This window comes from Schistosoma haematobium, chromosome 3 (genome assembly GCF_000699445.3).
Source record: "Schistosoma haematobium chromosome 3, whole genome shotgun sequence".
Classification (NCBI taxonomy): domain Eukaryota; kingdom Metazoa; phylum Platyhelminthes; class Trematoda; order Strigeidida; family Schistosomatidae; genus Schistosoma; species Schistosoma haematobium.
The window spans coordinates 26,513,128-26,635,023 of NC_067198.1; the positions used below are offsets into that span (position 1 = coordinate 26,513,128).

At 36.7% G+C, this 121,896-nt stretch overlaps 5 protein-coding genes across 9 annotated transcripts in view; 2 read left to right on the forward strand and 3 right to left on the reverse strand.

Moving 5' to 3' along the window:
* The window catches only part of CDK12_1 (Cyclin-dependent kinase 12), a 5,114-nt gene extending 2,830 nt beyond the window's left edge, over positions 1-2,284 (reverse strand). The window contains exons 1-6 of one of the 2 annotated variants that reach the window (XM_051213445.1): positions 2,154-2,284; positions 2,075-2,110; positions 1,840-2,040; positions 1,311-1,799; positions 1,115-1,273; positions 1-72 (exon numbers count right to left, since the gene is read on the reverse strand). The exon at positions 1-72 is cut by the window's left edge and continues 62 nt beyond it. In XM_051213445.1, coding sequence (XP_051069429.1) covers positions 1-72; positions 1,115-1,273; positions 1,311-1,799; positions 1,840-2,040; positions 2,075-2,110; positions 2,154-2,155 — 959 coding nt within the window. In that variant the 5' untranslated portion in view covers positions 2,156-2,284. Of the gene's footprint in view, positions 73-1,114; positions 1,274-1,310; positions 1,800-1,839; positions 2,111-2,153 lie in introns of both variants that reach the window. The other variant, XM_051213446.1, reaches the window with a different exon arrangement.
* Positions 2,285-29,166: 26,882 nt separating this feature from the next.
* GOLPH3 (Golgi phosphoprotein 3) lies at positions 29,167-33,945 on the forward strand. The gene is made up of 5 exons (XM_051213447.1): positions 29,167-29,426; positions 29,474-29,561; positions 29,592-29,816; positions 29,852-30,095; positions 30,132-33,945. The coding sequence occupies exons 3-5, from the start codon at positions 29,643-29,645 to the stop codon at positions 30,554-30,556; spliced, it is 843 nt and encodes a 280-aa protein (XP_051069431.1). The 5' UTR covers positions 29,167-29,426; positions 29,474-29,561; positions 29,592-29,642; the 3' UTR covers positions 30,557-33,945.
* Positions 33,946-60,669: 26,724 nt separating this feature from the next.
* On the reverse strand, positions 60,670-75,696 carry UCHL3_1 (Ubiquitin carboxyl-terminal hydrolase isozyme L3). 2 transcript variants are annotated; one of them, XM_051213448.1, is made up of 8 exons: positions 71,294-73,495; positions 71,154-71,251; positions 68,295-68,352; positions 67,941-68,263; positions 64,613-64,692; positions 64,526-64,576; positions 64,405-64,480; positions 60,670-62,235 (listed from the first exon to the last, which is right to left on the reverse strand). In XM_051213448.1, the coding sequence occupies exons 4-8, from the start codon at positions 68,203-68,205 to the stop codon at positions 62,087-62,089; spliced, it is 621 nt and encodes a 206-aa protein (XP_051069432.1). In that variant the 5' UTR covers positions 68,206-68,263; positions 68,295-68,352; positions 71,154-71,251; positions 71,294-73,495; the 3' UTR covers positions 60,670-62,086. The 2 variants fall into 2 exon arrangements, with proteins under 2 accessions (XP_051069432.1, XP_051069433.1); XM_051213449.1 differs by lacking the exons at positions 71,154-71,251; positions 71,294-73,495 and adding an exon at positions 75,511-75,696 and having other exon boundaries at positions 61,945-62,235; positions 67,941-68,208.
* A 2,342-nt stretch (positions 75,697-78,038) lies between these two features.
* MS3_00005385 (uncharacterized protein) lies at positions 78,039-94,530 on the forward strand. 2 transcript variants are annotated; one of them, XM_051213451.1, is made up of 7 exons: positions 78,039-78,308; positions 78,349-80,889; positions 86,580-86,867; positions 87,919-88,002; positions 89,843-90,090; positions 91,043-91,122; positions 93,763-94,530. In XM_051213451.1, the coding sequence occupies exons 2-5, from the start codon at positions 80,696-80,698 to the stop codon at positions 90,063-90,065; spliced, it is 789 nt and encodes a 262-aa protein (XP_051069435.1). In that variant the 5' UTR covers positions 78,039-78,308; positions 78,349-80,695; the 3' UTR covers positions 90,066-90,090; positions 91,043-91,122; positions 93,763-94,530. The 2 variants fall into 2 exon arrangements, with proteins under 2 accessions (XP_051069435.1, XP_051069434.1); XM_051213450.1 differs by having other exon boundaries at positions 78,039-80,889; positions 87,919-94,530.
* A 15,366-nt stretch (positions 94,531-109,896) lies between these two features.
* Positions 109,897-121,596, reverse strand: NADKD1_1 (NAD kinase domain containing 1; the record flags this gene model as incomplete). 2 transcript variants are annotated; one of them, XM_051213452.1, is made up of 2 exons in its annotated part: positions 121,442-121,596; positions 109,897-118,639 (listed from the first exon to the last, which is right to left on the reverse strand). In XM_051213452.1, exon 2 carries the CDS (start codon positions 115,607-115,609, stop codon positions 113,828-113,830), a length of 1,782 nt encoding a protein of 593 aa, XP_051069436.1. In that variant the 5' UTR covers positions 115,610-118,639; positions 121,442-121,596. The 2 variants fall into 2 exon arrangements, with proteins under 2 accessions (XP_051069436.1, XP_012801877.1); XM_012946423.2 differs by lacking the exon at positions 121,442-121,596 and having other exon boundaries at positions 111,960-112,742; positions 113,984-118,535.
* Positions 121,597-121,896: the final 300 nt, after the last annotated feature.

Below are 121,896 nucleotides of genomic sequence, written 5' to 3' on the forward strand. Positions count from 1 at the left end.
GTGTCAAAAGCCGTCACAGAACGCTCTCCCCATGTCTTGTTATTACGACTTTTGCTTCTAAGTGCGCAAATCCTTTACAAAATGAAGTGAAATAGCTATTAGTCAAAATACAACAAATTCCAATGACCCAAAGATCAACAAATTGGTTTCGCATACATTATGTATATACATAAGCTAAAGTTGCGAACAATCAACCTTAGGAGACTGATGGTCAGAATTCAAATGCCCTATGGGCATACTGAAAAGTAGTCAACAAAAACTCACACTAAAATGATACACATACTGAAGGTCGAGTTGCAACAAGTGTAATAGTAACCTAGAACTTGAAGATCAATCTTAATATTACCTAAAGGCTATCTTCGCTATCTTTGAGTGATATTTTAAAGGCCAGATTTATTAAATTATTTGCTTTCAAAGATCATACCTTATAAGTAATAGCATACATTTGGAATGATATACATAACTGTACCCTTATCTGTAAGTTATTTGCTGATAATGAAAAGTATGGCTAATAATGATAAGTTAGGTATGACTAATTAAAGTGAGGTTTGAAAGCTTGGCGTTACTTTATTGGGTTAATCTCTATCGTACCAGTTGAAAAGCCTGAAATAATGGCATAATAGCTACTAAAGAACAAAAATAATAGCTTGAGGTCATAGGAAATAGAACTAAACATCTATCCAGTTGTAAGTTTTAAGACCAGAATAAGCTATTCTGATATCAGTGTAACGGTATACGTGACCAATTTTTCAATGTTTATTAGTGAAAAGTGAAACAGGTTTGATGTATTTCAGTAACATCTCAAAGGTGATTGACACAGAACAACCTAATATATCAAAACGCTGCCGCTTGACTGCTGTATTTTCTGGCTTATAAACGAGGACTGACTTTCAATAGCTGTTTGTTATTTACTTACCTTAAGGATATCCACTTTCATGCTATTGGTGTTGTATTATAAGGTGGTTTTATGGTTCATGCAGATGCGCTTAAATTTAATTAGTACCATACGACTTAGTAAGTGGGGTGCATGACCGAAAATACATTTTCATCTCCAAACGTTCCAACTTTCAATCAAAATAATCAAACGTGAAGGGTAAGATAACCAACAACATACTTGGGACGTTTAGTTATTCTTTGCCTGCCGGCAGGTTTCACTGTCGACCCAGGGACGGAATGCTTTGGTGACTTATTAGGAAAGATTGTGTCTAGGTTTGTGCTGTCAAAGCCAGGAGGCAACGGAAGTTCCGTAATAGACGGTTTTTTATCCTCAGACCTGAAATACATAAGAATAAGCCAAAATATACACTTACAGAGTTTCCGTAGGCAATGGTAATTGGTGTGTTTTTAGCAACTTATTCGTTTGCAACAAATCTATCCGATGAGGATCCTTTACGGTTGAATCTGGATTGGACTCTCGTATAGCAGTTTCCTTAGACAGTGGTGTGCTGACTGAGGAAACCGAGCTTGACAGCTTTTTACTTGGCTCTGGTGGTAAAGCTATTTCATCTAATGGGATTAGAGAGGACTCAGATTTAGGAGCTTCGAAACACTTCACATTTGATTGTTTCAAGTCACGTTCAGCGGATACTGGGCGAAAATCTTTGATCTCATAAGTCTCATGAACGTTTTGAGCCTTTAAAATTTTCTCCTTAAAGTTGTGATGTTTTGATAACTCGGACATAAGACTGGATCGGAACTTGAAGGAGCTGATATCCGTACATTCCGGAGAGTGATGCCTGGAAACACGGACCTTTCTGCCACTGCTATGACTGCGAGAACGCCTCTTGTGCTTTTTCTTTCTAAATAAATTTTCGTATAAAAGAATGAACGACGTCAAACTTTTTAGGAGCATCATTAGGGGAGATTTCAGGTGACCAGTCACCTGTCCTTTTGTGCTTGTTACTAGAATACTTGGATGTGTGGTTTCCATGTTCCTTCAAGCGATGAGAATGCTTTTTGTGTTTTCTTGAATATTCATCTCGAAGTTGATAACTTTCATCGTATAAGTTACTGCTACATTCATACGAACGGGAAGTTAATCTAAGAGCCTGAAAATAGTAAACGTGGCACTAACCGGTCGTCACACAAATCATAGCGGAGAGACTTTGGCCTTTAGTGTGAAAACGTTAGGTTTCGAAAGCCTCACAACTTACATCCTAGGACTTAACAGAAGAAACACAACTGACACCCATATATACAAAATCAGCGCGCTCACAATCCAAAATCAAATGACCAAATTTCCATCTGTGATGGATAGTATGTGTACTTACAGCCGATCCTTTTGAATATAGACTAATCAAACTTGAACTTTACAGTAAGCAGAGTATTTAGCAAAAGTAAATATATGACAAAGATTGGTAATAAATTAATCTAAGATAAACCGTCCTTATAAATATGTACTTTCGCCTCAGTCCCCAGTAATAATGATAGTAGGTTGGTGGACCTGTGTAAGTCCTGAAAGTTTGCTTTCCAGTATACGTTCAGATTCTCCCTGAAGATATTCGTCGATGGGGCTGATACCCCTTGTTCGGGTAGGGCGTTCCAGTCTTCGACCACTCGATGATAAAAACGGGACCCCACTTTAAGTTTATTAGATCGCGGATTGCGAACCTTTTTCTTAGAAGAATATGTTTATTACTGCTGCTATACTCCGGTCACGAAGGGGGAAATGCTCCACATATTCAAGGAGTTCCTCTAATGCTGTCCAAAGTAGCACGAAATGCACTTGGAGTATGGGAATCTCACGGGTCCAGAAACATCGAAGCATCATTCAACACAAAGAAGGAGGGGATCACAATGAATGTTATCCAATTTTATGCACCCATCAATAATAGCGATGACGACACTAAAGATCAGTTCTATGGTAGGTTGCAATCAGTCATAGCGAAGTGCCCAAGAAACGACCTCAGCATTCTGATAGATCTTAACGCCATAGTCGGAATGGACAACACCGGATATGAAGATATCATCGGACGACATGGAATGGGAGAGAGAAAAGAAAATAGAGAAAGATTTGCAAATCTGTATGCATTCAACAAATTGCTCATAGGAGGCACAATATTTCCACACAAGCGTACACACAAGGCTACATGGATCTCACCGGACCACACTACAGAGAACCAGATAGAACATATTTGCATCAATGGAAAGTTCCGAAGGATAATGGAAGATGTGAGAACCAGGAGAGGAGCCGACATAACTTCAGAGCACCACCTAGTTGTGGTGCTAAAGAAGAACTGGACAACTGGACAAACTGCACTGCAAAGATTCAACACAGCCTTCCTTCGAGATACTAACAAACTCAACGAATTCAAGGTAGCTCTCAACAACAGGTTCCAAGCCTTACAGGATCTATTGAAGGAAGAAGAAACTACTATGAAGGACAACTGGAAAGGTATCATAGAAGCATTAATTTCAACGTGTCAAGAGGTTCTGGGCCTAAAGAAACACCATCATAAGGAATGGATCTCTACAGAAACACTGGACAAGATCAAAGAAAGGAGGAACATGAAGACAGCAATTAACAACAGCCGAACACGAGCAGAGGAAGTCCAAGCACAAGCTGAGTACACAGAAGCAAACAAGCAAGTGAAGAAGAGCATTAGAGCCGACAAGCAGAAATACGTGGAAGAACTAGCAACGACGGCGGGAAAAGGTGCAAGAGAAGGAAATATGAAATAGCTTTACGATACAACGAAGAAACTAGCAGGGAAATATGGTAAACCAGAGAGACCGGTCAAAGACAAAGAAGGTAAGCCAACCACTGAAATTCGAGAACAGCGGAACAGATGGTTAGAATACTTCGAGGAACTCCTGAATAGGCCGGCTCCAATGAATCCACCGGAAATCGAAGCAGTACACACAGATCTTACTATAGATGTCAATCCACCAACGACGGAAGAAATCAGAATAGCCATCAGACAAATCAAGATCGGGAGAGCAGCAGGACCCGACAACATACCAGCAGAAGCACTGAAGTCAGACATCGACGTAACTACAAACATTCTTTGCCTTCTATTCAAAAAGATTTGGGAGGAGGAACAAGTGCCGATGGACTGGAAAGAAAGACGTCTCATCAAGATTTCAAAGAAAGGAAATCTGAGCAAATGTGAAAACTACGGAGGCGTCACACTACTGTCAGTATCCGTAAAAGTATTCAACCGAGTGTTGCCGAACCGGATGAAAGACTCGGTGGACGCCTAACTTCGAGGTCAACAGACTGGATTATGAAGACCTTGACACCTGAGGGAAAACATGGCATACAATGGAGAGCTCAACATCAATTAGACGATTTGTACTTTGCTGATGACCTGGCCCTCCTATCGCATACACACGAACGAATGCAGATAAATACACCCAGTTTAGCAGCAGTCTCAGCATCACAAGGGGAAAACCCAGGTCCTAAAATACAATATGGAGTACACCAATCCAATCACTCTTGATGGCGAAACTCCGGAAGATGTAGAATCCTTCACATACCCGGGAAGCATCATCGATGAACAAGGAGGTTCAGATGCAGACGTAAAGGCGAGGATTGGAAAAGCAAGGACAGCATTCCTACAATTTAAAAACATATGGAACTCAAAACAACTTTCAACCAATATCAAAGTAAGAATCTTCAATACGAACGTCAAGGCAGTTCTACTGTATGGAGCTGAAACTTGGAGAACTACAACAACCACAATCAGGAAAGTACAAGTGTTTATAAATAGCTGTCTACGCAAGATAGTCAACATCCATTGGCCGGATACCATCAGCAATAGCCTTCTGTGGGAGAGAACAAACCAACTTCCAGCTGAAGAAGAAATTAGGAAAAGACGATGGAGATGGATAGGACATACATTACGCGAATCGTCAAACTGCATCACGAAGAAAGCCCTAACTTGGAATCCTGAAGGGAAGCGAAAAAGAGGAAGGCCAAAGATCACATTACGTCAGATAATAGAAGCAGATATGAAAAGGATGAATAACAACTGGAAGGAGCTGGAAAGGATTGCCCAGGACAGGGTTGAACGGAGAATGCTGGTGAGCGGCCTATGCTCCTTCACGAGGAGTAACAGGTGTAAGCAAGTAATGATATGTTTCTGATCTTTCCAGTGGAAACAACTAATACAAAGTTCACTGCAAACGTAAATATATGCAACCAACTTCAAGCATTGTAGGTTGCTTGGATCAATTCTATCAAGCACTTTTCAAAATAGCTTACGCTTTCCAAGGGATATTCTTCGCTAGATTTAAGATTTTTTCAGTATTTGAAAATCCCTCATGCTTCCAGTGTGTGTGACAACTATCCTTTACTTCACTCCATACCAAACGTTACTTCCATTAGTCTTCCAATACAAGCGAATGTTTGTCTTTCGTTGGACTGAAGTTACTTTACGAATTCTGATTTCCGTTGGATCTACTTTGTTGTATGGTAATTGACTTTCTGTAATCACTTTTATTTTACTTGACCCTAAGTTTTTGTGGTGGCTTTATTAGTTCATCGTGGCGGGTTGTCCGCGCTTGAATGGTCGTATCATTCAGTCACTAACTCACAGAGTTGCGATCCTTGTTTATCAAAGCTATGTGTTTTTTTGACAGATAACCATTTTTTTGTTCTTTGTTAATGCATAGTGCACCTGTTCCAAAACACTTTCCGGAACAACCTGTTGCTCGTTCAGTCCAATGAGGTTGTTTGTTTAGTCGTCTCTTATGAGTTATATTTACACCATGGTAAATAGTATCGCCCGAACAGCTTTGTTACGTGTTGAAACGAACTTGCGCTTTGATGACATTACTCAGTTCTCGGTGGTCCGTATTTCATTTAATGATTCACCGCATTCCGTTGATGTCACAACTCACTGATTTCGTGGTCCCCTCCAAGTGTCTACTAGTGCTGATTGGATAAAAGTTAGTCTATCAGCGAGCTCCAACGTACCTCTGTACGGAACATGCTTCAATACAATCTATATCTCGCTAACAGTATGTATTCAACAATTATAATCTGTTTCTAAAGTGTTAACCAGCAAAATTAGGACAAAAATGAGAGGTAATTAAGTTAATTACGAAGATAACAATAAATATACATACCGGACATCTGAAAGAACGCATCAAAATGAATCATTAGCAAGGATCAGCCACGTTTTTACAGGTGATGCGATTTAATGGTTGATAGTTAAATAAAAGGGGTCAAAGTAATGGCTTTTCTGAGATTAAATAAGTCTTAATTGGTAAGTGTTTAGATGAAATACCATCTTCCGTTGTTTGTTTGAACCTCCTGATTGGTGTTTAAGACTACAATTGACCGGTCTCTTATTAGCTTATGCACGTCCTGTGCGGATCGCGTCAATATTGCCTTATGTCACAGGCGTTATAAGCTGAGATGACGGTGGTTAGCAGAGAAATCCAGGACGCTCGTTTCGACCTTCATGAGACTTTTCAGCTGGATACACCTGATCAATTGTAGTCTTTAACATCAATGGAGAGGTTCAGACATACAACACAAAGTGGCTATCGGGACTCAGTAACTAAGTGGATAATGTGATGTTGTTTGAAACGAACAGTGCTGGGCGCAAGTCTCGAAGTCAACATCTACTCTTGGATACAGGTACATCCAGCTGACGAGTTACAAATAGGACGAAACGCACGTCCTGGATTCCAATAATAGCCACCAACCATCTTGGTTGATAATAAAATATTATCGCTTGATTCACTCTTGCCGGTCGAGAATAACAAGAACCCTTAATCAGCCTAATTTTTAGTGTGAGGAAAGTTGCAGATATGTAATCGTGCTCCACATGATCGGGTTGTTCTCGCAGGAAAGCATCCATTGTAAGATCCATTTTGAATGTGTTGTGTGTTGGTGAAAATCCCTCCATGTATATACTTGTACTTTATTCCTATTGATCACATTAGTTGTACATTGTTGTATTTTGATCACATTTGAATTGTTAATATTTGTATTTTTGTTATAGTTTTTGATTTTTATTACGCATTCACTAAGTTTGTGTTTCTTCTTGAACTGCATCTGCGTTGTTTTACTTGACGCTTGTTCTTGGCGGTAGCCATATTGATTTGTTCCTCCTGTTGTGTGTGATCTATCCAGTCAGGATAGAGTAACGTTCATTGGTTGTGATTGGTAATTTTTCCTCATCTTCTACCAACTTCTTTATTTATTGTAATTTAGATTTAATTGATTGAACAATCATTGGTTGAATAGCCGGGTGACAATATTTGTTTAGGTAACGATTTACATTAAATTTATTATGAATTATAGAACCGCTAGTTACCCGATTACTTGTTCTGATTTCGACGGGAAAGGGCGCGTGTCTAAAGTCACGGGAGGCTATTCTTCAACATCCAAACCGTAGTTTGGATCCTACATCCATGTCATCTCTATTATCCCATTATCCATAAATTTCCCTTATCGCTTGTTCAACGAGTGACCATCTAGTCAGCATTTAACGTAGCGACGAGTGAATAAATACTTGTTTCATAATATCTGTTGGTCTTCGAGCTTTCCTTATCTCAGTGTCTAATTCGAAGACCAAGTTAGGAGGTAGGTTGATTCTCTACCCCATGCTATTTAATAATCGCTCAAACTTCGCACAACAATATAATACTTGTTACAACTGACTGCACAGAAACACAAGTGAGAAATTACGAAACGTACATCACATTATCACTAGCGATATAAATTAAAGTTATTATGGAATAGTTAGTTAATGATAACTGGTCATCAAATCAAACAACAAAATCTTCCCTTAAACGGTTGTACAGAGAATCTAGAATTTAAGGTAATTTTTCGGAGAATTCACTCCGGAATCGTTTTCTTATTCCACCATAGTGATAAAACTGGCATCACAGAAGAATAACCCTTTAAGCACAAACCCAAATTTAGCGTCTAAGCGCCAGATAATGGCAGTTACATCTGGAGAAACAAACGCTGATTATTTCGAAACGCCGACTTCGTTTATACTAGTCACCACATACAATTTGAAGGTTACGAAAATAGCTGTTTAGTTCGTGAAAATATCTATATCACAGAAAGTTTATGAGAGAAATGTAGTGCTAGTGAAATGTCACTTAGCCCTAGTCAAATTATTCAGCAGTAGGGCCACTGAATACCGAACATTTCACCCATACCCGTCAGGGTCAACGAAGGCCAGCGCGCATCAGTTGATCTCATGGTATGTACTTACTCATGCATTAGTAGCTACACTTTGTTCTTTGTGCCCAATCTTACCAATATATTTCTGAAATAAGGTCGTCTGTGTTGTACGGTCGTCGTAGTACCTGTATACAACGAAAGGCTAATCCACGTCAGATACTAATCGTGAAGTGTGACTCGACGCTAGCTGATTGGTCCCACTATTCCCATTTAACCCGGAGAGGTCTCTAATCATCGACACAGATCATCTATATTGATGGCCTACAAAATTTTCAAGGATTATTTGCTCAAAAATGTTGCGAACTTCGATTGAGATGTTTTCTAAACAGCGGTTCCGAACTGCTAACTAATTTAGTCAATAGACTGCATTATGTCATTCGACTTATTGAAATCCTAAATTCAAATTTTTATGATACTTATGTATCTTGTATATTACTGCAAGGTTACAACATATGGAGTCGCCATCCATAATTATATCACAACCCCCCAGTTTGTATGGCTATTCTGCTTTGTAGTGCAGGAAAAAACATTCGGGTTTCTTGAGAAACATGTTGACAAACCTAAAGAACGAAAACATGTCATTAAAACTGCTAGACATACAGCATGTGGCGTAATACGTCCATTTTTATTTCAGTCTACAAGTTCATTTTAACAGTTGTCTTAGTTGTAGAAGGAATTACATTGTGAATTTAACACACACATAGCTGTCCGTCTGAATTTTGATACATGATGCAAAAACAGTGCGAAAAATATGATGGAGATAGACAAAAGAGAACTGTAGTTCATTTTAAAACCTATCACTCTTATTTCTTTTCAACGTTCGTTAAGGCTCATCGCCCAATATAGTAATGCATTCTATAAATAAATCAAATAACATAAGCAAAAGAAACCTGAGTTGGTAGATCATATGGTTTAAAGCTTGTTTCATAAATGGTCGATGAACAAAGTAAAGCTTGAAAATTTCTCAAACTCCCTTTGAAAAGTTCAACATGCACTTGAAAACCAACCCACTTACTTTTTACAGTATAATACAAGTTATTTGTGGATACGTTTTTCAATCTGTACAGCATATGTAACAAGAAAGGAAACTACTAAAATCTTAGGTCGTGAAGTAAAATCTTTTTGTAAATAATCATTTTAAAGCTTCTTCTGAACTGTAAGCGAAAGTCATATTACTTCAACATCACAGCATATGTATTGAGAAATATTATTTATTACCACTTGACCATTGCTGAGTCGCTTCAGTATCTTATCATTTGATCTCCAATAAGTTCGTTGTTAACTGCTGATGACATACATATCGTAATGTGTGAAGTAAAACGCCAAAATGAGTTATTGTGGTTAATTTTATTTTTTTATGGACTCCGTTTTTCCGGTTTTTGGTGCCCAGCAATCGCAAAACATGCTATCGCTCAATCCTACTGTGCTTGTCTCCTGGGTGGTTCAAATCTCAGTGATTATGGTCTATTTTGACAGTGTTCATTCTCTTGACTGCCAGACAAGTGCAGTGTTCCTAAACTCTCTTATTTTCGTTTAATTACGAAAAATAATTAACAGGAGATTCGACAATGTAACTTAATGCCATGTCCATTTAGCGCAATTCATAAATACTGATTCCGACAACGACTTCAGAAAACGTTTTACAAAAACGTGTTCCTTGAAGGTTTCATTTTGAAAGGTATGGATTGTCTATCAATCATTTACAGGCCTTAATATTGCGTGATACTGGTGTCCGTTGAAACTGGCTAAGAGAAGGAACCTAAGAAACACACCATAACTTGTCAAGCCTTCTGAATATTTTTTTGGGGTTTACGTTGGAATTATGAACCCAAGATCAATTATTATATCACTTTAAATGCTTTGGTTATTCAAAATGAATAACAAGTGTTTACGCAGTTCGCCACAATTCTTACTGGTGACTAATAGACGAAGGACGGGATTTAAATTAGGTTGTTGGAAATGACTTTGACTCCAGTCTAACCCTATTATGTATATTTTTCCATTCTACTTATTTCTATTTCAGTAACACAGCTATATTTATTTGACAGTCTGCGATAAGTACTCAGGGGTTTTTAGTAGCCACGTCACAGTCGTCTAGACCAAATGATCACTAGGTTGTTTGGTCACACTGTTCCAGTCAACGCTACGATGAGTAAAGAATATTTACAGACAGCGTAAAGCAGATTGTCACGTCGGTTATCGTTTAGTTATGCAGTTTTCGATCGTGTGATAGTGTTACCTTGTGTAACCCAGTCTTTACGTGCTAATACTTCATATCGTTTTCACCAATAAAAGGAATGATTTTATTCAAAATTTATACCTAAAATTAAATAAGGTGTAAGTGTACATCTCCGGTGTTCTTCTTCCTTCAAGAAATGACATCGAGTTCACTACACCGCTCGGTATCTAATGGTGGAAAGTCACGATTTTAAATACATGTGAACACACCCATAACTGTATTTTTAAAATCCGGCTGCACGTACTTGTTTCTGAAATGATTGAAGGCTCGATATGTAAGATTAGTGAGGCTAGTGATTACGTGTCGGCCAAAAATCACTGTTAGATCAGAGGAAATGTGAATAGAATTCCTTATTCTATGAGTGTATTCTATTTTTTATTTTTCTGTGATGAATAAACGTCCATTTGTTTAAATGACGTCGTCCCACACTCCAGCTTCTTTTCACTTTGGTAATGTAAACCTTTAAACCAGACTTGGAAGCTTCTTCACAATTTCATTGTTTAGTTAAATAGGAATAGCACAGGTCTGATAAGGTGTAACTACAGCTTCCTTAAGAAAATAAAGTTGTATGATAAAACTAATCAGTAGGTGAATCTTTGGTAGTGTTTTCGAATAGTCAACATGTCGGGGTACTCAGAGTACTTCAAGTAAATCAATATACATTGCTCTTTAAGAAACTAAGTCGAAATACCTTAGAAATAATTTAAACACACTATCTGCCAACACTCATGCTTTTTAGTGAGCTCTTATTGACTCTTTGAAGTAGTCCTAACATTTTGTTGTTGATTCTTTCTATTTCGTTTGCCATTATAACATTCAAGCTATCCGATTTTGTTCACAGAAGGGAAATGAAATGGAAAAACTGCCCAAGCTAAGCTATACTCTTAACGTACCTCATATAACTCTTCATATAAGTTTTCTGTAATTTGGTATAATTTACCTGCTGAACTCCAAGAAACACAAAATGCAAACTCTTTAATCGCGCGATAAGATTTTCAAATAAATCCAAGCCCTTAATCCGGATGTCAAGCGTTTCTGAAGATATTCTTGATTCACTTGATATTTAGAATAACCTTACATACTGACCGGTGTATAAAAAAGACTGCTGACTATTTTTCGGACATCTGGTCGACCTCCCGTCCCATAACTTATATGACAGATCACAACGCCTAACTTAGATTACTGGTTTCAGAATATGATAGATTCGGGTTGTTCAAATAAAAATATATTTATTACAAAATGCGATGTCTAGGACATATACTGAGTTATGTAGAACTTGTCCATAGTTTTCTAACTAGTCCCTTTACCCGTTACTCCCGTTTACAGATGGATGCATGGTATGACAAAATGAAATGTGGTTAAGTCGAACTGTTGGTCTATCCAATCGGCGGTGACGGTATTTCTGCCTCCCACAAACGTGATAATACACGAGTATGTAAGCTAGACTTCTTTGCTTTGTTACTGGCCTTTCAAGTTTAGTTGAGGTCTAAAAAACTACTATATATTCAAATAAAAGATCGTATTTTGAATGAACTATGCAGTTGGGGTTAATTTCTCGATGTTAGGCTTGTTTTTCTTCCCAAAGCTGCCTACATGAAGGAACTACTCAACTAACCTGCGACCTGACTAGGTGCAGTAGGTTGCTGAGATGACGCGAATAAACAAAATGGTGGTTTTGGTTCTTGAAGTTTCAAGGTGCTATACATAAAGCACGCATACATACCGAAAGTTTTTGATAGTTCTGTAATTCTATATAATTGGTAATTTCGTTTCTGCTGTCACTTTGTAGACTTAAGACAACTTTCTGTTTCCCAAATCTATACTTTGCTTTGAACAGTAAACAAACTCTGAATTCTACGGTACACCGCAACCCCCTCAACTTCCTCCCTCCTCCCTCGTAAACATTTTTTGGTATTCATGCAGTCAGACATTTTTAGCTGAACTTCATACATTTCCGGATAAAGTAAACTAAGTGTCATCCAAGAATAAGTATAAATATTCATTCTGTGCTGATTTTCACAAGGTAATTTACGATTATTACCATCTGGATTATTTAGCCCAGGAGAGGTTTTATTAAAAAACCGAAGACAGACTAATTGTCTATATGACTGTCTTGCACCATTTCTCTTGGTTACTCAAGGCCTTAATTCTCCGCCCATGAAAGGTTTTATAGCTCATATAATTAGAAGGCCAAGATCAACCCTTTATGGCTAAAATCTCGTTGACTGCAACATTGTGGTAGCCTAAACAGCTATTGTGGAAAATATGTTGCCAATCAAAACTATAGAAAGAGCTTGGTGGCCATGTAAAGGCCTTATCGTACCAAGATGACCATCTGTGAGAGGATTTTCAGTATTTCGTTATTCGTGGTGATGAAAGTGGGTTCATGATAGAACAAGCATAAAGTGATAGCAAGAACGGTAGAACAGTCTTAGCCCATTCAACACGCTACGTTTTAATGTGAATCTTACAACTGAAGACTTAGGTATTATAAACCGCGTCAGGTCTGTAGTGCTATACTCAGACTAATTGATAATAGTTTAATACGAATAATACTATAATACGTTTCATCTAAATGTGATTCAGCCGAATTTCGAAATCCGGTTTATTACAGATAACATGAGTTCTTTTCAAAAATATGTTTAAAGTCATTGATCTTCTTTATAATAATAATAATAATAGCAATAATAATTTATTCCCAAATAACAGTTTGTTACATGAGGCATGCCAGTTTACAGGTGAAATCAACTTGTTACGAAAGATACAATTTTAACTGTAGTTACTTACTCATTTGGGTTGATATTTTATAAGATATGAATGTAGACGGTTTTATTAAGGCCCGTGTTGTCAATATCCCAGTTAGCGCGCCTTAAGAAGGTTGCATTGAGACGGGCAACTGATGGTCGAGAGTCCATCCATGTGAAGTTGGGAGCTTCTAGAAACCGCAACCTTATATCCCTCTGGAATATCTGAGGCTCTAATGATAGTGCAGCACGAAGTCGCCCGTTGCATATCTGTTTTCGGTGGCATATCTCGAGGGGGCTGTAAAGGGCGTAAGAAAAAGAAAGGACGAGAAGCAGAGCAGACAATTTTCATGGAGGAATAGTGAAGGTATGACTACTCGGTCTTATTCTCTTTTATTAAGGTACTTATTAAGCAATAGCACTCTAATATGTTAAAGAAAGTAAGTGTAAACAAGTTAGGAATGGATAAATAACTGTATACATGAAGGTGGTTCAGAATGAAGCTAAAAGTATGAGATTGTGTGTATTTATAAATTATAGTGCTGAAAGCAGTATTTTGATGCACAAATGGCTGTCTCCCATTTTTATCCAAGCTATTTGAGCCCATTATTGTTCTATAAACTTTAAGTCTTGAGCAGATTTCGTTTTTAAAGAATCGTCTAGTTTGCTTGTAACTGAATTACTCGGTAAGAAGCGACACTAATACAACATTACAAACATGATTTGAAGTGGTATTTTGCATAATAAATCAGCATCAATATAAGTGGTTCTTGACATCCCACTAGACCACAAGGAGCCGTAACTTGACATTTTCTGCTCTACAGACATGGGTGGATTGAAGTTATCTCCCCATCATCATGTTTGCTGGTCTGTAACGCCACCCTTCATCCTCTTGTGATGTAAGGTTGTCATACGTTTGTGGTAAGTAGGAATATCGCCTTAGGTAAAGCCCACAGTTGGAATACACTGTCTCTACTAGTTCCGTGTTACAAGCAAATCAGATGGCCAAAGAATTTGTATTATGGATTAGACATCCATTTGGTACATTACACTGCTATGAAGATAACTGGTATTATAAGTTATAAGAAATTGGTCAGATTACATGTGGTTAAGAGATGGTAAGGACTAAAAGCAAACCAAAGGATATGAAAGTGTATAAAATTCCAAAGTTTTCAGGGTAAAAAATATAGAACATTGAGCAACTCACAAGAATTTATGACATTTTGAGCTTCTTATGATCGGCCTTAAATGATCATCATCCATAAGATTAGTGAGTTATCTGTCTACTTAGGAAGAATAATGTATCTTTAACTATTAGAGAGATTCGGAATTTGAAAGTGAGGGTAAGGAGCATAAGGGCTAATAACCAATGAATAACGGGAGAGGATAAACCATGTGTTCTGTAATTTGGTGATATTTAAACTAATAACAATGGCGTTTGTTTTATTGTTGTTACGTCTAGATATTAAGCGGTCCATAATAAAGTGCCTCACTGGCGGCCGAGAGTTCATGGAATGGTTTAGTAACAGGGTTATTAGCCTTTTGAATTTGGTATAAGTGTCAAAGTTGCGGATAGGTATTGGCAATCTTTTCCAAAATAAACTATACTGCACTGTAAAAAGCTTACAACGCATATGCTTTTGGTGTTTTACAATAAGTAGTGTATATGCATTGTTTCTTGATCTATAGGTTGGGTCATGAATCATAGTTGGGTAGGAGGTCAGAAATAAGGGTCCATATATTGCTTTATAGAGGAATATTAGATTGTTCCTTAGCCTACGGTTCTATAAAGGTTCTGAAGACAGGTGCTTACATTTATCTGTGTAATCACGAGTGGATCAACTTCCTAGCAGTTGGCGTGTGGAGCGCTTTTGAACATCTACTCTTATCTTGTCTGTGGTACTCATATTGGAGAAGATAAAAGAGCAGCATTCGGAGGAAGATCGTACACAGATTTTGTAAAGAGTAAGCTTAATCTCTTTTGTGACGACATTTTTCGTTGTGAAACCAATTGGCCGTCTAGATTTAGATAGTGGGCTTTGAGATTATTGGGCCGTTACGGGAAATCGTGGTTGATCAGTTTACAACGTGGTATGAGGCTATTATTTAGGAAGTATGGATGCTCAAACTGTAGCTAAACGGGCAATTGAAATTCGGTTTTCTCGTTGGGTTGCTCCAGTTCAGTTACATTTGAATAGAGGTACCAACTTTGAAAGTATACTTATTAAAGAATCAAATGAAGTATTGGAGACTTGTGAAACGCAAACTACTGCTCTCCATTCAAAAGGCAACGGACCTGCTGAGCGAACTAATCGGACCCTCAAAACACTTCTGAAACCATTCGTTAGTCACGAGAAAGCTTGATCGTGGGACCCAGCTATGAACATGTGTTTACTGACATATCGCGGTTGCGTCCACACATCGACTGGACATACTCCTCATCTACTATAGACAGGAAGGGATGTGAGGCTTTCAACGGATCTACCGACATACACAATGTACCAGTATCCTTTATTAGTATCAGACATGGTCATGAAGCTTCGAGAGGATTGGTCGAGATGTTATAATATGACTTGAGCACACCTAGGTGTGGCACTAAAAAATCAAAAGGTGTATTGTGGTATGAAATCTCATGCAGTACCCGTACAACTAGGAGAAAAGAAGACAGAAAACCCACCGGCAGGGGCAGTCACTAAATTACACAGAAAATAGACTTATCCTCATTAGGTAACCAGAGTCTTAATGGAATCTGAGTGCGAGACAAAAGATGTTACCTATTATTCTTCACTATAATAGCCTGAAACCGGAGTATGACTGTACATGATTAACCTACTTTTGCACCTTTCCCTTTTAAAAAAAGTCGATTTCTGATCATGTTCTGTTTAATTTGTTGCAGGTCTCATAGTGAGGGTGAAAATTAACTTGTATCCTGTCGTTATTTTGTGTTACGTTTTGTGTTCCAAGACGTCTGTTCAGTTCGGTGTTCTTGTTACATTACTAACTCTGTGGTCCTGTTGAAACATGTCCATCCTCCTCTGAAAATATTTATTATGGTTACTCTAAAAAGAAACTTTTCACTGTAGACATTGTTGAGAGCGATTGAGAACAACGCTCCTTTTCCTTCTTTAAAGTCAACGCAGTAATCTTTTAAATTACACAGAACTTATATCTTTCTTTCAAATATGATGAATATTAGGACAACACTATTGAAAATTGTGTATTATTGCATTTCTGAAGAAATCCGAAACGGTTCCTTCACAAAACTTAAGTACCATAAGCTATTTGTGCATAATAATAACATGATCCGTAGTATAATGAGGTGACCCAAACTCTCTGTGATCCTCATCAGTGCAGGCAGTCGAGCGAATTTCTTGCAAACTGAAAGCCTCACTTTCGTATTTATAAAAAAAATGACTAAACGTTTATACCATTATCAAAGAAATTGTCTAAGAGTTATACTCTGCTTGGTTAAAACCTAGGCGCTCCCTGATATTCACATGACCAGCACTCGCTTTATTGATTAATGAGCATTTAATGTACTGAAAGTATAATACATTGCACCACCTTTAATGGTAATACCAAAGCTGTGATAATTTCAGATACTTAATTTCAAACGGATTGATTTATAGCCTCTGCGTGACCTAATGTTGACAACTAGCTTGTATGTTCAATTATTTCTAACCATCGATCTGTGAGTACTGATATAGATAAGTAGTTTACTATGCAATTAGAACATTCAGTTTACAGCATGTCACTCAAGGCTGCAGTTGTGTCGAAATGATCATTGTTATTTGTTCATACGAAATCCTGGAGGTTACCACAATTGTCAGGTGACTAGACCTAGTTTTATGAATATAAAGGTTTATTTATTTTTGCAGTATGACTGAAACCTACCGCACACTGTTGTTTTTCTATTTGACTATCACTAATATGAACAGAAATCACTTGTGTTGTTCATACTTTGGTCGGATAACCGCCGACTAACACTTTGTGTTCCATTGTGGATCGTCAGGACATTTTGTTGTACTCATTCATTCCTTTATTTTTTCTTAGATCTGAGTAGTTCACCGTCGGTGAACATCGTATGGGTGTGAGTTTCTTAGACAAAAGTGCTGTTCTATCACGCACTTGAACCAATGACCTCCCGGGTGCTAGGTTACACACATAGCTAATAAACCACGCCGACCGGTAATAGTCCTGACAACATTATATTTTCACGTTGGTCGGTTATTATCGATACTTCTGACTAAGGGAACATGCACCCTTGTAAGGTGCAAACCAACTTGGTTCCTAGGTGACTTTGGGTAATATAGTCTTACTATAACACGCACACTAACATCACACCAACTAAATTATTATCCTGTAAGACATCAATTATGTCACGTCTATATGATTCTACGACTCTCGGTACTTATATCGTTTTTCCTAATCTTTTTCTGAAATCTTATTGGTTAGCGGACACGTTCTGTATCTGCCGTTAGGAACCAGGTTATAAAAGGCGGTCGTCGCGGTCACAAGGTCACATATTTGATCGCGTTTGGTGATGAATTCAACTTCAGACAGGTTCACACATATAATTCATCTAAAAAGGTAACTTTCTGTTTCAATGCATTTTCGTTTCCAAGGTGTTCGCACTTTCTATTTCCTTCCAGATTACCAGTCCTTTCTGGAAACCAAATAACTATGTGAAACCGAACGTTTATCACTTATAACTCCAAACTTCCTTCTTGCACCTCATTATTTTATACAAGAAGTAGAGCAACTCCTCAAGTTTGACCGACATTAATTACTTTTTTCTTCGAAGTAGGTTCTTTATTTTTGACTAAAGGTGGACTCAAAAAGCAGGCGAGTAAACACCTGGTAACCGGGAAGGGCATAGGAAAATCGTACCCCACCGATATGGTATTGGGTAGCTTACTTGAAGAGCTTCCTCAGATTTCTTGTTTCATTTTCCTACCCTTCATTCTCTTGCAAGCTTTTATTTTCATATGGAGGACAGTCCAGTAAGTCATGAGAGATAATTCGTTGAAGGTGAATGCTACTCGATAAGATAACAAGCTAGTAAAGTATATGACATTCATAGAGTATCTCCAAATACTAACTAGGCGTTGGTTGCCATAATTCTACAGACCTATCTACTACTACTAATCTGGTTTCTTCTGCCGATAGAACGAGGGACAGCCACCCTCATGAAAGTGTCGCAGTTTATGTAACTTCTGATAAGTATAGTACCAGCTATGTGATTAAGAACTTGCTAGTCTCTGTGAATATATATGATATGCATCAAGACTGTTTACTAAGTTGCAGAGTCTGTTTAGCTTTGCCTACAGAAAGTGTACAAATGACGTTGAGCGTAAAACTCTAATGATTGAAGGACCAGACTCTTGTCTTGAATTAGGAAGCAGTCATGCATTGACATTTATGTACCTCGAAAATTTGAAATCGTGAGCACGTGCAGCGAAGGGGATGATACGACCAGCTCCCGAGTATCTAACCTTATGGATGAACAAGAATTATTCAAAAGCGTGAGATAAACAACTCTGGGCAGAAATACCCCGATATAGCGACCCTCAGAATCTATGTTTACCACCAAAAACTTCTGGTCATCAGTGACTCAATTGGAACTCCCTTACAGAGTAGCGACTTCGCCGTCAACATTTTCACTTTATATTGTAAAACGGGACCAAGACGTTTTCTTGACAACGGACAATGGGGTTTTGGTGACTGGGGTGTGATATATTTTTAAGGGACATTAAAAAATGTAAGGAGAGAAACCTGTCCTCAACATGTCATCTATTATCACTCCGAATTACCGCTGAAAATTACCTTGAGTGCTTACAATTATTCCATCAAACAAACGGTAGTAAAATACTTCAGGCAAACTAGCATCTTTCGGAATCCGAAAGCTTGCCTTGTCTTGCAGATGCTTTTCGACAGGCCAAAGCTGCTATGTTCTATTCAGTAAATCCTGAAGGTTTGATTAAAGAATTGAACCAATACATCACAGCTTTTGATCAACCTGTACTTAAAGACGTCAGTACACTATATTTGACACACAACAATGTGAATTTCAACCTAAAACCATATGTTAACTGTCATAAATAGGCTTTCACTGTTAATTTAACACTACTATCTTCTTAACATATTTTGGCTAGGTTAATGGCACGACTTTTCAAATAATTAATAGCAATTTAATTCGGCTACACTTGAATTACGAGAATTGCGTTTCAATTTTTAACTTCAATGGATACGAATTTAGGAGTGCATTTAACTCCTTATGAGTAACTAAATCACAGGACGCTATGCTAGATGAAGTGATACAAACAACATTTCTCACCCCGTACATAATGAAACCCGAAGTGTTCTAAGGCATTTAGAATGGCAAACCATATTCTTTTTTCGGTAATAAGGACAGTAGGTTAGTGGACCTGTGTTAATCCTTGCAGTACGTTTTCCATTGAATATCTAGTTTATCCTTAAAAATACTTATTGACAGAGTTCATACCACCTATTCGGGTAAGGCGTTTCATTCACTGACTACCCGATGATAAAAACGAAACATCACTCTTGGTTTATTGGATCGCAGGTTTTGGACATCCTTGCTATGACATTGAAGATTATTAGTTCTGGAGCGAGCAAAAATATTATACACATTTACACCAAAATCGTAGTTACAGATACGAAATGCTAATATAAGGTCACCTCAGGTTCTACGATATGACAAGGGGAAAATGTTCGGACATTTTAAGTGCTTGTCGTAAGAGAGCTTTGAAAGACCGTTCAATAATTTTGTTCCCACATACTTGAGTGTGTTATAATAATAATAATAATAATTTATTCTCAAATGACAGTTTGTTACATGAGGCATGCCTGTTTACAGGCAAGATCAAATTGTTACAAATGATACAATATCCACTGTAGTAAATTACTTAGCTGGGTTGATAATTTATAAGATATGAATGTAGATGGTTTTAATCAGTATCACAGTTGAAGCGCTTCATGAAAGTTGCGTTGCGAATGTGCAAGTGATGGTCAAGGATAGGTCCTTTGAAGGTGGGAGCTTCTAAAAGTCGCAACCTTATGTCCCTTTGGAATATCTAAGGCTTTGAGGATGGTGCAGGATGAAATCACACGTTCCATATCACAAGGGGACTGAAAGAGGGAGCAAGTAAAAGAAAGGAAGAGAGGCAGAGTAGCCAATATTCATGAAGGAATGTTTAAGGTATGATTACTCAGTTAAATTTTCTTTTATTAAGGTATTTGTTAAGAAAGAGCATTTTAATAGGTTAAAGAAAATAAGTGTGAACAAGGTATGAGTGGACATACAACTGACAAATGGAGGCGTTTCAGAAAGGAGCTGAGAGTATGGGATTATGTGTGGTTGTAAAATAAGACATAGTGTTATTATCTTTAAAAAGACATGGACTGGCTGCTTGAATACAGCACTTCAAGTGTGGTCTTACGTAGATGGTACATAAAATTCGAAACATCTCGTCAAAGTATTTTTATGCCCGTCAAAGTAATCATAACGCTGGGAAACTTTTGGTGGCTGTTGCATAATAATTATCAGTTGTTTCTACGTCGTGAATTACTGTTACTCTTAAGTGGTTGTGTTCCTGCACCCAGAAGAGCGATTTAATGTCGGTAGTATATTAGAAATTATTACCGTGTCCAATGTGCATGATATATGGTATATTGTCAGATCCTGCTGCTTTACCGCTCTTCATTTGTCTGATGGCCATCCTGATTTCTTTCATCGTTGGTGGAATGCCATCTACAGGGAGGTCTGTAGGTGCTGCTTAAATGTCTGGTGGGTTCAAAGAAGTTGGTCTATTCAAGAGTTGCCCAAAGTGTTCCATCCATGTGTTCTTCTGCCCTTAAATCCCAGTGTCTCTCTTGCCTTCCCTGCTCTTGACAGGTCTATCTGGTTTACTATATATTCCTGCTAGTTTCTTCGTTTTATCATTTAGTTGTCTCATTTTTTTTCTGTTGCAGCCTTTTCCGCTGTCGTTGTTAGATCTTCCACATACCTCTGCTTGTCAGCTCTAACGCTTCACTTACTTGTTTGCTCCTGTGTATTCAGCTTGTGCCTTCACTTCCTCTTCTCGTGTTTGGCTGCTGTTGATTGCTGTCTTCTTGTTCTTCCTTACTTGAATCTTGTCAGGGTTTTGATGGAAAGAAATTCCTTACGCTGATTCTTCTTGCGATCTAGTAATTTCTGCCACGTTGAAGTTAATTCATCATTGATCCCTCTCAAATTGTCTTCCATAATAATTTCCCCTTCTTTAAGTAGATTCGGTAAGGCTTGGAACATATCTAAAATCCACCGAGTTTATCAGTATCTCGAAGGAAGGTTGTATTAGACCTTTATAATGGTGTTTCTTCAGTTGTCCAGTTATTATTTAGTTTCACTGATTCCGAGCAATGTCAATTTGTATCTAATCATTTTCATAACAATTTGATTGATCGTCCTGGTCTCCGCATTGTCGGAAGACTCCATGTACCTATATAAGCTCTTGTTATAAGAAGGGGCATCGTCCACGTGACTTCCAGATAAGCTTGGCTATCATCATGAGGCTTCATAATTCCTCCTACAACTGCCAGGTCAGAGTTTAATTCGCTTATCTTGGTTAGCGTTTTTTAGCAAGGTTGTTTTGTACAGAATAGGGTGTGGGCAGTAATGATCTTAAGATGTGGCCAGACAAAAGTTTAAACCCAGCGAGTTTGTCATTGACAAACACTTTTCCGATAGTTTGCCATGCTTAGCAACGCCTCGTTATCTGTCTTTACCATAAGGATTTATGTGTTACAATATGGTCATGGAAAAAAGGTACGATGAAAAGTTCGATTCATCGTAAACTTTATCGTTTTTTCATCTTTTCCAACCGTTGTTGGAAAGAATGAGAAAAGGCTATGTAAGTGCGTGTGGAGTTAAATGTTTACGTGCTGGAAGATGCAAAACGGGCGAAAAAAAGAAAATAAACTGAAGCACATGCGTTTCGTAAACGTGCAATAGCGTGAAAACAGTTTTGGCGAAATGAGTTTTTGCTTCTTTGAAGAAATAAAAAAATACACATACAAGCATATTGACGACAAAAAGATTTTATTTTGTTTGTTTTTGAATAAAAACATCAAACATATATATGAACATACTCAAAATAGTTTGTTTTTTGACACAGTAATGCAAAAAAATCGATACGAAATAAAGTGTTATGTAGTGTTCTGCTTGCAGTCATCGCTCAGATGTTCTCGAAACCTGAACGCGTTGCTTCGAGTCTGTTGTCAGATACCACTGAAGTTTCATGGTGTTTGTTGATTATCGGGTGAGGTATTATAATTTTGAGACATATGTCGCTCGTTTGTACCGAAGAAATCGACATTCATAGGGCTTCATACTAAAAATGCGGCATCGTGTAAGAGTTTAGATCCACATTCATTGGTGCAGGTGAAGGATCCACGAATTCTCCTGGAAGTTGGAGTGCCATTTCACAACCTAGTTGAACTGACGTGCATCCAATGTCAGCTTTCACTGCATTGCGAATACCAAATAAGACGAATGGAAAAGCGTCGGTTCACCGTGAACCGTTTGCAGCTGAGAGTGAAGCTTTGAATGTCGTTGAAAGCGTTCTACAAACCCGTTTGCTTGTGGGTGGTAGATGGTCGATCGGAGTCGCGCGACTCCTAATAGTGTAATCAGAAATCGGAAAAGTCCAGATTCGAACTGGCGTATCCATTTGCATCTGGTAAAGGTCCTACCAAATCCACATGAACATGGTAGAAACGAGCATCGGCAGTTGTGACAGAGCCTAAGGGACATTTTTTCTGTCCAATCATCTTGGATTTCTATCAGCTCACACAGGTGTGCACATTCTCTCACATCTGTGTTCATACTAGGCCAGCAAAATCGTTCTGCTATGAGCTTGATGTTTGCACGAACACCTGGATGGGACTGTTTGTGCAACGTATTGATGACATTGCGTCGATAGTGTTTGGACACGATTGAACGATCCCTACCTGTGGATGTGCCACAGAACGACCGTCACTCTGTTCTACAAAGGGCTGATGCATTGAGCATCCGTAGTATGTCCGAGTACATCTAGGGAGTCAGCACCAATTTTACATTTCTGAATGTTTACAGTAATGCCGTGTTTTTGAAGTCGTTCGAAAACAAGGTCCAGATGCCGGAGATGAGATTCTCTGTACGGACTTGCGATCAAGCTGTCATCAACATAGGCATGTACGAATTCGAGACTCAAAATAACTTCATCGATGAATCTCTGGAAAGTTTGTGCAGTATTTCTTAAGCCTAAAAGCCTGCTCAAAAATCTACATAGGCTAAAATGTGTGATAACAGCGGTTTTAGGAATGTCGTCTGCAGCCATGAAAATTTGGTTATATGCTTCGACCGAGTCGATTTTCGAAAAAGCAGTTGTACCTTTTAAGATGGCTGCCAAACCATGGATGTGAGGCACTGGGTAATGATCAGGAATGGTTTTCGCATTCATTCGCTGATAGTCTCCAGTTGGACTCCCAAAACTGCTGTCCTTTTTAGGTACCATATGCAAGAGAGATGCTCATTGGCTGTTTGATGGCCAAATTACTCCTAAAACTAGCATATTTTTGATTTCGTTTTTAGTTAACCTCAGCTTTTCGGGAGCTAGTCGGAGGAATTGAGAGAAAAATGGTGGTCATATAGTTGTGAAATGATGTGTAACATTGCTGATTACACACGGCAATTTGAGTCGCGTTTGGTATATTTCGGGTTACTTATCGAGTACTTGTTGGTAGCATGGATTCATTGTGTGCCTTACTGTGACTGAGGATAATCTACAACCGGCAAAGGAAGCTGTGCAAATAGATAAATTAGTATATCAGTCCACTAACCTCCGTTTGCGTCTGTCGACTAGTCGATTATGTTGTAGCAGGTTTAGACCAATGAATGACATAGAGACATCTGCAACTGAGAAGACCCAGTGAATTAGTCTGCATAAACCTGAATTGTGATATACAATCAAGGTGTTGAACTTCTTCAGCCGAATATTTAACGGCTCTCGCTTTTAGTGTTTTGGTGGTGGTATGTGATCCGTAAGAACTATGAAGTCCCTGCCTTCTAACATGTGTCGAAAATACTTAATGGTTACGCAGATTGCAAGAAGTTCTCGTCCGAAGGTAGAATACATTGTCTCTGACGAAGCGAGCCTTTTTGGAATGAAAAATCGGTTTACAGGCTTTTTTGACCAGTTGGTTAAGGGTACCGCCAACTGCTTTTTCGGAAGTACCCATCATCAAAGTAAGTGGGGAAAGAGAATTCGGATACATAAACGAAGATGTTTGGGCCAGTTTATCCTTTAGCTGTTTAATAGCATCAACAGCCTCGGAAGATAAATCGAATTCTTTTGGCTTTCCTTTAAGGAAATCTGTTAAAAGTTGCATTAATTATGCACAACCGGGTATGAATCTGCGATAAAAGTTAATTAGGCCTAGAAAACTTCCAAGTTGTGTTGGAGAACTAGGTATAGTGTATTGTCTGATAGTGTCCATTTTTTCCTTGATCGGCGTAATCCCTTCTGGGTTTATTGAGTGCACTAGAAATTCTAGAGTTCACCCACAGAAAACACACCTACTTTGATATATGTTCATTACATTTTCATCTAGCCGTTTTAATACTGCTCGTACATGCCGTTCGTGTGGTTATAAATCGTACTTGGCAATTAACAAATCGTCTATGTACCCCTGTGCAAATGGCATATCTTGAAGTAGATTATCCATGAGTCTTTGAAATGTTTGTGCCGCATTCCTCAGGCCGAATGGCATGGGTACAAATGTGATGTGAATTTCTTTGCCCTGAGTGTAGACCAAAGTTTCTTGAAGTGCTAGACATCGTTTTTTAGTGTTAACTAGAAATCCATATCTTTCTAAAACGTTCATCCAAAGTATAGCCAGATCTAAATGAGATACAGTGAAAACCCAGTGAATTTGCCTCCTGAACCCGAAATCTAGCGTTAAAGCTCTCTACCTAAATGTCGCGATTTTAGTTTTCTTGGCGGCTTGAAAGGTAACTGGGGATGTTTCTCGACCCGGCTCAGATTTATTTTCAGGAATGATACTAATAGCCGCACCAGTATCTACCAAGAAGTTCAAGCCCGAGTTTCTGTCTTCAACGTAAACAAGCGACTGTTTAGGCGCCCCTCCTCAGTCATTGCGACCTGGGGAATGGTAATTCGTCTCTCATATTCTTGAGATTCTGTTTAGCCCAGGCGCTCGGTTGCATGCACTTGGTTTAGTTGACACCAAACTTCTAGTGGAACCAACAGAATTGCCCAGATTGTCTGAACACTTGTGACCTGTTTTGTGACTTGGATCTTGGTCGTTGTGGTGGCCTGCTCCTGTTTCTGTGACCAATTTGCATTCTGGCGACAGCCTCAGTGTGACATTTAACACTCACAATGAGTCTTTCTATGATTGGGTCGTTTAATAGTTCTTCTTTTTATGTATGATTTATCGTGCGTGATCCAGTTGGAGGACCTCTTTTCATTATTCTATCGGCTGTACGCGCTAAATGAGATAAAGGGGTTTCAGGGTCTTGTGCATCCAAACAGTGTTGGACATAGCACGGGAGAACTTGTATCCATCCTTGTTTAAGGACTGTTTCACCCACTGTGTTGTCGCCCACTAAGATTTGGTGACGTAAAAACTGTGACGGCGACCTATCACCTAATACTTCTTCTTAGAAAAGCCTTTGGATTCCTTGACCACTTGATAATAATAAATGGTTCATTGTCTCTCGTCTTAAGGTGGTGTATAGTTGTGGTGATGACGGACTTAAAACTCTGGTGACTGAAGAAGGGTGGATAAAACATAAATCTCTATAGCGAATTCCTTCAGATTTGATATTGTTTCTCGTAAAAATGCTCTAGCTGAACAAACCACTCTCAGGGTCACTGCGATCAAATTCTAGGATTTGGGCTTCCGTAGTCATAACAGTGTCTACTTCCACTGGCGACAAATCCTCCAGATATAAGACCAATGTAATAATATGATAAGAACGAAAAATGACTATTACAACATGAATATCATAGGATAAAAAACTATATATATATATATATGTATATATATATATATAACTTTGGTTAAAGATAGTCTAAAGGTCTAACTTTACGACCAATTAAAAAATATTATTAATTAGTCGAATTTGTGTTCAGCACAGCTCACCGGTTTCGTGCCATTAGGTAACCTTCGTTCTGTTGATAGAACAAACAGACAAGTAGTGAATAGGTCTTTATTTAGATCACGAGACAGTCACAGTGGAGCGTGGGATTACCTGTTTAAACACACAAAGATTTTCAACATTCAATTTAAGATAATAGGAAATGTAATATCAATACGATATAATGAAGTGAATGAGTACTTGAGGTCTTTTGTTTTAACATATACATGGTTGTTTGAGGTTAACTCTTAACTAATCAACCAAATCTGTTACAAGCACACGTTAAAGTACACATACAGCTTACCATATGTGGCGATCGGTTTTCCGTTGACTGCCTGTAAGTTTAAAACTGGTTCGTGCAGTTGTTCGTTGTAATACGCTGGAAAAACGATAACTTCTACGTCAGCGATGACGAGGTGGTAAACTTTCGTCACCATCTCAGTGACGTATAACAGTCGGATGTGTTCACCGTCTACGGTTGTGGTTAATGCGTGCTGGCTGGGAAGTTTCGAGTACTATTTTTCTTGTCGATCGGTTTGAGGCTTAGGAAACTGTAGGGTTCTCTACAAATTCGAAGAGATTTACTTTGATGATTATGACACCAGAAACACTCAGAGTTGTCTGTCTCTCGTGATCTAAAGACAGATCGTTTCCGTGAAGTACGCCTTCCAGGAGTTTGAGATCGTCTATAGTCATGACGAATACTAAGGCAACGTGTCAAAGTATAACAGAGTTCCGTAACGTCATTTCGTGTCGTTTGAGCTTTTTTAGACTGAATAGACTCCGGCGTTGTAAGTTCTCGTGATCTACAAAACTCGGTCGGCAGATTTAGTCAGCTCGTTTTAAGATGAGAAGAGCGCTGCTTGCACTTGTTGGGGAAGCTGAGACAAGAAGGTCCATTGACCAGTGACCTCTCTTATTCGTAGTAATATGTCTGTTGCTAAGTCATGTTGTAGATCGATGTTGTTGAGGAGTTGGTCTTTGTCGACCAATTAGATCTTCATGCTTAGGAGTAGCCTTCCTTAGAGTTTCGTAATGTTCCGAGACATCACTAGTAAACATACTAGGTGTGGTGAACTTGTTGAATTCGTGCGGCAGTTCCTTCACTACTGCAAGAAATTGTGCACGTATGTCTGTCATGCCGTGCTCACAGAAGTCAGCTTCTCTGTAGCAGAACCAGGTTTCGATGTTGTCCGGTTAGAACGGCATTAGTTGAAACGAGTGTGATGAGAGAGTTAGTCTTAAATAATTTAGGAGTCTGTTCGGTTGTGATGAACATGACGTCTAACAATGGATGTAATAAAACAAAAAAATATGAAGAAAAATAACACAATATGTAAAATTCAAGTAAAAATATGATATATAAGGTTCCGTAAAGGGACAGGTGTCGGGCCCACCACTAGAGGTGCTACAAGTATTCGGAGTTTGACGACGCTTTAACCAGTAACACCTTTTATAGTCGAAGCGTGCCAACCCAACCCAATCGAAAATTAGAAGCAAAGATGATCAAAGATATATTTGATAGAATATCGATATATAGATGAGCGACTGATCTAAACTGGTCGGCAGTTGTAGGAGACATGAAGCACTGCGCGATCTGATGCGGGTGCGTGACCAAGCGCCCTTATCTAGGTGAGTCCACTAAGACCACTGCGGTTAACATCAAATGTCGAAGACTTACAGAGCAATTGATTTTGGAGGGTTATTTACCCGGTACCTCGCCGGGCCAGATATTAATGGTCGATAAAAGAACAGCCTCCTCAGTTACATGTACAGGTCACATAGCTGGTAACTCAGTGGTGTGGTTATGACATCTATCTTTAACAATACCCGTAGAGTGGACTTCGTTTAAATAGTTTGATAAGGTCTCAGCTTTGGTCAGATGTGACTCAGCTAGAATATCTGAATTTTCGTGCAACAGCAATGGAGAGATGAACACGGTGGATCTGATGCAGATGTGAACGCGCGGATCATCAAAGCAAGGGCAGCGTATTTACAACTGAAAAACATCTGGAACTCAAAGCAACTATCAACCAACACCAAGGTCGGAATTTTTACCACAAATGTCAAGACAGTCCTGCAGTATGGGGTGGAAACCTGGTGAACTACGAAAGCCATCATCCAGAAAATACAGGTGTTTATTAACAGTTGTATACGCAAAATACTTCGGATCCATTGGCCAGACAATATCAATAACAACCTATTATGTGAGAGAATAAATCAGATCCCAGTGGAGGAAGAAATCAGGAAGAAGCGCTGGAAGTGTATAGGACACACATTGAGGAAAGCACCCAAATGCTTCGCAAGGCAAGCCCTCACATGGAATCCTCAAGGCCAAAGGAGGAGAAGAAGACCAAGGGACACATTACGTTGAGTAATGGAGACAGACATGAGAAAAGTGAAAAAAATTTTATAGAACTGAAGAGGAAGGCTCAGGACAGAGTTGGATCGAGAATGCTGGTCAGCGGCCTATGCTCCATTGGGGGAAAAGGCATAAGTAAGTAGTTAAAGAAAAGTAAAAAATAATGGAGAGATACCGTCTCTACGCTTTGTTCTCCTTTTAATATAAGAAAACAGTCGTGTCGAGCAAGTACAGCTACCGAATGCCAGCTGTATTTCGTAGATGGTGCGGCATCTAGCTATGGTCTGATCGCCGGAATGTTGACTTGCCGGATATTTGGACGGGGTGGGGCAGATACATACTATATATTGAGTCCGAGGCCTAAAGTACAGTACAACCTCGTCACTGTTTGCTAGCGTAGGAGGTACTGAATGTCGGTGTCATCATCACAGTGATGTGTAAAGGAAAGGTCCACCAATGACTGTTCACGTTACGCATTGTTTAGTTAAAACGTTTTTTCCTCTTGTTTTCATGAACATGAGTTCATTACTCGAAGAAATGGCGTTCTGTTGCTAATGAATGAGGACGTTTGTTGAACTAAAGCCCTCCTTACTTCTTTCACAATCATTTGATATCTTTGAGATTTTTCTTCTGTTTTAGTTGGTGCAGATGCGGCGCGCGATCGTTGGGATTTACAATCCTATGAGGCTTGGTGTTTACTTATTTACACAACAGTACTCTGCGTAAGTTGTTCGTGATTTATTTTGCTAGCTCTGGCTAAATATTTTAGTACTGAAGCTAGAGTTTTGTATTGAAGGCAGTTATATAACAGTGTGATCATAATAACACTCACTGACCAAAGTAGGACTCTTAATCAGGTAATTGTCTTAAATATCATATAAATACAGAATAATTATCACTTATATTTATTAGTTACTCAATCAACTAGATTTAAGCAGATGACCGAAACAGAAGAGGCGGTCATCTATCGGCGTAATGTTGTGAAAGAAAACAATAACCTACCAGGAACTATAGATAATATTGATAATGAACCAGAATCTGAAGCCGAATCCAAAGAAGTAAGACTAACGTTGATGGAAGAAATATTGCTGTTGGGGTTGAAAGATCGAGAAGTTGGTCTATTTTAGTCATTTATAGAACTCCGTAGGGATACTTATCATTTTGGAATGATAGTGTATGTTGTGGACTCCGAGGATGCATACTCGTTGAACTTGGTCTCAGAAATCGAATTGGACTAGAGCCGAGTGGGATGCGTCGTAGGAACCTGTCTTCTAGATGTATTGTTGTCAAAAAGAGCGTGCCGACTGGTGACGCATTGCTAGATGAGGCTCTCAAACATATCAGAGATAACAAGCCTGAAAATACGAAAACATGGATTGAATATCTCAGCGGTAGGTTTATATGTACATATTCATAAACGCTTTTAGGTGAAACATGGAATCCATTTAAATTACCATTACAGCTCCGCAACGTCAGGGAAAGGATAGCGAAAAACCTCGTAGAAAAACGCATATGCACAACAGAAAAACAAAATTTTATCCTTTTTGACATGATGACGCACCCCTTAGTAGACCTTGGAAGTAAAAAACGCGTAATTAGTCGTATTCAGGATGTTGTCCTTAATAAATGGAGCACAGATGTTCAGAAAGTCGATAAGCGCCTACTCTCTCTCGTGCTCTTGTCTCACTATTCCGATGTCTTAGAATGTGCTTTACAACATCTTCCAGACAATGTTTATGATCTTGCCAAAAAGCGAATTGACGATGCACTCCAACTCGACTTCTTTGCAGAGGCCAATAAAGAAGGTTCTTGTGAAATGCTGTGGGCAGTTATGGCTGCTCTTAATTCTTAAAAATCAAATTCCCAAATGTCTTGGCTGTGATTATTTGTGTGAAGCTCCACCTCACTATTTTCATGCGACCTTTAATCTAACTTTTATATTTTTACGAAACAGTTGAGTTAATATCTAATCAGATCTTTTCGCAATGTTGGTTTACACTGTGGTTTAATTTTTAATGGCTTTGCAAACTTTTCTCTCACTGATTTGGTTCGCCTTCCTAATTTAGGGGATTTTAAGACCTATACATCTCTAATGTTATTAGTCTTAGTACATATTTATACACTGCTAAGACTGAAAATCCTGTAAAGATGCGTCACTTCCTACACCATCTCCATAAGTATCTTAGAAAAACTCAAAGTGATGTCCATTTGTGTACATCTCTGTCGATCTATTCAATAAAAATTTAAAATTAAGTCTTCTCAATATCCGCTTTGATGTAAGGACTGTTCTCTTAGGTAACTTGATACTACGTTTTTTGAAAGTAATTCAGCTGCTAAATCTTGTGTTGAGCCATATAAGTTCTATTGTATATAATATAGAAGTAACATGTAGACATGGTTCCAACTTTATATACGATAAACCAACCAGCTTATTTGCAAACAGCGAATCTATGATAAGTATGTTAGACAATTGTTATAGTTGTGGTCACTTGTTTGAAAGTTTTTATTTTGTATTTTAATTATAGTTGAGTAACATTAACGAACTAAAATATACTAGTGAGGGTGACTAACATGCCCTGGTTTATTTATTTGGCATGGTAAATTAGTGTTATCACGACTAAAATGTACAGGTTTCTATTTACGAACCACGTAGTTTCAAGAGTAAAGCAAAAAGCCCGGCTGTGAACAGTCTTTGAGGTCAGCGCTCTCCGCATTAGGTTTTGAAAATTTATGGAGGGGATCGAGTGATTATCGGGCTTTAATAACACGTTACTTACAATTGTTTTTCGACTGTATACGGCATGTTTGTTATTGATGTCGTTTACTAATACGTAAATCGTAGAGCTAGTCGTTTTTCCATTGTCTTGTTCAAATATTCATAATGGTTTTCAGATTGGTTAACAGCTGAGAAATGAAAATAGAATGACAACAATTCAATAACTTAGTTTCCATGCTAATGTATGTATGTATCATCAATATCACTGATTCAAATAGTACAGCAAGTATTCAGAGTTTATGGCATTTGGGTAACTTGCGCTTAGAGTCTTCATTTGTAACTCAACTAAAAATCGATTGATTTCCTTGACGCACCCCACCGCTAACATAAAAGAGACTAGTGATACCCTAACTACATAAACCTAATATGCAACTCGTTGAACCAGAATTAAAAACTGTTCGGAAGAAATACTATACACCCAGGCCCAATAGTAGGTCATTGAGCTGCTCTTCTGTGACTAACTTCGTTTCCCTTTGTTTTGTTAACATCTTGAACTGAAAGATTTCGATAGTTTCTCTCTCAAACTACACTAAGTACTTTATGGGACTTATATATATTATTCAGGAGGACTACTCTTTTCAGACTGATAGTAACACTTCAAGTAACTAAGGCGTTCGACTGCCCTCCGGTTGCCAACAAAGCAGTTCACCAGTCATCTCTAGCAAACATCTTGACTGGAAACTTGGAGAAACTGTAGGTCTCGATGCTCGTAAACTTTAAAAGTAATTAGTTAGTCTTGGATTTCAGTATGATTTTCAATTGAGGTGGAGATTTGGGATACATTATAATCTCATCAGGATAATAAAAAATGAAATAAACCTATGCATTTACAGGGCATATTTCTAATAGTTCCGAGTTAACTATTCAGAATGTGCATTTCTGTATGTAGAGGGGTTAGATCGGGTTTTTTGTCGTTTGATTGAGTTCTTGATTTCATATGTAGTTTGACTTTTCATAGATCCCCATCTACTGTTCATTCTAGTATTATCCAAACTCACAAATAATGTCCACGAATCTTAGCATACGGCTAGTCGTTATGGAGTACATGGCTCATATTTCAAGTAATCGAACATGTGAATGAAGAATCCGAATTCACGTTTTTAATGTGAGGGTAGATCCGATGTTTGTCGGCTTATAAAGAAGGCGTATATTATTTGCATGATTTACTAGTCGGATGACGTCTTAGTGGTCTAGAGGTTGGGTATTCGTGCACGAGATCGAAGGTCCTGGGTTCGAATCCCCTCTTCCAACAAACCCCCAAATGCCCTGGTACGGTCAAGAGTGGGGAGAGTCAACTCTCCCGAAATGCTCTCACATGGCCACGTGCATACAACCGCTGCCAGGGAAGTCCTCCTAGCGGCATTACTGTTTACGAAATTGAGAAGTCGGAAACCGAATGTTCGGCGCTTTAAACGGGACGGTGGACACGGAGGGTCCGCCTAGGCGAGTTGGAAATCCCTGATTCTAAAGTCGGGTTTACAAACTTGTAAGTAATGTAATAATCCCAACTTTCGAATACTTAAATATATTCTCACGACATTTTTATCATACACGTGTACAATACAAACGACAGTTCTTATTGAGTGGTAAAAGATGCAATTCTTCCGTCCTTTCTGCATTTCCATTACAACTAAGTTCATACGATCACCTCTTGAAAGAAGTTAGACATCTAGCAGCCCGATCGAAGCTGCTACCTTGACGCGGTGGTCGGGCTTGCCTATCGTGATGACCCAACCGAGCTATATTGGCTGGAACATATGTTCCTGTAGGTTCTACCATGCCAGGCAGGTCGATTGGAGAACGGTTAGACTAAAAGCAGCAACTCAATGTCTGAGGGCGAAGTCGTACTGCTGACTGTAGAGAGGTGTGACAGCAGTAAGGTGTTTCCCTCAGACAACCAACATCTGTAGCGATGCTGCCTTCCCACAAGGAGGGGCGGGGTTAGAAAGGGTCGACCCTAAAAATGTCACACCTCACCTTACCTCACGGATTTCCGTCTCCGGCGGTAAGGCCCTTTGAAGAACGGAGCTAACACGTCAAAAACCTTCCACAGAAAGGCCGTGCGCGACCGGCCTCAAGCAGTTGTCCCTTGGGCTCCGCGGTCACGTTCCCAGGTCTTTAAGACCAACACTAATCCAATTTCCTTTTCAGGTTCCTCAAGAAATACCCTTCCACGATGTGGGCAGCCGGGAAGTGACATCAGCCCTCATACCCGTAACAGCACACGAGACCAAGTTGGTCACATTCAAATCCTTCCTACACCTAATACCTCTCTTATCTCCATGACTAACCCTCCCCATGTCCCTTTATCACCTCGCACCGCTAGGGCAAACGATTCGAGTACGCGGAACGCTATTCCTGGTCTCCTGAAACCACGCTCTAAACTACACGTAGGAGCTTTTAACGGCCGAACACAGTGCCAAATAGGAAAACAGGCTTCCTTAGCTAGGACTTTAGAATCTCGCGCCATCGATGTGTGCTGCGTCTCCGAAACGCGCATACAGGATCCGAGTAGTGTCATTCATTTGACCTCACCATGCCAAAATAAAGAACCGACTCGATTTACGCTTCGTGTATCTGGAAGCCCTGATTCTGCTTTCCGTGGCCTCGCCGGCGTAGGCATAGTATTGAGTCCTAGGGCAGAACTAGCTCTCTTAGAGTGGATCCCAGTAGACAGTCGTTTGTGCGCTGTCCGACTGAACGGAACAGTAAGAATCCGGAAAGATAGGGACACTTGTCGTTGCCTCTTCGTCGTCTCTGCCTATTCTCCCACTGACTGCAGCTCAGATGATGTAAAAGATGAGTTTTACAGAAAGCTTTCGGACCTTCTCCGAAAACCTAAGCGCTCGGATGTAGTAATAGTGGCCGGTGACTTTAATGCTCAAGTAGGTAAACTAAGCGATAGGGAAAGACATCTAGGTGGATCTTATGGTGTCGTGGCTCAAAGAACAGATAATGGCGACCGTCTGTTGCAGCTATGCTCAGATAACCGCCTGTTCCTTGCAAATACTAACTTTAAGCATAAGGAAAAACGTCTTTTAACATGGCGACCCCCTGATTCGTCCCAACGTTGGACCCAAATAGATCACATCGCTATCAGCCACCGAGGGAGGGGCTCGATAGAAGACTGTCGCTCATTCTGGAGCACATGCCTAGATTCAGATCATGCTCTAGTACGAGCGCGTATTTGCTTGCGTCTTACTGGACGTAGGAAAGACGCTGCAAGGAAACCTCTTAGGGGCCTACTTAATGATAGTCAAGCTAAGAGTATATTTCAGGAACAACTAGGAGAACAGTTAGGCAGCCATGTATGCGATGCCCACCCCGATGCAGCATGGAATGATATCCGAAAAGCTGTGGAAACAGCAGTGATATCTGCTAGTAAGGTAAACCGTAAGGTTAGGGAGCAACACTGGATCTCAGCAGCATCTATCGCACTGGTAGATGCTCGGAAACTCATTCCACCTGGCTCTGAACATAATGAAGAGCGGAGCCAGCTTAAGCGCAAGCTGACAAGAAGTCTACGCAATGATCGCGAACAGTGGTGGGTAGCGAAAGCAAGAGAGATGGAAAAGGCAGCGGCAATAGGTAATAGCAGACAATTGTTCAGACTTGTTAAGGAAACCGGAATTAGGAACCCGACCGTTAGCGAAACAATCTCAGAGAAAGATGGACATATTATACATTCTCAATCCAGGAGGTTGGATCGATGGGCAGAACACTTTAGGGATCAGTTCAAATGGCCTTCAGCCACACTTCGGTTTCCCACGATCTCCAGTCAACCTGAATGGCAAGTTAATGTAGGTCCTCCGTCGCTTTACGAAGTTGAAAAAGCCATAGGAAATCTGAAGCGAGGGAGAGCAGCAGGCCCTGATAGGTTTACTCCTGAGATTTTTAAGGATGGTGGTCCAGTATTAGCAATGAGATTAACCGAGGTCTTAGGTAGAATTTGGGAACTGGACGTAATCCCATCTGACTGGACTCAATCATTGATTGTTCCAGTCTATAAGAAGGGACAAAAGTCCTCTTGTGACAATCACAGAGGAATCAGTTTGACTAATATAGTGTCTAAAATATTAGCTTCAATAATACTTCGACGCCTAACCAAAGCTCGTGAAGAGCAGACTAGAGAAAATCAGGCTGGTTTTCGACCTGGACGTGGTTGTATAGATCAGATATTCACACTACATCAGGTTCTAGAACACAGACACACATTCAGACGCCCCACAATGGTAGTATTTCTTGACCTTAAGACGGCATTCGACTCTGTTGATCGTGAGGTTCTATGGCAATGTTTGTCACTGAAAGGAGTACCAAAGAAGTACATTAACCTTATAAAAGTTCTCTACTCGAACACAACTGGTCGAGTTATAACATGACGAACTGTCATCAGAATTGATTACCCAATGTGGTGTTCGTCAGGGCTGTCCACTCTCCCCATTCTTGTTCAACTTTGTCGTCGACTTACTTTTAGAGATAACACTCTCCTCATCTAAATTTCCAGGGGTTGAACTTCTACCGGGAGGTTCACTTGTTGACTTAGAATATGCTGATGACATAGTTTTATTTGGTGAAGACGCTGACAAAATGCAGAGTCTTCTGACCACTCTAAGCAACAATGCAAGCATGTTCGGGATGCGATTCTCTCCCTTGAAATGCAAAATGTTGCTTCAGGATTGGGTTGCATCGACACCCGAACTAATGGTAGGGAGTGAAGTAATTGAGCGTGTCGATCGCTCCACTTATCTTGGAAGTCTCATCAGCCCTTGTGGTCTGGTGTGTGACGAAATCTCAGCACGGATACAGAAGGCTCGACTAGTTTTTGCCAACTTGCGTCATTTATGGCGTAGGCGAGATATCCGTCTACCAACCAAAGGACGGGTTTACTGCACAGCAGTTCGTTCCGTCCTACTTTATGGCAGTGAAACATGGCCAGTAAGAGTAGAGGATATTCGTAGGTTACTAGTATTTGACTATAGGTGTCTTCGAAATATTGCTCGTATATCATGGGACCATCGAGTAAGTAATGCAGTTGTTAGGAAACTGGTACTAGGTAAGGATAGCAAATCAATTGATGACGTAGTGAAACTTCATCAGTTGAGATGGCTGGGACACGTGTTACGTATGCCCAACGACCGACCGTCTCGACGTGCGATGTTCAGTGGTATAGGAGTAGGTTGGAAGAAAGTTAGGGGCGGCCAAACCAAAACATGGCACAAGTCCATGAAGTCACTGACAATTGGTCTGAGTCATGTCGGTAGGTGTAGACTACCTGGTTGGGGACCGCGAGATGATAGCAACCGATGGTTAGAGACCCTGAATGGCATGGCTCAAAATCGTTTGCAATAGTGCAGGTGCATCCACTCTCTGTGTTCTCCCAAATTCTAATCTTCTGAATTCTTCATGTCCCTTTTTTCCTCTTTCCAAATTTATTTCACTGGATTATACTCTTTACGTAACATCTCCAAACCCTAATTTTCCCGATTACTGCTTATACTCTTATTACCTCTAACACTACGGGATTTGAATCGACCACTACATCTGTGTGCTAATGTGGTGTGGCAACTCGAACTGATGTACGTACGTACGAAGTTCTACGTTGTTACTGACTGAGCAGCTTCTGGTTACTTTCTAAAATTAAAGCGTCCAATAAGCGGTTAAATTTCATATTCTTAAAATATTAGATTTTCCGATTCTAACCGGGCGCGTACTCACGTACAATCCAATTATCGCTATCTACAAATATCAAATAAACTTTCTTTATAATAGTCTGTCTTTGAATAATCAATGTCCGACTGGATATAAATACTAAAACATTTTAGCACAAGCTCCTCGAGTCGATGTCTCATAACTCTATTAAGTCCAATTTTCAGAGAATTAGTTGGAAGAAGATGAACTGAAGTGTAGTATGGTCCATAATACTCTATTTAGCTGCAGTGGATTCATAAAGAAATTTATTTTCACTTAAATAAATACGTCTTATGGCTAAGATTAAGATAGGATAACTGCTAACAAGCCCTGAAAACTTTATGAGCTATGTAAAATAATTATGCTGGTTTAGGTTTCATTACTTTTCCAACGAAATCTTGTTGAATCGGACTATTTATTTCTAAGCTATAAAGTGACCAAAAATATAATGGTCATTTCTAACATTAATCAAAGTCAAAGGTCCACGCCGTATGAAACTTAGGATACTTAGATTTTATGGGCAATCAGAAACGTGAACGATTCAATTTGGGGTAACTGGTCTGAAGATTTGTCTTTAGGTTTAGATTTAAAGGTTATTGGGTTAGGTCTTGTTTGAAGTGTTGTATGACCAATGCTGGGGGTGTTTCCAAACGAAGAAAAACAGTTTCTCATTATCCATCTGTTTTCAAGTGTTCTTCAATGCACAACGAACTATTGTAAATTCAGTAATATACTACCATCTTTTGAAAGGCTATACAGAGATAAATGAACTAAACCCATGGATCAATATGAATGGTCACATATTTATACGCTTAAGTATAATGAGGGTAAATATAACCTTACTAAAGATTGTTGCGATATTTTGAGGTCATTCACAAAATCAGAGCAAGATATTCCGGTTAGCCAAAGAAATAAGGATGGTAAATCATAAATGTGAAATAAGCAATGACAAAATGATTTATAATAACTTTATAACAATACATTAAATAAACAAGTACTTATAATTAAAGCTGTTAGATTCTGAATACTTCGGTAATTAATCAAAATATATTATCATATCTTGGTTTTTGAACATCTGAGATATAACAGTAGTAATCAGTTAATGTATTGTTTACAACACTAATGAGATTCTCTAGTCACAGTTCATTACTGAAGTGTTTGCATGTCATCACAAATTAGTGAATAGTGATCGATACACCAGTGAATTACTGACATAGTTTGCCGCATACCTCTGCTTGTTTTCATTATCATAATAGCTTTTAGATTAGTTTTGATATTGCACAATCATCAGACAAATTGACTACTAAGCACTAGTCTTCATTGCCTAGTTGATTTATGTCACGTATTACTTATAAAGCACTAGGATTATATTGGGATAAAGTAGTAGTCCTCACCAGGTAATCATCGGTTTAATCTGTAATATTTTATGTTACGATGACCAATCTTTAACTTATTCATAATACTTAATGTTTCTTAAATTTGAATTTCCTCTTTTCAATTGTCCTTCTTGTTATGATATGCTTTCGTCTGATCCTGATAGGCACGATTTTTATATTCGAGGACAACCTGCTACATGAGTGGAAAGATTAAGAATGGCCATGAGCAAATGCAAGTGCACGCGGTTGATTAGTTTATAAATATGTATATGTACATCCTTCAAGTGTTTGCATCAAATCTTAAATTCCAGAAATGGCTTCAAGCCAGTATATGCTTTCCTTAACACCCCTCGATTACTATTTGATCTTTAACTAATATGTGGCCACATGTACACGATGTCTGGGCTCGTATAGCACATTACCCCCTCTTCTGTAAAGAGATCCACCACTTTTGATTCAGGTGCTTGAGTTGAGATGAGGAGTACATTATTATCTCTCCCTAGTTGTGTGTAGTCTATTTACTTTTTGAGTTGTTTATCCTTCAATATCCTTATTTGTTCACATTATTCTCAAATACGTTATCAAAGTATCTATACAGGATATCTGAAAGCCTTGTTCCAACTCTTGTTTTTTGAATCCATATCTCATTTAAGTCGACTGTTATATATCAAATAACTAGTGGGTCCACAATAGAAACGGGACCGGGAGTCGTAATTAGGTAAAATGACTATAGGTTCAAGTTGTTTGACTTTGTCTTGTACATTTTACTAGTTAAACTCATGTAGATGAAGTGGGGTTGAAGCATTCAATGAATTATTCAGAATCAGCTTATTTGGACATTTATTTGAAATTTTGGCATCATGGTAGAAAAATCATACAAACAGTTTGATTTCGTCTGTCGATAAGTGGTGGTTTCGGTTTTCAAGACAGTCTCAACATACCTTACATTTTATGCTTATAATTGGTTTGTATGTAGATGGAATCATCCGTAACAAGGATAAACCAACTTTCCAACAAACATAAAATTTCCCTGTGGCTAAAGCTCGATCAAATGACGTTAACTCCATAAGGGTGACAAGAACCTAAAGTAAAATTACTAGACTTAAAAGATTGCAATGAAATGATTTTGAACGGCCATACACCAATAAAATTTTTCTTGATACGTAATATATGAAGCGGGATCAGACTGATCACACGATTTGTCAAGGATAAATTGTAGGCAAAAGAGATGTGTAGTTGGGTTGTATGGGTTAAAAATTTATTCGTCTGGTCAAGGTCACCGTCTGTATGTCGTTATTTTGATAAGTTAAGCTGCAGCAGATAATGTAATCTTCACATTTAGCACATGTATGGGTTAATTGTCCAAGTTCTAGGAATGCATATACTAATTGAACTGAATTTCGAACCATGATTACATACATACTGAAAAGGAAGTAAATCGAACTCGGACTAGTTGGGGTCTACTGCACTGACTTTTCTTACTTCCCCCTAGTTATTATGCACATTAACCTGAAATAAATTAACGAACTAACATGTTTATTCGGTTAATTGACAAATATAAATCTATTTCTAACCAAAAAATTTTTCATTGACTGAGTAATTACTTTTTCACTTTCTGATAAGCTTCACCATTTATATCCGGTAACATTCTAAAACAATTTCGTAATAATAGATTAGTTCTTATGTCATTTGGTTTGTGAGTATTTAAAGAAAGTCCCTACCTACTTACCATTGAAAATCCAACATATTTGTACTATACTGAAAGTGAATATGATTATAGTGTTAAACAAAACTAGAGCAGAATTGGTTTCTGGCGAATCCATTGTTCAATGTATATAATTCGTGTATCAAACGCAAAAGTCAAAAGACAATACTGTATATATTTTAGGATATTGATATAAAATATATTTTAACCAAAACATATGCAAAGTAGTTTTCGGTGAATAGTCATGAGGAGTGGTCGGGGTATGTTTAGGGCATAATATAATTATATAATCATTACGATAAACAGAGAGATTGTAAATGTATTTAACCCAAAGACAGAACAAATGGAATGTATTATAGATTTCAGTCAGCAATCCCAAATAGAAAACTTTTCTATCATCATAAAATGGGAACACAGAATAGAAACATTTTTACTGATAATGCGTAAACGCAAAATATGATAGAACTACATGTCCAACTAGCTATTTCTATACACATAAACTTAGCCTGAACTTGTGAATAACTAAATCAATCTTAAGCAGCTTTGAGGGTACATATATAAACAAACACAACCAGTTCTTAGCCAATTAGAAAACAGTTTTTGTTAATCGCTAGTTTATGAAAAAGAGAACAATTATTGTAGTGTAAACGGATTTTATATATTTAGTGAATCCATGTGTTATTTGTATGAACTACTGATTCCTTTGTACTTGATGTTCGCCTGATTTCGGATTCTAAATACATTACCACACTCCGTTAAGATCTTCCACAGGTTAATCTACTAGTAAAGTATTTAAAAAAAGTGACATATAAATCCATCTGTGTGTTTACAGATTACACGTTTTCTCTAATCCTTTTAAATATGCAACTAGGTTTCTAAGTCTCCACATTATTCTTGTTTAGGATTTTCTCGAAGAAATTACATCAGCTATAATGTGAAATGCTTTTTAGCGGTATCGATGAGTGGATTTCGAGTAAAAGTTCAAATGACTCTGTCTTCAATCTGATTTTTCCGTTCAGAATACTTGGTACCATTGGGTTAAGGTCAGTTTCAGGATTAAGGATTAGAATCCACGGATATTGCTGATATGTCTGTCATATAGAAGCAACAATGAGAAAATTGAGCATTTCTCTACGAAGAATAAAGGTGATTTTTTATTTTAAACGTTTCGATCACTATACACAAGTATTTTCATTTCGTACTTTACATAACTTAAAAAATCGTTTTCTTGATTCTGATTGACTAGTCATTATATTATATTTTCGTCGGAGAGCTTCTGTAAAATTCCTTAGTTTTCATCTGAATTTCGCTGATGATTTTTAAGAAATAGATGACACTAAATGGCTTAATGAGTATGGTTAAATACGACCATTATGTTTTCAAATGTTCATAAACATGTAATACCCAGGGAAAACTTTAAAAACTTGAATGTGGTAAGAACAAAGAATCTAAGTATTAAATGATAATTAATAGATATTGTCACTGTTTTCTCACAATCTAAAAGTCACTATGTAGTAAGTCCTGGATAAATGTAGATCACATAAAGTGTTAGCTATTATCTATACAAACCACACATTGTATTCAAACCACGTATAATAATATTGTTGATTATCCTAGAGCTAAGCCCTTAATGAACGAAGCAAAGTAATTTATGTTGCAACGTAGTTTAATAAGTAAGCTAATCATACTAATGTAGAGATGATTGATAGCTTAAGTGGACGTGATGTGTTTAATCGATACACTCCAATTTTATACATGAATGATAAATAGGAAGGATCATCTCAAAAATTGACTGAATAGCACCCTCATCGCTGGTGTGTATACTAAGAATTCAATTTAACTGTGCACAAGATTTCAATAATAGTTCTATCATTAAGTTAGTAGTTATTTTGTGCACTTTAGTTAAAAATCCTGGAATAAGTAAGTGTTATAACGTGAAAATAATGCTGCTGATTAAGGGGTAGCGGATTATTAATCGGGCCAAAGACGCACAAACACGTAGAACGACCTAGGGTTCTGATTGGTCTCGCTTCCCTGTCTAGCCCAGCCAGTTGAGTCCAGAACACAAGTCACAGCCTCGGATATATGAATCATTATATTTCAAACATACTTTGTTTATATACCAGTCAAGCAGTCCACAACGTACCATAAAATAGAAGATAACATTGTACAATAATGGCCAACAGGAAAATAACACGTTAAATAAATATTGACCAATAAGATGATACCATTTCATGTCCAAGGATAGCATTAGGCTTACTTACTTACTTACTTACGCCTGTTACTCCCAATGGAGCATAGGCCGCTGACCAGCATTCTCCAACCCACTCTGTCCTGAACCTTCTTTTCTAGTTCCATCCAATTCTTGTTCATTTTTCTCATGTCTATCTCCATTTCTCGGCGTAATGTGTTCTTTGGTCTTCCTCTTTTCCTTTGACCTTCAGGATTCCATGTGAGGGCTTGTCTTGTGACGCAGTTGGGTGCTTTCCTCAATGTGTGTCCTATACACTTCCAGCGCTTCTTCCTGATTTCTTCCTCCACTGGGATCTGGTTTGTTCTTTTCCACAGTTGGTTGTTGCTAATAGTGTCCGGCCAACGGATCTGAGGTATTTTGCGTATACAACTGTTAATAAACACCTGTATCTTCTGGATGATGGCCTTCGTAGTTCTCCAGGTTTCTGCTCCATACAGTAGAACTGTCTTGACATTTGTATTGAAAATCCTGACCTTGGTGTTGGTTGACAGTTGTTTTGAGTTCCAGATGTTCTTCAGTTGTAAATATGCTGCTCTTGCTTTGCCGATCCGCGCGTTCACATCTGCATCAGATCCACCCTGTTCATCAATGATGCTGCCCAAATACGTAAAGGTTTTTACATCTTCCAAATCTTCTCCGTCAATTGTGATTGGATTGGTGCATTCTGTGTTGTATCGGAGAATCCTGCTTTTCCCTTTGTGTATATTGAGACCTATTGCTGCTGAGGCTGCTGCCACACTGTTTGTCTTCTCCTGCATCTGTTGTTGCGTTTGGGATAGAAGGGCCAGATCGTCTGCGAAGTCTAGATCATCCAACTGCATCTTAGATGTCCATTGTATCCCGCGCTTTCCTTCAGACGTTGACGTCTTCATGATCCAATCGATCACCAGGAGAAAGAGAAAGGGTGAGAGTAAGCAACCTTGCCTAACACCGGTCTTCACTTTGAACGACTTTGTCAACTGTCCTCCATGCACGATTTTGCAGTGTAATCCATCATATGAACTCTGTATGACATTGAATATCTTCTGAGGCACGCCGTAGTGTCGAAGAAGTTTCCATAGTGTTGTTCTGTCCACGCTATCAAATGCCTTTTCGTAGTCAATGAAGTTGATGTAGAGTGATGAATTCCATTCGATTGATTGTTCCACAATGATCCGTAGAGTTGCGATTTGGTCTGTACACGATCTATCCTTACGGAATCCTGCCTGTTGGTCACGAAGTTGGGCGTCTACGCAGTCCTTCATCCTGTTTAACAATACCCTGTTGAAGACTTTTCCCGGTATTGAGAGAAGAGTGATGCCCCTGTAGTTATCACACTTGCTGAGATCGCCTTTCTTCGGTATTTTGATCAGAAGTCCTTCTTTCCAGTCTGTTGGTACTTGTTCCTCATCCCAAATCTTATTGAAGAGAATGTGGAGTATCCTTGCAGCTGCCGCTACATCTGCCTTTAGTGCCTCTGCTGGGATGTTGTCCGGTCCTGCTGCTTTGCCACTCTTGATTTGTCTGATAGCCATGCTGATTTCTTCAATTGTTGGTGGGCCAACATTGATTGGGAGGTCCGTGGGTGCTGCTTCGATGTTGGGTGGGTTCAGTGGAGCTGGTCGATTCAAGAGTTCTTTGAAGTGTTCTACCCACCTGTTTTGTTGCTCTTCAATGTTGGTGATTACCTTGCCTTCCTTGCTTTTCACTGGTCGTTCTGGTTTGCGGCGATTTCCAGAGAGTTTCTTTGTAGTGTCATACAATTGTCTCATGTTTCCTTCTCTTCAGCCTTTTCCGCCGTCGTTGCTAAATCTTCCACATATTTACGTTTGTCGGTTCTGATGCTCCTCTTCACTTGTTTGTTTATTCCCGTGTATTCAGCTTGTGCCTTGGCTTTTTCTGCTCTTGTTAGGCTGGTATTGATTGCTGCCTTCTTGTTTCTTCTTTCTTGAATCTTATCCAGTGTATCAACAGTGATCCATTCCTTGTGGTGGTGCTTCTTGTGACCCAGGACCTCATGACATGTTGAAGTGATTGCCTCTTTGATCCCCTTCCAGTTGCTCTCCACAGTAGTTCCTTCTCCATTGAGTAGATCATGAAAGGCCTGGAACTTGTTGCTGAGGACTATCTTGAATTTGTTGAGTTTGTTAGTATCCTGGAGAAAGGCCGTATTGAACTTTTGTGATACTGTCTGCCCCGTTGTCCAGTGCTTCTTGAGTTTCAATTTCATCTTGGCGACCAGTAAGTGATGATCTGATGCTATATCAGCTCCTCTCTTGGTTCTCACGTCTTCCATCGTCCTCCTGAACTTTTTGTTGATGCAGATATGGTCGATTTGGTTTTGTGCAGAGTGATCCGGTGAAGTCCATGTGGTTTTGTGTATGCGTTTATGTGGGAATATGGTGCCGCCTATGACCAGCTTATTGAAGGCACGTAGGTTTGCAAATCTCTCACCATTTTCGTTCCTTTCTCCCAGTCCGTGTCGTCCCATAGTGTCTTCATATCCAGTGTTGTCCGTTCCAACCTTGGCGTTGAAATCTTCCATCAGAATGGTCAGGTCCTTTATTGGGCACTTCTCGATGCTTGACTGCAGCCTATCATAGAATTGATCTTTAGCTTCTTCATTGTAGTCGTTGGTAGGCGCATAGCATTGGATGATGTTCATTGAAATGCCCTCTTTCTTTGTTTTGAAGGAGGCTTTGATGATCCTTGGTCCATGAGATTCCCATCCCATAAGTGCATTTTGTGCTCGTTTGGACAGCATCAATGCAACTCCTTGTGTGTGGGGGGCATTTCCTTCATCATGGCCGGAGTATAGCAGAAGCTCTCCTGAAGCTGGTCGTTGTTGTCCAACTTGCGTCCAGTGTGTTTCACTGATCCCAAGCACCTCCAGGTTGTATCTCCTTATTTCTGCAGAAATTTGGAAGACTCTCCCGGTGTCCCACATTGTACGAGTATTCCATGTACCTAAATAAATGGTTGCTCTGGTTGTCAGAAGGGGCATCGGCCTCGTGACTTCCGAAGGAACTCGGCTTTCATCATGAGGCGTCAAAACTTTTTAAAATGAAGATCTTCTGACTCCCAGGGCAGAGTTTAAAAGGTTTGAATAATTTTTTCTGGTTAGCACTTTTTAGCGAGTTAGTTTTCTACGGGATGGGGTCGCTAAACCCATGCCCAACTCTCCTCCTTTATCCGGGCTTGGGACCGGCAGTGGCCTCCGGAGGGCCTCCAGGCAGAGCAACAATTAATTATTAAGCCTGAGAAACTAGTTGGGTTGTTATCCCTTGGACAAAACTAAAGTTTGTATGTGTTACTTCTGAACATAAAGCTTAAATTTAAATCAACATATTCTCTGAAGCCCCAATAATGCACAAATTTCTTATTTATGCCCTCTTTTACCTCTCTTTTTTAATTGAGAAAATTATATTGAAAGATGATTCTTGTGGAGTAATGTTACAAGAATTGACAGGATGATCCAAAATTAAGATTTTGATAATTTTGCATTCTCATTATGAAAGATACGTCAGTTAAAGCACTGGGATACCTTTAGAAAGCGTTTACTTTGCGAAGCTAATGTAACTTACCCTACAAAACCAAGTAAACCTACACAGCTGTGACTCAAAACAGAGATTTATCCTTAAAATATCTATAAATGATAGTCCAACTGAAGATAATATGAAATTTTCAGGAATGGAGAGCTTTTTCCCAAAACTGGGATTCCTGAATGATTTATATCGTAATCTTTTCCTATTTTTCAACAGACTATGGTATTTATTAGATCACAATAAATCTGACTGTAAAGCTTCAGTAAATAATATCGTTGAGAAAAATTTACTCTCTTAAAAAGGCAATTATTCTGCCTTCATCGGCACAATGGGTCTTTTTGTCGTAGCTTATTGAACCACGGATTATTTTTAGCTTAGTAATCATTGAAAAAAGGAATACTGAACAGCTGTCAAGTCGGAATATGGGAGTTCTCAGAAGTAGTTACACATGACTTCACCAGTCATAGAATGCAGTCTTTAGAGCACAGAGGTGGTATTCAGTAATTTATAAACCCAAAGTCCATCGATTTGGAATAGTGGATGATTACCATCGCTTACTATTTGTGATACCTACCTCATGTGCGATATGGATGTAAACCACTACTCATGGCTATAATTCCGGGAGATCTTTTCTTACTCATTAGTGAGTAAACTATAAAAATTTTTTTAAAAAAAATTTTTTTTATAGGTACATGGAACGTTCGAACAATGTGGGAAACCGGGAAGACCAGTCAAATAGCAATGGAAATGAGGAGATACAACTTAGCAGTACTGGGAATCAGCGAAACCCACTGGACCCAAGCTGGACAGAAAAGGCTAGCTACGGGAGAGATGCTGCTATACTCCGGTCACGAAGAGGACAATGCTCCACACACTCAGGGAGTCGCTCTTATGCTGTCCAAAGTAGCACGAAATGCACTTGTAGGATGGGAATCTCACGGATCCAGAATCATCAAAGCATCATTCAAAACAAAGAAGGAGGGGATCTTAATGAATATTATCCAATGTTATGCACCCACCAATGATAGCAACGACGACATTAAAGATCAATTCTACGAGCGGCTGCAGTCAGTGATAGAGAAATGCCAAAGAAAGGACCTCACCATTCTAATTGGAGATCTAAATGCCAAAGTCGGAATAGACAACACTGGATATGAAGATATTATGGGACGACATGGACTGGGAGAAAGAAACGAAAATGGAGAAAGATTTGCAAATCTATGTGCATTCAACAAATTGGTCATAGGAGGCACAATATTTCCACACAAGCGTATACACAAGGCTACATGGATCTCACCAGACCACGCTACAGAGAACCAAATAGATCATATTTGCATCAACAAAAAATTCCGAAGGACAATGGAAGATGTGAGAACCAGGAGAGGTGCTGACGTAGCTTCAGATCACCACCTAGTTGTAGCCAATTTGAAACTGAAGCTAAAAAAGAACTGGACAAGTGGACAAACAGCAATACAAAGGTTCAATACAGCCTTCCTTCGAGATACTGTCAAACTCAATGAATTCAAGATAGCTCTCAACAACAGGTTCCAAGCCTTACACAATCTACTGAAAGAAGAAGAAACTACTATGGAGGACAACTGAAAAGGCATCAAGGAAGCATTAACTTCAACGTGTCAAGAGGTTCTCGGTCTAAAGAAATACCATCATAAGGAATGGATCTCTACAGAAACACTGGACAAGATCAAAGAAAGGAAGAGCAAGAAGGCAGCAATAAACAACAGCCGAACACGAGCAGAGAAAGTCCAAGCACAAGCTGAATACATAGAAGCAAACAAACAAGTGAAGAGGAGCATTAGAGCCGACAAGAAGAAATACGTGGAAGAACTAGCAACGACGGCGGGGAAAGGTGCAGGAGAAGGAAATATGAAATAGCTTTACGATACAACGAAGAAACTAGCAGGGAAATATGGTAAACCAGAGAGACCGGTCAAAGACAAAGAAGGTAAGCCAATCACTGAAACTCAACAACAACGTAACAGATGGGTTGAATACTTCGAGGAACTCCTGAATAGGCCGGCTCCAATGAATCCACCGGACATCGAAGCAGCACACATAGATCTTCCTATAGATGGCAATCACCAACTACGGAAGAAATTAGAATGGCCATCAGACAAATCAAGATCGGGAGAGCAGCAAGACCCGACAACATACCAGCAGAAGCACTGAAATCAGACATCGAAACAACCACAAGCATGCTTTATCTTCTATTCAAAAAGATTTGGGAGGAGGAACAAGTGCCGATGGACTGGAAAGAAGGACACCTCGTCAAGATTCCAAAGAAAGGAGATCTGAGCAAATGTGAAAACTACGGAGGCATCACACTACTGTCAATACCAGGGAAGGTCTTCAACAGAGTGTTGCTGAACCGGATGAAAGATGCAGTAGACGCCCAACTTTGAGATCAACAAGCTGGATTCCGTAGGGATCGATAGTGCACAGACCAAATTGCAACACTACGGATCATCGTCGAACAATCAGTTGAGTGGAACTCGTCACTGTACATCAACTCCATTGATTATGAAAAGGCATTTGACAGTGTAGATGGGAGGACGTTATTGAGAACTCTTCGACACTACGGAGTTCCTGAGAAGGTTGTCAATATTATCCGGAACTCATACGACGGACTACAGTGCAAGGTCGTGCATGGAGGACAGCTGACAGATGCATTCCAAGTAAGGACCGGAGTCAGACAAGGCTGTTTACTCTCTCCCTTCATTTTTCTCCTGGTGGTCGACTGGATTATGAGGACCTCAACATCTGAAGGAAAACATGGAATACAATGGACAGCTCAGAATCAATTAGACGGTTTGGATTTCGCAGATGACCTAGCCCTCCTATCGCATACACACGAACAAATGCAGATAAAGACAGCCAGTGTAGCAGCAGTCTCTGCATCAGTAGGCTTCAACATACACAAGGGGAAAATCAAGGTCCTCAAATACAACACGGAGAACAGCAATCCAATCACTCTTGATGGCGAAACTCCGGAAGATGTAGAATCCTTCACGTACCTGGGAAGCATCATCGACGAACAAGGAGGATCCGATGCAGACGTAAAGGCGAGGATCGGCAAAGCAAGGACAGCATTCCTACAATTGAAGAACATATGGAACTCAAAACAACTTTCAACCAATATCAAAGTAAGAATCTTCAATACGAACGTCAACGCAGTTCTAATGTATGGAGCTGAAACTTGGAGAACTACAACAACCACAATCAGGAAAGTACAAGTGTTTATAAATAGCTGTCTACGCAAGATAGTCAACATCCATTGGCCGGATACCATCAGCAATAGCCTTCTGTGGGAGAGAACAAACCAGCTCCGAACTGAAGAGAAAATTAGGAAAAGATGATGGAAATGGATAGGACATACATTACGCAAATCGTCAAACTGCATCACGAGGCAAGCCCTAACTTGGAACCCTGAAGGGAAGCGAAAAAGAGGAAGGCCAAAGAACACATTGCGTCGGATAATAGAAGCAGATATGAAAAGGATGAATAACAACTGGAAGGAGCTGGAAAGGATTGCCCAGGACAGGGTTGGATGGAGAATGTTGGTGAGCAGCCTATGCTCCTTCACGAGGAGTAACAGGCGTAAGTAAGTAAGTAAGTGAGTAAACTATTATTATCAGCATAAAAAGTTCATGAAGATTTTTCAGTTTGTAGTTTGTTTAAATGAAATCCAAAATACCACCAGCGGTGGTATTACAAAATATATATCCAGTTTAGAATCAACTCTAACCATTGATTAAGACCTTTTGGAAAATACGTTCAGTGAAATTGATGGATTCTTATCGGTTTCCATTGAGTACAACCTGTTTCGCCAAAGAATATGTAAACGTTAGAATAAAATTTTCCGAAATCACAATTTCCTGGCACATGCTGAAGGGTTGAATCAAGTTTTTAAGAACAAATCGCTTATTCATATAAAAGTAATGGATTCATTTATCCGACAGTTAAATAATGAAATAATATAGCACTTTACTTTGCAAGGTGAAGTTCAGAAGTGTTGTTTCGCAAACCAGTTTATTTAATCCTCTAAAAACTATAACAACATAACCTTTTTCCACAATACTTTTTGTTGATTTGAGCAAATACTACAAACTGAGGTTCCAGAATAAAGGTAAATGAATATTCACATACTTTCAAATGCGTAATTGTAATAGTTCGAAGTATTTGAATTATTATACTAACTAAGAATCCCCCAAAATCACGCAAATAAGGCGAAAAAGAACTAAGTAAGCACAACGGAAGGTATTGCATTCGGAATTAAAAATCAAGTACAAAGGAATCATTAATACATACAAAAACCACAGTAATATGTTAGATTCAGTAGATGGGTGTATAAAAGGTCAAATTGATTATCATTAGGTGAAAAAACAAATGAAAAATTTATAACCTAACTATTGTTGTTTTGAACTATTTAGTTGGCCTAATGTATATTATAATCACGCATTTTTTGTTTGAATTAAAAAAATACATTAGAACTTAAAGGAACAAGCAGGTCTGAATATGAAAATTCGTAATATACGTAAAACAATCTCGATAATAAGTTATCGATCAGGAAATTATAAGAATAAAATAGCATATCTGTTTGTCAATATCCAACTGTTAAAAGATATATCAGCATCACTTGACAACCAAGCAAGATATTGTTTCGTGACCGATTTGAAAAACTCTAGTTTGAAACAATCAATATACGTGGTTATCAAAGAGCAGGTGAATTGGCACATGCACTGAATTGACTAGACACGAGTATGCTCTTCAGTTAGTGGAAGTATCACGAAGCTGAAGAGTACTAGTCTTAAGTACCAAGCGATGAACGATTTCCTTATAAATTATTATATTCTCTTTTTACTATAACACTAGCCATGTCATCAATGAAGTCCAGATTCACAGATGGTTTATTTGAAAAAGAGAAATTTATTATACGGCTTTGCTTTATTTTTTCTTCAGATACAAAACAGACATCCATTTTTGGGTAAGAATTTCATGAAAATCGGAAGATGTTCTTCCAAATATTCAACATTGTAAATTTGTCGAATTCAACCAGTAGTATATATAACTATTATTGTACTACGGTTGGTGAGCATACAAATTTTGAATTTTTCCAGTAAAATATTCAAGATAGGTTTACCGTACGTTGCGACTTGTCATTTCTACCTTTCATTTTTGCATCAAATGTAATCTTCGATTCATCTCTGGCTTAAAATCTGAATTTGTAGTGGCCCTTCATTTTGACATTAATTATATCAGACAATTTTAACGACGGACTCATTACTTTAGCGGTCCGATGTCTGACTCCAATTGGATTGTATGAATGATTGCTGTTGAAATATATATATCGTTAATCCTTGTGTATAATTATCGACTTAATCCGCGTTGGTGAATAACGGAATAAAATAAGCCAATTAAGATAATGGATTTTTGAATACCTATATTTTGTATACTCATTCATCTGGACAGGCAATCGGAAGGACAAAGCGATGAGAAGAGAGTGAAGCGAAACGACGCGCAGTGGAGAAGACATGTGAGCCAACTCCAATCAATCAAGCGTTAATCAATATTTATAATCACATAAAAATAAGCTACAGACATGTGATGATTATGATAAAATGTACACACTGATGCGCTCATATAAAAACAGTCAAGGTTGATAAGTGAATAATTAACAAGGTCAAAACTTGACTCAATAAGAATGGATAAGTTGGCCTGTTCAGAATCTAGAATAAGTTATATTGGCTGAACATAGTAACCGACACTACAAATTCAATCACATGATAAACAGCTGTTATCAGTTGTCTTGTATCACAGCAGACATTAACGACATTCATTACATCTCTAGTTCACTGTAAAATATGCTGATATGAACAAAACGTTATAAACAATGGAGCGTAAAGTTGTCGTTTTATGGATTAGAATACTTAATTGTAGAAATGAAGTCTTTTCTTAGTATCTAAGTGTATATAATGCGAAAATAAGTTTACTAACAAATTAATAAAATTATGATCAATATAACATAACATAAGAAGTTATTTATCTTTCTTAGTGCCAATCATTCCGCTATTCAAGTTTAAAAAAATATGCTAAACATACCGCTTCGTAGCTTCACATATATTTACTTAAATTCATATATTTAGCAGTTAAAATATCTTAAATAAGCAAGTTTCCAGCATTTATACAGTTGCATTTCGTCGGTAGCAGATTTGTGACAGACAATATTTAAGCGTTTCAGTTAAACAATACTGTTTTATCGGAATATATTTTGGCGTAAACAGTCCTTTTACACCGTAAATATTGCTACGATTATTTCTTGAAACTATTTTTAACTTTCGTACTGAAATTTAGGGTGCACACTAATCAGCTATGCGGTTGTAGCGTATATCTAGTTATTCATTTTTGAAAACAGTCATATAGTCCATCTATCTTTTCTATCTACTTGGGCTGAATCCTGCAATTGTTGGTTCCGAACACTGTTTTGTCAACTCTGCTTCAACTACTTAAGTTTAAGCAGTGAGGTAGTGTTATAACCCACTATATAAATGTATTATATAAAGTCGAGATACTTAAATTTATAGTTGGTTGGTGAGTTGTAATACACAAAATCATATTTCAAAAATCAACTGAACGAACAAATAAAAATAAGGTGTGTTAGGCAATTTTTGGGAAATTGTCGTAATGATATGTAGCTCATATGGAAGATTTGGACTCAAATGCATTCTCTAAGGTGGGCAATTTAATCACAAAGTTTTCATTTTCCTTCTGGTCAACATTACCAAAGCTTACTTCTAAATGAAGCAAGCACTGATGATGTTGTACAGAACAACAATAAAATCTTCGAAATTAAACCACCCAACTGAAGGACCACAATATAACCAAAAATAATTGCTTTTTTCTTGATTAGCGGCTTTTAGAAGCGTATTCATGTTATTCGATAATTAATCACAATATAACGCAAATACTTATAATCAAAGTAACAATAACCAGATGAGAACTTCATTTCCTGCAACCAACACCTAGTTATCCGTCATATAACACGTAAGTGAGTTGAATGAGATATTAATTAGTGCTATAAGATGAAAATGCCATATAAATACTGTACAGAAACAATTTTGTGATGTATTTTCAAACAAGGATCGCAAAAAATCAGCAGCCCAGGGACTCATTAGACAATGAATAACTAAGGAGAAACAGGATTGAATAAAGAAGACAAAATTCAAATTGTAGGAGTCCGAAATTTGTGATCATGATAAAACAAGGGGTATTTTATATATTTGTTTTTTTCAACGACAGTTTACTGAGCATCAGAGATATGCAACATGAAGAATATTACAATTAGTAATACGTTTATAAAGCCAAATTAGTAGCTAAGATTACTGTCTGACAATGAACTTTTTTGATTTTGGTGTCACAAATAATTTAAAACCTGCTATAACAGTGAAGTCATTTGTATATATATGCAAGGAATTACAATATCATTTTGCTGAAAACAAAGTTCTCAATTCAATGTAAAATTGATCATCTTCATTTATATTAATCAGTAAATTTTATGACACTATTTTAGTGAAAAGTCGACGGTAGTGAAGTTCAACCACATTTAATGAAAGACATAAAATGTGTTAGACGTTTTCAGCGCTCGATTGTAGAGCAACTAAAGTAGTATATGTGAATCAATGAATTCCGACTCAGTAGTAGATTAAAGATATTATGTTAAACAAAAGTTCTGAAAGTCCTAAATTCAGTCATTTGTGAACAAATCAAATGTTTAAAATGTCGAAAAAACTGTACATTAGGTTGTTCTTCTTAACAAGTTGCAAGTGTATAATGAAAAAACAAACGACTTTAAGTAATTTATAGAAAAGTACATTAGTTTTAGATAGAATAATCAATTTGTAATTATCGAGTATTTAAAACCAGGAATTAACTTGTTTGTTAGAATTGAATTGATAAAATAACTCATTTCATTCTTTTTTTTAAAAAAAGTCATAATCAGCTGTTTTTCCTGAATAAAATTTTCATTCCATATGACTTTGAATTAGTTGAACAAGTTACAGAAATCTTTATTCATTAGTACCCATTTTTAACTTCGACAAATTAGCATATACTTTTATGATAATAAAATAAAACGTTGTCCATTATAAATAAACAGATATATTTGTAATATCCCAATGAGTAGAAAAATTAGATTTTCTGACGTTTCATGACTCAGTGTATACAACTTCTTCAGAGAATGAATAGTTAAATCAAAATTATTCCGAGTTTAAATAGTACAACGGAACAACAAAAATATTATGTGATTATTGTGGACCGCGGGGTGGCTACTCTAATTTCTACCGACTGACCAACTTCAGATACCCCAGTACGACACCAATACTGTTCCCCAATCTCCGAACACGAACCGTAGATGAAATTGTTTATGGGGTCAGGAGAAGAATAATAAGAAGAATAGGAATAATACTTTACAGACAAATGCATATTTATACAGTTAGGACTACCGTGAATATTGACCAACAGGAAAATGACACGTTAAATAAGTATTGACCAGTAGGGAAACGACACGTGAAATAAATATTGACCAATAGGAAAATGATACCATTTCACGTTCAAGGATAGCATTAGACTTAACAGGATAATTTTTAGGATATTTTTCTGAATATCCCAACAGTGATCAACCAATGTTCAGACCTGTTTGTTGATTGATCATATAATATTTTTGTTGTTCTGTTGTACTATTTAAACTTGGATTAATTTTGATTTGGCTTCTTCTTTTCTGGAGAAGTTGCATACAATGAGTCACGAAACATCAGAAAATCTAATTTTTCTATTCATTGGGATATTATATTATAAATACATTATTTTTATTTATAAAAATCTATTCAATGCTCAATTTATTCGAAATTATCAAGTCAAACCTTGATAACGATACCTACAAACTCATAAGTTGTCCATTATGTAAGACTACACAGAAATTGAATGCTTTTGTTTGAATTTCACTGAAATAGTGCTATTTGAAGAGATTACGAGATCACCCAAATCGGTGAACGAAACGAAGACTCAGTGACACAATGACCAAATAAGCCAACTCTTCTGATGCGTTCAAGCCCCCCCTAACTAGAGAGAGAAGTCCAGGTTCAGAAGAGGGTAAATATATTCCACAAGCAGTTAGAAGCACGAATTATAATAACAAACACAACTCAAGCATATATATACAACATAACAACGTCCTACGGAAACGTCACAAAACAGAACATTAAAAAAGACAATGAACCGATGGCATTTAAGGTCCTGCCAAGTGGGCAATACAATATGAATGTGAACATGGGCGTTTTTAGTGCAAAAACAAGAAATTCAAATTTCCGAAATAAAATTACATAAATAAGATATTTACAAAGTGAGTTCTGGGGATCTAGCATCCTCAACGAACAGACGTATCATTTTAGAATTTCATTACCATATAATCAATGGTAGTTTCTGTGTTGAATATAACTATCATTACTGCTATGTTTCAAGAGATTACGAGTTCACCTAATCTGAGAACGGAACAAAGACCCGATGGCACAATGACAGATAAGCTAGCTATTCCGACGAGTCTCAGCTCAGCTAACTAGAGAGAGAAGTTCAAGTTCAGAAGAGGGAAATATATTCCACAAGCCGTCAGAAGCATGAACAATCAGGACAAGTCTAGTCGGAAATCCACTCATTTATATATTGATTCATACACCCGGATGAAATCACATGTATGAAAAATGCTTAGTTATAACAGATCATATGCTGAATATAGTTCATGTTAACTTAATACAGGAATATCGTATGCTATACAGAATAAAATGTCATATGGGAAAACAACAAAAATACTCCATTGAGTGATTATCACATTGAATAAAAACGAAATTAATGTTAAACAAAACCATAATAAGTAAATCAATTTAATTTTGACTTTTCTTCCCATCATATCAATTATATATTGAATGGATAATGAATTGTCATCTGTGCATTTTTCAATTTAGTCAGTGTTAAACCTTGTACAAATGTGTCTCCATTCGAATTCTTAAATCTAACTTCAGAACAATTGGAGAAAGGTAATTAGTAAGAAGGTAAGTAATGAAATGTCTATATCGGTGATACTGAAATACTAGATGTAAGGATTATAATTAGAAAAAAATCGATTGAAATACGTAAATAGAAAATGTGTGCTAATCTAGGCATCACATCAATTTTCGAGATCAGTTTAATTATAGGTTCTATTAGAGAAAGATAGATAGAAAACAGAGAGAGAGAATTCTAACCAGTGAAGCGTAGTTTTAGTATGATAAAAATAACTGAAAGAGGTTTATGAGAATAACTGAAGTAATTAAACTAAAAATCTATTCCAAGATCTTAATTGATTAGGTTTTACAAAGTCAAAACACTGATCAATTGAATAAAAATTTTGCCTATAGTTCATAAACCTGGTATTAATTCTAAATCACATGATATTTTGATTCTTGAACCTTAACTTATTGATAATATCAGATGGGTTTTGTGGATATTATAGTAATTTCAATGATTAAAATCATGAGTCAGTTGAAGGTAGACCACCATGCTTCCAGGTTTTCCATGGTGGTCTAGCTTCAACTGACTCATGATCTTAACCATTGAAATTATTTATAATAAATAGATTAGATATTTGAAAATATAGAAAGGGGTACTCTTTTTAAACGTGTAGTTAATTTCACAAATACTCACTGTCACATTACCCGAATAAACCGCTTCAACATTTTAATTAAATATTCGCATCATTTAAAATGAAAAGTATTGAAATTAATTAATTCAAAAAATGAAATAATAGTAAATTACATGGTTATATCATTATATACTTGTGCTTATATAAATGTTTCTTTAGTGTTCATAAATAGGTTACTTACCTATAATCACAGTTTATCAAGTAGATTCTAACGGTATATCAATTAAGTCGTATATTCTCTAAAACTGTTTAGACAATATCATTTTAACATCTTGAGAGAAATCATTTAAACAAACTTTATCGTCACAGACCTATTTATGATCAACAGAGAATTAAATATTTTTGTTTGTGTTATAATATCGCCCATTCTACTGACATATGTAGATAATACATTTCTATCATTAAAAATAATCCTTAAGGACTGTTTTAAACTTATCAGTAATTTCAGAAGGGGTTTTGTGGATATTACAGTAATTTTAATAGTTGAGATCATGAGTCAATTGAAGCTAAACCACCAATGCTTCCATGTTTCCCATAGTGGTCTAGCTTCAATTGACTTATGATCTCAATTATTAAAATTATCAAAAATTATTACTCTAATATCATATTCATACTTCTAAAAAAAACAAAACTGAATTCACCTCTCAAGACTGCTTATTTAAAAGAAATTTGAATGGAACACTCAATATAGTCATTTATGGTGATGAGAAACAATCAAATAAGAAATTCTTTCCAGAACGAAACTATATTTTGATTTCCATATATTCAATAGAGCAACTAAAATTATAACAGAACAAAATGAACAAAAGCTGTGTAATAAGTGTACTACAATCCAAATAGTTTTCCAACGAATATTATTGAAACTATGTTTAGAAAAAGCAGTTAGTTCTTGGGAGGAAAACCGGAAAAAAACCCATGAATTGGTACTTCAGTTTTATATTGCCACTAACTTACAACAAACGAATTAAAACAAATTCTAAAACAGTAAAGAATTAACTATTTCTAGCCAACAACAAACAAACATAGTGGGTTGTGGAGATTGTCGAACTATTCTTGTTCGTGCAAAATACAAGTGCTGATAATTATAATACATTTCATACAACTAATAAGTTGACAGATCGAATTAACCAGTTAGAGCCTAATATGGCATTAACACACACCAATACGTATGCACCATAAAAAAATTTAAAATGAATCACGTTTATCACTATACTTAAACGTGATTGTATTTGTTATTTTATTCAATTTGTTCCTTTTACTAATTAAACTTTTTTTCACGTTAGTTCTTTTCTGAAAAAGTCATTTACATGAGGTCGCAATAAATTAGGGCTTAAGTTTCCTATTCAAGATTGAGTAACTACAATGCTTTTATCATTTTTGAATGGCCTATCTTAAATTATCATTCCAAAGACAGCTTGTGACCTTCAACTAATCATTCCGTTTCGACAATTGAGGTTACATATATATTTTAAATGAACATGTTTAGGCCTTATTGGCTATTCCTGTTATCTGGAGATTGTTCTTCAATACTTGTATATGGTATTCGTCACATAGTGACATCAGCTGGAGTACAATTCAAAACCAGGGAAAGGGAAACGGCCGTTCCGTTTTTGTATGAGGCTCTTCAGGAGTATGCACCCATGATACTTCAAAGGATATATTTCATGGACTTAAGGTTTCGTAGCAAGCGCTTAACTATTCGGTCACTCAGTTCGGATCCATTAGCCTACGCGTCCAACTTCAATCATTTCAGGATATAATGTGACCTACAGAACGCAGTCAAATCGAGAGCTGGTAACATTGGATAGGGATCATATAATATCACAAACTGACTGAGTTACAAAATATGAACCACGGAATTTTGAATCGTTACGTTAATTACACCATGATCTTGATATAAGTACATATTTCCTAAATGAATATATTTTACTTTTTGCTACTGTAGTAGTGGTAGTGACGAATATTGTTATATCTGAACTGGTTGGAAATTTTGGAACTACTTTTCGAAATATTATTATGGATAGTTTTATTCTATAATTACTAAGTAACTGAAACACTGCTTCTATATTTCGCTAATTTTAATTTTCTGTTTGACATATTAACTAATACTATACTTTCTATCATTCTGAAATAATTTGCAGTTTGCTTGGTTTACAGCCAATTTCAGCATATTTGTGTAATAACTGTGCTTTAATATTTTACACTGTGATCTAGTTTGGTTTTTCATGTATACAAATTAATGAATGCTTGAGATAGCTGCTGGGTTGATTAATTGAAATATAGTCCAAAGACCTGACTGCAGACTTTTGTCGAACTTGAGGTTGGGGGTAGGAGGTAGACTGATAGATGTTCAGCTTACGTTAGCTCAACGTAAATTTTGTCAATCAGAGTGCATTATCAATTGGTTAAGGATAAATATGCTAGACCATAGACAGAATAGCAGATGAGGCATTTGAAAATTATAGTGAAAATTCTGATTTGCGAACCTAACAAATAACGTCGATCAATCATTCCGAAATATATCATCCACATAACATGTCTAGTCTCAAATGCTGATCGAATCCTATCGATCATATTGTAATATTACCTCCGGTCCAACCGACCATGCATCACGTGCAAAATGTTGAGAAATTAAATGATTGGAGATAGTTAGGAGGAAAAATTAGTGATGCGAGTTTGAATACTACATGGAACATCAATTCTCTTATGATTTATTGAATAGAAGCAAGTAGTGCAGGGGTTTCACATTATCTGCAATTAACCACCAAGTTATGCTTGTTTTAATTATGAACTTGTAGATACTCTGATTTGTCAATAATACTTATAGCGCTCAAATAAAATATTTGCTAAAATTTTCTAGTTCAGCAACAATATTTTCTTTTATTCGTAAATAGTATTGAATACTTTAAAATAATTGGATTCACTATTAAACGCTTAAATTAAGATTGATCATTGTTAGAAGGAACCTACAATACTATAAAAATCAATGATCGTTTGAAATGTATGAGATGTTAATGCATATAATAAGTTATTACTACTACTAGGTACAGTTATGCTCTCAACCTTAATTAACTTTTCAATTAGAATATTTTATACAGTTTAAAGTATAGTATTATTATGATTACATAAAACAAACAAAAAATAGAACAATGGATTGAACTACTACAATATTTATATGAGGCATCACGTGAAAGTTTATTCAACATTAATTTAATCTGAAAACAAATACTTAAATGAGTAAATAAATTACAAAAGTCTCATTCAAAACTGATAGGATTTAATAATTGAAAAGAAACTATAAAATCTTTAAGGACAAGGATATGAATAATTTTGTATCAGTAATAACCATTTGATTGAAATTCAATGATTGAGTAATTTTATGTATATAGAGATACTACAGAATGTAGCGCTCAATTCTAGGTGAAGATTTAACTCTATATTGTTAAGGTGTACTAAACAGCTAAGAAGTAGTTGTTTAGTGATCTTTGATATCTATCGTTTCTCTAAATGATGTCAGTTTGTGAAGAAAATTCCTTTCATAATCTATATATATTTGAGTATGTATTTTACTTAAATTTCTATTTGTTAAGAAATTTGTCACTTGACATTATTGATGAGTCTTCTGTAGTATACAATTTATGGTTATGATTTATTGACTTTTAATATAAAGTGTTTCGATTTATTTATTCAAGAAATAAAGATTTTGTTGCATCAAGAAAGAATGCTGTTATGGTGGGCCGAGTATCGGTACAAGTGTAACTTATTGGACTAATTTACAGATTTATATTATCGATATTTTTATTGTATGATTATTATTTATTTATTTTAACACATAGATATTGGTACAAGGAGGCACCAAATACATATGCGCCACACAAATCTGATTCGATATGTGTGAGGGCTGTGATACTGCCCGGGTGCCCAAACCGATAAATGTATCACTATATTATTATATTCTCTTTAGTGTAAGCTTCCAGTGGACCCATAAATCATTACTGTACTTTTTTACCATTCCTTAATTTCAGTTAATTGGCCATTCATAATTTACCTCCCATCACTTCTACTTTTTGCGTATTTATGCCTATATTGAAATTTCCTACTCGTGCTGATGAGTGATCAGAAAATTAATGTATATTACTGTATGAATTAGTTTACATAAGTTACTTTACTAAGTTCTATTATTGGACTGAAGACTGGGCTAGAAGAAACGCATACATCCACATTGGTGAAACAATGAAGACCAGGATTATTTTGTGATCAAAGTTATTCATACTAGCCTAGACATCTCACTGGTTAAGGAAAGTAATACGACAATAGCTGGAATAGCATCTGGAACTAGAAGAGTAAACCAGGATTTCGATTATTGGATTTTTACTGAGCTAACGATTAAGAAAAGGCAGACCAGTGTCTGGGTCAACAACGAGCAGTTCACTTTCCCCTTCGCTATCATTATTTTTGTGGTAAGTGATAGACTCTGGACGCCTAAACCAGAACAGGTGGTTTCCTTAGGATCACCCCAAGCCTTTGATTTCAAGATCGAATCCACAAAGTTGTCCCAATGTCAGAAGCAGTTCGATTGAAATCAGTGATAAGTTTATTTGTCCACTCATGATTACATGTGCACAACTAGTTGGAATTCAGGGTTTCCCAATCCCACAAGGGAGACATTCAGTATTCACCAACGTACATTGGACGTCGGGTATCCACTTCTTGTTCTATAAAAGTACGATATCTAGTGTGTTCTTGTTCATTTCATGTATGTGTTGCACATGCAGCCATAATTCTTACAGCGGATTTCATTTCAATCCTCTGAAGCTATGTCACTCTATCGTAGCCCAAATTATCGGATGAAAAAAGTAAACAAAGTGAAAGTTGGAACCTGAAATTCTTAGTGAAAATTATACTCCTGCATCTAGCATTAACACATTAAGTGAGAGGAAAATGCCTGATAATGCATACAAATAGGACAAAAACGGGCGCTTTAGAAATTCACGGACACGTATCCCATCTCCATTTATGGTTATTTTTATTTGTATTTTGTTAAACTTATGCCTTAAGTTTACAACTAATGGAATTTACGTAATTCTACTATCATACTTCATTGTTTTTTGTTTCATTATTTCAATTACACAAAACATTTCATTGAACAGTTGTATAAGAAACATTAATAATGTATGACTGATTTGTTTTTTAATTATAGAAATCGTACAAAAATCAAATAGCAATGTATACCAGAAAATGCAGTTAAGTGATGTGTTACAAGTAGTTGAAACGGAGATATAGTGCAAAAAACACAGAAAAATTCATTATTGTAGTCAGTTATTATCGGAACATAATCCCATCAAACTGAATTCTACACTTCCAGGTAAACAAGTGATGAACTTTTTGACTACATTGCATGCATCTTTCAGAAAACCAGCTGTTGTTATCGATCCATGGAGAACGGGTGCATTTTTTCGACCATCTAGAATAAAATATTAAAATAATTTCAAATCTGATAAGAAACAAAAGAGTATATTATTGGAGTTAAAAGTATGGTAAATGACAAGCGATTATACTAACCATATACAGAGGAATTCTTTGACGATTAAATTCGAATGTACGACTGCACTTCAATTACCTTAAACTTCCATTTGATTATAATCACTTCATGAATAATAATTTCATATGGGACAACATCTGTTTACAAATTTAATCGCCACTGGAGAAGTGTTTAGAGAAAATATTGATATAAATTTGTTGGGATTGTTATTATAGACCTTAGGCATTCCAGCAAAGTCATCTGGGTTATGGAACTAAAATAATTAGATCTGATCCTGACTGACAAATCACACAGAAGTATTGCTTGTTCCACAAAATATGATTCAGTCATAAAAAATAAGTTTAACGTGATGGGCTTTATTCTGGCCCAGTTCTTTTTCACACTAAAAATTTGATGAAATGACAGCAGTATGGTTTATCTCAATCTATGAGAATATATTTTCCAACTCCAATGACGTTACATGACAATCCGGAAACCGCTTTTTGTGAAAATAAAATCTGTACACATGTAGTAAAAATGTTTTATCATCTAATGTGATAATGAATTTTGAATAAATGTGACAAAACATCAGAATCATAACTAGAAACTTTTATTCGATCCTGACTAATATAACTTTATGTAAACATATTGAACAGATTTGTGATCGTAAACTACATTATTTTAATGGTGACTGATCATAAAGAAAGTAAAATCCTCAAAAACCAAGAAACCAGAAAAATGATATCATAGTCTCATATTACGGAAAAAGAGCAAATGAGAAAAACTAATAATTATTCAGTTAAAATTGGTTATTCATCATTTATACGACTCAGCAGTCATGTAGATTAATTTGCTCCTTGGTGAGCTATGTTGTGTGAGAACCAAAAATAGTGCGCGACTAGTCAAAACTAAAAATTCTTAGGTTCAACCCAATGGCTGAAAATTCAATGCTTTATACAGCGAACTATTATTCCACAGCAATTATCATGATTCAAAATGAGTGCTCAGAAGTGAACATTGAGTGCTTCCAGTAATAAAATCTTTTCTACTGTCAAACCTACATCTCCTGGATGAGTCAATTTTTAGATTGTGGTAAATTCGCAGTAAAACTGAAGATTGACCTCTAAACTTAGAGTACAATACTTATGATGGTCAGAACTTATTTTAAATTTGGTGGAAACGAATAAGCTTCTTTATTTCCAAGGAAGTTAAGGTGATAGCTATTTTAAAATAGTTAAGTAGATTTATTTCTGTCAATACTTTATTGTATGAATAACCACGTTGATACTATTTTTATGGATTAGAGATCTACAGTTTGATGAACGAATTTTCCATTTTTAGAATCAATAATCAAAATACTGACCGACCGATTACATTCAATGATTCGATGCGGCTGAATGATGGCTTCTCAGGAGACCAAATTACTGACGTAAACCCACGGATGATTGTAAATCATAAACAAGACCACTGGCAAAAGGATGGATTTATTATGTAACAAAATGACGTGCTTATGTAAAAGATAATATGATAAATATTATAGTCAATTGGAGATCAGTTTGTAGGTCACTAACTTTCCAACCAATCATGGCCTACCTGTTTAACATAATTCGTGAGGATCGTATAAGTTATCACAAACAAACATATAAAAAAGAATGATTATTCAGAAAGCAATTCAGCAAATTCCTGCAAGCAACTTAATAAGAAAAAACACAAATTTCCGTAATCGTAGAACCACATTTTTGTATAAGAACTCAAAACACCACTCAGTGAAGTAAAAGGTGAGATAATATGTGAACGTATGGCTCAATGATTAAAAATCAAATGTATACATCAGTGAGTCATAGTTTTAGATTTATTATGATAATTACAAAAGTTTCTAAGATTAAGACTGAGTGATCTATAAGAAGTGATATTTCTAGAATATTATGATTACCTTGAATCCCACTTCATATAATAACATTTGAGGTAAATTTAAACCTAAGTTCCCATACTTCATTTTATGTTTTAATCTATCGACTACATTTGTTACTCATTACTTCTAAATCAATCACAACTAAATATTAAAATACAGTGAGTATTACATTTCCGAGGTTTACGATAGGCATAACATACCAAGTTCATATAGAGATCCGTCATGCTCAACAAAACATACAAAGTGCAAATTAGTTTTTGACTCAGCGTTTGGTGCCTAAATAAAGATTGCAAAATATAAAATTCAAATAAATGAACAAACTTCTGTTTGACCTTCTAGTGCTGACTTCTCATGCAACGCGGAGATTTCTTTCTAGTAGAGAAAATAAATCAAGATGAATCCAATTACTTTACTCTCCACGATAACTCCACGTTCAGCAGGTGTCTTATTTTCGAATTCCTTTAAAATATTGCTCAAAAAGGAACCATCTGGAATATTATATTAGAGAGCGTAGTTAAAATCTACTATTACTATCATTTATGTGAAATAAATGGCTTGTTATTAACCAATTATCCAAAGCTTAATTCTAATTACATTTCTTGATGACATACAAAGAAAACATGAAGTGGAAAATGCGGTAAAATAACATCAAAAATTTAAACTCCGGATAAGATGGTTAAAAGTAGAAAGTACACAATATGAGTTTTGCAAAATGGACTGAGAAACCTGTTGTATGACACATTTTGTCTGATAGCATTTTCTAACTCTCACGTGCCAAAAACAGTAAAGCATTTAGTACCATCATTTGACCCGACCGAAGCTGCTACCTTGACGCGGTGGTCGGGCTTGCCTATCGTGATGACCCAACCGAGCTATATTGGCTGGAACATATGTTCCTGTAGGTTCTACCATGCCAGGCAGGTCGATTGGAGAACGGTTAGACTAAAAGCAGCAACTCAATGTCTGAGGGCGAAGTCGTACTGCTGACTGTAGAGAGGTGTGACAGCAGTAAGGTGTTTCCCTCAGACAACCAACATCTGTAGCGATGCTGCCTTCCCACAAGGAGGGGTGGGGTTAGAAAAGGTCGACCCTAAAAATGTCACACCTCACCTTACCTCACGGATTTCCGTCTCCGGCGGTAAGGCCCTTTGAAGAACGGAGCTAACACATTAAAAACCTTCGACGAAAAGGCCGTGCGCGACCGGCCTCAAGCAGTTGTCCCTTGGGCTCCGCGGTCACGTTCCCAGGTCTTTAAGACCAACACTAATCCAATTTCCTTTTCAGGTTCCTCAAGAAATACCCTTCCACGATGTGGGCAGCCGGGAAGTGACATCAGCCCTCATACCCGTAACAGCACACGAGACCAAGTTGGTCACATTCAAATCCTTCCTACACCTAATACCTCTCTTATCTCCATGACTAACCCTCCCCATGTCCCTTTATCACCTCGCACCGCTAGGGCAAACGATTCGAGTACGCGGAACGCTATTCCTGGTCTCCTGAAACCACGCTCTAAACTACACGTAGGAGCTTTTAACGTCCGAACACTTTGCCAAATAGGACAACAGGCTTCCTTAGCTAGGAATTTAGAATCTCGCGCCATCGATGTGTGCTGCGTCTCCGAAACGCGCATACAGAATCCGAGTAGCGCCATTCATTTGACCTCACCATGCCAAAATAAAGAACCGACTCGATTTATGCCAGCCTATAAGAAAGGACAAAAGTCCTCTTGTGACAATCACAGAGGAATCAGTTTGACTAATATAGTGTCTAAAATATTAGCTTCAATAATACTTCGACGCCTAATTAAAGCTCGTGAAGAGCAGATTAGAGAAAACCAGGCTGGTTTTCGACCTAGACGTGGTTGTATAGATCAGATATTCACACTACGTCAGGTTCTAGAACACAGACACACATTCAGACGCCCCACAATGGTAGTATTTCTCGACCTTAAGACGGCATTCGACTCTGTTGATCGTGAGGTTCTGTGGCAATGTTTGTCACTGAAAGGAGTACCAAAGAAGTACATTAACCTTATAAAAGTTCTCTACTCGAACACAACTGGTCGAGTTATAACTTATGACGAACTGTCATCAGAATTGATTACCCAATGTGGTGTTCGTCAGGGCTGTCCACCCTCTCCATTCTTCTTCAACTTTGTCGTCGACGTACTTTTAGAGATAACACTCTCCTCATCTAAATTTCCAGGGGTTGAACTTCTACCGGGAGGTTCACTTGTTGACTTAGAATATGCTGATGACATAGTTTTATTTGGTGAAGACGCTGACAAAATGCAGAGTCTTCTGACCACTCTAAGCAACAATGCAAGCATGTTCGGGATGCGATTCTCTCCCTTGAAATGCAAAATGTTGCTTCAGGATTGGGTTGCATCGACACCCGAACTAATGGTAGGGAGTGAAGTAATTGAGCGTGTCGATCGCTCCACTTATCTTGGAAGTCTCATCAGCCCTTGTGGTCTGGTGTGTGACGAAATCTCAGCACGGATACAGAAGGCTCGACTAGTTTTTGCCAACTTGCGTCATTTATGGTGTACGCGAGATATCCCTCCACCAACCAAAGGACGGGTTTACTGTGCAGCAGTTTGTTCCGTCCTACTTTATGGCAGTGAAACATGGTTGGTAAGAGTATAGAATATTCGTAGGTTACTAGTATTTGACTATAGGTGTCTTCGAAATATTGCTCGTATATCCTGGGACTATCGAGTAAGTAATGCAGTTGTTAGGAAACTAGTACTAGGTAAGGATGGCAAATCAATTGATGACGTAGTGAAACTTCATCAGTTGAGATGGCTGGGACACGTGTTACGTATGCCCAACGACCGACTGTCTCGACGTGCGATGTTCAGTGGTATAGGAGTAGGTTGGAAGAAAGCTAGGGGTGGCCAGACCAAAACATGGCACAAGTTCATGAAGTCACTGACAAGTGGACTGAGCCATGTTGGTAGGTGTAGACTACCTGGTTGGGGACCGCGAGATGATAGCAACCGATGGTTAGAGACCCTGAATGACATGGCTCAAAATCGTTTGTAATGGCGCAGGTGCATACACTCTTTGTGTTCTCCCAAATTTTGATCTCCTTATTCCTCCTTGTCTCTTTTTTTTCCTTTTTTCTCCTCTCAAATTTATTCCACTGTATTATACTCTTTAAGTAACATCTCCAAACACTAATCTTCCCGATTACTGCTTATACTCTTATTACCTCTACTACTACGGGATTTGAATCGACCACTACATCTGTGTGCTAATGTGGTGTGGCAACTCGAACTGATGTACGTACGTACGAAGTTCTACGTTGTTACTGACTGACTGACCATCATTTGAAAACCTACCTTGCTGATAATGTAGTGAATATTGAACAATCTTAATTAAAAGTTGTATCAGAATATAGAATTGATCGGTGAGTGATGCAACCTACATATTGGCCACTATGTTCGGATTCGAACACTTCACTTCTACCTGAAGTGTGTGCTGATATTATTCAGAAGAACGATGAAAGCCCCACGAATAAACCATTTAGCTCAGAGAACAAAAGTTCATCAAAAATTTACTAAAGTATTTCATGGTGTTATGTACGTCCATTTTCAGAAATCAGTTCTGCCTACAAAGGTCTAGCATATTCATAGATGAGATTTGGTTTTGAACTATAAGTTTTATTGACACCTCCAGAATGTATGATAAATCTCAAACACTTCGAACGAAAAAAAGTCATGACTTACCTTTGATGCTTAAATGTTGTTTATTATTTACTATGGCATGTAATATAGCTATAGTTCCACAAGCATTACCGACCGTTTGTTTGATCAAAACAACATTGGATGAGTTATCCTTAACACCTAATGAAGCATTTTCAATGGAAGTTTCAAGAGGATATAAAAATAATAGGCTTATCACGGGTTCTGGTACAAATGCAAGCATATCATCATCCAAACTAAAAATGTCTATAAACTTCCATGACTCTTCGACAACTCCAAGTTTACTCATATACTATAACGTTAGAAATTTAATGTATCTTTAAAATAGTGTGTACTTCATTCAGGACCTAAAGAATTATCAGATAATAGCAAAAATACCTGAGGATTAGCTTCTAGAGGGATCCACCTCATAATGACTGTTTATTTACTTTAAACTCTAAAATGAATTAAAAAAGTCATTTGAAGGCACATTATGAAGCTACAGCAAGTGACATCTACAAGCATACATTATAACAGTCTACAAGAACTTAAAAGAGTCTACAACTCATTCCTCAGTTTACCAGTTAATGAATTATACGGACTGATACTATGTATCAATCTAGGTAGCTGGTGGTGGCATGAGTGATGATATCAATGCACGTATAGTGAAAGCCAGAGCGGCTTAGGCCAATCTGGGCCATCTTTGGCGCCGTCGTGATGTTAGTCTGGCTGTGAAAGGTCGGATCTACAACGCGTCGGTGAGAGCAGTTCTGCCCTATACTTGTGAAATCTGGCCTCTCTGAGTTGAGGATGTTAGACGGCTCTCTGTGTTTGATCATCGTTGTCTCCGAAAGATTGCTGACATCCAGTGGGAACACCATGTTAGTAATGCAGAGGTTCGGTATCGTGTATTTGGGCGAAGAGAAGATAATCCAATTGGTGTCATCATCTTGAAACATCGACTTCGGTGGCTTGGACATGTTCTACGAATGTCCTCCCAGAGAATTCCACGTCGTGCATTATTTGTCGACGCTGAGACTGGTTGAAAAAAAAGCGGACAGGTGATTAGTGTATGACATGGTGTCGTGGTATGAAAGAAAGCTGCAAAGGGCTGGCTTTTGTTGGTCCTTCATGACTCCCTGGTTGGGGTCCTAGAGATGGTGCTACACAGTGGCTAGAGACGTTATCAGATATGGCTCAGAATAGAAGCCAGTGGCGATCCCGCTGTAACCTTCTTTTACTTTCTTCATTAAAAAATGGTTGTTTCTTCCTTAACTGAACGATTTCTTCTGGTTGTACCTTTTCGTTTCCCCCATTATTATTATTATTATTATTATTATTATTATTATTATTATTATTATTATTATTATTATTATTATTAATACATTATCTCACACTAATTTGTGGTCTTTATTGTTCTTTTTTCCTTTCTTGTTTCTCTTCTCATTGTTTTGTGTGGCGCATATATATTTGGTGCCCTCTTGTACCAATATTTATGTGTTCAAATAAACAATAATAAAAATCAGTCTAGTAGCTCCTATATTGAATCCCAATATTATAATGCAACTCTAAAACCAGGCGTAGATCTATATGCTCGACTGGAAAATTAAGCGGTGGGTAATAATTCTGTTTGACTAGCCAGACAAAGCCAAGAGATCATTCTTCTGGAAAAGAAAAGATCGAACATGACTTGAGTCATACTAGGTCCTTAATAACCAAGCTACTCCTGGAAACAGTAGTAGGAGTTAGCATTCAGAAACTAGAAAATGAGACAAAAAGTGAATTCCGAAAGTACATAGGCAGGTCGCGTATCAAGATTTACTTTTGTTTTCACGGAAGAAAAACCTTTATATTTGAAAATTTACGCAAACAGACCGAATAAGGAGCATGCGCCCGTTTTGATCTCAGTTTGTTTGAACGTATGCAGAGACGATCGGGCAGAGGCAGAAATAAATGAGCACCGACGGAACGATGAAAATACCTTGTACTTAAAGGTTTTCACAATGTAAAAGTTCGGAGCAAAACGATGCCCGAACCACTCTGGGTGGTGAAGGAAAGTATTTCACATAATTAAAAGTTTGTTATACTAATGCTGGCAGCCTACTAAATAAAATGGCGGAGCTCAGAAACGTGGTTACCGTCAGAAGTGTATGATAGCGAGATTCGATTGCTTGGTTTCTTACATTGTAGGACCGTAAGGGTGGTGGGGTTATCGTGCATATGAAAAGCACCTTAACCATACAAGATGTCGAGACGATGGTACACGACTCAGAGACATGTGAACTGGCGTGCCGCCGGCTGAACTGCAAAGGGCAAGACATTGAATTAGTTCTAATACATCGCAGTTCAGAATATGTAGTGGATGACTTCTTCCTAAATAAACTTAAATCCTGATCAAACAGGTTTAAAAGCTTTACAGTAGATAACTTTAATGTACCCTCTATAAAGTGGGGAAACCTAAAAGAAAGTCATCAAAAACATAGTTCTATTGCAAATTGTTAGGGACAGCAATCGCCCTAGATTTATTCCAGCACATTAAAGATCCCACCACATATGATCCAACAAACTCCTCGTCTGTCTTAGAATTAGTCTTCACACAAATTGATGAGGCTAGTCAAATAATGTTCTTATCACCTACAGGGAGGAGAGATCATATAGTCATTTTATTCACGTCCACGGCTTCTACTGTCTATCAAGCAGTTGAACAGGCTCGTTCTAATATATAAAGGGCAGAAATGAAGACGACCAACTTTTCAGCCTCGATCTAAAATTGGAAAATTGACTCAACTTATGTTTTATCATGAAAACTGTTCGCATTTCACTCCATCCCGATCAACCAATAAAAGGGAAATAAAGGCGAGGAAAGGGGAACAGCTTTCATGATAAAACAAAACTTGTTTTGGTTTGGTAAGTTTGCTAATGAAAGCACGATCAAAGATAACTGACTTTAACAGTGGTTTATGTTGAATTGATAGTAGTCAACAAAGATAATAATTGTAATCAGATTCCTTCAACTATAACACCATCCACAAACTGCAGCAGTGAAAGGCTTCTGGATGGTAATGGTTCGTGTATGAAATTAATACGTTAACATATTTGTTATAGGATATCATGATGTTAATTTGTGCTCTCAGAAGTTTGTAAATCGTAAAGAGCATATCATTAAGATATTGATGAATTTAATGACAAAAACCTGTCTGAGCACCAGAGATGCTAATCGGATTCTGAATGATTTCCGAGATTTTGTTCCGGACTTACCGGGCTGCATTAGAAGTGTTCTGAAAACGTGCACAAGTGTCCAACCAAAGTTCATCAGCAGTGGGGTTTACTACGATATCGGATTGAAAAACAGTCTGCTAAAATATGTTGAACTTTGGTTGTATTTGTGATTTCGATACTTTAGAATTGTATATTGATATAGATTGACTTTCTATCTCAAGGAGCTCTAGTCAACATTTATGGCCTGTATTAGGACGGATCGTTGCCTCAAGGTATAGTGACGTGTTCATGATAGGAATCTACGGAGGGAATACTAAGCCAGCAGAATTCAACGAAATTTCTGCGGACACCATTTCTGAAATAAAAGAAATGACTGACGTGGGTCTGCTTAGTGTTAAGTTCAATAAATACATAGCTGTTAAGTTGTCTGCTGTAATATGTGATGCACCTGCTCGTTCTGATGTTAGATACACGGTTAATCACAGTGGAAAGGCAGGTTGCGACAGGTGTATTGTAGTTGGTAGACGGCTTGACGGGAAGATGGCTTCTCCAAATGGCGGATATATGTTACGAACTGACGATAGCTTTTGTCGTCAGACCCAATCTATTCACCGTCAAGGCCATTCCATTTTAGAAACGCTTCCAATTAATATAATCTCAACTTTCTCATTAGATCCCATGCACATGGTGTACTTAGGTGTCACAAAAAATCAGCCAATCTATGGATAGAATTTGCACACAAAAGACTATTAAACATGAACTCATGTGTAATTAGGGATATAAATAATTTAATATTTAGTTGCGTGGCAAGTACTCCCTCCGACTTTCAGAATAGATGCCGTAAACTAGACTTCGTATCCGTATGGAAAGCTTCGGAGTGTAGGTTGTTTCTTTTATATTTAGGCCCCGTAATTCTGCAAAAAACTTTGCCGAAACCTTTGTATCTTAATTTCAAGCGTTTAGCGTTACCGGTTTATTTGCTTGCACATCCTAAATTACATAATAGCGTTGTAGAATGTCAGAATGGATTAAGGGAGTTTTCTTAAAGAATATGAATGGTTTTATGGGTCTGAAAACTTAATTTATAATGTGCATTTGTTACAGCACCTTCCTGATAATGTTCGTGCACATGGACCTTTAGATAGTTTTTCAGAATTGCCATTCGTGTCTTATATGAGACAAATTTAGAATTCAGTGCAAAGTGGGTATGTCGTTGCAAAGCAAGCAGCTCAGCGTTATGCAGAGAAAATGTATTTCTGGGATAGGCTTCAAGTGAGCACTTCGACCAATACTACCCCAATAACCGATAAGGAGGACTCACATAAACAAGTCATTATGTGTAAGAATAGTAGAATAACTTCATTTAAGCCAGATAATGTAGTAGTAGTAGTAGTAGTAGTAGTAGTAGTAGTAGTAGTAGTAGTAGTAGTAGTAGTAGTAGTAGTAGTAGTAGTAGTAGTAGTAGTAGTAGTAGTAGTAGTAGTACATGGAAAGCCTGGTTTAGTTACTAATATAGGGGAGAATGGACTAGTGAAATTTAGGCCTTTCACAGACCCACGCAATTACTTCGAAGATCCCATCCCTTCTAGTAATACAGGAATATTTATGTACTTAGTAGCTAGTCATGAACACATATGGGTATCAGTTAGGGATATTGACCGCAAATGTGTTGCCATTATCTGTATCCATTATTTAGTTATTGTTCTATTGTTACATACTTTTATGTGAATGTATTTTCTTTCATTTGTGCTGAAGTCATGACCATAAACCATTTCATTACCTCTTATGTAATATTTAGCCAACTAACAAACAATAAGTCATTGTAGACGTACCAAGCAAGAAACAACTTATGATAGCAGCCAAGCTGTGGATTGTTGACAAAGAACTTTGTCTCTATGCAACAGAGTTTGTCGATATCCACCTAAAAAACTGTGACCAACCAGATGACAATTGGTCATTTCTGGAATGTAACGTCATTCACGAATGAGGTGAGTAACAAACATAGAAACTATCATTTACTATAGATAGTCTCCAGTCTTCAAAGGACATGCTAGTTTCCTTTTAAAAAACTGGATGCTTACCGTATAAATAGTTCAACGGATGAAAACACCTTGTCACTGAACAATGAGAAGCCAAGGAGGTCAGTACAATAATCTTACTAACATTTCGTAGAGGTGCATTGAAGCGGAAAGAAGGGTTTCTTAACAATTCCGTTGACATAGATGTGGCCGAGATGCAGGCTGTAAATAGCCACGTACAATATCCCAAATTTCGGTTGTTAGACAATGTAACCTCGCCGACCACCAAGTAGGTTTCTTTACTTTTTAGATGTTAATTAAGTAGTTCGACACAATTAGATACATCACCATCAACGTTAGAACCTAGGCATGTAGGTAGTGCGTTAGTGGTCGAGTAGGTTACCTGTACGATCAAGTGAAGTTTTTCAGATTTGATAAATTGCATACAGTGCTACAGAACATATCGTCAGGTATTTCTGACTTAAGTGCAAATATGAAGCTGCTACTGTCGAAGTCCAGTGACTGCGAACATCCGCGACAATTCGATCGCGGACTATCAAGTCAACAGTTCCCTTCGTCATCTGAAGAGGAACTGGAGATGTTGGACGCTTGTTTGCGGCAGAAAGAAATAAAGGACAGATTTGTAAGTCAACAACATTAATTTTATAATTTGTTCGTATTACAGATGGCCATGTTGACGAGGTTAATGGATGATGATCCTAAAACCTCAATGTGACATGTTTTGTCGAACCTCATGACACCTGAAGTTGCCAGTGATTTCACGCTACTTGGCACTTCGTCAAAACGAGCACTTGAGAAGTGCAGGTTTTACGGCTGAATACGAAGTAACTTATAATTATTATTTTAACTTCAGGTGCGTTAATCAATCGATTTTTGTCATCATCTTTCAAAGAAAAAGACCTTCCCAAACTGCACGATATCGCGACGTAAGGTTGTTTTCACGACGTGAGAGAAAAAATACAAAAGCGTAATCGACGGAAACAAGGACACGTATGTACTAATTGTGATGATTTCTCTACTGCTCTATAGGTACAGTCCAATGTTAAGGAACATAACCATAAGTGAAGCTTCAAGTAGCTAGTTGTGCCAAAGCATGTCAATCAGATATTGTTGTGACTTTTTTGTTCTTTACACTTCAGAATTCACAAGACTATTTTGATTCTCAATAGCCGGACAGGCGTGACGAAAAGGAGTGTTCCGTGGAATATTTATCATGTTCAACTTATTTTCCAATAAATATATTTTCAAACATGCGCTTATTTTCTTACTTTCATGGGAAATTCTCTAAGTGTTGAAAAAGTGTTTGATTTTCAGTGCACTTGCAATTAAGTACACGTGCCTTATTGATGATATATCACCTGTTCTTTCTTCTATAGGTCTGTTCAAATTACAATAAGACTTGGCAATTACAATTGATATACATAGCGATTGATGCTCTAGCTTCTACCAACTACTCATAATATTGCATAGTAGTAGGCTTTTTCTTCTCGATAAATTTCTTTAAACATATACAATTTTTCACATCGATCGCAGTTTTTTGTGGTGGGTTGTGGGAATAAAGGCGAAAATGGGAGACGTTTGGGTTTACGCCAAAAGGGTTTTAAAAGTTGAAGCAAAAGCAGACAATTCGACGCATATTTCGGTGAAAAATAGACAGTTCAGCGACATTTGAAACACAGAGAATTGTCTCCCTCGAATAGGCGAAAAAGCAAATATTTTGGCGCAATTCCCCATTATTTTTCAACACATTTTTCCTTTTGTTCGCCTTTATTTCCCCCTTGTCGGTTGATTGAGAATGACTAACACAAGTATCTATATAAATTTGTTTTAAATTTTGATAAGGATACTTAATATTACAGCATAACTAGTTAACCAGTTGTAATAATTGTAACAACAAAAGATAAGACATTCACAGAAGTTTATAAGCTTAGGCAAGACTACAGTTTTGCCTACTACTTACTAAAATTCAGTAGTCAGTTGTATTCCCAATAACTGAAGTTCACTTTGGGGATTTCCCCAAAATTACCCCGAAATTTCAACAGACGTTGGGGAAGCTTCCCCAAACTTTGGGTACAATTTGAGGATTTCCCCAGGTCTGGGGAAATTTTGAGTTTCTCGTCTCACTTCCCCAAAATTTACTATAGCGGCTTCCCCAAAATTTCTTCAAAATGGGCCAAATTTTCCACAAAGTTGGCAGCTCGGGTACAGTTAATTATTAGCTCGATTAGAACTTAAAATGTAATGTAGTCTGACGAATATTAAGCTCAGAACAGATTATTTGGATCAAAAATGGAAGTTCTGTTGAGTCAGAACACAAACAATTTGAAATACGAAGACCACGTTAGGACCAAACCTACCGTTCGCGCATGTGCTTTAATACGGCCTTGAACTTTCAAGTTATTCCACTGATCATTACGAATGCTTATGAACCCGTGAACAAAAGCACTGTTACTTCAGCCACGTTCTGAAATATCTTAAAAAACCACACACAATATCCAAAACTTTCGAAAGTAGGAGACTAGCCAATATAAACTTATAGTTACTGGATTTCGAAATTGAGCGGATAATAATGAACACAGCGTGGTGTGTCAGAAAATATATACTCGTAGTAAATAGTTCTGCAGGCTTTAGCGGTAAATAAACCCCTGAAATAAATAACTCTGTAAGTTTTAGACATTGGATGCTGGCCACATTAGTTTTAATGGACTCACCTAGCTGAAGGCGCTCGTTCAAGCATCCACAATAGATCAAGAGTGAGAACGCCGTCCTCAATAACCCCTGTAATCGCTAGCCAGATTAGATCAGACGATCCACGATATATTGATAGCCTATCAGATATATCTTCGAACCTCCTCGCTTCTGTCTTTTGATTTCACATGGTGGATACGATTCATATTAGGTGTTACTGGTTAAAGCGTTGTCAAACTCCGAATACCTGTCGCATCTTCAAGGTCTTTGGCATTGATCCCGGCCTCATTAGTTTTACTGGTCACACTCTAAATGAAGGTGCACGATCAATCATCCTCACCAAATCACTAATGGGTACGCCTTCCTAACACCCATCTCAACAACCAAACAGCTTATATCACATGATTCCCCATATACCGACTGCTTTGCAAATACGCTTCGAACTTCTTCATCTGTGATGTCTGGTTTGACTGGGTATGGAATCCCATGGTTATATAGGTGTTACAGACAAATGTGTTGTCGTGCCATGAATATCAGTATCACCTTTCAAGTGAAGTAGTTTCTTCTGAGAATTGTATACAAAGTACGTAAATTTTCTCTCAAGTCTAAAATTGTCTGGGAGTCTTAACATCACGTGGTCAAACCTCATTCACCTTCTGTCAAAGGATGGCTTCTGAGGAAACCTTGAACTGGTGTCTCCGAAGTGCATTTTTGGTAAGTTTGGCGATATTGCGTTCCACCCCATTTATAACAAATTAAACCGGTCCCATTACGGGTATGGGAATGAGGTGTCTCCCCCTTATTCTGAAAAGAGAAGAATAATTTTTTATAACTTGTGACCACCGATTAGAGAGCAGTGACTTGTCTATCAGATCAATGACGTGCAAAACATGTGCGAGCAGCCAAGAGTCTGATAAGCCCTGCTTTCCGCCTAACCCAGCCAGTTAAGTCCAGAACACCAATCTGCGCCACTGTGATGTGAATCATGTATTTCAAACATACACTGTTTATATACCAATCAAGCAGACCACATCGTACCATAAAACAGAAAATAAGACTTGTACAATATTTGGCCGACAGGACAATGAAACGTGAAATAAATGTTGACCAATAAGAAAATGATACCATTTCAAGTCCAAGGATAGCATTAGACTCAACAGGATAATTTTTGGGACACTTTTCTGAATATCCCAAAAAACTGGAATATATTCAACGTTGAGCCTCGATATTGGTTCTAGGATTCAAATTTTAACCCTATGAGGATCATCTTGAAGCAATAGATCCTTACTTGTCAGAGTACAGGCGTCTTATAAGTTACCTTTCGATGGCTCATAGCATTCCAAACACTTTAAGGCACTCTCTTAAATATTTACTTGGGCTCAGTCTCCACACAGATCAAAGGGGTAACACCACGAAATTAGAGACACAGGATATTAAGAGTGACTGTATCCACACATTCTATTTCCTGAGTGGTCGGATAGAGTAACTTGCTGCTGGTTGAGGTTGTCCGAGGGCATTTCGAGAGCCCCTGAGACATTCTTCAAAACTCGGGACGCTATTTTACTATAACGTGTATGTATTTTTCAGTTCTTTATTAAATATACCTGAAGGTATCGATGACCACTGCTATTATATACAAAAGCCCGTCAAGTGAAACGTTCTATCCTGTTTACATACATTTTCGCCATTTGATTCCTTACTGTTCTTTCTTGATCCTTATGGTTGACAATACTAGGCGAAGACAGACTAGCACCACTGATTCCTACTAAAACTTAATCCTGATATGCACCGAGTTCCAGACTTCGCCATCGAAGTGTGTGACTCTTTTAACGTTGGTTTCATAAGGAGACAGTGGTTTCAATGTCTTCTGTACCCCCAGAAAGACCGTTTAACTAGAATGAAAATGACTGAAATTTTCTGACGAATTCTATCGTTTCATGCCATGACTCAAAACAACTTTAACGTAATCCTTAAAAATACAACGTATTTTTAAAAATTTCCAGGTTGATCATAACGCTGAGGTCTTAGTTTGTGGCTTTAATGACTGCGAGAAAGTGTTGGTTTCACCTGTTTTGTGTACTTAACTAATTTTTGTGGTTGTAGAAGTTTGATCAATGAGAACCGTTCAACATTATTCTATGTCCCATTGGTTACTCTTGAATAGACTGGTAAGTTAGATAAGCCTCCTACTAAGCTACTTTCTTTGCGAAGAACAACTTCTAAGTGTCCTTGTTCGTTAATTGCATTTAGGTTCTGAAGTAACACTTGATTCTACCCATTCGATCCTTCAAGCTTAATGTACTTTTTCTCAGACGTTTCATCTCTAGGTGCTGAATGGCAGATAAAAAATTGGTGAGGGTCGAAAACGTCACTAAAGTGTCGGTATTGAAACCGCTTTATTCGAACATGAAGGTTTCATCACCTTATGCACGCTTTTTGTCTTGGTAACAGATATATCCTTTTGTCGGTAAGATTGTGTTTGCTCTTCAAATATTTTTACAAAGCAGTAACCCTGACTCTCCCATGGTTACAAGTTAGGGCAAGTCAAGATACAGAATGGTGTGATCCTGATATAATGTAATACGGATAAGTTAGTCGCTCTACAGAAAGTAGAAAGGACTATTTTCACTAACTTTATGATTATTTTACGTCTGTTCGAAAGCTCTACTCCATTTTTCTAACCTGAATGAATTTATTCAAATAATTGCTCCATTTTAGAGCGCCATACCGATATGTCAAGTTTAAGTCATAAATAAACCCAGCAAAACCCGGGCGAATCCCCACATAGTGTGGATTATTGTCCTATTTGTATTTTTAAAAAATTTGGGCGAAATAAATTCCAATTTATATTTTGAGATTTTTATTTTAATAGTCACAAAAGCGGATATATTTTATCTACCTAGATACAGTTCTCATGCCCCTTTGATATCAAACAGTAAGCTTTGGACGAGTTCTAGAAGAGTTGTTACAGTAGTTCGTAGCTCATTATGAGTCAGTTTGCTGGCGATCACTGTGAAAATTTGTAGTTCCGTTCTGAAATGCGTCGAAAAAACTATTGAAGTCAGGAATGCGAATGTAGTTATAAGATCACAATCAATTATAGCCTGGAGTCTGACTACATATCCCAAGACGACTCAGGCTACTCTTCAAGTTGACATCATTGTGCATGCTACAAATCTTCTAACAAACGCTCCTGAGAGACAAGAAATACACACCAAAAATGCTTAAGGTGAACTCCGGTCCAGAAATATTGTTTTCCAAATATGTGTAGGTTAAAAATGTAAATGCTCTTTGATTCAATATTTGGAGGGCTACTCATTTTGGACGGAAATGGCATGACCAACGAGCTTGCGTTGAAGTCACACCTCACGGTTCATACTAAAAAGTGGATAACTCCTTGTCGTGTCCAGCTACTATGGTCACTCTGATGAACATACAACACAAGAAACGCTATTGCAGAAATGCATGGATAAGAGTGGGTGCAATGAAGGGTTTGTGAACATTGCTAAATGGGCTATTCCATGGCATGCAAGTCAATGATGATCGTTGGATATCTCTGACATTGACGAGGACTGGTAAACTGCCCGATATTCAGTGATCCGACAGGTAGATTATTTGGCTGATGTCTAACGAAATTTTACTAACTCTACACATGAAAAGCCTTCAAGACCAACAGCGATTCTTGGAACAAAACCGGTAAATGGAAAGCTGAACGAGAACAACGTCACAACCACAAAAAGCAAGGCTTGTTGTTAGAGACAACAGTTGTCACGTAGTAGGTAGTAATGAAAGGTTTACACATAGTCCTTTAAGTAAAAAAATGGGCGTCCTATCATTATGAGAACTTTAAAATCTACAGCTCAGTTGATCTTCCATAATTCCACCATCTAATACCAGTGAGATTTTAACGTATTCCTCATAAAAAATGTTAAAAATATAAACATGGTGCAAGTATGGATACTTAAGCCAATTGAAATACCATCAACGGCAACAAAACCGTAGGCTGTATTGGTGAAAATTCTGAACGAGAAAATAACCATCGTGGTTAACAAACACGGAAAAAGTGGCTGACATTCTGCTGCAAGGCTGTCAACGGTCAGGAGAACGTATATTTGCTGTGATAAATTACCAAGTATTTATGCAATGTATGTACATCATACAATCGTCTATTTTCTCCATCTGAACCATCTTCTCGTCTGTTCTTCACTCGTTCTGTCAACGCCGTACATTCGATGTACTATAACTCTTCTATCCGTCTAACACTTTTTGATACCGACATTACGTTCTGCTACATACTAGCTGCAAACAATCTTGTAAGTCTCATCAACTACACTACCATCAGTAAACAATCTTGATTAGTAGGTAAGATAAATCCGAGATCTTTAGTAATGCAGTTTTTTATTTTTACATTTGCTCTTGCTCTTGTGGTTTGCTGGCCACTAAGTAACCCTAGTGATATTTGATCTACGACCCCGCTCATATTGACAGCAAACATTTGGCACGAAATATGGACTAGCTTTTAAATATAACAAATATATATAATACGAATGGTCGTACAAGTTACTATGAGATAAACAACGAAAGGAAGTTCACCAAAACATTTCAGGAGCTGGTAAGACAATCAAATATATGAAAACATACTACCGTCGTCTAGATGAACTACTAGACGAACAGATATATCAAGCTCATAACACACTCATCATCTACTGAGACTTTTCCGTAACGTCCACATGAATAAGTTAAATTTCTCATTGTTTTATAACAGGTTATTACAAGTACATTCGACACGTTACATATTGGAATTCATACGTTACTTATACAATTCTTGGGATTATTCGTGACAGCTGATTGCTCATGGTTGAAGATAGTAGGGGTCTCGGTGATTCCGTTGGACAGCAGTACTTTGGTGATAGCGTCGTTGACAGTTCATTTTATTCGGACAACATTAAGACAAATGTTTTCAACTTTATGGGAGAACTTAAACCGAACGTCCATGACGTTAGTAATTCCATCAAGCCGCCTCACACATCGGAAAAACGAAAACGAACGTAAGTTATAAATGGCTTTTGTATAGTTTTAATGCAATATACATTCGTTCTTCCAAAACTTATTTATTGAAAATATCTCCGATCCCCCGATCTGGAAGATATTTTGCGATAGTGCAACAAAACATCAATATCGCCCCTGATCCTCTGCTTTTCTCACAACTCCACAAAAGTTTCGTGGTTTTCTTTATTCCTCCATGGTTTTCCCAACTCTTGAAATTAATTTCCACTGAATTTGTGGAAATAACCTTCATTCCTAATTGGTGTGGGGGTTTTGCTCAGAATTTCCATAAGCTTGTAAAAACTAAGAATTTCCACATGCCTTTTGGGACAAACTCAATATTTCCTTAAAGTCTTTAGATTGGAAATAACTGAGGTTTTTAGTGTACACACAAAACATTTGTTTACTGCGATTATCAGTTTGTTTAATATATAATCTAGAACTAATGAAGATAAGACTGTAACTTATGGGCATACCAATCAGACTAACGATAGAAGACCTTAGATTTTGGCATAAAATTATTCATCCACGTGATCAAAGATCATTTCTGCATTATACCTTATATCAGTTTGTGGTGAAAACACTAAACATAATTTCGAACTCCTAGTTTCGGTCCCTCGCACTAACCTATAACCCTCTTTTGGCCCTAGTGAGTAAGCAGATCTCCTCAATGTCAATTTAGCGCCGCTCATAGGTCAGTATACAGTAATAAGGATAGTAGGTTGGTGGACCCGTGTTAATCCTTGCAGTTCGTTTCCCAGTGAATTTCCAGTTTATTCTTGAAAATGTTTACTGATAGGACTCTTACCACTTGTTCGGGTGAAGCGTTCCAGTCATTGACTACGCGATGATAAAAACGTGTGCCGTGGTAACCGGTGGTTGGACGTGCGTAATACGTAGCCCAATCATCTCAGTCGATGTAGATTCACAACCTGCTCAACTGATTTACCATCATTCCTTAATATATTGCGTTTAACCTCACTATGATTTGCCCGGTGATCCCATCAGATATGAGTAATATTTCTACGACGTCTATGATCAAATAATAGTAACTTATGTGTATTCCCTACTCTTAATAGACGAATATCTCGCCTTCGCCATAGGTGACGTAAGTTGGAAAAAGCCGATTTTATTTTTATTTATTTAGACACATAAATGTTGGTACAAGGGGGCACCATATATATATATATATATATATATATATATATATATATATATATATATATATATATGCGCCACACAAAACAATGAGAAGAGAAACAAGAAAGGAAAAAAGAACAATAAAGACCACAAATTAGTGTGAGATAATGTATTAATAATAATAATAATAATAATAATGGGGGAAACGAAAAGGTACAACCAGAAGAAATCGTTCAGTTAAGGAAGAAACAACCATTTTTTAATGAAGAAAGTAAAAGAAGGTTACAGCGGGATCGCCACTGGCTTCTATTCTGAGCCATATCTGATAACGTCTCTAGCCACTGTGTAGCACCATCTCTAGGACCCCAACCAGGGAGTCATGAAGGACCAACAAAAGCCAGCCCTTTGCAGCTTTCTTTCATACCACGACACCATGTCATACACTAATCACCTGTCCGCTTTTTTTTCAACCAGTCTCAGCGTCGACAAATAATGCACGACGTGGAATTCTCTGGGAGGACATTCGTAGAACATGTCCAAGCCACCGAAGTCGATGTTTCAAGATGATGACACCAATTGGATTATCTTCTCTTCGCCCAAATACACGATACCGAACCTCTGCATTACTAACATGGTGTTCCCACTGGATGTCAGCAATCTTTCGGAGACAACGATGATCAAACACAGAGAGTCGTCTAACATCCTCAACTCGGAGAGGCCATGTTTCACAAGTATAGGGCAGAACTGCTCTCACCGACGCGTTGTAGATCCGACCTTTCACAGCCAGACTAACATCACGACGGCGCCAAAGATGGCCCAGATTGGCCTAAGCCGCTCTGGCTTTCACTATACATGGATTGATCTCACCACTCACGCCACCACCAGCACTTATGTAGCTACCTAGATACACGAACTTCTCGACTAATTCAATCTGCTCATCACCCAGGGTGAGTACAGGATTAGAATCCTGCCAGTCTTGTAGAAGTACTTTGCACTTCGAAGGTCCAAAGCACATACCATACCTACGGACACTAATTACCAACTGATGAAGTGAGGGTTGCACTGGTTGAGTATTATCACACAGTAAGACATTATCATCCGCATCCACACCGCCATTACTTACATCCATCGGAGCTGTTTCCAGAATGTCACCGATGGTGAAGTTGAAGAGGAATGGTGAGATTGGGCAACCTTGTCTAACCTCACTGCTTGAATGGAATAGTGAAGAGAGGTGGTTGTATGCCCTCACTCTGCCTGAGGTGTTTGTATATAGGGCCTTTAGAATGTTAATAAACTTCTCAGACAGCCCTGATGTCAAGAAACACTACGATTGTTGGCCTTTGAAAAGTATGGCGGTGTTCTAACATTTGGCGGAGGGTGAAGATATGATCAATACATCCTCGACCAGAACGAAACCCAGCCTGCTCCTCGCGAGTCAATCTTTCTCGGGTTTCGAACAACCTACGAAGTCTGTCGGAAGCCAATAGCTTGGACGCTATCGAAAGTAGACTTATTCCCCGATAGTTGTTACAGGAACGACGTGAACCCTTTTTAAAGATAGGGACAATTATCGACGCATTCCATGACGTTGGTACCCTCTCTAGCCCCCAAACCTTTGTAAACAATGTAGTCAATTCCTTAACCAGAAAGTCACCACCATCTTTAAAAAGAGCTGAAGGTAAGTCATGTGGGCCCGGTGGTTTAAAGCTCTGTGATATGAATCATTTATTTAAAACATACTGGGTTTATATATCAACCAAACAGACCACATCGTACCATAAAATAGGAAATAACATTTGTACAAGACTTAGCCAAATTTGACTGTGAATAAGGGAGATAATAATCGATAGACCAGACATAACTCAAGAATGGTAAATCGTATAATAATAGTTCATGGGTCAAGATAAAGCTGATAATTAGAGGGACACGAATATGAATAATTTAATTACTTTACAATTATATGACAAAAATATATGTATAATATTGGTCTATAACTGAGTCCCAAAAGTTACCATTCATTATTCTCATCGGGATATAACACAGATACATACTGTATATCGTGTGTTCGAAACCTAAAGTAAAGTACAATGTTATTACTATTTGCTAGTAGGGGGAAGGTGCTGAATGTCGATGACACCATCACAGTGGTGTTTAAAGACAAGGTCTAGCAATGACGGTTCATGTTCCAAGTCAATATGTGTCGGTTTTGCGATACAGTTTGCAAGTGCACACCGAATTATGGTTGATAATAGGCTACTATCGAAACATCCATCTGAAGTTGGAAACTCTATCCAGTTGATATGCGGCACGTTAAAATCCCCAATGATGTGACAACAGTCGGCCCTAACCCAAGAATGTATATGACTAACGATAAAGTCGTTAGGTGGACAACGTGGACTGCGGTATATTCCTCCTATAGTCACTGACCTGTGTCTAGACTTCATTTTACTTCAAGCTACCTCGCATGTACCACTTTCATGCGCCTCTGATGTGATTAGTTGTACATGAAATTGATCTCCAACATATAGTATTATGCCTCATCCATCGCGGTTTATAACTATCACTTCTAATACAGATGTAACCCGGAATAATGGGGGAACATTCGTTATCTACGGAGAGCCACGTTTCTGTGGCAACACATGTGGTGAAATAACTCATCCACCATTGTACTTAACTCGGACGCTTTATTTCGCATACCAAGAGCGTTCGTGTAGCACACATTTAAGGCTCATACAGGTCCCGGAAGCATTGACTTTCAAGACCTGCCCACCCGAAAGTCCCGACTTTTAAGGTTTTTTTCTCCAGTTAGCTTTCGAGTTTTTAACCTTGTAAGGGCATTTTTCCACTTGATTCGATCCTTAGGCAACCAGTTTAGTCGGATACGAATATTTGAATTACGAGTTTTGTATGCATTATTCAGTATGAATTGTCTTCATGACTTCTAAGTACTAACTTCAGGATCCTTCCTGGTTGGGTCTCGCCTCCAGCGAACTAACCGAGTCTTATCGCTTTCGTGATATGTACCCCTGAAACTTCTGATGGCATACTCAAATAAATCCAAATTGTGTGCATGCCTTTTAGCAGGGTCATTATATTTTGACTCAAGATTCCAAAAAAAATAAACTAAGAACGGATTTGACTTCCTTAAAAGTCGTGTTCACGGCTTTCGATCGTGATGTCATATCCTATCTGTTAACTACCGGGAGCTTATCTTTGGTTGTTCTCGAAACAGAGTTATCTGAGTCGAGCGCATTACTTACGACAATATTCGATGTGAACAAACTTTTTCGAATTACATTATGGGTTAATATTGTATTACTTTGAGACTTTGGCGAGATAATCTGCGACTCAGTGTGAGCCCAACAAAGACTTGTCAACTAATTGGGCGCTGTTTGTGGTCATTTTTTCTCTCCTCTGTTTCCGTACTATCCATCATTCCCCATCATTTAGGGCATCCAAGTCATGATTACCTGGGACAGTATCGGTTTTATCTAGGTCATCAGTTACTATTCTAGCAACATGACCATCAATATCCAGTGGTGGTTCACTCTTTAATTGTTTCAAGGGGGACTTCCCTATTGCATGTCACACGGTCGAGAGTCTGACACGTTCTGTAACAGCACTTACGACACTGACACATTCTTCGCTGTCAGTACCCATGTTACCAGTTCAGCCCTCATAAACCTTTTTTCTGGCCAACACCAGAAACCTAATTGTCTCTTGGATGAGTAATGTGTTGCTCGAACAACAAAACATACAAAGCCAATTGAAGTTAAGCTTTGAGCACCTTTTGTATGCGGTGGGATTTATACGGGTGCAAATCTTATGGAACCACTTATTGCACTTTTCACATTGCATTCCTTGCACGTAACAGCAATTCGGCCGTCCACATTTATGAGTAGAGCGAACTATCTTGAAAATCAACTAAAAAGGATAACATTGAATTGAATTTGAAAGAAAATTCCAAACCCTAGCCGAAATAAGTCAAATTAAAGTCAACCAAGTATACTTTGATGCAATAAATATACAAAAACAAAGTCGGTTCACAACTATAAATTATAATCTCACCGGTAATATATTCACATTTATTGAACGGTTGTAATGTGCAAATATGCACTAGACGCGATATGTATTCAAAGGAATCTTCCTTGAATCATCTTTGGCGAGAGTCTTGTAGTTGACTTGAAGTGCGAAATGGAAACATATAGCTTTTCATAACATTTGTAAATATTTGTTTCAGTAGCATTGTTAATTACGATGTAAGGAATATTACAAAATATTTCATGACTAACTGGCTTTCATCTTGGTTTATGATATTGCCAAGGGGACTTAAAAAACTTGAGGCAGAGCAGTGAAATAGTAGTAATTGGTTGAGATTGGTCACCGACAACATTTATGCAAATAACTAAGCTTTACGGAAGTCTTTCCTAATCTCCTACTATCTGTGCAATTATTGTCACTCTTATTAGGACTTCAGTAATAAATACATTTCTGAGTAATTAATTTACGTTTGCAAAGTTCACTTCCTACTGCTGTTTTTAAATGTTTCTAGGAGTCCTGTTTCGGATAATGTTATACCCCACAAATACTACCTCTGTGAAACGGCTATGGCAAATCATTTTGCTCAAATGAATCTAACCTTACCGGTCGATGCATCCAAAATTCAAGGTGATTGCAACTCACCTTTGTTTGGTGATTCGTCCTGCTTTCCACTTGACTCAAGTCAGATTGCTTCCGCTCATCACTTGTATCAAAACTTGTCATTGCACACTAACAAAGAAGCGGGTGTTATTACTATTAATGACGATGAGGATATTGATGAAGATGCGCAAATCGAAAGGTCTCTAATATATATATATATATATATATATATATATATATATATATATATATAATTTTTTTCTGAACGCATAACCTTAGCTTAGAATAACAATAAGCTTTATTAATCTCAAGATATGAATTCTTGTGTGTACGAAGATATTGCTCACAACAATTGCTCATAACATAGTGTAATTTGCATAAAAAACAGAAAATTCCAATTGTCTTCAGGGATAAAACACCAGGTATATTGTAATGATTTAAAATGGGACTGATTTATCAAAGGTGTGACCTTAGAAAAATACTGATCTTTGCTACTTATACAGTCGTTCGCTTTGACCGTGAAGTGTTTTTACCTGCTACGTGTATAACAGTACGAGATTGCCTCGTAGATGTGTGAAAGAAAACTAGATTCTAAAACGTTTTGGTCATTCAATAAGTTCAAATAAATTGAGCTAGTGTATAATCAATAATCTGATGTGTAAACAGAACGGGAACAAGGTTTGGAGAGTAAAATAAATTCATTCTACTTCACGGTTTCTCATCTGCTACATAGAACCTAAAAGTACAATTATTAATACAATAATTTACAAATGTTCAGCACACTTGAGTTTATGAGGTATAGGTAAATGTTTCAAACATAATCGAAATCATAATAATAAGAAGAGGGATATGAAGTGTATGAGTAAACATATTTAAGGTTGATGTATATTCACAGCCGTTGAAAAACCGTCAAATAGAATGAATCCATTTTGTTTTGCAAACATCGTTGTTCTTGCTCTGTTTAACCTTATCAAGGGATTTGGTTTTATGAAATCTAATGTTATCCAATTCGCCAAATGAATAATTTAACTGACAACTGAGAAATGTCGTTCATTGCTGAATTATGCATTTGTTTTATTCCTAACAAACGTGATTTATTAATTAACCTATAATAATGATAATATTCAAATTTTTTTGAATAAAGGAGTAACTTGAACTACATACCTGTTAATAATTATACGAAAATTAAATTGATAACATTTTCTCATCTCTCATTGGTATCAACTAATTTACTTTAAATTTCATCACAGATCACCTTTACGATTTTCAAATGATTTGAAAGATCACTTAAGATTTAAACGAATGAATCCAACAGATACGTTCCTAAGAGGACTGTAAGTTTCTTCGTTTACTATTACTGTTAACTGTTGCTTTTGATATTTTAGTACTCTATTGTTCACCACGACCTAGCATTGTTCGGATAAAAATGCATACGTTTACAGTCGTTTTTCTTGTGGTAACAAAATAAATTAAACAAGGAAGCGGAAATAGTGTGAAACATCATACAATTTTACCACACTTCAGATCAACACTGAAAAATGTCATTGAAAATAATGATTTTAATTTAGTTTGGGATAGGTTGGATTATCCCGTGGTTGATATTTTGGCGTATGTGCAACCTGTGCGGATCTCTTCAATATAGCCATTATGACTCAAGTTAATGTAGAATACATAAAATGCGGCTAGTGGTGTAATCTAGTACGCGCATTTAGTCCTACTTGGGACTTGCCAGCTGGATACACATGCATCCCAGAGTTGATGCTCATTCCGGGACTTGAACCCAGAACCGTTTGCTTTAACTCCATCACGTTATCCACTTAGCTACTGAGTCCAGATATCCCAAACTGATCAAATGTGAGTCAAAATGTCAAAAATGAGATAGCCCAAACCGTTCCAAATTGAATTAAAAATTATACCCGTTGTACAAGTAAGTGGCTATCTGGACTTAGTAGCTAAGTGGGTAACTATGGAATTTGAAGCGAACGGTATGGAGTTCATGTCTCTAAACGAACATCAAATCTAGCAAGTCCCAAGTAGGACAAAACACACGTCCTGGATTCTACTACTAGCCACATTCCATCTACCCTACATTAATGATCCTAATACTTTTTAATGAATGAGACACTAATTAAATAAGTTAAGATAACGAATAAAGATGTGGAGTATCAAGTGACCTAAATTGTAATGATGATAAATGGTATGTGTTTCTTCATGATGAAAACTATTTTCAAGCCAGTCCAGCTTAAATATTCGATTATCTCTCTCACTGTCGATCAGCAACACTTTACAGATTAGACCAACAGTTAGTGAATCCATAAGTTGTTAATTTTGTTTATTTATTTGAACACATAAACATTGGTACAAGGGGGCACCAAATATATATGCGCCACGCAATAACAATGAGGCTAGTAGCAGTCATCATTGCTTTATGTGAGGCCCGGGTGCCCAACCCGAAGCAGGTGGTTTTCTTAGGGTCCACACCCGGAGTCTTTGACCTAAAGGTCTAATCCACAAGGCAGTGGAGCAACGTCAGGAGATACGGTCCTGTGGTAGCCGATGACCAACAATAGGTTTATAAGCCTTTTTCCCCTCAGGATCCTGGAGCCCATGTATACTATTGTTTTGGAAACAGGGTTTTCCAACTCCCCTAGGTGGATCTTCCATATCCACTGAGCCGGTTAAAGCGCCAGACATCCTCATATCGTCTTCTCAATTTCATAAACAACAGTAATTTCGCGAGAAGGCAGTGAGTACATACATATCTCACTCATTGATATGTATAACTACAGAAAGAAGTTATATTTATTGATATTCACTAGAGAAAATACTGTATATTCCACTTAACAATCAAAGTTTATTCTGATTTCATTCTCACCAATCATAAGGAAGTCTCTAAATAGTGCGTGTTTAAGCTTCAAATCAATGCTAATGCTATGTTTATTCGTTGTCGCACATATCCAGCATCCGACGCGACCCATGATGTAATCGGTAAAACAATGTCGAAAATTACTTTCCCTTGGTATTCGATGGATATTTCATTCTTTATTGACCTCTGTTTTGTAGCATGTAACCTTATGTGAAAATAGATCATATTTCATTATTTCTTTGCAAGGGAAAATTTCATTCTTCACCATGCAACTCTTTTTCTTTACTAAAATAATGCAATTTTATTAGGCTTTCATCTGAACCGTCACTCGCGATAGTGCCGTTTAATCCTGATCCCCTTAAAGGTTTACTTCCGCCTAATTTCTCAGATCAAGAGTCAAGTGAAGAAAACTCGGACTCTAAAGTGTTACCAGATAGTCAAGTGCTCGATTCATCTACTGTCTTCCCTACCAATTCCTCTACATTTGGTAACGTTTTGTGTATGGATATCGATTCAGATTTCACGGGATAACAAAAACAGTCTGGTTTTTATTTGAGTAAGCTAAACGTTTTTGCATTTTCCTAGTTTATATTAGTGTTTCACATGCACTTGAAATTGTTCTTGACTCCATGGCTTAAAATGAAAGGTATTTAAAGATTCAGAATGTTAATAACTTATTTTCTAGTTTTATTTAATACCCCGCTTCTTAATTCTTTAGCATTAATCATTTAATTACTCAATCATACACGAGTGTCATAGACAAAATACTTTTAATCTACGGATACTTTCTGCTGGAGTTGTTTCATATTCGTAAAAGAATACCTAGCTAGTTTATACTCAGTATAGTGTCTTTGTGATAGATTGACAATCATCTATCCCGCTCCACGAGTGAGACAAATTATGTGAAGTCATATGAACTTTTCATATTCATGCTGAAATTTCACCAGCCACGAAACCAATTTGTTTGGTAAGACTATTGACATTGGTGGGTTGACTGACGCTACAAAGTCCTGAAACAGTATTCTTCAATTATAGAAATTGAAGCTTATTCTAGGTATTTTTCACTTTCTCACAATGTGCTTAATAAATTACACCCGTGTCATTCCAAAAGACATTGGGCTTAGCTGATTATTAGTGGTTCTTGATGCACAAACCTGTATTTGGTGAGTAGATCACATGTTAGCACATTAACGAATTTAAAAACGCAAGGATGGGGCATTCTACAATAGGTACATTGATTGTCTTACTGCATAATTTTATTTATTTTTACACCACTTTTCACACTTATTATTTTCTAATTGTAACCATCGCCGTTCCTTTTTGTCACCAGAACGTCAACAGTTCCCAACTAAATTTGGCCATTGAGTCAAAATTATAACTACCTGCTAATCGTGTAAGAGATAATCTCTTTTGTGATTCTTTTTCATTTAAATAATTGTTATGTTTTTACTCACATATGAAATGTATTTCATTTAATTGTTATCTTCATTTCTTGACAAATTATAAAGAAACTGTTCACATTGTACATAATTGTCATTTCCTAACGAAGTCTACCCCTGCATATTCAGCTCCTTCACTTAGCATTTGCGTAAGTAATGGTTTTTTCCCTTTGAAATCTTTAGTTATTATTTGTATTATGGTTTCTCTAAGTCATTTTTATCAGTCTACATTCTAACAATCCGAGTGTTTTAACTTAATGATAGAAAAATCGAGAATATATTTCAGGAACAACTAGAGAAACAGTTAGTCAACCATGATTATGATATCCACCCTGAGGTAGCTTTCCATGAAATCCAGAATTCTTTGGAAACAGCAATGGTATGTGCCAGTAACTTAAACTAAAAGGTTAAAAAATATCAGTGGATTTTGGCGGCGTCTACTGAACAGATAAATATTTGGGAATTCAACCTGTCAGGCTCCGAGTACGATGAGCTCGAAATCAACCCAAATGTAGGCCGGCTGTAAGTAGTGACGGGTAGCGAAAGCTGAGGAGGTGGAACAGGGAACGGTTATAAGTGACAATAAACAACTATCTAAGCTTATCGAGTAAGGCAGCATTCCGAGTATGTTACAATTCTCTCAATCTGAGTGCAAAATTTTGCTTCAAGATTGGCTTGGGTCAGTGCGTGAAATAAGAATAGGAAATGGCCTAGTTGAGCGCATCGACTGTTTCACTTATCCTGAGATTCTCATCATTCCTGACGTATAGTGTGTTATAACTTGTGACCGCTGATTAAAGAGTAGTGACTTATCGATCGGATCAATGACGCGTAAACACGTGCGAGCAGTCTAGAGCTCTGATTGACCCTGCTTTCCAGTCTAACCCAGCCAGATAAGTCCAGAACACAAGTCTCAGCCTCTGCGATATGAATCGTTATATTTCAAACATACTCTGTTTATATACCAATCAAGAAGACCACAACGTACCATAAAATAGAAAATAACATTTGTACAATATTTGGCCAACAGGAAAATGACACGTGAAATAAGTATTGACCAGTATTAAAATGACACATGAAATAAATATTTGGCCAATAAGAAAGTGATATCATCTCAAGTCCAAGGATAGCATTAGACTTAACAGAATAATTTTTGGGATATTTTTCTGAATATCCCAACATAGTGTCTGACGAAATCTCAACACGGATCCAAAAAACCCGATTGACTATTAGCAACATATGTCACTTGTGGCGTAGACGAGATATCTATCTTTAAAATAAATGGTGAGTTTATTGTGAGACAGTTAACTTCGTTCTATTTATGAATATAAAACATGGCTGTTAATAATAAAGAATATCCCCAGGTCAATGGTATTCAATCATAGGTGTCTTCCAGGCTTTGCTTGTGTATTTTGGGACCATCGGGTGAACAATAGCGATTTTAGGCATGGGGTACCAGGTAAACAGGGCGAATCAATTGATGAAGTTGTTAGTGAATCTCTATCATCTAACGTGGTTAGGACATGTGTTGTAAATACCCAACCATCGCCTACTTCAACGTATGATGTTGTCTAGTGCAGAAGTAGGCTGACAGATAGGGGCTGCCAAACCGAGATATGGCACTAGTCCATAGAGTTACTGACAATCGAACTGTGGCAAGTTAGTAGGTGTAGGGTACCTGGTTGGGTTCCTAGTGGTTAGAGACTTTGAATGAAATGGTTCACAGCAGTTTACAGTAGTTTAGGTACATCCATTTCTCGTCTTTCCCCAGATTTTAAGCTTTTGGATTCTACATATTTTTATTTCACCAATTTATATTTTGAATCGTATCGTCGGTAGTTAATTTTCTCTATTGTCACTAATATTATTACTACCTCCACCATCTTGGGATTTGCTCTAACATTCTCATCACACTGTGCTAATGGGCTGTGGCGACCTAGACCAACGTACATATCTGCCAGGTTCTACGTCTCGACTGGCTAAATAACTTTTATTAGACTTTTACATTATAAATGTCTAAACATTTGGTAGAAAGTTAGCAGCTAGTGTTCATTATTCTTATATAAGATTTGAATATTTGTTGTGGCTTAAAGTATTTTTGGCGGAATATAAATGTTGTTAGTTTGTAAGTTAATGTTTTTTATTTTATGTATTGGTACATCGTTTATAAATTTATAGACAAATAAATTGGTTATCAAGAAGTTTATTGATAACCAATTATTGAAACTTGTCCACTGAATAACACTTACAAAGATTTGAGGAATTAGCGATTTCTCTTCCTTTTTAAAAAAAAATGAAGATCTAAGGATGCCACAAGGAAATAAACGTTTTATTGTTTCATGAATGTAATGCATAACCTTTTTCGTTAGTTATTTGTCATGTATGATAACGGTTCAGTATTCGCTGCTTGAACTCCGGCCACCATCTAGTACATATAAATCTACTTCACTTACGTTATTTGTTTACTGTGAAATATCATCGTTGACTCACATATAAAATAATTTAGACCAAAAATTTAATAGAAGTTAAGTTACATTAAACTATTTCTATTTCTGAAGTTTCGTATTGTTCATTGTTGTATTCATCATATTGACTCTTATTCCATTCATTTTATTCGTTTGATATCTTGTTGATGGTTGAACTGGTAAAAAGAAATTAACCACTACAGGATTTTATGCAGTAGCTTCTGAGTTCAAGCCTGAAAACAATGATTAACCTTACTTAGATAGTAGAACTTATTAATGTGATATATCTCAAATTGTCTTAAGTGTTTCCTGTTTATATTTCAGACACACATATCGGGTGGTTTAATATAGTGGATAGTCCATGCATTTTCTGATGTTACTGTATTAATGAACAAGACCTTTGAAGATTACAGCACACCTTGCCTTTGATTGTTATCTTTATCATTTGTTGGATATATATTGTTTATATCTTTTACAACGTATAAGATATGCTGTACTGATTTTTTATTGTAGTGCACGTATATATTGTTGGTTTTTTCAATATTTATTGGTGTACTCATTGTATATGAACACTATATTTTCTAGATTTCTTTCTGTTTAGATAGAAATATATCAAGTTTTTCAGCGTAACAAGTTTTTTTTTGTATTTCGACTATCACAAACTGCTATTTCTTGAACACATAAATTACAGTTTTAAAATAATGTTAAGGTTAGTGATTCCGACTCAAACCATCATGATTGTTATATATGGTCGTCACTGATTGTTATATCGGAATCACTTATTACTTATACTTGTAAAAACAAATACACACTACAGTTCTCACGACGCAAAAGTAAGAACACTAAAAGTGATACAAGTGAATATTTATTCACCCTAAAACACGATGACGACGACTCGAATCGAAAATACACTCATTAATATATTGATTGTATGTTCATTTTGATAATTAATTAGGATGGAATTACATGCTGCATGTCAATATAGAGTATAACTCATGTGAATTTAATACGGGAAAGCATTAACAAATACTACACTGAGTAATTATCACATTCAATTAAAATAGAATTAACGTTGAGCATAAATCATTATGAGTAAAAGAATGTAATTTTGACTTTTCATTCTGTCATTTGAATATTAGTAACTCACTTCATACGTAAAGATTTGTAGAACTGTTAACTACTTGGTGTCTGTATTATATAGGTTAGAAATAGTAAATATTTAAAAACTAGACAGGATGAAACCCTGTGTTATTGTAAAGTGTAATAATTTGGATTAGTATATTTCTGCAGTATATTCTTTATTCGGCATCAAGTAATATAAATTTTTCTTAAAAATATTGAATAAAACTGAATAGAATCAGAGTTACCGGTAATTTTAGTTTTATTCGGTTATTTCCTTTATTGCATCAACTTATTTTCTTCTATTAATTGTTTCTCATTCACTAAAAAGACTAATTAAAGTTATGGATAAATACATCATCTCTAAATGACATTATGTTAAGGTTCTTTTTCACGTTTAATAATCCACTGACTCAATATTTTGAAATAAATGTTAGTAACTTATCTAGTACCAGACTTAAAAAATAAGTCAAGTTTTCAGTTTTCCAATTAACCACTGATACTACTATTCCCTGAATTTGTAGATTTATATAGGTTTTTTGTTGAGATCGGTGCTCGTGTTTATCCCTTATTTATTTCGTAGTGCTTTTAACTACTGAGTTTTTTTTTAAGCGAATACATAAATATAATATCGCTCAAGAATGATGGAAATACTAGTAGTCTGGGATTGAATTTCTTGATGTTCTGTACAAGTGACAATGTTGGTTTTCAGAAATCGTTTATTTACAGTAAACTAAAGTGAATGGTTCTTTGAATGGTCGATAAACTTCGGTCGTGTTAATTCTGAATGTTATGACGCATATTGTTGGTGAACAACGCGCTAGTTATTCTGAGAACATCTTCATAAATGCGCATGACTCGAAAAGTGTTTACTGTCTTGTGTTCGCCAGTTTATTGAATGCTAAACTGATAACACTCCTCACACAATTCCTTAGACTCCGAGCTATGATTATTATTAGGTCTCACCTTCCAAAAAAATTACACAGGATAAAGATACTTCTGTATATTGTCCAGTAAATGAGCATACCAAGATTATAAATCCACTTCATGTAAACGTATTTTAGTGTGATTCGAACTTGAAGATATTCAAACTATGATCGGATGTTTACGATACTTATCTCACCATAAATGTCACATAATTGTATAAAATCTATTTTTCTAAGCAGTTGTTGAAACAAGCTTGATTATTGAACTGTATTGTCCAGTTTTCCTCCAGTGTTCTGTTCAGGTGAAATCGCAGTCAAATAAACAAAATCCTTCTAGATGTGAAACTTGAAGTCTACCTGTTCTTCATAACCCTAAACGATAGTACAGTAAGTGAATTTACTCTTTAGAACTTTGTAAGCTTCTCTGTAATCTTGACTGATGACCACTGAATTGATCATGTCGTAAGAAGGTGCGTTTACTTCTCTACAAATAGGTTTAGATGTGACTATCAGTTGAGTGTGACAAGGCTGGATCGGTATTGACTGGAAATGGTACGTTTATCAGATGGCTCATGTAAGAGGTCATTATGTATTAAGTGAAAGGGATCGGGGTTCCACGAACTTCCCTGCAATTATAAGGGTAGAACCAAATATTAATTTTGTAGAGGTAGAATCAGCATTAGCTCTTATTGAACAGCAAATTTCGAGATAGATGATTGTGCTTGCCTATTGTGATGTGTTCGCTAACGAAGAGGTTTTCAAAGATCGCTCATGAGTTAAGGGGGAAATTTGTTTCTGTAAAAATCTCAGCGATTAAATTTAGAGTAAATCCAGACAATCGGAGTGTGCCAAATTAATCGGTGAAAAGTACCTGGTCGGGGTCCTCATGGTTGTCGTAACCAGAGGTTAGAGACTGAATGACATGGCTTAAAACACTTTTAAATAGTTCAGGTACGTTCACTTCTTATCCTTCTTACAATCTAAGTCTTGAAATCCCTTTAGAAGTTGTTTTCTTTTTCTATACCTAATCTTTTCTAATTCACTAATACTACTGCTCATTTTTTATTGCTTTTACTGCTCTTGAATATGTCTTAATAAATAGTTTGCTTTGCTAGTGTTATATGCTAAGTTGAATCGATTTACATTGGTGAGGCTTTACGTTACTTATGACAGGCTGAGCAAATCTTTCGGTTAAGCAATCAGTAAAGGAATGACATCATCCCTGATTATGGGGAAACCAGAGGACATATCGGATGGTAAAGTTCGACGGAGAAGATTGAACTTCACCTTTCGAAACGAAAATAACTAGTTTAACTATGCCTAAAAATCTGGGTACATTTGAAACGAATGAACGCAAACTTTCAATGTAGTCAGAATGGGACTAAGTAATTAAGAATTACCTACAGAGGGAGATAATTCTAAAATCTACTGAAAGAAAGGGGCGTTTTGTTTATTTGAAATCAGATTTTTGGGTCATACCGTTTTAAACTGTAAGGGAACTTTGTTTTGTGGCTAATACTTCATTGGCAACTGACATATTTTGTTCTTTTGAACAGTACTACTGATTAATCAGTAAGTATCCTGAATCGAATTCGAAATATTTACTTTAAGACTTACCAGTCTTTAAGCCGGATATATTCTTGATTTGAGGTAATGTATATCTGTATAAAAAAGTAAACTGCCTTTCAATGGACCTATTTTTTGCAGTGTACATATTGGGTAGTGAATATGACTTTATTTCAGTCCATCATAATTTCGTTCTTTATACTATTTAACTTCTTTTATTGAATCGGAAGAAATTCACTTCCAGTATATTTATTGTCAACATTCTAGATAGCGAAATTATTTATCATCCTCTGTGATGTGTACAGACCTTTTATTAAAAACTATTGATGGTTAACATTAACTGTGATCTATCTGGCCCTAACGTTAAAGTTTATAGCTAAAGTTATTTAGTAATAACCATGTAAATGAATAAAACGTTACATTGTGATCGAAATTGTCTGATTCATAAACACTACATTGGAAATAATGTTTTAGTACCTGTTAAGATGTTACTTTGAGGATAGTAGGACAGTATGTCACAAATCTGAAAAAAGACTTAATTCACAGAGCGTTAAGTACATAGATATCTTAAGCAACAAATGTTCATCAAGGTAAAATCCACTGCTTTGCATATTTCGGTTTCTGTCGATTCGAATTGTTACCATATATCATTATGTCTGGGTAAGTTATTCACTTTCTACTTGTCTGACTTTACAAATCACTAAATAACATAAAACTGCTGCGACTAAACTTAGTTCATCAAATATCTTTCGACTCCGTCAAAATAATCAGTTATCAATGTTGGCGACCGTTTGTTATAACGTTTAATCTAAATTTCAAATACGGCATAAAAGAATTGAAAAAAAACAAAAGTTTTAATTCAGGAAATAGGCATTTATTGATAGCACGAGTGTTGTTAAAATAAAATTCACTAATAATTGTATATTTAATATTTAGAAATATTCAAAAATCATATGAACTCCGCCTGTAGCACTTCTAGGGTTACTGCCGGTACCAAGCTCAAGTGAATGAGAAGCATTGGGTGTATGGTCGGCAACTCCGTCCCGTACAAAACAGCCTTGCTAAAATACACTAACCAGAACGAACAATTTGAACCAATTAAGCTCTACCCTCCGAGTTCAAGGAAGAATTATGACGCCTCACGATGAAAGCCGATATTCTTCCGAAGTCACGAGACCGATGCCCCTTCTAACAACCAGATCAACAACTTATATAGGTTCATGGAATGTTCGGACAACGTAGGAGACCGGGAGGACCAATGAAATAGCTACGGAAATGAGGGGCCGCTAGAACTGACAATATACCAACCGAAGCACTGAAGTCAGACATAGAAGTAACCGCAAACATGCTCCACATTCTATTTTGGAAGATGGACGCGCACTGCTGAGGAGCCTCACAATGGAACGAAACGTCTTTTCAGTGCTTCCAGGTTTTTCATGGTGGTCTAGCTTCAATTGACTAATGATCTCAGCTATTGAAATTACTACAATCTCCACAAAACCCATTCTGAGAAGAACAAATGATGACATACTGGGAAGATAGATATCTCATCAAGATACCAAAGAAAGTAGATTTGAGCAAATGTGAGAACTACAGAGGCATCACACTACTATCGGTACCAGGAAACGTTTTCAACATTGTTGCTGAACCGGATGAAACACTCAGCAGACAGTCAATATCGAGATCAACAGACCGGATTCCGTAACGATCAGTCGTGCATAGATCAAATAGCGATATTACGGATCATCGTTGAACAATCCATTGAGTGGAACCTGTTACTATACATAAACTTCCTTGAGCATAAGAGAGCATTTGACAGTGTGGATAGAAAAACATTATGAAAACTTCTTCGACACTATGGTATACCTGAGAAGATCATTAACATCATACGGAATTCATCCGACGGACTATTGTGCAAAGTAGTGCATGGAGGACAGCTGGCAGACGCATTCAAAGTGACGACCGAAGTCAGACAAGAGTGCTTAATCTCCCCCTTTCTCTTTCTTCTGGTGGTCGACTGAAATATGAAGACCTCCACATCTGAGGTGAAGCACGGAATATAATGGACAGGATGGATGGATGCAACTAGACGATTTAGACTTCACATATCATCTGAACCGTCTATCTCATACACATCAACGAATGCAGGTCATGACAGATGGTGCAGCAGTAGCCTGTGCATCAGTTAGCCTCAACATACACAAGGGAAAAGGCAAGATTTTCAACTACAACACGGAGAACACCAACTCAATCACACTTGATAGAGAGGTTCTGTAAGATGTTAAATCTTTCACGTACCTGGGAAGCATCATCGATGAACAAGGAGGATATGATGTAGAAGTAAAGGCGAGGATTGACAAAGCAAGAGCAGCATCCATACAGTTGAAGGACATGTAAAACTAAAAACAACTGTCAGCCAATATGAAAGTCAGAATCTTCAATACGAACGTCAAAACAGTTCTACTGTAATGTGCCGAAACTTTGTGAACTACCACAAAAAACGTCAAAAATATACAAGTATTTATAGACAGTTGTCTACGCAAGATACTGAATGTCCGTTAACCGGATGGCGTCAGCAACAGCCTATTGTGGAAGAGAACAAACCAGGTTTCATCTTAAGAAGAAATTAGGAAAGATCTCTGAATGTGGATAGAAAATACATTTCGGAAATCACTATACTGCATTACGAAGCAAGCGCTAAACTGAATTCCTGAAGATAAACGGAAAAGTGAGAGGTCAAAGAACATTGCGTCCGAAATTGGAAGCAGACATCGAAAGGGTGAATAGCGGCTGGGAAGGATCGCACAGAACAGAATTGGATTAAGAATGCTGATGGATAACCTACGCTCCACGAATCTTTACGAATACTAAACAATTTAATGTATAAATATGTACATAAATGTTTAGTTACAAGTATGATAATCGTTTATGATGAATATAAAATGTGTAAAACAGTAACAACTAGACATCATTCATTCACAACCATAGAATCATTTTTCACCCCTGAAATTATGATATTTTTAAAACTAGAACCTTAAAGCAAAGTAATGGAAACAATTATAGGGATAAAAACCTATATATTATCACTGAGATGGCTTTTAACCAAAAGACAGTTACCCGAAGAATTTTGGAGATGAAAGTGATTTATCAATGGAAAAAATAAACACACCCAATAAGAAGTTATTTTAACATATAATCGTATGTCCATCTCCTTTTTTATTGAAATACTACATATCAGAAGAGTAAAAATGGATATAAGACAAAGAAATTTCATTTAGGAGAGTAACTAAGAACGAGAGTTTCTTCTTAATGAGGACTAGTCATATGATTGTACTGGCGTCCCAGTGTTTATATTATCACTGACGGTTTAGTCTAGTGTCTATCGTTTCCAACGCCACTCTGTTATTCACTACAGTTGAGTTTAAGTGGTCACTGAATTGTTTTTCATGTATTAATATATTCATAACTATTTGTGCATGTGATTTTGGCGTGTGCTACTGATGTTGACGGATAATAGTAGTATGTGACATCAGTCGAAAGTCAAATGCCTGGTGACAAGGTTACGAAGATCTAAGAGAAGAGAACGAGAACAGAGAGTGATTGGTGTGAAAACGAAGAAATAATCAAGCTGAGACAATCGATTGACATTTTGCAAATGAAGTGTTTACGTATGGTTCTCAGATTTGACCAAGTCATTCTGTAATTTTGTATTAAAATACTTTCGGTTGTTCCTGCCTGTATTCTCGTTCGCCACATAATTACGTCAACAACATGTTTCTATAGGGAGCATTATTTCATTTGGTGTCAAAGAAAATTTGCTGTCAAATCTAAGCAAATCCGATTCTAAATATCAACTATATCTTAAGAGAAGCCTGTAAAAGCTAAAACTGATGGGAATCAAATGCTCATATTTAGGGTGAACCTGAATTATTTAGAAACAACATTCTCAATTATCTACTGATCACTAATAGATTTAAAATTATTTTCATTCTAGACTGCTGAGACTTTAGCTAGAAAACATGATCGATGGACAAATTAATAAGTCATTGTAATGCAGCATATTTTGCATTACGTAATTTAGAATTATCGGTCGATAACTTTAACTCGGGTTTTACGTCTCACTATCTATAGCCAATAACTTTTCAGAAAAATGTATTATCACCACGAACTGATGACAAGTGAATAACCACTGAAAATAAGGGGCAGAGTACGGTTGATTCATCTTAGTTTTAAACTTGTAGCAGTAGATAACTACCGATCCATACATGAGCAGATACAGGAACCTCAGGTCTAGTTCTACTCACATAAGTATCGATTGTCATGGAAGTCTGTTCCACTATTCCATAAATTTATTGATCCTCAGTTTGATATTTCCAAGAAACTAGTGAAACACACAGCTCTAGAAATATGATGATATTGCCGGAAATATGTTTCAAATCTTTAAACTATATTCACTCATTAAAGTCTTTAAAGTAATGAACCATTCTTTTCCTATTTGTCTTCCAGTTTTACTACAGATAAAATCACAGATAAATAAATAAAAATATACTGTGTTTAGAAAAACCAAGGTGGATCTAAAACTTGTGTAGAGATCAGTAACAGTCTTGTATTTTATGAGCAATGATATAACTAAATGTTAGTTGAATTTAATGTCGGAAGAAATTGACTAAGAAATATACTTTATCGTAAATAAGCCGGAAGACCCATATACGACGACAGAAGTAACTGATCAGTTTATTATCATCCAGTTTAATAAACACAAAATATTTATTTGATAATTTGTCTACTCCCTTTTTTCATAAATAAAAAACATATCAAGTAAACCTTAGATGAAAATACACTAAGATACAACACTCATTCACTAAGTGAACGGAAAAAGTGCTCACAATTGTTGGTAAGGTGTACTTGGTGAACACTGAACATCTCTGTTAAACTCAGCCCACTAATCATATCAATTCATGATACTGGTCGAACAACGTTCCTCCGTTATTAGCAATCAAACACGACAATAGAATAACAAAGAAAAAGGTTCTATTATATGAATGTCATATATACGTATTAGTTTAACATCTAATCTAAGATTATTAAGGTTACAACAAACTGACAATTTAAAATACTATCCACTCTATGAGATAAACGTGAACCATTATGAAACACTTTAACTTAAGAATTATTCATGTAGTATTTCACACGATTTTATCTCCCTAGAAGAAATATTAGATGTTTGGTCGTGTTATAAACTCTCTTGGCTATCTTATATAGGATACCACTACTATTTTTACATGTTGTGGAATTGCTATTGATGTAAAACCTGAAGGATTCTCTAATCACCGTAAAATGCAAACATACATAGAAAATTATATGCACATTAAATTCTACTTTATCTAGATTACCCCATACTGGGACGAAACGGCCGTCCAGTGCTTCTAGGTTTTCCATGGTGGTCTAGCTTCAATTGACTCATGATTTCAACCAGTGAAATAATTTGTGCAAATATAATATTGACATTGACTGTCTGCCTTATATTTCTCAACTGACAGTATTTGTAGCTTATGTGAGTCGATTTCTTGTATAAGTAATGTGACTGGCCATATGGACGTGCTCAAAATTCATCAAGGTAACCATGGGATTGAGTACGATATTTCAAAAGTTAGATTAAACATTTTTACCAGAAATTCTGACTGGAGTTTTTGACCACATTCAAAACTTACAATTTTTATTTGATGACATTTAATCCTTGATTACTATTGAAATTTATTGAGAAGTTTCACCTAGTCATGATTATTATGGTTGATATGACAGGATAGTAAGGTAAAATTAGGTTTGTAACTCATTATGATTTATATTCAGTATTACTTTTGTCTTTAGTCCTATATGGTGATGACTCGGTTTAATATTTGTATTATTTTCTGTATTATACCTTTTTTTCAGCAATAACATTGATTGATTTCAGTGTAATGTTTACTCGTGATAGTATTCCTTGCATTAATTTACTATAAAATTCGTAGACTGTAGTGATTCTATGCATTCTGCTTATGTGTGATAACTGCTAACAAATCATCAAGTGTAAAATCAATGTATAAATGCTTGTATTTGTGTATCAATTCGATTTATTCCCGGGGTCAAATAAGTCTATATCGTTAGTCTTTGTGTTTTCACAATGCAGTGCCTGGTTCTGGATTTCAGTATTAAGCAAAAGTCACTTCAACATTCTATAGATATAACATTGACAGACATAACAGTAATCCTGGATTATAACAGCTATTTGATCGATACCATTTGAATGACTTTGTTTGAGTTGACAGTGTTTTAAACAAAGAAAATATGGTAATGAATAATATAAAATACTAGTCGTAATTATATTCTCTTCACATATTTATGTTTCACCACTGGCCCTGTTTAATATCACGTGACAAAACCACTAATCAGAAAATAAATTTCTATGACCGTGTTCCTGAGCTAGCTTATTACACGCCAACCAGTACTGGTAGATTTTCAACAGAGCACACCTTAACATTGGATTTACAATGGAATATGATCGTAACATTGTGTTTTATTTTCTAGATCTTGATATTAGTCGCAATTCAAATAACCATTCGAAAAGATATATTTATCGAAAGGACACGTTGAACTTGAACTTCCATAGCTTCTGTCCAATGAGCTACAGGAATGCTTTGGTTAAATCGCTATTCATTCACGTACACAGATTATGTTCTGAAGATAGGATTGAGGAGGAATCAGCTATAATTGAACTTTGCCTGTGTGAAAACGGTTATACGGAGTGTAAGGAGCAATTTCCTACAGGTTTAATTCTGAGCTATTCTCTAGACCGTCGAATACAGAGTCTTGTTGTGGCCAAAGTCAGAACAAGTAAGCTATTTGACTAGATAAACTTTATCTGTTTCTAAAACATAAATAAACATCGTTAGTGTACAAACAAACAGTACGGTCTATTAATACAGGTAAAAACAGAGACAAACAACATACCGAACAGTAGCCAGAGAATAAGAAAAATGAGTCAACAAGCAAATATTGTTTTACAATGAACATCAAACTGTGATTGGTTAATAAAGAGATACAGTAGCACAAGGTCAAAGGGAGTTAATGTGGTGGTGGGCGTTTCCCTTTATTATTGGTGAGTTCGTCTATCGATCACATTTTACACGGAGGAATTCGTAAGTAAATATGAAACCACTATAAAGAAATGTGATGGAATATCATAGGGCTTTGTCTAAAGGCAATGGTAAAAGGGATGTATCCAGCGTCCAAATTGTTATATTTATACCAAATCAAATCGTTGTTGAGACAATCAAATGTGGACGAATATCTGCCAGATTTCTCCTCCAATCGTGTTTAGCAGTTTACATGTACGCGTAAAAGCACATAATTCGGAAGAACAGATTGAATGGTTTGTGTCCAAAACTCCGAACATATTCCACAAAATTTGAGGTTTTCAGCGACGTAATCGCTTGTCATTTGCTCGATAGTGGAAACGAGGTTAGAGTTTCTAAATCTTTCAAGATAATCAATAAACAAAAGAATTTAAAATTGTTAATTTATTTGTACAAAAAGAAACAATTGTCAATCGTATTTTAACCTGGTGACCTTATTTTTGTGAGATCATTACGTAAGATTTCTTTCCAAAAACTTTACTTGAAATTTCTAGTATCTTAATTCTTACTTCGGAGTATTACTCAGCTAGTCTATATTATTTAATCTACCTTTGGTTTAAAAAAATTCTGTTTACATAACCTAGAATATTCATATTTCAACTTATAAACAAGCGCGCCTTTAAACTCTATTGATTTTTCCGTATTTTGACCCTCAGTGTTATTCTATCTCCACATATTAACTCGATTTATCCGATACGTTTCTGATGTTAAGTATATACATATTTTTTATTTTAATAATTTTAATACCATGGTTTCAGATTGTAAGTAGCTGAGAACTCACGAAATAAATGAATTCACGTTAATCTGCTGCGATAATTGTATTTATTTAAATGCTCAGGGTTTTTTGTAGGACTATTAGCTCGAAAATGTCATTTATCTTCTGTAAGAGTGCTAGACTTATTCATCCAGTTCACTCGTTAAAACGTTATTTAATTATTTACTTTTCAGTTTATGCACAATCCCAACCCTAGACCATGTAGCTATTCATATAAAAAATCCCATCCTGAGTGAAAAGCTTCATTACTAAAATCAAAATTACAATGTTTATAACTTATGTATATTTATAACCGATTATATGACATTGACTATATGAATAATTTATATAATTATAACACCCTGACATACATTTGCACCTTTAATATCATATGTCGTTGAATCACCGACTTTCTCAGTCTTATCATTACCTTGTTTCAGCCATATATACCGATATTAAGCCAAAAGTAAGTTTATCATTTCTATTTTGGACATTGATGTGATTGATCTGTCATAATAATTATCAACATTAAGGTTTAGTTGATGGTTTCAAATGAACTGAGCATAGGGTAGAAATTTAATGGTAAATTAATAAAATATTTGTTATATCTAAATGAGTATTAATGTGAATTCTTGTTTGTAATATCTAGAGCTTATATTCTTGATATACAGCGTATAACTTGAGCACTAGAACGCTAGAACCCTTCCAAGCCTCAATGAGAAGACGGAAGACTAGTGAAAGGAATGTTATTCCAGACAATGTCGAATTATAGTAGTTTCGGTTATTCATTTAATATTTCTGAAGAAGTCCCTTACAACATGTTACGAAACGTCAGAAATTCAAATTCCTATCCATTAGGATAACACATTTATATATCATTATTAATCAGCCATAGTGTTATATCCTAGCAAAGATCAAATTATGGGTGACTTCCTAGAACTATTAAATGACTAATATTATATATGATTTTACAATATAACTTTTGAGTAACTAGATTTTGTATATTTCTGTTCCTCTTTTTATAAGCTTTATTTTGACTTATAGACTATTATTACACAATATACTATTATCAAGTTATACCCAGTTTATTAATTACAGTCTCCGTTAGTGGAAGCTGGTATTGATGTTCAGGACTCAATAGGCAGGGCTAGGCTGGAAAAAGGACCAATGAGGACGCTAGGCTGACCATATCGGTCAATACGTCATTGGTTTGGCACAGTGCTAAGATTGCATAAGTCTTATTCCGATTGGCGAGTAAATCACGTGATATTTAATCAGACTAAAAGTCACAACACGGTTTTCATAATAAATGGTATTCCTTAATATCAGCAACCAGAAAATATAAAACCTAATGAATTTTGATAAACTATATGCCCATTGAACAGGTCGTTTAGTTGTCATAATTCATTGACCTAGTGGATAAAGCGTCTGATTTCGAAGCAGTGGGCTCATTGATCATATCTTATTGTGGACATGAAAACACAGGCTTTACCATACATCTAGTTGACTCATCTCAAATATAACAAACTACTCATAGTAAATTCCACTGCTAGCCACAATCAAAAGATAATCAACTCATGGTAAATGCTTTACAAGTTAAGTATGTCATCATTATACATATTAACAATCAAAACTTTTTGTCTAAGGATCGTGTACTTTCCATCATACAAACTATACGGATAAATCATTTTAGTTCGTAGGTCTGCTCAGATCGGGATTTTTGTTCAAAATTTATTCCTGATCTCTAGGTTTTATATAAAGTCAAAGGATTCAGAAGTAAGTTTTTGAAATTAATTATTTTATTAGGAATTGTCATACGATATCTTTTCAAACCAATGTACACGTAAAATATTTACGGTGATTTGAAGAGTAACACACACACACACACACGAATGGATAAAACACTTTAAGAATTTAATTTCAACATTGACTTAATTTGAAAGAATTAACATTATAAGTAATTAATTTGTTTATGTGTACATGTAGCTGCCATACCTGTGATCGGAATAATTCTGGAATCATGTAAAGTTTGATAAAAATTAAATTGAAATATGTATTTTGTCAAAGACTCATTTTGTTTGACTTACCATTGAAATAATATTCTGTATCCTTACTCGTACATAACTATTTAATAATTGAAAACTTTTTGTTAACCAGACCAGTTTTTTGGAATTATTGATATAATTATTCTTATATCATATACTTTAAGATGAAAATCTTGAAAGTATATATGAACAGTAATATTTTTGATGATTTATACACGTGATTAATTCAACAATTGATTAAATGGTATAAAAGTGAATTCACTTGGTATTGTTTGGCTTGTATCTTCCCATTGAGGTTTAAGACTGCAATTGATCAGTATATAAGTGATTCTAAATTAGTATTCAGTTTTGATATATATGTTGTAATATGAATCATTATTGCTCTTTCATTTTACCAAAGATATATGACTCTCAAGAAATATATACGATGTTTCCTGGAAGTGTTTAGTTGATTAATCTGTAAAGGTCATAATAACTAGTAACACAGAACCTATAATTCATGAAATGATAACTACAGGCTGTATTTGTAAGATCGATTTCACTAACAATTCTCTTAAAAATATACTAGAGAATGAGAATTAGAGTCTAAAATGGGTTTAGATGAAGAGTTATCTTTTTGAAAAATTTTGAGTTGGAAAATTCACACGATACCAACCATGATATTTTCACGAAAATGCAAAGTATTATACTATATTATAGAGTTATAGTTTTTTTTTATAAACTCAAAAGTTTGATACGTTTTCTGAAACTAAGTTGAAAGTGATTATTTCAAATTTGATATAGTTTTTATCATTATTTGTAATTCAAGGCACACTGAATAACTTCTTCGAGATTCCTCAGCAATAGACATCTAGAATCTCGTTCGTTGGCGAATAAAAAAACACTAACATTTGAATTATTTATGCATTTATTGGGCGGCATAACATTATGTAAATTCATGTTTTGTTTTATTCATTCAAATATCATTATCATAACGCCTTTATTCTATACATTTTTATTACAACAATAATAACTTTAAAGGATTCAACATTCTTCTTTAATGAATCGAATATCATAAATTTGTATCGTTTACATAAGATGGCTAATGAGAAAAGACACTTTGACCAACTTAAAATGAATAAATTTTTATTAATATAAGTAAGTTTTCTACAAGTTATAGGCTTATTCATTATTAGAGATTAATGTGAAGCTGTTAATGAATATTAACTTATGAAATCACAACAATAATGACTAGTTTCAATTTTATTCAGAAAATCTTACTTTTCCTACTAGAATTTTTCATTTTTACTTCCATTTAGTATCAGAAGGGGTTTTGTGGATATTATAGTAATTTTAATAGTTGAGATCGTGAGTCAACTGAAGCTAGACCAGCATGCAAAACCTGGAAACACTGGAGGGCCGGCTCAGTGATCTAGAGGTTAAACGTTCGGGCGCGAGACCGATAAGCCCTGGGTTCGAATCTCGTAAGGGGGGATCGAGGATGCACATTGATGAGGATTCCCACAATAGAACAAAACGGCCATCCAGTGCTTCCAGGTTTTCATGATGGTCTAGCTTCAATTGACTCATTGTCTCAACAATTAAAATTTCCTTTAATATTTATCAGAAGTACAAGGATATACATCCAATAAAGAAAATTGTACATTGTACTATAATTTTGAATATTTTCTCTCTCTCTCTCCCTCTCCCGAAATCAATCCAATACAAATATGAAATATTCTGAAAATTCTCTTGAGGATCTCATATACATGGGATTCTCAATACAATAAAATTCAAAACACTTAGTCTCTTAGATAAATTTCGATAATGTAATAAGAAGACGAAGATTATCAGAACTATGTGATATATAATTGCAACAGGTCATAAGATTGATCTAAACTCGGCTTTTGTGGTGTTGTATAAAAATGTAAAAGGGCGTATACTAAGGTTTATTGAAGCCTTAGCCATACGAAAATTCAAACCCCCTGTGTGTGTTCAAAAACAGTTTGTTCTTACCTTAAACCTACCCTGGTAATATTGATTAGGTTTCAAATTGTGTTCACATTATTATCCTTGTCTCCTCTTACCCCATTTCTAGTCTAGTTGACCTTTTATTTTTATATATAAATGCTCTTAACAAGTGTATGTGTGATCAGATTGTTCGAAATGTATTGCGCTAATCTATCACATAGTTCTGATAATCTTCGTCTTCTCATTATATTATCGACAATAAAATTCATTGTTACATAACAAAACCCAATATATATTTTGAGAACTAATTGAATTTTAATTTAAAATAACCAAAACATAATTGATCAAGTATATATTCAGAAGAAAGTTTATTAAACAAATACAAAAGTAATTTTGAGTGATAAAAAAAAATTATTTCAACCATGGTAAATAAGCTTCATTATAAATCATTAGCCTATAGTTTATCCTTTGATTTGAAACCAGGCACTAGAAATGAAATACATAAAGAATATTCCTTGAAGAGATATTACTGAAAAGGATTTTTAAATAATAATAATATATAATTTTATAACTACTTATTATTACCATTGTTGTATCCTAAACTTTCTACATTATATCAATTATAACCTGTGTGAAAATATCTCCTTAATGAAATACACCAATACATTATTCTGTAATTATCCTTAAATACTAAAAAATTCACTCTAATTTCAATCAAGTGGTAATCCAATCACATGACAACACGTGAAAAATAAAAGCTGAGAAAATATTACTTAACTGTGTTATATTATGACATTTATGTATAAATATTTTTTTGATTAGTTGGGAGAAAAAATGTTCTGCCTTCGTACGTTTAATGAAATCATTTTAGATTTGTATTTTTGTTTACAACTTCATTCTACAGAATTAAATTCATTCTCATGATTAGTCTTATTGAAAAATAGAAATAATAGAAGACAACGCCTGACTTGTGAATTATTATTTACCAAGAATACATCGCTACTTTTAAGAAAAAATATTTTTAACTAATCTAAAATTATCAGAAGGGGTTTTGTGGAAATTTTAGTAATTTCAATAGAGGTATTTCTTGGAGTTCTAGTGAGAAGCCGTCACCAGTGGAGTTCAACCAGATCTGTTGTGAGATATCAGCTCACTGAAGACAATGGTGTACGGTGGAGCAATTTCGTGGATTAGTTGAAGTTAGACATTAACACTGTTGGATGCCGGCTCAGTGGTCTAGTGGTTAAGCGCTCGCGCGCGAGACTGATAGGTCCTGGGTCCGAATCTCGCGGGATCATGGATGCACACTGCTGAGTAGTCCCATACTAGGACAAAACGGCCATCCACTGATCCCAGGTTCTTCATGGTGGTGAACCGAGGTAACTAAACAAGGTATAGTTTAATTGGTATGTTAGCTAACTTTACCATCCAATGAACGTAATGCAGCTCACAAGTGAAATGATATAAATAAGGTAAGACTGAATATCACTGGGGTATAAAATATTGATGGAAAGTGTAAATCCCTTTTGTGTATTTGTTGGCGAACATCAATATAGTATATCTGGAACGACATAAAGACTCGGGGAAACTAGCTGCCTTAAAGATATAATAGTGTATTAAGGACTGACGGTAAATCAGTTGATGAGGTTGTGAATCTAAATCGGCTGAGATGGTTGGGCCACGTATTACGCACGTCCAACCACCGATTACCACGGCACACAGTCGTGACTAGTGTCGGAGACGGATGGAACAAAGGGGCGGCCAAACCAAAACGTGGCATCAGTCCACAAAATCACTAACTTCTGGTCTGAGCCACGATAGTATATGCAGATTACTTAGTTGGGATCCGCGTGACTAACGTAACCAATGGTTGCGCACTCTGGGTGACATGGCTTAGAATCTATCGCAATGGCGTAGGTGTATATATACGTTATTTCCCCTTGGACCATATCCTTAAATGGAATGTCTTTTTGTATATTATTACCACTGAAGTAACTGCTCCTAAAAATCGGTGTTCATCTTGTTGTGCTAATGAGGTATGGCAACTTTGACCGATGTTTGTGGTCCTACATTGTAGGTGATTGACTGGCGAAAGTTAGTTGGCATATGATAGTTGGGCTTGTCCGAAACACTCGTTTCCGTACATCAAACAAAGAAAGCATAATGATGGTGTTCCTCTATTACTGTTGCGCAGAAATCCAGATATACTAGCTGAATCAGACCTAGCCAAAGCTGAGATCTCATCAAAATAGATGAATCATCAGTGAGGATCACAAAATATATAGAGCTATTTTCAAAAATGTTAAGAACATGAACTTGTATATGATATTATGATGTATCTTCTTAACGAAGAGTTAAATAGCTTTCGAAATAAGTAGAAGAGCAGTTAAGAAGTTGACCAATAGTAATTTTCCCATATCTCCAGCAAAATATTATTAATGATCGATGTCACTATGGGGATATGTATATCCTCCACTTACTTTATTTGCCACGTAAGCAAAACCAAAAACAATCACATATATCTTCCATTTATTAGAGTAACCCACTTTTCAGGCAATAATAATTATAACAATTGCAAATGTAAGATTATTTCATTTACAATTCACTTATGTACAAAATAAAATTCTAGTCATAGAATTAAGTTAATGATCTTTTGTACAACAGATTATCGAAATTGAGAAAAACCAAAAACCGAAAAATAATAAAGAAAATCGAATGGCTATTCAAAAGAGGAATGAAATTGCAACCAATAACTGTCAAAGTATCGAACGAAAATAAGACATAAATTAAAATATACTCGAACAAAGAGATCACTTGAAGTAACAAGTAATACAATTTTATCGACTTGAAAGTTTATATATATCGACTAGTTCTTTGACAAAAGAGGAAAATGCAGGAAAACAAATCTACGAATATACTACAAATATTTCCACTAGTTGTGTAAACACACATAACAATCGAATTGTCGACAGGATAGAATAGACTATGACTAGTAAATACGTCGATCAAGTTCTTCTGAACCGTTGGTACAAGGCAGTTCATTTAGCCATTCCGTACGTTCTAAGTGTGAACTAGGTTTAGATGTGATGTCCAACTGATGCAAACACCGAATCGTCGTTACCACATCTAAACTAATTGACAACGTAGCATCTCTTAATCGTCGGCCAGCAATCCACATTGAAGAAACCAGGAAGCAAATGTTATACGTTAATATGACTAGGCCTAGCCCATAACTAGGCGAAACAGATGAATAGCCGAAAGCACGAGAAATAAACTGACGGAAAATCGATTGTTTTTTAGATTGGATCGGGCGGGGTACCGTTAACTCATCTAGATTATTCGGAGAGGAAGAACTAAATGGATTAATTATATGGATAAAATTAAACCAGTTGAATGAATCGAAGTATGTGCCACTGATCAGTTTTGTCCACCAACTGATAGATTTTTTGCTCGATTTTGTACTCGGACAGTTGGACGTATTTTCAGCACAAATAAATCGGCTTTGTGAAGATTCGCAGACATGACTTGAACATTCTGAATATGTGGGTAACATGATAGCTTCTGTTTTAAGTGGACTAGGTAAGGTGAGTGTGGTTAATCCTAGCAGATTGGTTTGCAGAGGAAGTGCGGCACTTAACATTAGGAATAACAAAATGTTCGCCAACATAATATCCAAACTCGTTGCGTGATATCTCGGTCGAAGAGAACGAGCACATGGGAGTGAGTAAAAACCCCACAAACTTAATACAAGAAGAAACAGCACCAGACAGACCTAGAAAGGAAATAATCAATCAATTGAGAACGCGATAAACAGAATGTTGTAAAACTTGAGTATTATTTATTATATTTAACGATAGGTTTGAAAATATAAATTCTATAATAATTACACAATTTTAGCAAAGTAGCATTGGAGACAAAACCTATTATACCTAAAACCACTAGATATTTTGGTCAACAGGTGAAATTCCCTGATTGTTTACTACTTGTGTTTATTAAAGAGATTTTGAAACATCATAATAAAACAAGTATTAAAAGTGAAAAAAGATAATCCAGTATGATGTCTGTTGTAAACGCAAGTGTTCAAGGAAAATAACAAAAACTGTTGAATAATGTTCTTGGTGCCATGAGAACTTTTTCGTTTATTAACGATAGACGCAAACACAAAAATTCCTACCCTTTGACTGCATATACAGGAATTTCGCCGCGATTATTATGGGGGCGCAAGTCAGGAAACTCGTTTTCATAAACCTAATAGGTGGAACAAATCCCATAGGAGCTTAAACTTCGGCTGGAACCATTGAGCCACATGACGTGTACAAGTAGTGGATGGCGTAAAAACCTAAATACGCTTTCATATATTAAACGTCTTTATCAAACCAAATCCATCAGCACTGTGGTGTACTTTATACTTATACAGCAAAACGGTGAACACTATGCTTATGGAGCAAAATGAGCATAATTATTAATGGTCGGCTTGAACTGTATTATTAATACATAAAATCACATGCAGTGTAGATATCCGTAGAAGCCCGTATGTCAACTGACTTACTAATCAAGTAATAAAAATGACTGGAAGACGTTATTCATACCTACCAGTATCTCTAATCCTTGAATTCAGAATCCGGTCTAATTCATACTCCAAAATAGGGTTTCAGAATATCATTATGAAGCATGTACAAGCACAGCTATTTATCGCTGGAATCGAAATATCAGAACAGGTACAAGTTCTTTAATATTACAAACACAATTTGATGAAGATTGGTTGTATGTGAGAAGCTTGCGTGTATGATGCCCAATCAATACCATTCAAACAGCAATATATTGAAAAGCTTTGTAAACTTAGCAGAATAGGACGTCTCAACTATTATGTATTAAGTGTAATGGGAGTGGTTTATGTAATTGCCATTTAAAATACCATATGATTACAGATAAGCAGACACGGTAAAAATGTTTGGAACCAGTTATATCTCGCTTATTTACATACACAAGAGCATATGCAAATGAAAAAATTACCTGGAAAGCAGCCCCAATATGTCCAAGTGACGAAACAGGTTTTAAGCCAAGTGTAAAACTGTAATCTGCAGAATTACCCGGAAATGATGAATAATCTTTGCTTTCCGTAGCCACCAAATAACTACTGCTGTCTTTACTACCATAACTGCCAAAAACCATACTCCATAAGAGATCAATGATATTGAAGAATACAAACGATTCCAATAAGCGAAACAGAACAAAAAGCAAGATTAAACAGAAGAAATAAAAAAGTAAGTGTGTAGATTCGCGCATAAATCGCAAAAACGTACGTGCGTTTATACGTTGTTTAATCTGTAATATTTCTAAGTTCAACAAATCCAACTCATTTGTATACTTGAGTAATAACTCTTCTTTTGACTTGACATCGGTATAATTCCGAAAACAGATTGATTTATGAACCAAAAAATTATCTTCCTCATTCATCGTATTGCCAGCAGTATACAGAAGTTGGACACAATTAATGTCATCCATGACGGTTAACGCTTCAAAATTTAATTGTTCAATACGATTATGCAATGTTTGCTTTGGTATTAAATTCGGTAAAGAATGTATACTGATTGTGATTAGGTTTAAGACGATAGACAGTAGACCCACTGGAGTACAAATAAATAATAATAACAGTCCTAATAAAGAGGCTGTCATTTGAATTAATTCTAAGGCTGACATAAATATCACCTGAATGAAAACGTCCTGAAGAAATCTTATCCAGCCAACAGACTTCACGTAATCCAGGAGAAGTGAAATTGGGTGATTTTCATAATAGTCAAGGTGATGAGTAGGACTGACAGAAAAATAAGTCTGGGATGTAAGAAATGAGTTGCTATCACTAGTAGGTAACACATCTGATAAAAAATAATAATTCAATGCTGATACAAAGCTGGTTAGCGACCATGACGTACCAAAACATAAAATGTAAAAGAATAAAACCATTGTGAAAGAATAAACCAAGCGTGGTGTCAAGGAATGTGATTTGTATAGAAATCCTTGAGAATTTAACAGAAAATAAGAAAATGGTATAGTTAAATAAGATATTTTACACCCGATATTAATAAGCAATATCAAGTCTTGTATTAACTCCCCATTTAACCATTGTACATAATAAGATTTAGGAAAAATAATTAGAATCTCATTGGTGATGATGGTGAACGGTAATAAGCTGTATGAAGTCAGGCCTATCGTCAGTGTAAATGTACATATACCCAAGACTAGTTGGTAAGCTAAACGTTCACCTCGATATGGCTTTAGCTCACATTCCGTTTTAGTTAGAAAATACTGCAGTGTGATATGAGCAATAAAGAAAAGGATGGTGAATAGCAAAAAGACAACAACTAGTCCACGAATTTCATCATAAAATTCTTTTGCTTCATGACTGATCAATACCAATTCATCTGTCTGGTCCATGTAATCATTAATATCTAAAACAGAAGAAATTTGAACATGTGATAGATGAGAGACAAAAGAGATATAATCAACAAATTGTACTAGAAATCGATTGGGCATCCATTCATCTTTCACATCTGATTGTTCTGGTTTGCTAAGTAGATTCAAGTGATTTAAACACGGAATGTATTGTATGGGTTTCAAAGGAAAACGACGACAGAACATTGTTGTTTTAGCTAACCTATGTATGTTTTTACTTTGGACTACACAACATAAAAATGTTTCTCTTTAACTTGTTTAAATAGTAGGTGTCTTGAAATTTCCTTGTATATTTGAGTTTTTATCAAAGTTGTAATCTATTTTCCAAAACTAAACATCATAAAATGAAAAGCTATTCTTCCTTCAAAAACATTACATTTTTGGTAACCAGTCAGTTATAATCGACAGAGAGACTAACGCAATTACGCGTTAACCCGAGTCGCCACACCACTGAGCAGGATAATATGGAATCAATATAACGAATACAAACCCAGCCAAAATAATTATGGCACCAATGACAGTGAGAGAGACTGAATACAGGATAGGGTTTAACAAGACAAAATGAAGAGGTTTGTGTATGAAGAAATACTGGGGCTAGCTCTAGAAGATATGGTTTGATCGCATTTACGCCAGTAAAGGATTTCGAGTCAAATCACCAAACGTCTCCAACTAACAGTTGAGATAATCAAGAGGGCCCTAACGAGGTAGTCTGGACCAACATACAGACCTTGATCCAGCAGTCGATAACTCCACAAAATGATGCTACACCTTGATTATTCCGCCCATACTTCTCTATCAACTTATTCTTATACTAGCCAAGATTTCATGTCAAGGCACCGAGTAGCTGGACATACGCAAACTCGTTTTTAGTCAAGTCATATACGAAGTACAAAGTTCAGCCCTTGTCCTCGAACGATAATCTACCCCAAAATGCCCTGGTACGGCCGAGAGTGGGGAAAGTCAGCTCTCCCTTTCGAAATGCATCACATAGCCAGGTGCATACAACCACTGTCAGGAAGTCCTACTCACCGCCTTCTCGCGAAATTACTGTTGTTTATGAAATTTTGAAGACGAAAAGAGAATGTCTGGTGTTTTAACCGGCTCAGTGGATATGGAGGATCCACCTAGGTGAGTTGGAAAACCCTGATTCCAAAACAATGGTGCACATGGGCTCCAGGATCCTAAGGGAACAAAAGGCTTATAAACCTGTTGCCGGTCATCGGCTACCACAGGACCGTATCTCCCGACGTTGCTCCACTGCCTTGTGGATTAGACCTTTAGGTCAAAGACTCCGGGTGTGACCCCCTGAGAAAACCACCTGCTTCGGGTTGGGCACCCGGACAGTATCCCAGCTCTCGCACATAGGGAATGATTTATGTGGAGCATATCTAGTTGGTACCTTTTTGTACCAATGTTGACGTTTGAATAAACAGAACATTTAAGTGAAAGGGCTAGGGATATTACTTGGTTGTTTAAACTGAAGGAGTGGGGTTCTAATCTGCGACGTAGTGGTTGAAACCTGAATGCCTTAACTACTGATTCGTCGTTCTCACTTAGCACATGTCCCTACTATATTAGTCGATGAGAATTTACAGCCTTATTCGATTTAGCGGGATCGCTTAGTACCATGCATCTCAAACTTACATTTTTAAATCGGTACTTCCAGTATTAGCAAGAAATGTGCAGAAGACGTCTATTAGAAACATACAGTCTAAGCATGCCTTTTACTTTTATCATTCCAATTTCTTATCCATAAAATAAAACATACTGCCATACAGTATTAGTTGCACCTTGATAAGCAGATAAAAATATCACCTACTCCGTAATCCATACAATTTTGAAAAAAACCAAAATCTGACTACACGCCAACCGACTAGAGCTGATGAGTCTTCTAATCCAAGTGCAATGTTCAATGAATTCAACCATTTCATTACCTACGATCACTCTAGGCGATGGCACAGGCCAATCCCGAAGCAACATTCTGTATGTAAGACAGAAGAGGGTCCAAAAAATTTGCTTATGTTCCTACTCAAGATTTCAGGGGAACCACATTCTGTCCGCGTCCTTACCAAATAGAACTATTTTTTTCTGTATTTCAAGCCTAAAGGTGAATTATGCAGTGAGAGAATAACCCCTAAAAAGTTAGACAAAGAAACTGTTGTCTCTCAAATTACGTCTACGATGAAGTTAAATAAACATAGGGGTAGTGTACAACTTTGACGAACACCACTTGAAGTCCACAAACATAACAGCTTGCAAAAAGCTCCAAATGAGTTAAATGTTCGAGTAAACCACTTTCACTAAGTTTATGCACTTCTTTGAATTACATTTCAATGACAAACATTGCCGAATAGCACCTCGCTGATTTCGTTGGAACTTAATAGAACTTTTGGACTCAGCTGTCTGTGAATATGAAAGTCACTAGTCATGAATGACAACTACTTACACTCTCCATTAACGCACAATTAAACAGAACATCAAACGTTTTGGACGCATTGCTCACTGAGTTTGTGAAGACGACCAAAAGCGAGGTTCAACAGGTAGCGATATAAAATAATAGGTAGTTTTATTCTTTACCAGTACCACATAAACCCGATATTTTGGTATTTACTCGGTCACGTAGTCGCTGTGCGGCAATTTTATCTAACTTATATGAAATAGGTTTTATTTCAGAAGCGATGAACTTGACTAATAGTTGAATATACTGTCACAACTATAGATAAGCAAATATCAGGTGCACGACAAAAAATTCAGGAGATTTGTCAGCTAAATCAAGAATATCTAGTTTGACAAATGTAGGATGTACATTTGATAGATCGAGTAATAAATGTATATACATATAGTATGGAAAATCCTCATGTGACGTTATTGTGTTTAGTTTACGTATTGCTGAATCAACACTTAGCCAAATGACTATTTCATGATTTTTAGAATACACAAGCGCCATTACAACAACCGATGACATTCAAAGGCCTCACTACATGTTCACTAAACTATAATGAGTATGGTGTGAACAACAGAAGAAACTACGTGTTGTAAAGATATTGTCAACCAACTTAGACACGAGGACTTGTTTTTAATCGAAAAATTTTGGATAAATAAGTAAACATACCAAGTCATGTTATTTCAGAAAATAATCCAAAAATGAGTTGTGATGGATCTTGTGATTTACCAAACAATAATTTACAAGTATAGGAATGTCTACCAATATCAGACCTAGAAAAAGTGGTGAAACATAAACAGATAAGTTTTGTTTGAAAGAGAAATAAACCTAGAAAAAATAAATTTACCAAGAACATAATGTCCATAAATAGCTTATAACAAGCGTTGGTAGGACTCTAATTTATGGACGAGCCAATCAGAAGCGTTTAAGGAGTTTCAAGGTCACAGCGCTACGTTCAATGCGAGATGCTCACATTCGATCGTTTTACAGCAGATTTTAGAGAAGAGGTGATCGTTGAGAGACTACAGCAGATGGGACTATTGAGAAGTTCCCGTGGCGAGACTCTAATTTAAGGACGACCTTTGAACGAATCTTAAGTGACCCTGACAATTATTAGCCAATCAGAAGAAAGTTAGTATGAAGTGAAAAAATATTATATGAAAGTAATGAATTACAGTGGATATTCTCCTGTTACATGATTTAAAAACTTGTTAAGGTTTGATTAAGGTTCAGGGGTTCTGAATTCACAGGGCATATGGAATAGAAACTCGTTTATTGGGTTAGGGTTAGGTTTACGGGTAAGGTTAGGGTTTAGGGTTAGTTGAGGGTTAAGGTTTAGAGTTAGGGTTAGTTGAGGGTTAAGGTTTAGGGTTAGAGTTAGGCGAGGGTTAGGATGCTAACATACGAGTTTTTAAATCATGTCAAAGAAGAATATCCACTGTAATTTATTACTTTCTTGTAATATAGTTTTACTTTATGCTGTCTTCTGATTGACTAATAATTGAAATTGCTCAAACGCTTCTGATTGGCTCGTCCCTAAATTAGAGTCTCGCCGTCCCATCTGTTGTAACCTCTCATTAACCACCTACTCTCTAAAATCCGCTGTGAACCGATCGTATGTTAGCAGCGTGACCTTGAAATTGCTCAAACGCTTCTGATTTGCTCGTCCCTAAATTAGAGTCTCGCCCAAATCATGATAATCGTTGCAAATTGGATCATAAAGTCTCCAGTAACATTAGCTGCGGCCTTTGCAGATGTTACGGAAACTTCCGCCGTTTAATGGTATGAATATTGTCGTGATATATGCGCAATGAAAATGACACGAGTACATGAATCATTTGGAGGAGTTGGAAAGATAGTGGAAATAGATGAGGCGCTAGTTTGAAAGCGAAAATACAATAAAGGACGTTTTATCAAAGAAGATTGGGTAAGTAGCACTTCCGTGAATATACTTCACAGGTACTTGGGTTTTACGATCGTCCAACTCAAAAAGGACATTTTCAAAGAGTAAGAAACCGTCAGGTAACGACAATCTTACCAATCATCAAGGAGTACGTTCAGCCTGGCACGACAACCTATACCGATGGTTGGAAAGCGTATAGATGCCTCTCGAGACTTGGTTTTGTGCATCATGTTGCGGTGCACAAACGTCATTTTGTTGATCCAACGACGGGAGTCCATACAAACAACATTGAGGGCATGTGGTCTAGGCTGAAGTATTTTTTAAGACCCTACCACGGCTCCAGATGACGATTATGGAGTCATATGGATGAGTTCTTATATTGCATGCACTATGAATTCAAAACTTCTGAACCTTTATCAAACCTAAACAAGTTCTTAAATCATGTAAAAGAAGAATATCCATTGTAATTCATCACTTTTTTATAATATATTTTTATTTCATACTAACTCTCTTCTGATTGGCTAATGTTCTCAAGGTCACTTAAAAATACGTTCAAAGGTCGTCCATAAAATAGAGTTTCACCCAAGCGTTTTAGATGACTGTTTATCAAAAATATCGCGTCAGAACATTTCACAAGGTACCTAAATGTGTGTGGATCACCAGGGTGTACAAGTAGCATGATAGATGAGGTCATGTTTCAACAGAACTAGTGTACTTTAATGTGGCAACAACTGATATCAGTAACACGAACTTAGCTTATAGTTTGATACAAGATTATACGACGCGTTGTGTGTATCACGTCATAATTTTGTTCATAAAACCGGAAACGTGAGAGTTCTTTGCATCTAGAAATGGACTATTAAAAGGTTAAGCACACCTTGATTGAAAAAAAGAAGAGAATACCAGTCCTCACGATTACAAGAACACTTCGAGATTGGTTATGATGGGAATGAAGTATATAGTGAGGTGCCACTGCTTTTCATAAACTCAAACACGAAGCCACGGGATCTGACTGCATAGCTTATGATGCACAATGAAACAGATGGAACACTTCTATTCTCATCCCTTATATTCGCTCTCATCAAGTGTCAGGTTAACCGGTCAATTAAGCAAAACAAAGCCACCTCTTTATTGAAGTCCTTTTTAACAGAGCTGTTGATAGAAAGTGATACCCAACTGCTCTTCAAATTATTAAAATAAAGTCCAATTAACAATAGAAGGTGCAATTAACATGTGAAATGGCTTTGACAATTCTAAAATAAAAACGATGAGTAGTACCTGCTGCACGTACTATCACCAAATATAAACAGGCCAACATTTGAAAATAGATTTGTGGGTTTTTTTCCAGCTCAAAGATTTGTAATATACTTTAGGTAGACGAAACTGATTATTTCATCAGTCGACAATGTCTACCATGATAATAATGAAGGGCCTACTATTTAGTTTAGCTGAAGTATTGGATATGCTTTGAGGCCCGAAAATTTTTGGGCTATCTAGAAAGTAGTTCACTATCCTAAATTGTTTGATATGTACTGTGTAACTCGTCAGATGGTTAAGGATGCCATTGGAATAAACCCATCGACCAGATGCAAACCATTTTCAGTTCAATCGTTCCACATGTATCACTTGAACAATCAATAATCTTCAAATCATAAACTAATGCCTGGCTTACCTACACTACTTTGAGAAACTCTAAAACTGAGAACTCAAAGATTGTTTACAGCGCCACATCACCTTGATATGTAGTTAAACTTCACAGGTCAAACAATTGATTCTAAAACTATAAGAGTATGTGACGAAACTTGAAAACATTCTGGCCTACAGAAGCATAAAGGGTAAGTGAAGCTATGAATTCTCTCCCACATGTCACATGTTATCGTGTATTTTAGATATCTTTATGTATCAGTTGCGAACGAAATTCTTACCGTTCCATGTCACATAGCCTTTATCTCAGTTCATAAGTAGTTTACTGTTGTTATTATTCACTATCTAAGTAAACGGTTAGTCAACTGCAACGTGGCAATATTGTATTGATCTATAGGTGCAACAAGTATTCGGAGTTTGACAGCATCTTAACCAATAACGCCTTCAATGATCCAGCGCGATTTTCGAACGGGAAGTTTAGTC

Bases quoted from the DNA above. Each gene is read 5' to 3' on its own strand.
- GOLPH3 (XM_051213447.1), top strand. From the start codon at position 29,643: ATGACCGAAACAGAAGAGGCGGTCATCTATCGGCGTAATGTTGTGAAA. The intron at 29,817-29,851 runs GTTGGTCTATTT...AGAACTCCGTAG, and splicing joins TGGGGTTGAAAGATCGAGAA to GGATACTTATCATTTTGGAA. The intron at 30,096-30,131 runs GTAGGTTTATAT...AAACGCTTTTAG, and splicing joins ATGGATTGAATATCTCAGCG to GTGAAACATGGAATCCATTT.
- UCHL3_1 (XM_051213449.1), bottom strand. From the start codon at position 68,327: ATGAGGTGGATCCCTCTAGAAGCTAATCCTCAG. The intron at 64,693-67,940 runs GTAAGTCATGAC...ATAATATTCCAG, and splicing joins ACAACATTTAAGCATCAAAG to ATGGTTCCTTTTTGAGCAAT. The intron at 64,481-64,525 runs GTTTGTTCATTT...ATCTTTATTTAG, and splicing joins CACTAGAAGGTCAAACAGAA to GCACCAAACGCTGAGTCAAA.
- MS3_00005385 (XM_051213451.1), top strand. From the start codon at position 80,696: ATGGTTGAAGATAGTAGGGGTCTCGGTGATTCCGTTGGACAGCAGTAC. The intron at 80,890-86,579 runs GTAAGTTATAAA...AAATGTTTCTAG, and splicing joins TCGGAAAAACGAAAACGAAC to GAGTCCTGTTTCGGATAATG. The intron at 86,868-87,918 runs GTCTCTAATATA...ATTTCATCACAG, and splicing joins GAAGATGCGCAAATCGAAAG to ATCACCTTTACGATTTTCAA.